Source organism: Anthonomus grandis, chromosome 14, assembly GCF_022605725.1.
Source record: "Anthonomus grandis grandis chromosome 14, icAntGran1.3, whole genome shotgun sequence".
Taxonomy (NCBI): Eukaryota; Metazoa; Arthropoda; class Insecta; order Coleoptera; family Curculionidae; genus Anthonomus; species Anthonomus grandis.
This window is the reverse complement of record NC_065559.1, coordinates 13,763,016-13,907,194: the sequence shown is the minus strand read 5'-3', so window position 1 is coordinate 13,907,194 and position 144,179 is coordinate 13,763,016. Positions and strand designations below refer to the sequence as shown.

The following is a 144,179-nucleotide window of genomic DNA, read 5'->3' as shown; positions in this document are numbered from 1 at the left end:
GCTTTAAATTCTAAACAAAATAGCTTTGTTCGCGGTAACAGTTCTTAACGCATCCCGGATCAGTCAGGAACTCTTCATCCTTCAAGGATATGCGGATGCGTGATTCATAACCGATTCGAAATTTATTTTAACCGCGAACGATCCACGGACTATCAACATAAAACAAAATCGATTTAATTAAAACAGAGATTACTATTTAAGCAATATAAAACTAATAAAAAACAGTAGGACAAGCAATTATTATTTGTAACAGTAGCTATACTACTAAAAGTAATTAGAAGTATTGTAAATAATTAATTTGGCTTAAATCTAACAGATCGTGAACAAAAAGTAAAATGAAATGGTGTAACAGTAATTATTATTGGTTTAAAATTTAAAAATAAAATAAAATAAGCACTACTTATCAGAAAATAAACACAAAAAGAGTAAATAGTCGACATACATCACATATGTAATTAAAAATCTACTGTGCAAGTCTAGAACTCAAAATTCTAATGAGTGTCCAAGGATCGATTGAACTAGTTACAGATTGATCCTGAACAAGTAAAAAAACATCCGCGAACGGCAAAATTTCGAACTTAAAGTTCATGACTGGTCACCGCGAACGCTCTTTCTAACAATGCGCACGCGAAGTAATTCTGAACTTGTACAGGACTGTCACCGCAAACAAAGCTAATATTACCGGTTATGAACTCTTTATGCGTTTTTTAACGTCCTTCATTAGAGTAATTTATTTAATAAAAAGAATTTTTATGAAAATTTAATATTTTATAGTTATTATAGATTTCTTAATAAGTTTTTATTATTCTACATTTATGACGACGGTTGTCCCTTGAGATGATATTATGACAATATCGATATTTACCTGTGAAAAGATCGGCCTAAGTCACCTTTTTATCATGGTGCAGCACAAACGGCACAAGTTTTAACTATAGTAACAGTTCACAAAAACTCAAACTAAAGAAAAAACACAAATGCCGAATGTAAACACAAAGACTTTTCAAACATCAGCTTTTACCTGCGGTGTTGCAATTTCAAATTTTTTAGAAGCGGTTTTAGGAATAAGAATGTTAATATTTTTTTTGAAGTTGTTCTTTTTGCATTTAGAATAAAATATATCTATTTTTACTTTTTATTTTTAGTCTAAAATCTAACATCAATAAGTTAAATTAACATTATTATATGTATTGATATATAGCTAAAAATTTCCTCTTTTGAAAATGTATGTAAACTTGACAGCAGAGAATCGATGAAAATGTTCACAAAGAATCCCCCTTTGTGAAGGGTTTGTAAACAAAACACCCCCCTTGACCATGTGTACATGTTGAACTGAAACAAAGTTGTTGTTTTTTAATAATTCTAGCCTTTCAATGTTCTAAGAATAAAATCAATAGCACTATGCAAATGTTGCTTGAATGATTGGAAAAAATTACAAGACAGTAAAGATGGAAAAACAATATCATCGTTAAATAAACTTAAACGTAATTTAAATTCAGAATTCAGGTGATTTTAATTTACTTTTAGGAGCGCTTCATCGTTACCACCACAAAAGGTAAGTTTGGTCTCTACATTTGTTGTGATATATCCTGTATATGCAAATGTATCTTCCTAATGTAGATCTCAAAGAGATCTATCATTTTTACATTTTTTGATAAAAGGGCGCGCGCGTTCACCAATTATTAAGGGGGTCTGTTTAAACACACGGTAGGAGTAACTATATATAGATGATTTGTCAAGGTCAGTTTGTGTTAGTTGCAATAAATATGGTGCCTTAATATACCCTTCATTTGACGATGCTGGTATTGGCACGGATGTGTCGTCATAGATTAATACTTCTTAGATAGGAAACCTGCATAAGCCCCAACAGTGAACACTGAACCGTCGAGTCAATGTTGCGTCCTTCGAATGTCGAAGTGTAGAACACATGTATGAAGCTTGTATCGTGAAAATTGGAATCGTATATCGGCCATCTTGCTTGGCAAAATTGACAGGGAGCTGACAGACAGTTGTTGACATTGGGTATGTACCGTTATCAACTGTCAGTACTGAATTTACTGGACGTCGTTCCGATATTTATTTCAGTTTACTGATTCAGTACTGAATAACGTCATAAATGCGTCAATGACGTCATTTATCTTTACTGGATTAACTGGGGATAGAAGCTACTGTAGGTACAGTAAAATAGTGGGGGAATGTCAAAACTGTCAGAAGTGTTGTTGATGTTGATTTCTTGAATCTTCTTGTTTACGTTGTGGGAATTATTTTCCAAGTTCAAAACATAAATTGTTCAAAATAAAAGCTATGGCTATGAACCCCAATAATGTAGCAGCCATGATAGTGGCAAACACCGTATCCGTTTTATTATTAACTGATGATGAGAAAGATGAACTGGACCAAGAAGACTTTTATATTGCCCAATTACAGGCTTAAGGACAGGCCTGTATTCGCGTTCCAAATTATTTGGAAAACGTGATAAACCTATATTCCGAAGAGGAATTTAGAATGCATTTCATGTACCTAGGTACAAATTCAAAAGATAATATTATAGTAGATTACATTACTAGTGAAGAAATTGATATTTTTCACTCAAGTCGTGATGTTTTTGAAATTGACACAAGTGTCTGAAATTTACTTTTTTCATGAGTAATGTAGGTATACACAATTTTTCCTAAGACCACAAATTTGCGCTCTTTAGCCCTTTAAATTTTTTAGAAAACTCGTAATTGTGCACATACTGCACTGCAGAAAGTAAAAGGCACAAAAGTACATGTGTATTTTACTTTCTCACAGGAAATATGTTTTTTTAAAAGTTTTATAGGTTAGGTTTTATAGGTTATGTTGTGGTTGTGAAAACAGTGCTGAAAACTGTTCCTTTTTTGGAGCAAAACAGCACGCTGTATAAAATCGGAACGACAAATTACAGTAAAATCAGCACAGTATAATCCTGTACTGACAGTTGAAAACGGTACATACCCATTGACTGATAGAACATCATTTGTCATTGTCATACCATTTGAGTTCAGGGTTGCCGTTTGAGTACATTTGTCCTATTTTTAATACATTTTCGACAACAAAGTACAAAAGCACATTTTATCATATATAGACCTAATTCTAGTACATTTTTTAATTTTAAATAGGACCAAGGGCAAAAGGCATACCAAAAGTTATAATACTCTTAATAAGTCTTATAATCTTTGGTCATACACATTGGTGACATCGGTCGATGTCCAGTCGCCCATCTCTAGCATGCTATACGCTGTTCCCGCGCATCGCGCGTTGTTCCCTCAACTCTTTTCCGCCAATAACGTGGACTCGCTGATGTCTGGGATTCCCCGTTCTTCTTTTTTATCGATTTAGGTTTTGTTATTTATTTTTTGCCTAGCTTATATTCGACAATTGTTGCCACTTATTCCCGCTGGTTGTGCGTGTGTACTTTTGTTTTAAAACAAGAAGAATATTTTAGCCAACGAGAAACATGGATAAGTAAGTACTCGTTTTTAAATATTTTGATTTATAATCATAAAAATAAATTTATTTAGCATACTACACTACTCTGTAATGTCTTTTCATTTATAACAAATATAGTTTACTTAAGGTGTTTTTAAATTGTCATATAGCTGTTTTTTTTCTAGAATCTAATATTTCTTTAATTCTCAGGTTTGTCAAGAGGTTAAAAAAATCTACTGACGATGATCAGCAGAATCAGCCATCAACTTCGACAGATAAGGAAGACCAGGATAATAAAAACATCAAGTGATAATTACTCTTCATCAAATGAAGAATTGACAGAAAAACGCCGAAAAAAGCCTCCTCGGTATGTGCAAAAATATTGTTCTAGCTGGGAGTCAGAATTTAAATGGTGTATAAAATGTCTCAATAGTAATTATCCTTATTGCAAAATTTGCAATAAGCAAATAAAAGGAAATCGTTCCCATTTGAAGAGACATGACAAAAATGACCTACATATGAAAATGGCGGTAACAACTGAACAACCTAGTATAGACGTTGCTTTAAAAAAAACTCTGTGCAAGAATGACAAACTAATTAAAAAAGGAGAACTGAAACTAGCAGCGTTTATAGCTGAACATGATATTTCATTTAAAACCATGGAACATTTACCCAGGTTAATAAAAACTATTTGTCCAGATTCGGAAATTGCCGCTGGAATTTCTTGCAGCAAAACTAAAACAACCAAATTAGTTAATGAATACATTGGTCCGTACGCTAAAAAACAAGTTGTTGCTGATTTAAATGAAAATTTTTATTGAATTATCATCGACAAAACCACTGATGTATCCACAAAAATATTTTTAGCTATTCTGTTAAGGTATTTTAAAAACAAGACTGTGGATGCCTTCTTAGGACTCCTTGAGCTTGAGGATAATTCTACAGCTGTCTCAATCTACGGATGTTTTACAAATTACCTTATATCATCAGGAGTTAACATAGAAAATATGGCAGATTTTGCAGCTGATAATTGTGCTACAATGATGGGACAATTTAATGGCGTTCAAGCTCTTTTAAAAAAAAGATTACCAAACTTCGTTGTAGGATGTAGTTCACATTCTTTTAATTTATCTTTATCTTATGCTTGTGCTAAAATACCACTTATGCTCACTTTTCTGACAGTTCAAAAAGAATGAATGCTTTAAAAGAATTTCAAGCTTTTTGTGAGCTGAAACCATATAAAATGTTACGACTTTCTGAGACAAGGTGTTTGTCGCTACAACAAGTTCCGGACAGAGTCTTAGAGCAGTATAATGTTCTCATATTATATTTTACCGAAACTGCTTGTGATTAATCCTCCCCAAAAATTAACAACATATTATCAGCACTTAATAATAAAATTGCGAAAATGTTTATCATTTCTATCTTATAGCCTCAAAATAATTAACGCAATTAATATCGAGTTCCAATTAGAAAAGCCCCGTTTACATCAATTGCTGCCCCGAATTTCTTCTGTTTATAAGCAAATCCTAACAAATTTTTTAAATTCAAATTACATTAACAGTACGCCTATTGACAAAATTCATATCAAAGATCCTGCTAATTTTTTACCGTTAGAGGAGGTATATTTTGGGGTAAAAGTACAGGAAATTATTGAAAATAACCCAATAGATAAAAACGAATTACACAACTTTCGCTTAAGCTGCCTAAATGTTTACATAGAATTGGCTTTCCAAATAAAACAAAGATTTCCTCTTAATAATGACTTATACACGAAATTAACTTGGATAGATCCACACAATATTTTTTCCGATAAAAAAGCCCTTTCCATTATTCCCCTTGTAAAATATTTCCCTAATATGGTTCATATAGGCAAATATGAAGAAATTTATTTAGAGTAGCGGATGCTTTCACTTTCTGATGTGTCGTTGGAAAAATTAAAAAATATAATAATAAAAAACTCTCTAAATGAACCTATGTTTCCTTCTCTGTATTCTTTTTTTAAAAATATATTGTGTTTACCACATGGGAGCGCTGCGGCTGAAAGAATATTTTCAAGTCTTAACCTAATTAAAAGAAAAAATAGAAATTTGTTAGAAACAGCAACAATCTACTTTTAACCAAACTTGTTGGGAGTGGCAACCTCCTGCCGAATTAAGGAATTATAACTATACTTAATTATACATATATATAATATTATTCTAAGTATAAATTAGTGAAGGCCAATTTTACAAGTTCCAGTAAACGCCAAACTGAAGATTAGATTGACGTTGTTGACATTTATATCATTAGATATACCTCAGTAATGTCAAGCTAATCTTCAGTTTGGTGTTTACTCGAACTTGTAAAATTGGCCCTCAGTAGATACTAGATTTAGTTTTTGTCAATTATTAAATAATTAAAAAGGAATTAGAGATTTAAGTTTATATTTTTATTTTTGTTTTTTTTTATAATAAAAAGAAATAAAAATACTTTAAAAAACATAGCTGTTTAATTCTATCTATTCTGTAAATTTTAGTACAATCTAGTATATTTAATTGCTTTTGGTTAGTACATTTCAAAAAGTCGGTGTGGCAACACTGTTTGAGTTTGTTTTTCATTTCAATGAATACAAATTGCAAGCGTGGGTTGAGTTTGCTATATTTTGTTATTTTAAATTCATGACTTTTTTTCTAAAAAGTTCTCTTACAATGTTGGGAGTAATGTTTTAATTCTGGTAAGAAAATCTGATTTTATTTATTACTATTATAATTTTGTATTGTCAATCTTTAGTCATTAATAAAATCAAATTCAGTTGATTTCAATGAAGAAATTTCACTTTTCAAATATTTAATTTTTAACTTGATAATTATAAATACATATTACAAAATATCTGGCCTTTCATCCTCTATTCAACATAAAAATTGCTTTAAAATTTTCCTGAAAATTTCCTTGATGTAAGAGTATGTTTATTTTAAATAGTTCTGAGAAACATAGATATAAAAGATTTTTTTTAATTTCCTTCAGTTCTCATTACAAGAAAATCATGGAGAGTGATATGCAATGTAAATTTTTTTTAAGACTTGAGCTATAGAATTTCTTCTGATCAGTTCTCTCCACAAATTTTAATAATGCTGATACTGCTGGCTTTACACTACAATACATATTTATTTAACTTTTACTTTATCTTTTTTCACATGAATCATTTACTAAATTGATTTATAAGGTGTGCACTGCCTATTTTTTTATTTTATTTCATGCTCATATCATACCACTTCCTGTGTTCACCGAGACGAGACATGGGTATAGAGACTAAGAGACCTGAGCACCCAGAATGAATTAGAATCAATGTTTTTCTTACAACTTGTGTTTTTTTAAGAGTTTCTTTTTATTTTATGTAAACATTTGTCCTTGTTTAGTTAATTAAATTTTTATTAATATTATAGTTCCAAGATATGTTGTTAGTATTATAGAGACCAACAAATATATACTATGTAAGTGATATATTCATCCTCTATTGAATCTATGTGTTAATAAAATGAGGATGTTATTAACCTAAAAAGAATGCCTATAGATGTATGATGAGAAAATAGCACAAAAGTTTTGACAACCTTTTCTAATCTGTTTAAAATTAGGGTAGTTCAGTGCTAACAAAATACTTTTAAACATTTTTAGAATAATTCTAATTTATATAATGTCTGTTATAATAGATTATTGTATATTATGTATATCATTTTGAGTAATTTTTTTTTTCAGGAAAATCAAATAATAAATGTATTAAAGAAAAACATTGTTTTATTTCCATTTGTCCAATTGGTGATATGTCATATACTATTGTTAGTACACTGTCGTAGATTATTGCAGTAAATGAACTCATTTAGATATGTAAAATAAAGCTGAAAAGTTTTATTTTTGTTCAGATCAATATAACGTGGTCCTCTAAGATATCATTACCATGTTAAATGTTATTTAGCTTCATTCTTCTCGCGATGTTAGCAGTATTGAATGGTATGTCCCTACCTTAATATGAGTATTTTTATTCCAAAAGATATTAGGGGTAGTAGCCAGACCCAAATGTTTTACAACAAAGGTAAAATGTAAATACAAACATAACCAAACCAATACTTTTATAAGTTTAAAAAATAGTCAGCAAAAGTCGAGTTTTTAACTAAAATGGAAAGTATTAGCCCCGCAATCCATATAAACACTGAAAAACAACTTAAAGAACTTTCACCTGAAGAATTTCAGCAAATGTTGAGCGCCTGGTTTAACGAAAAAGGCGTCCTCAGGGATATGAAGTCCTATCTAAAGTATCAGATGATAAATGTTTTAAAACATACTGCTTTAGGAAAACATATAAATAGTACTGCCTACCAAGCTCACACCCTAGCTCAACAAGCTTTGCACTTAATAGTAGCTGAATATTTATTACAACAAGAATGCCATTTTTCTCTCTCTCTATTTAGCACAGAAGTAAATCTATCTTCTATATTGCCTGATATTAAGCTCTTTTTTGACAGTGAAAATGAAAGCAAAGTAGCTTTGAAAAAATTCCATAAGCAAAATTTGGTAAATATTTTAGAACTTTTAGGAATTAGCAAGGAAAATCCTTATTACAAAATAATTATTAACGAATACTTTAGCAAAACTTCAGTTTCAATATTAGGATGTTTGTTGAGTGTTATTGGGAACAATATAAAAAAGCAAACCAAAGAACAAGACCTCAAAATTAGTAAGTATTATAATATAGCTTCATTAATTTCTTATTGTTAGTCACAATGGGATTTCACAGGTTTTATGCATGATATGTCAGAATCTGTACATTTTGAGAAATACCAAGTATGTTATTTGGTTTGAAAATAAAAAATAGTTGAATGAAAGAATATGACGTACAGTTTACATTTAAAAATCTAAAGTTTTAAAATTTTTTTAATCATATATAAAAATTTTTCTGCTAAGAAGAGTCACCAAAGACTACACCTACTTAGTGTTGTAATTTTTTTTATGTTACAGAAAAATAAATTTAACTACAAAAATTTTTAGAATTTTCACAATATAAATGCAATTAAATTGTATTATATTAAATTAATCGTTTTTTCACTTAAGTCCTCTATTCAAAGTTAATAGTATTCAAATACAATAATTGCATTATATTTAGTAAAAAAACTTGAATTAAGGCAATCTTCTAAATAATAATAATAAGTATAGTTGGTACCAGAGGCAATATCTACACATAATACCTAATTTACTTACTCTTTCTAAACTTAAATAGTATAGACTTATCTATAAATCATAATTTTAAAGTTTTTTTTATGCCTGCTGGTAAGAGATTATAAACCTTTGTTTCTAGAACTAGAGGGCTATTTATCACTTTATTAGTTCTAACATTTCCTAACTGTATATTTAAGCATTTTCTTAAGTGATGGTTGTGAATTTGAATAACAGAGTTTATTTTTGGTTTAGATTTATATTTAAACTTTATTATCTTATACATCAATTTAAATTGTTCTGATTTTAAAATATATGCTACTGGTTGTACTAAGAGGTGTTTATATTTTAAGGAGTCAAAAAGGTGATATTATAATAACATTTGTTTGATAGCAGATTCCCCATACTGGAATTAAATATCTCACTACTTAGAGGGTAAAGACATAATAAATTTTGTACCTAGCATTCAATTTAGTTGCTTATCCAAAAAGATTCCTAAATATTGTATATTTTATTCATTGCTCAAACTTATATTAAATATTTACTATATTTATATCTGTTATAGGTTTTTCTTGTTAAATAGCATATATTTAATTTTGTTAACCTTTATTTTTTTGATACAATGATAAGAGAACTTTAAATCATTGTTGGTTAAATTTGATACATATGATGTTTTCCCAGTAAAGATATAGATCCCGTAATGCAAGTACAAAACAAATAAGGTTTAAAGTATTAATTCAGTACTGAGACACTCCATAGCTGTTATATCACTCTTACAAATATCTAAACTTACATACTGTTCTCAAAATATGCCCTAATTATTTTAAGTATAATTCTGCTAAATCCAATTTTTAAGTTTCAAAAGATCCAAGGTTAGCAAAAATGGCAATAACAATATTTTCCTAATCTAGATTCTGCGGTTTTGAAAATTTCATTTATCAGTTTATTTAATAATAAATTTAGACATTCATTTATGTATAGGTTTTTCTTGTTAAATAGCATATATTAAGTTTTGTTAACCTTTATTTTTTTGATACAATGATAAGAGAACTTTAAATCATTGTTGTTTTTCCAGTAAAGATATAGATCCTGTAATGCAAGTACAGAACAAATAAGGTTTAAAGTATTGATCCAGTACTGAGACACTCCATAGCTGTTATATCACTCTTACAAATATCTAAACTTACATACTCTTCTCAAAATATGCCCTAATTAATTTAAGTATAATTCTGCTAAATCCAATTTTCAAGTTTCAAAAGATCCAAGGTTAGCAAAAATGGCAATAACAATATTTTCCTGATCTAGATTCTGCAGTTTTGAAAATTTCATTTATCAGTTTATTTAATAATAAATTTAGACATTCATTTATGTAAATCAGATCACACTACAATTTTCTAAAGAAAGATGACAATTTTTTATGGTTTACTAAAATATCATTAATTTCACTTTCAGTGGTTGGGTTTAAAAAGATCCTCTGACTATTTATTACTTCACTAACCACTAAATGTCTATATACATTATGTTTTTTCAGAGTCAACTATTCTATTTTGAATTTTGGAAAAAATATATCCTCAAAGAATTAGCAATATTTTTTGTGTTAGTAAATATTAGTTTTTCTAATTCTGAAATATTACCTTTACTTTGAGTATTTTTTATGAATATATTTATTCTTCTCTTTTCTTTGTTTTTTTAAATTATTTCCATTTATTTTTAATTTTTTTTAATGTTTTTATTTTATTTTTTACTGTGTTTTAAGATTGTAAAATTTTGTTTTAGATGATTATTATATATTTTTTTAATGCAAAATTAAGATTCAAATATCTTTTATTTATAAAAATTGTGAGCAAACACATGTTATCTCAATTGAATAATAAATGCCAAAATGCATAAATCTTAAGCATAAGAACCTATTAAATATTAAATAAAATTGAATTACGTATAGCTAAAACTTAAGCATGAAAGACAGCATCTGCAATACACAAGCATTAAAAACAATAACTAAAAAATGCAAATAATTCATACAAATCAAGAATTTTCAAATCTTATAATTTAGAAATGCTTCAATAGGCTACAAACTCTTGAACTGTATGTATGGTTCCAAGTCAATTAAAATATCCTTAATTTTACTTTTATATGTATTAACATTGTGTTCCACTTTTATTACATTCTATTTTTATTAAAAAAATTTACACAGGTATGCATTGGTACATTTAGACCAATGCATAGTGCCAGTACTCAAATTGCTAAAAATTTTCTATGCTGAACTATGAGACCTGTTCTACATACTCCTGGGAAAGAAAAAGCCTTCATAAAAAAGGTTATATTATGAGCCATAAAGGCCAGATCTGCATCTATACTAATCTTTCAGAAAATTATTCAATATCTGAGCCTTGAATAAAAGCTTGCAAAGTAGACAGCTTCCAGATATTGTAAATTCAAATATCTGACCTTGATTCTTAAGCAGTAGTCTGCAGTTCTTACCCATTCACAAACGCTCATTAGATGCTTAGTACCATCCAAGTTCTGATCTACTTGGGTACCCAGAAATCCTTATTGAGGAACAGTAACTTGATAGCTTTGCATGATGATTATCCAATAAAACAATAGTTTTTTTGTCAGCATGTATTATATATTATGTATGTATTATATACCAACTTCCAAAAAGCCTTTGATCGGATAGATCACTATATTTTGCTGCATAAATTAACTTAGTATGGTTTTTCAGGGAGATTATTTAATTTATTTCATTCCTACTTGATTGGTAGATCTCAATATGTTGAATATGAGGGCTTTAAATCGAAACTTTTTAACGTAACGTCGGGTGTACCACAGGGCTCAAACCTGGGTCCGCTCCTGTTTAGTTTTTTTTATAAATGACTTGATTGAGTCACTCACTTGTCATAGGCTGGCTTTTGCCGATGATTTGAAGCTATATTTAAATGTATATGGTTTGGATGATTGTGTTTTTCTTCAGAACTGTCTAAATACATTGGAGGTATGGTGCGCTGTTAACAGGTTAGGCTTGAATGCGGCTAAGTGTAGTGTGGTCAGTTACTCTAGATCAAAAACACCCTTAAATTTTAATTACTTTATTAATGATACTATTTTGAGTAGATTAGAGCAAACTATTGATCTTGGTATAACCTTTGACTCTGAATTTACATTCGTTCCACACTTCAACAACATAGATAGTCAAGTCAGCCCTGAGAAGGCTTGGGTTCATAATTAGAAGTTCTCAGAGTTTTACTTTGGAATCTACATTAAGACTGCTTTTCTGTTGCTTTGTGAGATCAAAACTGGAGTTTGGCTGCATTATATGGAACCCGCTCTATCAGAATCATGTTGGTCTCCTTGAATCTGTTCAGCGTAGATTTGCTAAGTTTTTGGCCTTCAGGCATATATCCGGTAAGAGGGTTTGATCATCGGCAACTATTGGAACGCTTCAATCTACATCCATTACATCTCAGAAGAATGATCTTCTCTGTAAAATTCCTGCATGGGTTACTGAATGGATTCATTGATAGTCCTGTACTTCTTTCTGGTGTACGTTTCATGGTGCCTATGCTTAATGCTAGACATCCCCTAACATTCTTTCTGCCAAGGCCTCATACTAACATCCTGTTGAAATCGCCACTATATACAATATGCGCTATATTTAATCGAATCTGTCACATGTGCGATATAAAATTCTCTCCGGTTCATGTGATTGTCGATATCTTGGTGGATCATTACTCTTGGGATTAAGACCCATGTGTTAAGTTAGTAGGTAAGTTATAGTTAGTAGGTATATTGCAGTTTTATTTAATTTTGTTGAATATGTGATTATCTTGTTAAACTTTTATATTTGGGTTTTTATATCATATTAATAGTTATTTGTTCTAATTTTTTGGATAACTTTTTCTTTTTATTCTTTTAGGTTTGTTTGTGTGTGTTTTTTTTAACTATATTTTTTATTGTTTTGCAACTGTTTCCTGTTATTGGGCAAGTTGCCTATATATATATATATATATATATATTATATATCGATTTTTTGTGAACCAGTTTTGAGCAGTTCTTTATTAATTGGCGGAAGACATGTGACAATCAGAAAGTGTTAAATATTTCACTGGCTAAGTCATTTACATAAAAAATGAATAAAATTGGGCCTAAAACACTTTGAGCGATTCCAAGAGTAAGGTAGGCCTCTCTAGAATGAAAATTTTGTTTTTCCCGTGTAATAACCACTTTTATTCACCTGTTTGAGATGTGGGACCTTAACCACTACAGGGCTAGACTTTAAGAACAATTTCACTGTTTGCACTATCGAGAGCTTTCGACAGGTGAAAGAATTTTCCCCGCCTTGCAGAATTGTTTCAATTAAATCATAAGTTGCTGCCCTGAAATATTCAGAAGGAAAGATCTTCAGAAGCTTTGTGCATATCTTAAAAAAATCTTAGAAAATTCTGATAAATGATTTTTCATATTTTAATGATTTAATAAACTTATAGGCCCATAATTTTTAATTAATATTTTGTCCTTTTTTTAATATAAAGGGTTTACCAAAGCTATCTTTAAATCATGTAGAATTTATTCACTTTAAATGAATTACTAAGTATGTGACCCAGAGGCTCCGCGAACTCTGGCATAATATTTTACCAAACTAGCTATTAATTCATAATTATAACCTGCACTTTTTTAAATTTTGATTTGATTTTTAATTTTGTTTTTTAATTTTGATATAGTTTTAGAGATTTCACGGGGTGTTACTGGTGTTAAGAAGAATAATTTATTATTAAAAGAGCTGCTCTTGTGTATTTTGAAATTCAAGGTTAGTTATTCATAAAATTTAAAATATCGAGGTTAAAATCTCATGCAATTAAACAAATACTATTTTCATTCAATAAAATACTTCAGGATAAATTTTATTTTCATTTAAAAACTGCCGACTAAGGCTTATAATTTAATCGACAATTTTACTTGATTTACATTACTTTCTATGGCAGAACATTCAAAAATATCTTTGACAAAACCAGATATGGCCTCTTAAATTGTATATTCCACTTCCCTTATCACATGGATTGCTGTACATTTATATCCTTGGTATATCATTTACATATACCACGACAGTCCTTTTTAGTGTCAGTAAGCTTTATAAACGTTTGGCTGCAAATTTTGATGAAGTATGCAGGATCTGTTTAAGACCTTTTGAGCTTGCTATTTCCTTTAAAAACCTGAAGATAGACCTTGTCTACATAGATAAGCTTTATTAGTTGTTTTAATCAATTCTAATAGTTTTAATTGATTATTAACCCGTTAGTCGCCATGTGCATCTTTTTGGATACATTATCACAGGCAAGTAGCCGAATGAATACAAATAACGCATATATTACTTCTTTTAGGAGGTTGAAGTATACGCCCTAGTAGACTCAATAATCCAATGGAGATTTTGGTTCTGGAATCTATATTATACACACATTTTTCTTTCAAATTTTTGATAACCCAAAAAAAGAAAACCTATTTATTACTAAATTGAATGTAAAACTTCTGCATAACTTATAAAGTAAAAGTTGCACGGTAAATAATTAATATAGTTATTTTACAGAGCACACAATCATGAATAGTAAAATAATATTTCATGCACATGAAGGGCTTTGGGCATACAGCACATTTCAATCGAACTTGAACGAACTTTCGTCTGGGCATGATTCGATCCTTTTCTTCTGTAGTTTTTGATAACATATCGTACATGGGCCATTTTACAGTTGCCTTTTTCATTTACAAACTTTCCTCATTTACAACAGCTATTGCTGTCAGAAGCTCTATTGTAAGATTTTCGATGCCATTTCACCCCTTTACTATTTTATTTTTACTACGAAACCTTGGAGCTTATTGTAGTTTACTACATATGTAGTATGTAGTATACACACACATTAGTAATATACTACATATGTATATGTGTATTTTTAACACCTCGCCGTCTGTCACCGTGAAATGGCCATGTTTAGTACCTCAAAGCATTACGCCCCTTTTATTTTTTAATTTGATTTTTCCGCATCCAGTATTACCTTGTCTGCTAATTTTCTCTCGAGATTTTATTTCGGCATTTTAACTCCTTTATCATAACTTCTCTTTTCGATCATGTTTAGAATTTTTGCGCAAGTTTCCTACCATAAGCCTCCAACCATTCATTGGCGAGCGAAACACTGTAGCGGCTATTCGCACATCGGTTTCTGTCTTTACCCAGACAATTTTGCATAAGTTCTAATACAACTTTTGTCGGCACAGGTTTATAGCTTTCTTCCTTGCCCCAGTGGACTTAGTTCATATGATTAGACCTCTAAAAGGCACCGTTCGTCTATACATAGCTCTTCTAAAGGAGTGGCCAATACTTGATAACGTTCTTTTAGCATGCTTATAAGCGGACTTAGTTTATGTAGAATGTAGAATGTCATGGATCTCCTTATAATTTAAATTCCACATTTTACTGGCGGTAATTAAAAACCTCAAAACGATTTCTAGACATGATTTTTGGTATATTATTTCTAAATATTGGCGTTTTGGTATAATGGTCTCCATTTTAAAGGAATCTACATAATCCCATCCAAAAAAGCATACCGATAAATTGTTCCATTTGACGAGGATTTGTGTCTTTCCATTTCATCGGCCTATTTCTGTTGAGCGTAAAGGTTATTTTGAGTAACCTTATGAGATAAAAGGTGAGAGAGAAGGTTTTTCATACAGTTTGAGAAACCATATAAGAAAATTAATTTTAAAACAATTTTAAATATTTCTTTCACTTCAAATAAATTAATTTTCTAAATAAGTTTTGATGCTTTTGCCGTGGTGAACTATTATTAAAACCAGATGATTGTGATTTCCTTCAGAAAGTTGCATCCATTTTTCGAACCTTTTCTGCTCATCTTCGTACGTATCAATCACTACACAAATACTCAGTTGTACCGCGGAGACAAAAACAGACCAAACGATTGAAATTGAACAAGCGGTAACCGAAAATCCACCATTAACATTATGCAGGCTCTAGCTTGTTTCTATGTATGTTTCTAAGGCCCAAATGTACTTTTTTCGGCTTTTTAAAAAAACTAAATAAATAAAATTATTTTACTATACTCAAATATTTTCACCAATTTTTGTAAAAAACAAATTTTCGACCCACGCAAAAATTTTACCTTTGACTATTGTGGCGCTTAACGTGTTAAATCTGAAATGCTGTTAATTCCCATAATTTTATTTTGACTGATAAAACTTGCTTTAAAGTAAAGTTGCTTTCTTCTTATTGTTTTTGTTATTTTACATTTGTACATAATTATTGTTGATCTGAAATAGGATAGTCTTTTATTTCTAACCTGATATTGTTAATATTTTCAATAAAAAACCTTTAATATAGTGGCAATATATTGATAATTCTTTAAATTACATTCTAAACAATGCAACTCTAAAAAACTAAGTTAAGACATTTACCCTTGAAATAGATAAAGCTTCCTTCTTATAAATAATTTAAAATACAATACTTAAATTACAATACTAATACAGTGCATCCCAAAAGTTATGTCTAAATTCATTTAAAATTCAGGGGTGTGTTCGAAAAAAAAACCCTCGGACCCGTCGATTTTTATTTCAAGTTGCGCATTTTTCTACGTGAAGTTTCTATATACAGGGTTGCTCAAAAATAAATTACGACCATCAACTTCATTTTTACAAATGAAAGCACCTTTTTTTATTTCAGCTTTGAATTTCGCGTGAAATTCTACGTATGTTTCATGCATCATGCCCTATACCTAAAGTCAACAGTTACCGAAAAAAAGACGATTCATGTAACAAATAAAAAAAGGAACAAAAATTAAGTTAAATGTTCAAAATGGTTGCCATTCACTTCTCTGCGAATTCTCTCTTTCAAATCGTCTAGATTATTTGGTCTATTCACAAATACCTTCGACTTCAGGTATCGCCACAAAAAAAAGTCAATTGGTGTTAGGTTAGGCGACCTAGCAGGCCATTCGATGGGTCCTCTCCTTCCTATCCACCGATTGGGAAAGGTTTCATCCAAAAATGTACGCACGATATGACGATAGTCTGGGTGCAATGGATTTGGAAATAAAGCTAGTAATGCTGGAACTAATTCAAATTAGAGAAAATAGAGATACACTTGTTCCGTTCAACTCTGTTCAAAGAAAAGGGGACCTATTACTCTTCCGCGCACTATTCCACACCACACATTTAGTTTCTGAGGGTACTGGGTGTTTACCTCCATCATCCAATGCGGATTTTCTGTTGCCCAATATCGACAATTTTGTCTGTTCACACTACCATTCAAACAGAACGTGGCTTCATCGGAAAAAATAATATTTGTTACAAAATTATTATTTAGATTTCACATGTTTTGTAAGCGTTTACAAAACTCATTTCGCCTATCGAAATCATCATCAAATAACTCTTGCATAGGAATAACTTTGTAGTGGTGATATTTGTGCTTTTTAATTATTCGGTGAACTATAGATTTCGCCATGTGTAAATTTGCCGCAATCTGCGACAGAGGAGTGCATGGATTTTCTTCCAAAGAAAGCAAAACGTCAAGTTGTTCATTTTCATCTCGAGCAAGACGACCAGCTTTCGGCAGTCTCTAACATGACCGAATTCTTTAAATTTAACTTCTATTCTACTCACCACCTTTTGACATATTCAAAAGCTAAACTTACAGCTTCTCTTTGAGTACGTGTTCTAGTACCAAACCCAACCATGCACAGAATTTCTATTTTTTCTCGTTCCGTTACCTTTACCATTCACCAGCCAAAAATAAAAAAACACGAATGAATAGAATTTTGCTCTGTATAAAAATTCTCAGGGATAAAGTGACTCGTAAGGTGAACTTCAATAATAATGTTTGGTCGTCTTTTTTTCGATAACTGTTGACTTTAGGTACAGGACATATACAATATGTACAATACATATACAACTATATTATATAATTTTAAATATTTAATTTGTTTTATAGTCAAATTAAAATAAATGGGTTCCGGAACAAGTCAGAGTACCAAAATATGGCGTGTCCACATTTACTACTTCTTCCCTATAAAATAAACACTTTGACTTTTTAGTTTCTTTTATGCCTGTTTTTTTTACATATTCAACAGCTGATTTGTATGATTTAAATTGAGACAAATTGACTCTTGTCACAAAACTAGAAATGAACACTCTCATTATTTAACAAACATATTCTGAACAATGTAGTCCGTGAATTTTTTAGATATATAAAATTTATAAGTAACTAAAAGGTATTTTTTTCCAACCCATATTACATTGTCTGTCTTAAATTTTTCCATATTCATATTTGTAATATAATACATAAAAATATTGAATTAGCAAAATTATTAATAAGCAGGATATAACATGTGTATATGTAAAAAATAACACAAAACGGAACACATTATATTGAATTTATAATATAGATATAATATATTGTTTTTCATGTTCAAAACAAATAAATTTATTTATTTATTTATAAAACAAACAAGTATAATTTTATCAATATTGCCTAGCTAGCGTGTATCCCACGATATGTGTGCGCCTAATTGTCTCAAAGTAATAATTTTAGTCTCTAGAACATTTAATTACTATGACAAACTTTACAATATAGGAAAATACAGAACAAAATCAAGCTATAACCAAGTATTTTCCTAGTAAAGTTGTTACAAAATCCTCTCTGTTTAAGTTACTGCTACTGCAGGTGGTTTATTTTTAGAATAGTATAGTTTATTAATGTTAATTACAACAAGTGTATCATATACGTCAAACTATCTAAGGCAAACTTAGGCAAAAAAAATTAAAATAAAAAAGATATACATTTTAAAATAATAGGTTAAAAGGAAAAATACAAGCTGTATATGATAAAATACTTTTCTTTATTTAAAGATAGTTTTCAAGCGTATATTGGGCTGTCAAGATTTTGAGACTTTTAAATGCTTCCCGACAGTCATCTCTACGCCCGAGAACTTATTTTAAATTGTAAAAAACTATATTTAAACTTATGTTAAAACTCTTACTGCTTTACGCTGAAGAGCAAACACTTGCTCGGTATCTGCTGCATTACCCCATGCCAAAATCGAGTATGATAGAAGAGCAGCAGGGAAAAATACGCAGCCTTCAACGTAATCCGGAATACCCAGTTGGAGAGATTTCGCAGGAGGATAAGTTGCTTATTTAACTTTTTGTATAATAAGTCGATATGAGGCCTCCAGGAGGTAGTTTTGGGTCCAAGTTCACCCTCAGAAACCTAACACCGCTTTCATTCACTCCCTCATTCAAATTTCCGAAGTCTCTTAATGAAAAGGTGACTCTCTGAGTTTTATCATTATTTAGCATGCGTTTGTTGGCCGCAAACCACTCCTCTGCTCTGTGCTATGCCCCCACAGTACCATCCAGTTAATTCTCTGCAGCACCCGCCGCACAGAATATTGTGGTGTCATTAGCAAAAAGTCTGTATTTATACACTCCGGAATCTGTCATGGGTAGACCATTTATATATACCTAAAAAAATAAAGAACCCAATATTGAAACTTAAGGAACTCCTATATTCATAACACTTTCTGCTGAGGACACTTCATCAACCCGAACGATTTAGACTCTTTCTCTTAGATAGGATCTAGTAAGGTTAATACTGTTTAAAGAGAAGTTATATTTTGTAAGATTCTGCAGGAGAATACCATGGTCACAAAGTTATAAGCTTTACTAAGATCACAAAGCAGGACCGAGCTATACTCAAACCGGTGGAATGTTTCCAGTAGGTAGGATACAAGGTCCCATATACCCTACGCCATATTTTGGCCCTTTCGGAACCTGTATTGAAATTCAGTAAATAATTGCCCTCCAAGAATTCGGCCATTTGCAGTGCCATACTTTCCACAATGTTTGAGACAACGCAGGGAAGCAGGGATATTGGTTTGTAGATGTCAGGCAGGTTGATATCTCTCTTTTTAAATATAGGACATACAATTGCCTTCTTAAGAATTGAGGGAACGGTGCCCTTACTAAACATATGTTTATTAGCTTCGTGAGAGGTGTAATAATTTGTTTTCATAAGTTCAAGCCACATAGATTGTTAAAAGCAATTGCTCTAAACGTAAACTAATTTAAGGGTTTTGTACATTCAAAATATATTGGGTTTAGGTTAACGTTGGGAGTATCTTTTAGAACATTGGAGGCATGTTTGCGATAAAATCATTAAATTGGTTTGGATTTATGTGGTGAGTTTTAGTGTCTTTTAAGTGTTTATTATTTTCCACATTGGGTTTCCACGTTGTGTTATGAGAACCTCTAATTAAGTTATCATTTGGATTTATTTTGGCTTGTTGAATCGGAACTTTATATATTTGTTTAAATTATTTATTGCCCTATTCTTACTGGATGGAAATGTATCCCTAGTTCGGCGTTGAGCATTTTTGGGTCTTTGTTACTGCTTGGCGCTGGCCCTCGACAGCGTAGCAGTTGGTCACGTCTTTACTTGTTCCGGGTGTACTCCGAATTGATATACTTGGTTCATTATCTATCTGCACGTGTCCGTCCGATGGATTTTTAGACACACCTGTTAGTTTTGATTCCTTCTAGGATTTTGCTTTCCATTCTTTCTAGTTTTGGACATAGTAATTCTCTAGAAAGATCCTGTTTATTGCTTTCTTTTTGCATAGAGGCTATTTGCTCTTTTAGCAATTCGATTTCACAATTTTTTGCATCAATTACTTATTGTATTAATTCTTTCCGCGCTTTTTTCCCACATGTTGCGCACTTAATCAAGTTTTTACTGCCGCTAGTAACTTGCATCCCCGTTATTCTTAGGGCACACGGGCGTTGGTAACATCTAGCACAAATGCTACACTTTACACCACTTTTTTCTACATTTATCTTGCAACTTTTATTTGCACTTTTTATTGTTCGATTCTGACAGAATATCATCTAAAAGTTTTTGCTCACTCTATGGCTCTCCTTGTTCACATTTTCTGTTATCGCACTCATAACCTTGTTTATTGGTTTCTGCTCCTCGTATATTGTAAAAATCAAGATGTTTTTACTACTTTCATATCAGTTTTTAGAGCATTCAATTCAATTAGTAATGCATAGATCTTTGACCTAGGCCAGAGGTCATGCTAGTTGACATCCAGGAGAACGAGTCAGCAATACTTACATCATTCATAATTTGTCTTTTGCACTCTTTACAAGTCCAATCTCTATCTTGTGCCTTCATTAATTTAGACATATTATTTTTAACTTCATTCACATCAGTGAACTTAAAATAAAAATTAAATTACGAGACAGTTTTGCCACTAACCAAAACTCTTTATTTTTACTCTCGACACGTGTTTCGCTAACGATGTTAGCATCTTCGGGAGAAGATGAGAGAACTAATAAACCTCACTTTTAATAATTTACCATTATTAACCAGATAACACCCTATATATAAAATTTTCCTTATTATTTTAAATCATTAAAATAATTTTTTGAGCATCAAATTAAATGTTAAAATATTTTAATACCAATATTTCTATATTTTTACTGATCTATACAATTTTTTTCAGATATAGAATACGAAGATGACTTTATGAAAAATGTGTACTTCGTATTACAGTCATCCATTTTGCCCTCAGATATCCAAAATCAACTTCTTCATAACATAAAACTTTGTTACGACTTAAAGACAAAATTTTATGAAAGTCAAGTACTCCAGCTGGTCAATAAGTTTAGAAAAGAATTGAACTTACATGAACAGAAACTGCAGCACGCGAAGAGACGCAAAATGCATTTAGAGAAAAAAGTAGCAAGACTGGAAAAAGAAAACCAAATATTAAAAAATAAATTTGAAAATGCGTCTAAAGAGATGGGTCCTATGCATACTGAAAGAGAAAGGTTAATTGAACAAGTCGTAACATTTCCATGTGCTTTGGATCACTGTGACATCAATTGTCAAACTGCTAAGGCCGATTGTGACTTATATAAAAAAGAAGTTGAAAAATTGAAAGATATAAACCAGCAACAAAAGGACGAAATCGAAAGGTTGAAACTAAGCTACAATGAATTGTTAAAAGAATTTAATAACTGTCAAACCAAAATAAATTTGGTAAATCTTAGGCTGCAAGAGGAAATAGATCGTGAAGTACAAAAAGGTTGGTATTGTTATTACTTTTAGGAATAACCCGTATCTAATAAAGTTCGGCGTAATTTAGTTGTAACCGTAAAAATGCAGGGCGGTCACATTACTATACAAATTTAAATTTGTTGCCCCTGTTTTTAACGAAACGAATGGCAACGAATGGCAACACAAAACAGTGTGTTTTCTAGCAAGTTTGTTTCACCTATTGACGTTTTATTATTAAATATTGTAAATGACTTTTTTAGTTGTCTTTCATATTTTGTTTGGAAAAGCGTAAAATTATTTTTCGGTGACGTAAATCAATACGTAACAATTTTATTTGTTAATTTTTTTATTTAGTAAAAGTAATAGACTTTAGACTGTATTTTTTTAACACAATTGAGCTATTTTTATCATGGATAAAAATAAGTAATAGTAAACTAAATATTTATATCCATGACTTAAAAATTCCAATTTTACGTAATGAGTATAAAGAAAGGAAAAGGTCACTAATAGTAGGGCCCAAGCGGGGATTTTGCGCGTTACTCGAGCGCGTCAGAAAATCATATAGGAAGAAATCTTATACCCTATAATGTACCCGTACCATACTAGTGATCCTTACTATAAGGGCGTGCGTTAAGATCAGTCCAGCAGATTGGTAAAAAAAATCTATCGTCAGAAGAACTGAAAAGTAAAAAACTGAAAAAAGAAGAGTTTATATTTCAATAATCTGACGATTTAAACATGACATAAGAAAATGGGCGTGTCATAAAGTTGTGAAAAAAATAACTATAAAATACTCGAGCGTGATTGATTTTTTTTATTTTGAAGGAAGTCCTTTAAGAATTACGGAAAAAATATCTGACGATTTTTATGGGGCGATGTAACTAAAACCATAAATATAGCCTGGAGCGTATAGCTAGCTATAGCTTATTTACACTCTTACCTCGTATCGTACTTCGCCTTGTAGCTCACGCAATCAACGCGAACGAACTTTGTATTCACACTCTCGCCACAGTCTAACATATAGTTGAAATATGAATATAGTATATAGTTGAAATCTATATACTTTGCTCTCGCGGTGCGTTCAGTTCATAATATTTCACAATGGACGATGTTGAAATTTTAGCGGCATCAACCCTTTCCCCAGTAAGTTTTTACTATTTTGTGAAGAAGTCACAAAAAACAAGGGAAAAGAGACGATGCCCAAGAAGATGGTGGATGTTATCAATCCACCGCAATAGAACTCTGTAAGTATCATGTGTTATTATTTACGCATTTATTACTATCGATACGACATTGTTTTGATATATTTATTTGTTATAGACAAAGTATAGAAGATATGTTTTAAGAAATGGTCAGTGAGGAGTCTGGAGAGGTCAGCAATTTTCGTAGAATGTCACGTGCTGATTTTGAGTATCTATTAAAGAAAGTCGAACCTTTGATTAAGAAGCAAAACGCTAGATTAAGAGTAGATATACCATCAAAAGTACGCTTAGCCGTAACTTTACGCTTTTTAGCTACAGGAGATAGTTTTTTAGAAGCCTTCAATATTTATTTAAAATTTCAAGTTCAGCCATCTTGATACAATACAATTTTGAAAGATCAAATTGAGATAATTAATGAATGTAAACACATAGTTTGTAGTGACTTTTTTGTTTATTGAGTTTTTCATTATTTGAAATAATTGCGTGTTTTTTGTTAATAACCAAGGCATAACTAATTGTTTATTTCTCAGCTATTTAAGTTTCTAAAAAGCTCAAATTTTAAACATCATCACAGTACTTAATAACCTTTTTAGTATTGTATCAATTTTGATAAGTTTTTGCCGAGTTTTAGGCCGTTTTATTCTCATATTTTTTTTTATATCGAAGCTACAAACATTTTTAACTGATTTGTTATTATGCAGGGGTTAATAAAAAGTTGATTTTTACTCTAAACTTTTAAACACCATGTGGAAAACACATAACCGAAAAAAAATGGGGCTTGGAAATGCAGCAAAAAGAATCATTATTCAGTTGTGAATTTTTTCTACATGGTGTTTAAAAGTTTAGAGTAACATTTAACCTCTTATTAACCCCTGGATAACAACAAATCATATAAAAAAATATTCGTTATGAAAAAATGATAAGAATAAAAAGGCCTAAAATTAGGCAAAAAATTATCAAAATCGAGACAATACTGAAGAAGTTATTAAGGATTGAATTTGACCCAAATTTTCGTTGTCCGGTTAATTTTGCGGGCCAGTGTAGAATTACAACCAACGGAACTCATAACATTAAAAAAAACTTATTTATACTACAAAATACTTTGTTAGTTATACGTAAAAGTAAAAAAAAAGTATTATTACAAGAAATTTTTGAAATGATTTTAAAATAGGTGTTCAGTTAAATTACTTGAAGAATATGTATATGGTAATTTTATTTCAACTGGTTTTTAAGTTATGTGTATTTTGTAAATAAAAAAAAGTTAAAACCGGCCTGTAGTTATTTTTGTTCCCTAAAAACTGTACATTTTTTGAAAAATGCTAAAATGGGCGCTAATTTTTTAAAAATAAAATTTTAAAAAATTTTTAAAATTTTATTTTTACTGGTTTTTGAGATATAGGTATTTTTTTAAATTTTTGGAAAAAGATCGATCTTTCCAAAATTTTTTTTTCAAAACCTTGACAACCTTTTTTTTTAAATATAAATAATTCCAGGAATACGTATAGAAATTTTCAGAACTTTATTTTTATTGGTTTTTGAGATATAGGCACTTTTTTCAAATTTTGAAAAAAAATCTACCTTTCTAAAACAAATTTCTCTCTAAATTTTGTTGATTTTTTGAAAAATGTTGAAATAGGTGTATGGTTTTTAAATTATTCCAGGTATTTGTATAAAAATTTTTAAAATTTAATTTTTACTTATTTTTTGAGTATTATCTTAATTGTTTACGAAACGCTAATATTATATAAGTGTCTAGTCAAATTATCCCTGCAATATGTGCAGACATTTTCAGAACTTTATCCCGTTTTTGAGATATATACTGGTGAAATTTTGAAAAAATCGACCTCCAAAAAAAATGTTTTTTCAAAGCCCTTTATGAAGAACAGTAAACAAACAACTGTTATGTATTACACCATTGTGACATTTTCATAGTTCAAAATATAAATGTTGAAAATTATCAAATTTCACGCAAATAAGTATTTATTTCTAAAACGCAGCTAGTTAAGTATAGAAATAAGTTATATTATTTTTATATTAATATATAACACATTCCTATTGAATATTATGTGCCCTAAGCAAAAATTGATAAGACTTTTGAAATTATCCAGATAAAGAATGGATAACACCTGAAATTAGACAACAAATGCAGACTAGAGATAACTTATATATAAGAGCTCTTAATGCAAAAACTGATGCAGTTTGGCGAGAGTATAAGAAAATTCGAAACTCCATTGTCAATATTATAAAAAACTAAAAAGTGAAAATTACTTTATAAATGTAATTGCTAATAATAATAACCCAAAAGAGATGTGGAAAAACTTAAAAAAAATACTTCCTGGAAAAAATACCTTAAAACTCAGTAAAATAAAGTTTAAAGATGAAATAATCGAAGATGAAAATACAATCTTTAATGAATTTAATTAGTACTTTGTCACTAATATACACGAAATCGTAGCTAGTATTCCAAAATATTCGCCCTCGGAAATTATTGTTAGCAACATTGATAGAAATTATAGTTTGTTTTAAATTTTCAAACAATAAGCATGACAGATATGAAAGACATAATAAGGAATATGAAAAACGTGGGAGGTGGGGAAAATGGCATCTCGAAAAAAGTATTGTGTGATGCTTGTTATGCTGTTGGAAATAGGATGTTAGATATTATACATCACATCACTCACAAGTAGTAAATTCCCAGAGGCGTAAAAGGAGTCGTCTGTGATACATCTGTCCAAAAATATCAAAAACGTACGTGGCAAATGAATTTAGACCTATTAATAATGTCGAAGTTTATGAAAAGGTGTTAGAACTTGCAGTCAAAAACCAAATACAAAATCACCGTGATAATGATAACTTAGCAAAAAACCAAACTAATCGAAAAAATCATTTATGTGAAACTGTGATCACCTGTGATATTTTTTTGAGAGAAATCGATAAGGGTAACTTTAGTGTTAGCGGTGTTTTTATATTTAAAACGAGCCTTTGAAAGTGTTGATAGGGGCATATTATTGGAAAAACTTGAGCAAATTGGCATCGCAAAGACAGCTTTAAAATGATTCCAATCGTATTTAAATAATAAGCAGCAGCAAGTAAAATTTGCCAATTCTTTATCAGACCCATTGGGGTTGAAATATGGTGTACCACGAGGCATTGTTCTAGGTCCTCTTTTATTCTTGTTATATAGGACGCGACAGTTGGAATAAATTCATTTAAAATTCAGGGGTGTGTTCAAAAAAAAAACGCTCGGACACGTGAATTTTAATTTTTTGTCGTTTCTTTTTTTTTTGAACACACCCCTGAATTCTAAACGAACTTGTGCCAACCTGGGCGTCCGGACTTTATATAAATGATATATAATGCTGTAAATGGGTGTGAAATAAAATTATTTGCTGACGATACCATGATTTATTTGGATTGGATATAAGAAGGCATTAATAAAAATTTAAATAACTTGTTTAAATGGATGTCAAATAAAAACCTTTGCATTAATACAGCAAAGCCAAAGTTCTGCTTATTTGGGAAAAAGCATAGGTTAGCCAATATAAATTTTGATAATCTGAACATTATTATGAACAATCAAAGGTTAAAGCATGAAAGTCAAATTAAATATTTTGGAATTTTGTTGGACTGCAATTTCAAATTTTATGAACATGTCCATTATATAGCGCGAAAGTTTTCAAAAAAGTTTATTTTATTAATAGGGTGGGTAAGAATCTGTCGATAGTTACTCGACGTTTATTATATAATAGCCTAGCAGCTCCTCATCTAGAATTCTGTTCCACCATAATGTATAATCTACCTAATTTTATAATCGAATGTATGTAGCAATTTTCTAAATTTTCAAATGTAGTAGTTATATGCTCATCAAATAAAAGTTTAATATTTTAAATATGTTGTCTGTTAAGAAAAAGATTTTATTTAGTGCTTATGTTTTTTTATTTAGGATTAAGCAAAAAATTTTACCATCCAATATACTACCATACTTATACTATAATATACTTTTACCATACCATCTGTGATGATGATCATGAAAACACAATATTTTAAAATATTTATATATTGCGTTGTATTTTAATTTCATAGTTATCAAACAAGAAATCGAAATTATTTTATTTTAATAGATAGGTGCTATTCTAGCCAAATGACGAATTCTGTACTTTATAAAGGGTTAAGCGAATTTAATAAGTTACTAACTAGTATTAAGGAATGTGATAATATGGGAGACTTTAAAAGGTTGCTAAGAGGGTATATCTAGCTTAAGTATTTATGTATACAGTAGGGCGGGCAGAAAAATTTTTTTTTTGAAAATGTATTTGGTATAGTCTTAAAAAGTTGAAGGACATGAAAAAATATTTACTTGTTTTTTTTTTTAATTTAATTTCCTCTTATTTTTTGGCCCTTAAAAGGGTCAAAATTTCAAGGTCATATTTTTTTTTGTATAGTAGTTAAAATTTAGGTATTGACGTATAAAGTATCCACAAAAAAAATAAAAGCGAAAAAATGATTTTTCGCCACGCCCCATCCCTTAAGTATACAAAAGCAGCTTTTCGCTTGAGAATTTGATGAACCTTTCTAGAAAAGTTTTATTACAGGTGGCTTTATTTGGTAAAGTATACCATATTTCATCAATTACTCAACCCAGAAGTCACCACGAGGAGGTAGCTGCTTAATCGAGTTCCACCTCCATCCCCCCCTTCTCCACACCACCGTGCCCTTTGGTTCTTTAATAATCTAAAAAAGATTTACTTACTTACAATTTACTTAGTTAACTTTACTTTTCTTTGATTTGTAATACTCTTCCTTATTTTCATATGATGGAAGATCACTTTTACCTTCAAATTTTACTCGAATGTAGCCATCTTTTTTGCCATGGCCACAAACTTTCCCTGATGCTTCAGTGAAAATTTTAACACATCTCTCCACAGCTTGAGTGTGACATGGAAATTTATTTAACATAATGACCGCTTTTTGCTGTATTGCTTCCGTCAAATCCTCATTTGAAATGTCCATTAATAAAGGAGGTTCGGTCACAACGCATCTGTTCCAGCCTATAAGATCGGTGTAGTCTCTGGCATTCCAATTGAGAGCAGGTATTTTAAAAACTCTTAGATTTTCTTGACCTTTAGCATTTCTTGACTTTAAAATTCTACGAAGCCCCAGCTCTCGTATATGACTCCGCGAGTCAGTAATCATTCCTAACAGAATGTTCTCGGGATGGGCAAAGTAAGCGTTAGTGCTTATGACATTATCAATTATTTTCCTTTATGTTTTCGGGAAATTCTCGAGACAAAATTATAGATTGCCATAAATGTTGCGCTCGATACTGGCACAATGGTTTCGTTTTGATATGAAACCACATTGGTGCATAAACCTTCATAATAAACCTTGATAAAACGACCAAGGTGTCAGAAGGTTCACTGGTTGATATATATAAACGTAATACTCTGTTAGCCATTGTTAACCATCGAGCATGACTTAATTTTCCTGGATTTTTTTGCTTAGAGTATCCGAACAAGTTCCAGTTTTAATGGCACAACATATCTGATATAAGTACTGCTGATCAGTAGTTAGATCTTCTTTATTTATTTCAGGTAAATCAGTTTCAATTGAATGAAATTTTTGAACAGGTCGTGACTCGCAAGTTGTCCCTGTAGTTTTTCCATCCAAAGCTTGCAACAAATATCGAAGAGGTAACTCGTTGGCGTGAAGCAAACATATCAGCCATTGGACAGGTTTTCCAATCTGCTTTTCCATTAATCTAATCACACCACCCGTTTTAACATTTGTACCATCACAACCGATTGCCCTAATGGAGTTTAAACTTATTGATTTGGCCTTTAAACAAGAAATCATACTTTTTACAATATTGGCAGATGTTCCAGATCCTTTAATTGTTAAATGGTCAAGATACTTGCTTTTTGATTCTTCTATAAGAGCTAAGTGTTCTTCTTGTCTGATAACACGGCGTCCTTCATTAAAACCATAGTCTGATCTTTTCTTCCATCAAAATAAATTCCTTGTATCTTAATTTCGATATCACAATTTGGTTTTTTGGTGGATTTTTTGGTTTTGATATTTTATTGGTGTTTTAAATATATTATTTAAGAACTACTTACAGTTATACCAAATCCATTATTTTAAGATCATTGGGGCGCGGTCAAATTTTATTTTAAAATTTCGAAAAAAAATTTTTTTCTGCCTTTTTCGGCCCGCCCTAGTACACAGTGACCGCCTAAAGTTCCGCATCAATTCGATAAAAATTAGAGACATGATTTTTTGAGAAAACGCTCGGACCCGTCGATTTTTATTTTAAGTTGCGCACTATTTCACATAAATTTTTTTATACAAGGTGGATAAAAAAAAAAGATATGACGTCATCGGTTATTTTTTAAATGGAATGCTATATTTTTTATTGCATTTATTAAATAAAAGCGAAATTCCAAGCAAGTTTCGTCTAACACACCTTATCTCAAAACTCAACTGTTTCAGAAATATTTATATTTAACCAACAAGAAAGCAAGTAAGTACGTCTATTTACAAATTAAGATAAAATGGAGGATAAAATATTATAAACTGTGAAAACTCTTATTAATGTATCAAATGTTCAAACTGATCCCCATTTACTTCTTGGCAGAAAGCAAGACGGTTTACAAACTCGTGTAAAACACTATCAATTATTTCGGGTGATATACGTCTAATTTCATATCTAATTCTATTTTTCAAATCTTCTACGTTGTTTGGCTTCTCAATATAAACTTTACTTTTCAGGTACCCCCGTAGAAAATAGTCGCAGAGATTTAGGTCTGGTGATCTGGCCGGCCACTCTATTGGCCTTCTTCGTCCGATCCATCTTCCTGGGAACACTGTCTGGTCTTGTTCATCTGGATATAGGGCAGCCAAAGCAGGGATAAGATCTTCTTCAATAAAGAAGAAAATTCAAATAGCGTTGTCCTGTAAAGTTTTCTTCGAAAAAGTATGGCCCTATTACTTTATTTTCCACTGAGCAGTACCGACAATTTTGCCGAGTTACGACACCGTTTCAACAAAAAGTTGCTTCATCCGAAAACAAAACTCGTAACACAAATTGACGGTTATTATTGCAAATGTTCATCATTTGCTCGCAAAATTGATTTCTTCGATCAGGATCGTCTTCATTTAATTCGTGTATTATTCTAATTTTATAAGGGTGGAATTCATTTGCTTTTAAGTTGCGTCTAACTGACGTTCCGGCTATATTATTATCAACTGAAACTTGTGAAGTTGCATTGTTTATATTTTCTTCGACGGCGAACGTTTAATTTTGTTTCTTCAGAAATTTTTGGACGACCTGATCTTGGCAAATCTTTAACATGACCTGAAGTTATGAATTTGTGCTCTATTCCACTAACTGTTGACTGAGAAATAGGATGGTTTGGGTATCTGGCATTAAACAGTTCACTTACTTCTTTTTGCGTTAGTCCTAGCATCATCAAAATTTCAATTCGTTGGGTTTCCCTTAAATTAGCCATAATTTATTCTAATAAAAACTATTAATTTTCGAACTGACAGTGACATTCCAAAATGAAGATTCTTTACAAGTGCAACCATGGAAATGGAAACAATTGGCAGTGTTTATAACTTTGTAAATATAATTTGTAAATAGACGTACTTATTTGTTTTCTTGTTATTTAAATGTAAATATTTCGGAAACAGTTGAGTTTTGAGATAAGGTGTGTTATACGAAACTTGCTTGGAATTCCGCCTATATTTTGTAAATGCAATAAAAAACATAGCAGTCCATTTAAAAAAATGACCGATGACGTCATATCTTTTTTTGTTCCACCCTGTATACAAAAATTTATGTGAAATAATGCGCAACTTGAAATAAAAATCGACTTGACCGAGCGTTTTCTCAAAAAATCATGTCTCTAATTTTTATCGAATTTATGCGGAACTTTAGGCATCACTGTATATGTATGTGGTTTAACTTTATATTTTACTCTTTTGCTGTTTGTTTTTATTCTCTTTTACCTATTTTTATTTTTTATATTTATTAATTTTATTAAGATATTGTAAGCATATTTTAGAATACATATTGGATATACAATAACATATTGTATTTGTTTGTAGCAATTTGCTAAATAAATAAACATTATTATTATTAAATTAAATTAATTTATTTTAACTGTCCATTAGAATATAAAAAATATAGAGCGTTTCCATTTAAAAAAATTTAACTTTTCACCATTTTAGTAAATAAATGATTTTAATTATATTTTCCACGACCCTGTATAATGCTGATTGAATGAGGTTATATGAAGTTAATTAAGACAGTCTCTTTAAGTGATGATTAAAATCTGAGGAGTTTAGAAACTTGCAATAGCTGAGAAATAAACAATTATATATCCCTTGGTTTTTAACAAAAAACACGCAATTTTTTTTCTTAAAAACCGCTAGAGATAGCAATAGAAAAGTATGATTAAAAAAGACTCAAAATGAATCAGGGAATTTAAATATTCATTTAGAAAATCAAAGTTGTTGCTATTTTCTATTTAAGCGGCAACGCTGCAGTAATCAAAATATTTTAGACCTATGGTCTGTTACCATGGTTACCAAATTTTCGAAAAAATGCTACGTCCCGTTTCATATACAGGGTGTCCGAAAAGTCAACGATAATACTGAAGGGGCTGATGGAGCAACTCATAAGCACCCAGAAAAACATAAAATGACCTTAGTAAAAAATCGATCGTTTTCGAGATATTGGCACTTTAGTGGAAGTCACCAAAATCCTACTCTTGGATCAGATTTTCGATTGTCAAGCCTTAAAAATAGATATTTGTTAGAATTTTTTTTAGCTATGCAACAATGAATAGCCATTTTACTGATCAAAGACAAACATTAAACTAAACGGCCAAAAAATTTAATAGAAATCTATTCTAAAATAAAATATTACTTATTTGTATTTTTTTAACTTTGAATTTGACCGCTCATACTGGACCAAAAAAATTGTACGGCAACCTGGCTAATACCTTAAAAAGTTTGCTCATTTAATCTACTTTTTAAAATTACCTAAATGTTTTTTTAACAGTTTACTATTATTGCGTTATAGTAAAAAATAACCCTAATTAAGTTATGTTTAAAATGTTTTTATTTAACTTAAAAATTAAAAAAATCAAGAGCGAAGGTAATTCTTATCACCATAGCAATAAACAACAAACATTTTTGGAATTTAGTTTGTTTACAGTATTCCGTGAACTAACTACTTTGTTGCTTGTATCCTAACGTTTCTGTTACCTTTTGCTTTGGATTTGTTATGAGTTCATTTTCCTGTGGACGTGTTCTTTGAGCTGTTTGTTTTATTGGTTAATCATTTATTATGCCCTTGCCGTATACCGCCCAAGAATATGCAAACATGCATCTCATTTATGGTGAATGCAGAGGAAATGCTCTAGCAGCATCTAATCTTTATCAAGAAAGATTTCGAATTTGGCCCGATATCCTGACTATCGTGTATTTATTAATGTTCACCGCTCATATTCCGAAGGCAGAATGCCTCATGCTCCTGTTCGAGAGGGAAGACCTCGTATTGATTATGTTGATCAAGTTTTAGAAGAAATTGAAAATGATACGACTACTTCGGCACGAGCAATCGAAAGAAGAACAGGGATACCGAAATCGGTAGTAAACGACATCACTAGGCGATTTCAATATCACCCTTATCATGTTCAACGAGTGCAAAGCCTACTGCCTCGAGACTATGAACCACGCCTACAATTTTGCCGCAGAATGTTGCAAGAAAATCAAGAGGATCCGAATTTTTTAAATAATATACTGTGGTCGGATGAGAGTACATTCAAAAAGGATGGCTTTATGAACATGCACAATTTGCACACTTATGCGTTGGAAAATCCTTACTCTATTCGAGAAGAAAGGTCACAGTACCGATTTAAAGTAAACTTGTGGACCGGTATCTTGAACGGACGCCCATTCGAATTACCAGAAAACTTGAACTGCCAGGCTTATTTAGATTTTGGTCGCAACAATCTACCAATTCTTTTAGAAGATGTTCCTTTGGCCAGTCGCCGAACAATGTAGTTCCAAAATGATGGTTGCCCGGCACAATATGCCCATGAAGTTCGTCGGTATTTAAACCAAACATACCCCAACAGATGGATCGGCCGACTTGGTCCAATTTTATGGCTTCCCAAGTCTCCAGACCTAAACCCCCTCGATTTTTTTTACTGGGGTTTTGCAAAAAAGAAAAGGTTTATGCAAGACCAATAAATAATATCGCTGAATTACGGCAGCGAATAAATGATGCAGCCCAAGATCTTAACGCTGCCAGGAATGCAAGATGGGTCAATAGGTCATTTATTAAAAGATGCCACGTCTGCATTCGCGTTGGTGGTAGACAGTTCGAACATATTATTTGATTTTTATTTTTTTTTTAAGTTAAATAAAAATATTTTTTGAACATAACATAATTATAAATTTGTTTTATTTTTTTCATAAGGTAGATTAGGTTTATCTTCCACTCTATCACAATAACAGGAAAGCTTTTTTTTAAACATATTGGGTAATTTTAAAATTAAATTAAATGAGCAAACTTTTTAAGGTATTAGCCGGGTTGCCGTATAATTTTTCGGTCCAGTATGAGCGGTTAAATTCAAAGTTTAAAAAATAAAAATAAGTAATACTTTATTTTAGAATAGGTTTAACTTTATGTTGATTTCTTATTAAGTTTTTTGGCCCTTTAGTTTAATGTTTGTCTTTGATCAGTAAAATGGCTATTCAGTGTTGCATAGCTAAAAAGAGATTCTAAAAAATATCTATTTTTAAGGCGTGACAATCGAAAATTTGATCCAAGAGTAGGATTTTAGTGACTTTCACTAAACTGCCAATATCTCGAAAACCATCGATTTTTTACTAAGGTCATTTTATGTTTTTCTGGGTGCTTATGAGTTGCTCCATCAGCCCATTCAGTATTATCGTTGACTTTCCGGACACCCTGTATACGGCTAACGTACCATCGGTTGTCAATCACCTTGAATAAAGTAGATTTTTTTGCTTAGTTTACATATTTCCTGGGGTAATGGTCACCACCAGACAATTTATTTTGGTAACTTGTCAAAGAACCTAACAACAATGTAGTCGTTTAAAATGAAGGGCTCGAGCTTTACGCCATGGCAGTTTTTGTATTCTTTTATCGTTACAATATTCAAAATTGTTCAAATTTCTTAGGTAAAGCTAGTTGAATATTATAAAAACATACAAAAACAAAATACAGAATAAATATACATTACAAATGTACATAAATTCATACTACAAATCATTGTGCAATAAAATAAAAATTATTGGTGCACAAAATATAATTACAGTGCATAGGCATTGTACAAATAGAAAAAAGTTAAAAATTTAAATAAAAGAATATTTATAACATTCAATAGTATTAAATAAAAAAGTGGTTTACTGCATATAATGCTGCAACAATCTGTTGCTTCTAGTTGATTCTAGTTTGCCCACAATAACACCTACAATTTAACCCATGTTAAAAATAATTCTACGCTCCTTTTATAAATTATAAAAATTAAATAAATTTTATAAAAGTGTTTTAATTATAACTAAAGAAACCTAGACTTAGTGTCCTGAGGATGACTTAATATAAGTCGAAACGTCGACATTTAGGTAAACCGGTTTCTGTTTTATAACAGAATAATATAAAATAATAAATGAAATATATATGATAATATGAAATAATTCTGACCACACCCAACAACCCTCCGTAACATATCCCCATTGTTCCAACGTCCAATTCAGATGATCCCGTACAAAACGCAGACGTGCTTGCAGATGAGATGGAGTAAGTTTTGGACCAATCGCAGGTGTTTTAGGAGTCAGATTATTTTTCTGCACTTTTCGTCTTACTGTCCACTGACTAAATCCACTGACTATCTTATAAAAAATCGTTTTGTTCCCTACATCTCGTTATTTGTTATTCGTCAAGATCACCATTATAAACTAATAACTTTAAATCTTGGTAGCCTCATCGTAGTCGCTTGAACAACTGATTTTATCTATTACCTAATTTAATAGTTGGTCTTTTCTTAGGGTTTTAACATGTTCAAAATGTCTTCAAATCCGTTGGTTTTTTTTTATTTCAGCTTCTGTCTTCTTTATAGGATGTTGTTTTTTGATATCATTATACTAGGCAAGTTTATTTTAGGCTTGGGATGTTGAAAATACATACATTAAGCATATTATAATTACTATTTGTAAAAATTAGATCACTAACTAGATGTAAAAAACTGCTTCCTTTAAAACAAATGTGTTTTTAACAAACAAAATTCATTTGGGCACTATGCTATAACAACAAATTGTTGCTTATCAATAAAATCAATATGAGAAAATAAGTTTTGTATTTAATTTTCAGATCCTTATCAAAAATCAAAATCGAGTTCAAGTTCCAGATCTCAATCTATAACCGAAGAAATTTTACACGAAGCTAGGCAAAAACTTCGACTGTTAGAAGAAGAGAGCGAGGAGTTAGATATAAGGTTTCAAAAATTCTGCATTGCATAGCATTTAAATAAAAACATTTAAAAAAATGTTACTTAAAACAAATATTCTTTACATCTTGTAGCTGAATATATAGTTGTTTGTAAACTATTTCAATATTTATTTGAAATAAAACACAATTTGCATTTGTAAAATGTATTAGCAACTTATTAATAAATATCAAAATATACTTTTTACAGTTCCTTTCTAATTAAAATAAGGTAAAAAATCTTGAACAAATTGATCAATAATATTACGCGTATTTTCAATTTGCCTATAAATCATTGGACATAATGCAATTATAATGTAATTTGCTTATTTACTTACAAAAACTTGTTAAAGCTAAATCTGTGTGGTATTTATCACAAAACTTATTTTACATGTTAAATTTCATTTTGTAAAGTAATTGAAAAATATTATTTAATTGTCAAACAAGATTTTAAAACCAATAAACACTTAGCAACAATAAAAAAAACGAGTAGAAGTAAAAAAGGACTAAAATTTAACACATGGGTGTCAACGATATACTGCCCATGAGATAACTTTAAAATTCAGTAATGTTTTTATATATTTTGGTATATCAAACAACATAGTCTTATGATTGGAACCTTTGATGTGCACTCAAATCACGAGACAGTTTTACTAATAACTAAAACTCTTTGTTTTACTCTCTACACGTGTTTCGCTAAGAGTGTTAGTATCTTCAGAAAAAGATTAAAACTTAGTTTTAAAAGAACCTTTAGGAAAAGAAGAGCTATTAGGAGATTTAGTTACTCCGGCTATTTTGCAGAAGCTCTAATATTCCTCATTACCCAAACGAGGAATTAGTTAAGTACAGGACATCAATCTAAGGTTTATAAATAAATTATACATTCCTCGTTTTCGTTCAGCGTTATTTTGCAGATAACTTCCGAATTTGCTTAAGTGCATGTCCAAATGTTCTCAAGTATATTTTGGCATAATAAAGAAACTACTTTATTTATAAATGAAAATCATTAATATAAGGCGTTTTATACTAGTTTCAATTAAAAGTTATTGAAGAAAACAGATTTACACATTAGCTTTCAGTGTATTTCAGGTTATATAAGGAGTAAGATTTGTATACACCTATCAAATATTTTTAAACAAAAAAATAATATTTATTCTATTTTTCTGTCTAAAATATAATTTTTTCTTCTTATAACAACTAACTACTGAAAAATTAAAAGTTAAACTTGAAACTTTATACATGGTGATTGATGGTATCTTAGACGTTTACGGAGAACGGAAAATGGCATTTTTTTGGAAATTTGGCATCATGGATTTTAGCTGGTGATCTAACGATTAAAAATATTTTCAGCGATACAGCGTTGCCGCTTATACCAAAAAATAGTAGCAACTTTGTTATTTTATTTACCGATCCGCTATTACTTTATGATTGATTTTGTATAAGTTGTTCCTGTACCTATCTTCTGTAGTTTTCGAGATATTAATTATTTTCTCTATTTTTTGACCAAAACATAGCTCCAAATACATTTTTATTACAAGGGCACTGAAACGCCCAGAAAATTAAAATTATAAACATAATTTACGGAAGTATTGTACTCTAGTTTTCATTATAAAATCTTGTTCTACCTTAGACAGGGCTGCTCAAATTAGTGATTTTACCGCTAGATACAAAAATTGTAAAAAATGTATTTGATTAAATGGAACACCCTGTATATTATAACATAAAAGAAAATTGAAATCCCTTTCTAACGATTTATCATGTTCCTATATCTAAGTAGTTCGGTTTCTGAAATAAAAGCAACTTTCTGTAAAAATTGAAATATTTTGACATATTTGCTTTAGGTGGTCGTGAAAGGTCCTGACGCAACAATGCTATGCTATTGATGTTTGACATTTACATTTAGTTGAGTAATAGTAAATACGCTTGCTTGTTTTTTTTGAATAGTGACCTAAAAATTCATTAAAATGGAATAAAATAGTTATTCAAATTAATTTTTGATGAATCTATTTATTATTCATGGGCAATGTGACAATATTGTAGCAAGAACATGCAGAAAGTTCAACGAAATGTACCCCAATTTACAAAAAATGGATAAAAGAAAATCTGTGCGAATACAAAATAACTTTATACAAAACCAAATACAAAGTGAAATGGAATGACCATGAGACAGCTCGCCGTCTTTTAAGAAAATACCTATAAATGTAAATCCTACAAACATCAAAAATACCAACAATTATACAAAAACGATCATGTAAAACGATTAAATTATTGTAATTGGTTTCTTGATCATTTTAATGGAAACAATAATTTCCATTTTTATATTCTTTTTTATGACAAATCAAGATTTACAAACCGGACATTTTTTAATCGACATACTACGCGATATTGGTCGCAAGAAAATGCCAGAATTATTAGAAAAAGTGGTTTTCAAGAACGATTTGGGTTTAACGTATCGTTGGGTGTACTTGGAACTAATTTAGCCACCCTTTTTCTCTCGAATAAACTATTGTGCTTTTATTGGATCTAAAATAAATTTTGTATAATGGTTATGTAAATTTGCATGGATGAAGCCATAAACACCTTATTGCCATTGGTATCTATTTTTCTCAATTTATAAATGGCGCACACCATAACGCAATCCTTAATCATATTTTTACATTCTAAACATAGCCTTCTTCTGGACTGTACAACCGAAAGAGTAACCCAAATCCAAAACCGGGTAATACTTGGTATAATATGTCCCAACGTAGAAAATATGGAAAATGGAACGAGGAAAATATGGAACACGCCTTAATTGAAATTAAATATAAAAGTCCTTCCGAGCACTTTCATTCTATTCAGACTTAGTTCAAGCGTGATATTGGTATCGCGCGGTGCTTTTGTAAATCTTGAGATATTGGGTACAGGTGTCCCCCACATTGTAGCAGAATAGTTTGCATGTAAGTAATAATAATATTTATTTATGTAGCATATTGCTACATACAAGTACAATAATATATATATTATATTTTTTTTAAATATATTTACAATATCTTGATAAAACTAGTAAATATTAAATAATAAAACATTATTAAAATTTCAAAAAAAATATGTCTTTTTTTAATAGTTATGTGGTTTTTTAGGAGCAAATTGATTCTCAAAAAAAGAATTTTGATCTTACAAATCTGGATGATGAAGATGAATTCATCATATTTTTGATGATAATTCTGACTCCGACGGTTCGATAGCGACGAGGAAGACGTAATTATACCAGATTTTAGTGTGAATCCCGAAAAGGCGAGACTTCATAGAATATCGATGTCATTCCACCCACTTCTGCTTGTTATAATTCCGAGGTCGAATCTGTTGACTATATACCATTAGCACAGTTACAGCGTACATATGTTAAAGTTTTCTTCCACAAAACTAAAAGACAAGAATCAATTTAAATGGTCAGGGGTAAAAGTAGTTTCAATTCGTCGCACAGCAAAACGAAATATCGTTTTACATTTACCAGGAAACAAGAATGAGTCAAAATATCTACAGTCCGGATTAGATGTGTTGAACTTATGTTTTACAATGGAGAATTTGGATCAAATTGTTAAAAGTTCAATATTCAGATGTTCTGCATCTTTTCCTTTTTATCGAGAATTCGTAACCAAAACACATGTTGTCTTTTATCTTTATGGCCATGATAAATTATTTATGGTATCATGGCTTGGGTTCTTAATTTATTGTTTTAGTTTTTTTAAGTATTGTTTGAGTTCTTTATTTAAAAATAAATAATATTTACTTTTCTACAAACGACGCGTTTTAATTGCTAGTCCACTTATTACTACCCTGCAACCTCGGTCGTTTCTTTTTTTTTATATTCCAACACAAATAACAGAATATACCACCAAAGAAATACAAGTTATTATTAAATTATGGAAAAAAATAAATGAAATAATATTGCCAAAGATACAGCAACCAATATAAATACGTCTGTTTCATACACCAAAATCACCGATAATATTGAAACCGAGGCGCTCTTTGGCTTATTTTATTATGCTGGTGTGATGAAAATGGAGTTTATACCCGCGAACTTTTGGTAAGGATAGTGGTATACCAATATTTCGAACAACAATGCTAGAAGCTCATTTTAGATTTTTAGTAACTGCCTACGGTTTGACATCAAAGATCCACAGCTCAAAGAGAAACTGACAAACTGGCATCATTCCTAACTAAGAGTGGGGTAATTGGGCGCAGCAAGCATTTGTGCGCATTGCAATCCTCGCTTAAATATTGAATATTACAGAATCTAACAAGTGCTGCCACCTATCGATCGATGTATTAAGTACAGCATATACCAGAAATCGGTTCTAATACAGTTAGTACGAGAAAATTTTTGGTCGGACGCACGTGTTGGTGTTTGGTTATAATTATGGCTGTCTATGATTTTTGGAACGTAAGTTGTCTGTTTATTCCTAATAAATTTTTAGCACGTGTGGTCATACTTAGTAAACGTTTAGGCATATTCTAATGTAAATTAAATTATGATGGACCGATTTTTTGTTTTTGTTATGACAAGTTCTTGCAAATGACGCGCTGCGGAGGAATTGTGCGCGGTACTGCACACAATTACCCCATATAGAATTAAATGAGAACTTTTTCTTTCTTTACAGATGCCACGAAATTACAAGCGGAAGACAGAAAATAATTCGTGGTATACAGAAAATTTGAAGAAAGCTTTAGCGGAAATTAGAAATGGCAAAAAAATAAGAGTTGGCCGGCAATTCAATATATCAGAGTCAACATTAAGAAAGCAAAGAAAAAAAGAAAATCCTGTATTATCGCGCCTTGGTCGTAAAGCAGTATTTTCTCCTGATATTGAAGCCCAACTAAAAGAGTACGTGCTTACACTTGCCAAGCTTTTTTATGGTTTGACGCCGGTTAGCATTTAAATATGCTAAATAGCATACGATTTACAAAATGTTTTTTCATCCGAAAAGCAAATAGCTGATAAAGACTGGTTATATGGGTTCCTGAAACGAAATCCTGAAATAAAACTTAGGCAGCCAGAAGGCACCAGCATAAATAGAATTGGTTCTTTTAACTCTGACTCAACCAAGAAGTTTCTCGAGAATCTGAAAGTGGTAATGGACAGACATAAGTTTCCGCCAAACAGGATTTTTAACATGTCCAATTTTTGTGTCCAAAAATTTATGGACCTAAGGGTGCTAAAAAAGTTGGAGCTGTTATTTCGGCGGAGCATGGACGAACAATAACAGCAGTATTTGCAGTTAGTGCTGGAGGTGGGCAATAGTTCCACCTATGCTAATATAATTAAGTAAGCGAATGTCCCCAGCCCTACAAAAAAATGGACCAATTGGAGCTCTTTACGCCTGCTCTAAAAATTGATGGATCAATTCAGACCTGTTCATTGAAAGGTCAAAACGTTTTGAAAAAAAGCGTCAATCCTACAGAACACGATCGTGATGTTGCTAGAAGCTTATTTATTTTGTAAAAGCAAATTTATTCACATGGTCGAGAGACCGTGGGAGAGATCCAACCTCATACTTCTGACCACCTTCAGCCACTGGACCTAACATTTTTTAGTCCTTTCAAAAACCAACTCTCTCGGAAACTTGATCTACAGCTGACCAATACAGGACATGAAAGAATTTCAGAATACGACTTACCTGAACTTTTAAATAGAGCATTTTTAAAAGTAGCTACTATGGAGAAAGCTATTTCTGGCTTTAGAACTGCTGGAATATATCCGTTGAACCTGGATAAATTCACCGAGGATGATTTTGCACCTGCAAATCAGATGAGACCCCTGATAGTCGCAGTTTCTACACCCGATATTGAGAGACCGTCAAAACCTGCTGCTGGGCCTTCTACATCACGGGAATCTCCAGTAAATCAGTATAAAATAGTTAATTCGTCACAACAAGACCTTTCCACATCAGACAACTCGTTTTTCAGTGATCCGAAATACTAACATCGACCCCTATGAAAGAGCAATTAGAAAACGCTGAGGAGAAAGGAAAAACAACAGCAGCCAAGAAAGTTAAGACTGTAAAAAGAAACTTGACAGATAAAAAGAAAGAAGACAACACTAAAAAAACGAGATCGGTAACAAAGAAAAAGAGAAGGTTATCAGAAACAAGTAGTGAATCTGATGTTAGCAAAGCTGTTTGCGATGACGACGACCAAGATGATTCGGATCATTTTGATGATATTGAACGCAGAGATAACCCTAACGAAGTGTGTAGCATTTGTGGGGAGTTCGGTCGCAATAGGGAGCTATGGTACAGATGCGTTGGCTGTTCCACATGGAATCATGCAGCATGTAGTGATGCTGATCGAGCTAAAGATTATCTATGTGATTATTGCAGTATTAATTAAAAATATGTTTAATGGACTTAGATAAACTTTTATTGTGGTTAAATGTTAATAAACACCTTATAAAACGCTCTTGATTTGTCATTTTTTATTATTAAAGAATATTTGAAATTATGCGCACAATTACCCCATAGGGTGGGGAATTGTGCGCTTTGCACTTTTTTGTTGTGGTACTTGGTTCTACAAAACATGAACAAATATTTCTTTTTACATAATAAAAGTATAATATGGGCCCTGTTATGCAAAAAGCAACCAACCCACAATTTGAAAAAAAACTAGATAATGTTACAAACTGATTTCAAAATGTCCAAACTACATTCTGCAAAAAGCTACCAAGCCATTCTACACATTTTTGACCTTGAAAAGTGCGTCCCCACTTATACTCTGTTCACTAATCGGAATTCTCACATTTCGCATAAAGCAACCATTCCACTTGGATTGTTGTGTGATTGGTGTTGTTGAATTTCTTTCTCAAGAATTTGCAACCAAGTGGGTTGGTTTTATTATGCTAAATAAAGTATTTTCAAATTACTCATATTAACGATATACGAATAACGGAATACGATACGACAAGTGGTCTGGATGCTTGTGAAACGACTGGTAAAATGACGTGGTCTTGTGCTTAAACTAGTGCTTATTTTTAATATCATTCACCTTATTCCATCTGATGCTTTGCAGTTCTATACTAATCTTAAGGGTAACACAAGAATCATTGAGGATGTAGATGGTTTTTACATAGAAGCTCTTGATTTTTAAATGGAAAGAGATGAAAATTTGTAAAATGCATCAATAACAAAATCCACGTGTTCTACTATCTATATAAGTTGATTTTGATTTTATTTTATTTTTAAATCCTTAAAAACAAAAAAGTTTAAATTTATAAATAAAAATAAGTTGGAAATTTGACTGTTTTTTTGTAATTAGTCGATCAGCAAAAACAAACCAACCCATAATATATCTAATTTTTTTTTTGGTAAAAAATTATATGATTATTTCGATGTTATAATATAAAACATAGTTGTAATTTATATATTGAATACTAAATTAATAGTTATGGAATGATTTATCGAAAATTAATTAATTGAAAAAAACATATAAAAGCTAATAACTCCTAATTAATTTCGTGTGGCTTGGTTGCTTTTTGCATAACAGGGCCCATATATGCTCTTAATTTTCTATAAGTATCAGTATTATAAGATCAATGGTCTAGTCGTGAAAGCACATCTTGCTTAGGTGCGCACAATTCCCCTACTCTTCCTTACCATCCAAATATACCACAATTGATGAGCAATGAGTAGGATTCCGTGGTCGTTGTCCCTTCAAAATCTACATTCCTTCAAAACCGCATAAATACGGCATCAAACTTGTAATGTGCTGTGATGATAAAACAGCTTTTGCAGTTAATGCTCAAGTTTATATTGGTAAGGACTCCCGTGAGGACGTAAGTGATGTTCCCGTTGCCCAGTATTACTGCGACAAACTTACCTCTTCCTTTCATGGAGCGAATAGAAATTTGACTACAGACAATTGGTCACATCTATAAGCACGGCAAAAATGATTTTAGATAAACAAATTATGGTTGTAAGTACTTTATTAAATTTTAAAAATTATTAAATTTTACAATTCCACTAAGGGAGGAGTAGACACCTTTGAACAAATTTTTCACACCTATTCTACTAATAGAAAGACCCACCAAATGTGGCCCTTCTGCATATTCTATAATATGCCTCACATTCTGAGGTATAAGTCAATGATCCTTTTACGAGGCTCTAACGCTCCCGATAAAGAAATTATTACAAGAAGAAGAACTTACGTGGAAAAACTAGCAATTGATTTAATAAAACCTCAAATGTAGCGTCGTTTGGAAACGACGTCTTTAAGAAGCGAACTCCGTCAAACGATTTGTAAAGTACTAAAAAAAATAAATGTAGTAGAAGCACCAATAAGACCAGCTTCTACTATAGGCAGATATGCATTTTGGCCCAGAACCGCAGATTTTAATTAACCGCAGATGTTAATTGCACTGCATGTAAAAAAAAATAATTTGTTTACATCAAAGAAAATATGCCCTACTTGTGCAAATAAAAAGAAGAAAATATTTTTGTAAATAGATTTTTTTGAATGCTTTTCTAAGGCTGTTTTTGTTTTATTTATACATATATATTTATATATTATCTGTTTTACGCCCTTTTATATTTCGAGTACAGCTGTACCCAAGTAACAGATTACATTCTAAAAATAAATGTAGCATTCCAGGGTTAAAACGAAGAATTGATGACAAAAACAAACATGTTCATGTAACTGAAAAAAAATTAGGGCGAGCCACAGATTTTTCACCAGAAATTAAGAAGGAGATAGTAAAGCATGCTCTACACTCTAGAGCTTGAGAGAAGTTTTTTTGATATCACTCGTACTGACTTAGGGAAATTGACGCATATTATGATGTCGCAGAAGCCAATGGAAGTATGCACAGATTTAAAAATGGATGAGCGGGCAAGAAATGATATTATTGTTATATGTCTGGATACAGAGGGCTATCACTTCCCGGAAGCAACTTCAGCGGCGATCAAAAAAGTTCAAGCTTTCTTCAATTCCCTCACTGCTTTTTACGATTAACACAATTTTGGTCCGTTGGAGATATATAATGTTGATGAGAATGGCCTTTCCAGAGACCACAAAAAATATTTTGAGAGAATTGTAAGCATTAAATAAGATCTGTTACAAGCGGAGAATGTCGAGTAAACCCAACATGTGTTTGCTGCTAGTATGTCTGTCCCACTGATGCTTATATTCAAGCAATAAAATTCAAAAAAGACCCACGGAGGTAAACATAAGTTATGGAAATAAACAGAATTTGCTTGTTCAGAATCAGGCTAGATAACAAGTGAATTATTGGCAAAATGGCTAAGGCACTTTATTAATTTTGCAAAGCCACTCAAGGATAAAAAGGTACTTTTGATAATGGATTGACATACCACCCTTACAAACAATTTAGAAGCCACAACTTTAGCCAAAAATAATGGAATCATCATGTTGTCGCTACCATCATATACTACCCACAGGTTGCAACTCTGTAACGTCTCATTATTTAAACCCCTTAGTTTATATTACAATCAAGCAGCAGATAAATAGCTTCGTGCTTACCCTACCCAAAATATTCCGCAATTTCAGGTATCAAGATTACTGGAAGCATATGCAAAGGCTGCTTTAGTAGGACATGCTATAAGCTTATTTTCGAAATGCGGTATATGGGCTTTAGACCACAATGTGTTTGATGAGAGTGATTTCGTTTGCCGTTTCAATGTGAACATCGAGTCTAGAAATGCGCCAAAAAATAACATAACCTCTTCAGTAAACGAAATATCCCAGAGTGCTTCCATTAGCATCAACAACCTATCCCAACTTGCCTCCACATCTCCAGATAAGATCCGAAGAGAGCCTTCGTCTTTTTTCCTATCTCTATTTTTGCAATCTGGTCCAAAGGAAGAGTGGATTCGATATTGGTGCAAGAAGCACACTTGAAATTGTCGCAATACCGAGTTCTTTAAATGTATAAACTGCGACTGATTTTATACACCTATTTTAGTTTGGTACTGTATTTGAATAATAATACGTAATAAATGTTTTTTTTTCATTAAATAAAGAAACATACGGAGTGTCAGTGTCACGCCTAAACTACGGAATAATACGAAAATGAGCACATTTTTTCAAACATGTTCACATGTTTTTTGCCTGAGGGAAGGTTATTAGGTCACACGGTTTTAATCTTGGATTGGTCGTAGATTTTGCAATAGCATTAAGCGAATATTGGATGTTATATATGTGATCGTTCTTTCGATAGCTATAACCTCACCATATTTTCAAAATATCCACATTTTTTTGATTGAGTTGTCTTTTGGGTGATAATATATCGTTGACACCTGGTATAAATATCCCTGCGTTTTGTGATTTTCATTATACGTCAAAATATAAAAAAGATGTACCTTTCTGGAAATATTTACGTTTTTTCTTGCTTATCGGTGTTTCAATTGGAATATATATACTTAGACATAGAATTCGGATCTTCTTATAGAAAATTAAGATAAAAGAACTTGACAACAAACTTTCGATAATACTCATCATAACAGGTTTCATAACATTCTCTACATAATTAAATCTTGACATGTCAAAAACATTATTTAGCCCCTTTCTATTAAAGAACAATTTATATAAAGAACAAGTCCATTTTTCTTAAAGAGACTTCGTATATAACGAGTGACGCAGGATAAAAGGAACACTCTAAAATGTCTTTTTTTTTTAACAAAACAAAACAAATTTGCTATGTGGGTATGTTACGTAAATATAAATGTATTGTAAAATGTCAAATTTTCCGATAACTGTTCGTCTTCTGTCTTCGTCTGTTAAATTTCTTATAAAACTATTAATGTGCTTCAATACTGCTAAGATTCGTTTAAGCACTTGTAGCTGCGATTCACAACGGCTAGTACTAGGTACACTAATACTAGGTACCCTTTCACATTGAACTTATCCGTGTGCTAGGAGTTTTTAAGTGGCATTTCATGAATATTAATTTCAATTTTTTTATAAACCACACTTAACTGATTTTGAAAAAAAATCATAATTTAAACGTATAGTAAACTAAAAGAATAAGTTGTAGAATGTTTTATAAAAAATGTAGACACATAATTGTCAATAATACCAATTGATAAATGATAAGTTCCTAACATTAGCAATACTACTTTCAGCTTCTAATGCTATATCTAATGTGACTATTTAATGTTTTTTAAACGTGAATTAGCATTAAAAAAAAAAAATCGTACCCGGTTTTTCCCTAAATGCCCCGTAGCAACAGTCTCAGATTCCTATTTTTCTTTATTATCCCAAACATCTTGAAAAAAATGTTATTATCGAAATGAATTTTAAAATCGATTTGATTCAACCATTACCGGCTTCGATCTTGATTCACTGTACAAATTAACCTCCAGAAAAGATTGTTCTTCGATAGAGCATGCGCTACTGATGAGTGATATATAACAAAAATTTCAAACTAAGTTCCAAAAAGTTTCCTTTATCCTGGCCCATCTAGACTATAAGATACTATAAAATACAAGGAAATGTTTATTGTGATTAAAAGGTGTCTTTTTCTTGTATTTTATTCATACCCAAATTATTAATTTACGAGTCCTTTCTGTGCTAGTAAAAACAATATAATTTAATGGATATAATATAGTTATTTTAGTTTATTTACCTACTGTTTTATTGCGTAAATTAATTGAATATTTTGTTAAACACAAGAATAAATATAACTATTTGTCAGAATTTGGCCAAATTTTACCTACAGTACATTAATTATACTAAACTCGCATTAAATAATTTTGCGAAGCAGCTATTCTAGTTCAGGTTTTGACACCACATATTAAGAAACGCTACTTTTTTTTAAATAAAAATGCGCTTTTACCAATATATTTTACACACTAAACAGAAACAAACCTGAACTAAAACAACAACAAGAATAAAAATGCTACAACAAATTTACAAGTCTAAAAAATGCTTTATATATATCTCGCCATAACGGGTACAAACTTAAAATAAACCACTCTAAATCAAAATAATTTAAGTTAAAGATACTAGTTAAAAAACAAAAAGGATTGTTACCAAATTGAATAGTGCTGCATATCAGAAACTGATCTTAAAAAAAAAAACGGCATTCTATTCTACAGGGTATTTTATTAAGGTTATGGTCGAGAAAAAAAGGAGTGTTTTTTAAAAACATTCCCATAAAATCTAGAAAAAAGTATTACGTCAATAAATTTAGAATAATTCTTTTTGAAAAAATACGTTTTGCTATAAAATATTAGATTAGGGCAGGAGGAGAGGGAGAAAGTCTATTGATAAAAGTATTTTAAATTTAATTTAGTTTGACAGAATTTGAAAAACTTGGATTGACTTAATATTACCACCGTCGTACTATTAATTTAAAATGCAACAAGTATTTTACACAGTATAAAATTATGACAAAAGTTACTCGGTGATTTATTTACAAAATTACTAATATTCTGCTGAAAACCTATATGATACGCGCAAATAAATTATTTTTCGAAAAAATATCAGGAGAATTTATACTTTGCGAATGCGCATTTAAATTTTACTTCTCAGTGTTTTTAAATCCATTGAAGTTTATTTGAATCTAGGAGTGGTAATATAAATTTGAATTTAGAGGATTTCTATTTACTTATTTATTATTAGATTTATTATCAGATTTTCCCTTTTATTATTAGTTGGTATGTAAAAAGAAATTTAATAAAGAAGAAATCATTAAAAGTTTTTGCCATATTAATACTACTTATAAAAAAAAAAAACATTAATCAATATAATCTTTAAAAGCAGCACATGGAACAAACTAATCCGTTAAAATTAATTCAGTCTGCGGTAAGCAATAATAATGAATATTTAATCCAGTCTTAGAATAACTTATGTTTTAAGCCTTAGTTTTAACAATTTGGTAAGAATCCAATTAAAATGCGAGTCAACACAATAAACTAATAATTACGTGAAGGGCTGAACGACTTTATCGCAGCCCTCGGAGAATTGGTCCCTGTTATTCTGAGCCAGGATGGCCTAGGCGTTCCACAACTTTTTACCGGGCTTGCTGGTTCAGGAGTTCGTTGTTTACCGTGTGGACTTGGCCAACTGAAATAAAATGATGTATTGGTACATGATTCTCGAACTACAAGGCACATCATTAGGATCTCGGAAATGACAAAATGCAGGTTCCAATCATTTTTGCACTATTTTCCAACTTTGCATAATAGTTTATACTTAAGAAAATGCCGATTCATATTTACAATTCCGATTAAATTTTTATTTTATTTAATCAAATTTGTGTATTCGTTGCAGAGACCGAAAAAGTATGTCTCTCACTAAACCACTGTACTTTTTTACAAAATAGAAAAAGAAAAAAATATAAATGAGTAGTCAGGTGGCATATTAACTAGTTTATTGAATTTTATCCTATTTCTATTCATATCTAGTTAGTGGAGTAAAAACAAGAAAAGAAGTCGCTTCCTTCTCGAAATTTTTTTTTTAAGGTATAACCACATGAAACCTTTATAGGATTATTAGTTAGGTCCCTGTGCATGTAAAATAACTAGTTACGACATCTTTTGAGGGGTCAGACATTTTTTATCCCGAAAAATGTCAATAAATTGTCAACATGTTATATTTATATTTTTCCACATACCACGCGAAACTAACTAACTTCGAAACTAATAAACATATACACATGAGGTTTTTTTTTATCAATTGGAGATATATAGGCGGTCATAATAGTGCTAATTCAAGTCCCCTGATTAGCGTATTTTTTCTTGGAGAATGGAGTAAACCCGAAATTTTACTTTTATTGCTGCATGATTTTTGGTAAACGAGAAACTTTTGTTTCCAGGAATTTTACCATAGTATCTGCGTATGAATTAAAGAAGAGATACTAGAAAAGTTTTTAAAATAAAAACCAACCGCCTGTGACACACAGTTTTCAAGATGTCGGCATTTAAAATTGTAATTATTCGCGCGCCCGTGTAGTGCACTTTTTGGCCGTTACGTATGCGTTGCTAATATAAGTCGGTTACGTGGAATACTGTTGTTTTGCATGTAATAGAATGATTCTATGATGCTATTGATTCTTTCGATGATTTTTCTGTTGGTTCATGCGTTCAGTTCATTACGCGCCTCAAGTTCTTTAAATTGTGTTTAATTTATTTAATATTTAAATACTTGTACATTGTTTGATTATGGAGTGTTTAATTTGTGGAGAAACTGTAAGTGACAGTGACAAACTGGTAGTTCAAAATCCTACAATCCAGGGCAAAAACATTAATAAGTGCTGCTGAAAAAAGACAAGACAATTGTGCAAAGAATATATTGGGCGAAAAGGATGATATTTTAACAAAGAAAAAACTTGTTAAATATCATCTACTTTGTAGAAAATCTTACACTAGTCTACAAAATCTTGAGCATGCGTCCCAAATTGTCGAAAATGAAGGCAACGAAGCTAATAATTTGGAAGAAGAAGTTTGTAAAAAATTATTAAGTATTCATTGTTTAACTGGATGTGATACTACTTGTGCACTATTTAAAATAGGTAAAAAATCAGCATTCGACATTTTATACAAAAACATCGATAATTTAAAGGGGCTCGAAAATCTGCCATTTTTGCTTGAAGATGAAGCAATAAATTTGGGCCAAATGTATTTAAAAATAAAAACACATCTATTAAAACTCTTAATAAACTAAGGGTGCATTTAACAAAATAGTCAAATCGATCAGCCTCAGAATTGCCTCCTACAAATGATGCGTTTAAGCAACATTTAAGAAGGTACTAAACGATAGAATGAATTTATTACATATGTTAGATATTAATGATCCATTTTTTTAGATGTATATACCAATTAAAAATATGGTATAATTCTCATGTCAAAGAAATAATGTTGGAAGATCCTCGTGAATATGGTTGGAAAAATGATGAAACTTACTGGAGACCAATATTAGCAATACAAGATCCGATCCCCGATGAAGTAAGAAGAGCATTTTCAATTCGGTGTTCCGACAAAAATTGCAACAATAATAGGTGCACGTGTTTAGCTCAAGGATTAAAATGTTGTGACGAATGTAAATATGCAATATGTAGTAACAGACCACAAGACGAAGAACTAAGCTCGTCAGATTCAGAGTCTGAAGAAATCTAAATCTTTTCAATTTATGTTCTTTTTTTGTTTTTGCAATTCCTCTTTTAACTTAATATTAAAAATATAAGTGTAATTCCAGTGCAGTCTGCGTTCCTAATAAAAAAAATTATCGAATCGCCAAATTAGTCAGATTACCCAAACGGGCCTTCAAAACACATCGAGAGCGCGGTACCGTGCGACATGTTGTGGGCATCTCCAAGTAAGTATATTGCGCATCGCCGCGCGTCTCTGTGTTAATATTTTAAGTGACGATAGCTATAAAAGTATTTATCATAGAAGGTTGGTTTTTACTTTAAAAACTTTTTCAATATCTCTTATTTAATTTATATGCAGATACTATGGTAAAATTTTTTAAAACAAAAAAGTTTTCCGCTTACCGAAAATCATGCAGCAATGAAAGTAAAATTTTGAGTTTACTCTATTATCCAAGAAAAAATAGACACGAATCAGTACTGTTAGAACCGCCTGTATGTCTCAATCGATTAAAAAAAATCTCATGTTTATAAGCTAATTAGTTTCGAAGTTATCGCGTGGTATGTGTAAAAAAACATAAATATAACATTTTGACAATTTATTGACATTTTTCGGGATAAAAAATTTCTGACCCTACAAAATATGTCGTAATTGGTTATTTCTTATACACAGGGGCCCAATCAATGATCCTGTATAGGTTTCATGTGGTTATACCTTTAAAAAAATTTTTGAACATTTTTCCACCGTTTTTACTCCACTAAGTGGTCTTTATTGTTACGCGAAGTCAGGTGGTTATTTCGTTCTCTAGTAATACAGAATTTGAATATATATATTTTACAAATGTGTTTAGCAAATAAATTTCTGTTGGAAAAATTGATAAAAAAAAATAAAAAATTGTTGTTGGCGGGTTTTATCCTCCTGGTACAAATGTAAATAATATAATTTTCGAAAATATAGTTAATGACATTTGCTGCTTGCATGGCATAATATTTTTTGGGAACGTAATGTAGAAAAAAAAATGAAATTTTTAATGATCTAATTAGCACTCTTTAAAAAACACGCGTCTTATCGTGAAGTTAGAGCTCCATGGTTAACTAAAGAAATTCGGGAATTATAAAATGTAAGGAATAAAAGCTGGCAAAAACATATGAAATCTAAATTAAAAATAGATTATAATCAATATAACATCTTAAGAAATCACATTTTATCACGCATAAGTATGGAGAAAAAAACAGTTAATATTTCTCCTTCTAAACTTTGGATAAATAATATCTAAATATTACTTCAAAAAACAAAATCTGTGTCGCTAAATCTACTACTTACTAATGAATGTAGGAAAAAACACAATTTTATGATAATATTTTTAACCAACAAATTAGCATCAGTTTTTCTATAACTACACTAGAAGAAATACATTTAATAATGCACAGCATTAAAACAAATTGTGGACATAGACTCAAATTTAAAAATGCGCAAAATGTGTAGCCCTTTTATATATAATACTATATATGCATAATATATATTATGCATCTCATTAACTGTATAATTGAACCTAGTGACATACCTACCCTGTGGCAAACCGGAATTGAAATCCCTCTTCCAAAATGTAAAACCTAACCTCTTGAACTTCTCTGTTTATATTGTTGAATATTTTATAGACAATAGACCTATTCCTGACCTTCAATGTGGGTTTAGAGAGAGCTTCAGTGCAGCATTGGCTTTAGCAACTGTGCTGGATGATATTAGGAGAATTATAGATATTGTGAAGGACTTGCCAGTATTTTAGTTTTCCTTGACTTTTTCAAGGCCTTTCATATGTTAGATCATGGACTTTTACTAACTAAACTTAAATACTACGGCTTTAGAGTAAATGCAATGCAGCTAATACATTTTTTTCTCAAAGATATATTACAAAAAATGTATTTAAATAATTCCATGTCCAATAGCATATCAATTAAGTCAGAGATTCGTCAGGTTGCTATTTTATCCCCTCTTTTGTTTATTATATACACTATAGATATTATAATAGCCCCTTCGTTTTGTACCACTTAAGCGTATGTTGACGATACACAAATGTATTGTTCTTTTAATTACCAAGGTATGCAGGAACATTAATAAAATCAGCACCTTGTCTTATGAATATAACCTCAACTTAAATTCCGGAAAAACTAACTTATTAGGTTTTGGTACTAAAGCAGTATAGTCAAAAATCTCCTTAACTTGAATATCACAACGGTTCCCGTATACCCTTTGTACAGACGGCAAAAAATTTAGGTATAATTTTAGATGAGGACCTGCGACTTAACGCACATATACAAAATATTACCAGAAATGGATTTTATACTCTTAAATTAATATACAGGGTGTTTCGGGAGGAAAGGGAAATATTTTGGGAACATATTTAGAAGGTTAAAATAAGATAAATTAACCCATATGTTTTACTCCGATTCTTTACCATTTCTGAAATAATCGTCTCTAAAGTTTTTTTTTTGTGTAAATTTTTGGAATAATAACGTTCTCTGTATTTCTAACTTACGTTGCAGGTATTTCATCATTGTTTGTTAATCCCTATTTTAATTGACTAGTAGTTTTGACAAGCATGGTTGTCAATTTGATTGATTCTGAGCATTTCAATTTGAAAAGAGCAAAGTTTCCATTACGTAATGCCTCACACATTCACCCATGGGGAGTATGCTGACGTGATTTTCGTGTATGGTTTCTGTAATGGTAGCGCATTACGTGCTGTTGATAAATACCGACGTCGTTTTCCAAATCGAAGAATTCCTAATCGAAAAGTTTTTCAGGCAGTTTTTGCTAATGCTCAGGAAATAGGAATGTTTTCAAGCGTAAGAATTAATTCTGAACGAGAGGCGGGACTAATGTCGAAAATGAAGAAAATGTTCTAGATATGGCTGAAGAGAACCCGGGTTTTAGTACGAGGCGGATTACAAAAGAACTTCGATTAGCATCACATGTGGACGTTTGGAAGACACTTAGGAAAAACGGTTTTAAGCCTTTCCATATTCAACCGGTTCAACATCTTAAGAGGGTGATTATGGCGTAAAGGTTCAATTTTGCGAATGGATCCAACAAAATCGAGGCCTACATAAATTTTATTTAGCGATGAAGCTCATTTTACACGCAATGGAATTAATAACCGACACAATGAACATTGGTGGTTAGATAAAAATCCTCATGCCACGTTTGAACGAAACTTTCAACATTGATTCAGTGTTAACGTGTGGTGTGGAATGCTGAACGACCAGTTGTTTGGTCCTTTTGTATTAGATGAGCGTCTTACTGGAGAAGGATATTTACGCTTTTTGGAAGACCATTTAACATCAGACATGTTGAATGAGGTTCCGCTAATTGTTCGACACCGAATGTATTTTCAACACGATGGAGTCCCACCTCATTTTAGTCGCCGAGTGCGTAATTTCTTAGACGATCGTTGGATTGGCACAGGAGGACCTCAAGTTTGGCCACCGAGATTACCAGATTTAAATCCAGTGGATTATTGCCCGTAGGGGTGGATGAAAGCTCTAGTGTACGAAACACCAGTAGAAACCGTAGAAGGACTCCACAATCAAATTTTGAATGCTTCAAGTATTATTAAAAACAATCCCCAAGCAATTAAACGTGCAACACGAGCGCTTAACAACCGCGCTGCCGCTTGCCTTGAAGTTGGTGGGGGTATTTTTGAAAACATTTTAAATTAGTGGAATTTTGTTTTTTTTACTAGTATTTATTTGTGTTGCTTTTAAAATAAAAAAACCTTACAAAAAAGCTTCAGAACCGATTATTTCAGAAACGCTTAAGAATCGGATTAAAACATATGGTTAATTTATTTTATTTTGACCTTCTGAACATGTTCCCAAAATATTTCCCTTTCCTTCCGAAACACCCTGTATAATAACAGATATATTTTTCTAAGAAAAAAATATTGTGTGAGAGTCTTATTCGCTCTAATTTTAATTACTGCGATTTCCTTTATGGACCTTGTTTAAATGTTACTGACAAATACAAAATACAAAAGGTGCAAAATGGTTCTGTAGAGTTATGTATGGATTACTTAAATATGATCATGTATCACATTTAACCTCTCGCAATTGGCTAAATATGGAGATCAATGAACGCAGCCCCATTCCAATTTAGTTCAGAAGGTACTTAAAAATCTTCATGCCTCCCAAACCTTAAAATCCTAATTTTTACCCCGCACAGCAGCTCACTAACCCACAAGTAGGAATATTAGATACCATTTCATCAACTCTATACAAGCCAATTTTATCGTACTTAATATTAATAAATTTAAATTTAAAACGCGACAATTACTAATGGACTTGAGAAAAGTGTAAAAAATAAGGTGATGATCCGTGCTGGGGGAGACGGAAGCTTGCTTCTTTTAAGTTGTGACGTTTGAGTTGATTTTTATAAATAATGTTATAATATACTTGAATAACTCATACATTTAGTTGTTATTTTAATATTGGAGATAGACCACTGTTGACAAGTAGCGCTCACACATGAAATGGCTTTTAATGGCTGATGATGCTCTTGCCGAGCAATTTTGTATGTTGGTCTCTTTGCGAAGAATGGATGGGATTTTTATACTTTCATTCTTATTAAAGTGGCTATATGATTTGTAATAATAAAAAAAATATATTATAATAAATATCTATGAAACTAGAAATTCTAACGGGTATTAGCCTAAGGGAGGGAGATCCTGAAATAACTTCAAATTGAAATTTTTAAACAAGACTTCCCAAAATATTATAAAAGCATTAGGTACTTCTTGTATTTGGACTTTTACCTATATCAAACATGTTTGATACAGTTAACCACAAGATACTAATTTATAAAAGGAAATATTTTATAATAATTTAATGATACAATTTTTAATGTATTTTACCATAACTATCCCTAAAGGATATCTTTGGCTGTACCCCTATCATGAGTACGCTTTCGGCACTTTAATGATTTGCTTTAATGATGTTCGTTTATAGTTAACATTTTTATTCAGAGTGTATTGTTGTTGAGTTGTTTTATTTAACATTTGCAGAGCATTTAATAATAATTACCAACATAAGTATTGAAATTCAGTTGCTTCAATGTCAGCTACATTCTACAAAACTGATTCAAAATATACTACAATACTGCAAACTAAAATATGTAAAGTTTTGTCAAGCTTTACCCAGAACATAAGCACAAAGATCTTCCTTTACGCACTAAGTTGTTTAACCATTAATGGTTGGTCGATTTTTTGTGGTTGCTCAAATCAAAATTAATCAATTCGTGTTTAAACATATCTATGTACATTTATAACTAAAACTTTGACTTTATTTTAGATATATATAGAGGGTGTTCTCAAAAGGTCTTTACAAAATCTCACCACATATTCCTGAGATCAAAATAGGTCAGTTTAAAGCAACTTACCTTAGTCCGAAATTGCTTTGATTCCGACCTACAGAACCGTAAAGTTAAAAAATGTTCATAAATTTAAAAAAAATCGATTTTCATTTTTTAACGTATTACTTTAAAAACTTTATCCTTTTGTTAAAACCCGCTCAAGTCAGACGTTTTCGGTTTTTATATGTTCGACGTAACAACGGTATATTCAAATGTTTTAAATAAAACCATTGGTTCTTTTATGTAAGCACGAAATTAATTTGTTAAACAATACGGATTTTATAAAAATTAAAAAAAAAATTTTCACGAATAAAAAGATTTACAACCCTAAGAAAACTAAAATTAACTCTCTGCATAACTTCTGCATTAGCTCAAAGACTCTTTGTTATCTATTTATGTTTTTTATTTTCTGTGCACGTTCTTTTTTTGATGCAATAACGGTGTTTTTTTAATAAATTTTAAGATTAGTCGCATTTTATACCCACCTAATAAAATATAATTTAGTCGTCTCCATAGCTTCATAAATTACATTAATACACTATTGTTAAACTTTGACAACATTTAAATTTTTATTGCTTTCTTCCCCATTTGTCATGGCGGCTGTATAATACCAATGAAGAATATAGCGATATGTTACTATAATAGTCGTCTCACCGAATAGATAGTGTTCACGCCCGCTTTATGCGCAAGGGGCGGTACCTTTTGGCCTATGATCGTTATATATTTAGTCGAGCGGTATAGATTATTATTTCAGTTCATAATTTTGCAGTTAATTGTGACTGATTTGAGAAGAATGATTTTGAAATAAAGTGTGGCTGATGTTCGTGTGAATACAATGTTTTCACTCCCTAGAAAATGCCCTCGTAAACATTTTACTGCTGCTAAAAAGCAAAGTATTATAAATAAATATAAAACATGTAAAAAAAGACACCCAGAATATAACAAAGTACAAAAAGTGAATTTTGCCAGGTACCTTCTGTTTTAAAACCAAAATACATTTTTATCTGTAATTATCAATTTAATGAACTACCTGTTTATCTGACGCCGAAAATATAACAGTATTTTAAATCAACAATAACTTTTTAGTTGCCGCCATTACTCCTTAATTTCATTTAAGAACTTCTGGTTCTGGCTGCATAAAAAAGATTATGATTCCTTAATAAAATAATAATATTCTGTTTACTGACAAAGCTTGTTTCACGAGTGCAGGTGTAGGTACATACATAATTTTAATAATGAACACCTATATGCTGAAGAAAATCCACATGCAGTAAGAAAACACCATTTTCAGAACGAATATAAAATTAATGTACGGGCTGGTATAATTGACAATTTCATTATTTGTAAGTAGAAGTCTATTCTTGAAGGGGAGTGGTTATACTATATAACTTTTCTCCACAAATGAAAATGCCAATCTTTTTGTCAAGAGTTATGCATTTCGATATTCACTGAAATACATAACTCTTGACTCTTCATTTGTGGAAAAAAGTCTTCCCAGCCTTCCGCACCCACTAAATTTCATTATTAGTCCTGTAATTTTTCCTCCCAAGATTAACGGGAGAGATTTATCAGTAGCATCTATAAAACACTTTGCCGGATTTATCGGAATAATTTTTCAACTGATTATAACTATCTACCGAGTAAAGAGAGTTTTAGCATGACCAAAAATAAAATAACAGTACAAATTTTGTTAAAAAAATATAACTAAAAGAAAGCATTCAATGTCATGGTGACTGCAACGGATGGTATCACAAAAAGAGCTGGTATCATACTAAGCTCTGCAATAAAGAGTATAATCTATTTAGACAAAAAAGGCTGAATGGATTTGTTATACCTGTTCCAGCTCCAGTTCAGATAGTGACACTGAGGAAATTTTTAGTGATGAGAAAAATGGTCATGAGAATCCAAAATATAAGAAAAGGATATCATCTGGTCCAGCTGATAGTGCTGAAAGTATTTTGAAAAAAAATAATCCGTCAAAAAAGGATTTACTTCTGATGATAAATAAAAAAAATTATATCTTGGAAAAATCAGTGTCTTTTAACTAGGGAACTGATGGATAATTTACAAAAGACAATTAAGGAATTAAGTAAAGAAAATAAAAGGCTTAGCAATTGCATATTTAGAGTGTGAAGAATATACACTAAATGGCAAAATTAGTAAAAATAAATTGGAAGAGAAAAACAATTTTTTTGTATTTTTGGTTTAGAAGTGGGTGAAGGTAGTAAAAATTCCATTGAAAAAGTATTTGGAACATTAGGATATCAAGGTCCAGATAATGACTATTCAGTGCAACCACTACAAAATTACCCTAAATTAAAGCCTTAGAACATTGAAAGGCTAGAATTAGTAAACATCAACTTTGTTTGAGGCCAACATGTGCACAGGGGCAAGAGGGGTGTTTTGTTTACATACATCTTTTCCGCTTCTTTGTTGTCAAGTCTACACAAGTCTCCAATGGAGGAAGTTTTTAGCTACACACTGTGGCCCAAATTGGGTGTACATGTATGGGTATCTTGGAAACTATAAGAGATAGAAAATTGGTTAAATGGGGAAAGTTGTAGGGCATTTAGTTACCAATTAAGTGCCGCTTTCAGAACGATTTTATCTTTTTCCGATTTTGAAATATTTGGAAAAAATCAAAAGGTTACATTTTTCAAAAAAGGCTGTATTTTTTTTATTTCAACGTATTTTTAAAATCTGTAAAAACATTATTAGGACAACTTTTTAAGGACAACGCATACCTGAATTCAGTTTTTGTTTTCGACGTTTCGGTTCTGAGATTTCATCCTCAACTTCTTTTTTTCTTATGGCGGCCATTTTGTTTTTTTGCTAAATTAAAAAGATCTTTTTTTTTCCCTTTAAAATGATGTATAACACTTTATGAAAATATTTCATTCTTATGTCAAAAAGTTACAAAGTTCATTTTTCGCGGAGTTGGCCATGAATGCGGAGGCCATGACTACGGAGGCGATTTGTCATATAAACAATTATTATTGCTTAATGATTTAGCGTCATTTACTGACAGTTTTGCAAAATATTATCTATTTGATTTAACTTTTTATCTTGTTTAGTAGTTACTATCTTGTTCATTTTTTGTTCTTGTTCTTGTTAGTGTTAAATAGTTTTTTCGTATCTAGTTGTTTTCGTTTGTCTTTAGTGAGTTTTGTTTAAATTTTTAATTTCCGAAAATAGCCATGCGATATACCAGTGAAGAAAAATTTGACATATTGGAATGTTATATTACATGTAATAGAAATGCAAATCTTGCAATCGCTAGGTATTTGGAACTGTATCCTGAGAGACAACAGCCAGGTCCAAGACTATTCGCTAGGCTTGTCATGAACCTTAGAACCATGAACTCATGGAAGTTTTGAAATACCGACGCCAGAAAAGTATCAAAGGGACAATGAAGCTCGCGATGAAAACATTTTAGATCATTTTAATGCCAACCCGAAAACATCGACCCGAAAAGCTGCAACTGATATGAATATACCAAGGACTACCATTCAAAGAGTCCTTAAAAAAAATAAATATCATCCATATAAGCCTACTATTGTTCAAGGTTTAAGGGATACAGACTACCCAAGACGATTAGAATTTTCAAACTGGTTTGTAAGGCAATGTCAAGAAATACCTAATTTCAGCAGGAAAATTATTTGGACCGACGAAACGTTTTTTAGCAACTGCGGAGTATTTAACAGGCATAATCGTCACTTTTGGGCTACTGAGAATCCTCATCAAGTAGCTGAACGTAGACTACAAGTAAGATTTGGATTTAATGTATGGTGTGGTATGTACGGTAAGTTAATTACCCACTCCACAAAATAATTTTCAAGTAAAATGCTATAATTGTTTTTAGATAATCACCTTATTGGGCCCTTTATTTATAACCAAACACTGACGGGTCAAAGATATTTAAATCTTTTGGAAGAGCAGATATTACCTGCCGTAAGAGCTATAATACCTGAAGAACAAATATGGAGTGATGTGTGGTTTCAACAGGACGGGTGTCCCGCACATAATACTCGGGACGTTCAAAACTTGTTAACGCAAGCATTTAATAATAAACTTATCGCGAACCGCGGTGCTGTAAATTGACCAGCTAGGTCTCCAGATATATATATACACCCCTGGATTTTTATCTTTGGGGATATGTTAAAAATTAACTTTACGAATTTGAACCTCCTGCGACACTCGAACAACTAGAGGATAGAGTTCGGAATGTCTTAAATAATATAAATAGAAACACCCTGCGCAAGGTAACTAGAAGTGTTTTAAAGAAATGTGAAAAATGTTTTAACAAAAATGGCCGTCATTTTGAATAGTTTAATGTAATATTATTGTTACAAGTAGTTAATTGTTTTAGTTAGAAATTACGTAAAAGTATAAGTTAGCAAGTTAGTAAGTTAATAAAAATTGTGTGTATGACAAAATGCCAATAAAAGTCATGGCCAACTCAGCGAAAAATAAACTATCTAATTTTTTGACTTAAACACAAAATATTTTCATAAAGTGTTATACATCATTTTAAAGGGAAGAAAAAGATCTTTTTAATTCAGCAAAAAAACAAAATGGCCGCCATAAGAAAAAAAGAAGTTGAGGATGGAAACTCAGAACCGAAAGGTCGAAAACAAAAACTGAATTCAGGTATGCGTTGTCCTTAAAAAGTTGTCCTAATAATGTTTTTACAGATTTTAAAAATACGTTGAAATAAAAAAAATACAGCCTTCTTTGAAAAATGCAACCTTTTGATTTTTTCCAAATATTTCAAAATCGGAAAAAGATAAAATCGTTCTTTTGCGGCACTTAATTGGTAACTAAATGGCCTACAACTTTCCCTATTTAACCAATTTTCTATCTCTTATAGTTTCCAAGATACCCATACATGTACACCCAATTTGGGCCACACTGTATATTAACAACCATTATAACGTTAATTTAACTTATTTGTTTTGTATTTTACAGGAAAATTTAAAATAAAAAATATAAATAGAATAAACCTATTTTAAGAATAAATATAATCTCCTTAAGCAAAAAAAAAACAAAATTATTAACATTCTTATTCCTAAAACTGCTTCTAAAAAATTTGAAGCGACAACACCGGAAGCAGAAGTGCCTGAGCGATACGCGTAGTGTCATCTGTCAAACGGCTTTTTGGTTATATTCGGGATTTGTGTTTATACTCTAATTTTTGGTTTAAAAAGGTCAGATTTTAGTGTTTTTTTTAATTGCTAGGATGGCAAAAACTTGTGCCGTTTGTGCCGCATCATGATAAAAAGGCGATTCAAGCCGGTCTTTTCACAAGTAAGTACCGATACTTTCATAACATCACATCATGGGGCTACCATCATCATAAACGTAGAATAGGGAATCTTGTAGAACTAAACCTAATAAAAACTTGAATGTAAAGGTGTGCGTAAAATACGAAAAAGTTTTTTTTAAATATAGACATTAGGTAGATAGATGAAATTACTAATTTTTTATTGCCCTTAAAGAATTTTGAAATTTATTTAGATATTGATATCAATGTATAAAGTTAATTTTGTCTTTTCCTTAAATTTGTTTGATTTTTTTTTCTGTTTTACTTTAATGCAACTTTCAATAATATATATAGTAATGGGCACCACATATTAACTTATTACTGTGTTTTTTTTGCTTTTTGATTAAATGTCAAATACTTATTATAGATTGCCTGATGACTATGCCCAAAGAGAACAATGGATTTCATTACTGGAAACCAACACGATTAAAACGAACATATTTGTTTGTTCAGATCACTTCCTAAGAAGTGATTTCTTACATGAGGGAGATGATATTATCAGTAGGGCTTATAATACTTATTGTGTTAGGTATGTGTGTAAAAGTACTTTTTTACTAGGATCTCTGATGCACTGGTTAAAAGTACAGCAGCCGATAATTCAGTTAATTTATCAAGTGATTTATCCCTGAAAGCTTCTATTAGCACTAGCACTATTCAGGAAAGTTCTTTAGCTTCCAAAACAGTATATAGTACAAGCAGTGAAGCTTATACAGATAAGTATTAAATTATAGATAATATGATAATATTATAGATAAGTATATAATTAAAATAGATTAATATTCTTGATACACCAAATTTTGTATAATTACAGATCTGATCATTCATCATCTAGGTCTAGGTCAACAATTACTATTTCTTATTCAAGCCGTTTTAGTTCAACTGCTACACATTCCCTGAATAGGCCAAAAATAAGGTAAAAATACACTCAAAATAGACACCAATATAGCACATTTTAAAATTATTATTCAATTCTTTCTCTAAGTACAAATAAGAGTTTTATACCATGTATGACAGTTCTTATTTGAAAGTGATCATCATTAGTTCTTGATTTAAAAGTGAAATAGTATTTTATTGTGTTATATTTGTTTAATTAAATGCAATTAATATATACGATATTATTAAGATTCTTTATAATAACATATATTTTATTGATCAGTTGGAATATCATAATACACTTTTTTAATTTTTTCTTTTTATTTTTGTTTTTAGAATTTTTATTTTTGTTTCTAGAGATGTAGAGGTATGCTTGGAGAAAGATATTAATTTCATGACATTAATATCACCACCACACAAAAAGTAAGTTTTTTTTTATATAAGTTCATATATAATTATTTAAAAAATTGACACATTGTAAATTTTGGTAATACATAAAAATATCTATGAAAATATTCTCAAAACGATATCCTGGGGACCTAAGAACTGATGATTCCACCGTTTTAATATGTACAAACTGTATACCGGGTGGTGCGTCGCCGAGCTGCACATAGGAAATCCCATGTAAATTTTAAGGGGGTCAATTATTGGCTTCCCTGTACATTTTACAGAAAAAATGTAAGATAACTTTTTGAAGAGACCAATCTGGCAAACCCTCGTGCAAATTCTTCAATTAAATGTAATTGCAAAATTTCCAAATTTTCGATTCAGGTAAAACCAGACACCAGCCACCAGCAAACAATTTGTTATAAGGCTTTGTTAAATCTGACGTACGGCCGAATACAAGAAATGTTTTTTTTTTACGGAATGGGCTTGGTGGGGAAATAAACTGAAAACATTTCAGATACTGCTCTAAAACTGTTTCCCGCATAATGCCACTTAATGATGGCCATTTTTTCGTCGATTGAATAATTCATACTTGTTTTCAAATATCGACTCTCACTGATTTATTGACACTTTTCCTCACGTCAGTGACACTATTCATTTTACTGGTGCCCGTTTGGTTTTACCTGAACCGCAAATTAGCATGAAACATACGTAGAATTCCACGAAAATGGTGCTTTCATTTGAAAAAATTAAGTTGATGGTCGTAATTTATTTTTGAGCAACCCTGTATATACAAACTTCACGTACAAAAATGCGCAACTTGAAATAAAAATCGACGGATCCGAGCGTTTTTTTTCGAACACACCCCTGAATTTTAAATGAATTTAGTAAATGAAGTTTTGGGATGGAATTTTTTTATGGAAGAATTTTTTTAACCTCTACAAGCACCTGGCAATAAGTTATACAATTTAGAACCAAAGTAATTTATGTATCTTAGATTAAGATTATTAGTACTTAGTGGTAGTTTAATTTGCCTATTGCATGTAGTTCTTGTATCATAATTATGATTAACAAAAGAGTGAGAGAGTAAATTGATCGAATGTTAAAAATATCTTTATTAAATAGTAAATGCGTAGAGTACAATCTATCTTTTTTTAAAATAATTTTTAAAATATATTTCTGTATTATATTTAATTTGTACAGGCAGTTATTATAAAGTCCTCCCCACACCAATATACCATATATCTTATAATTGATTCCACAAATGCTTTATACAACATTATTAAAGTCTTAATATTTAAAAATTCCCTCAATAAGTAAAATTTATGAATTAGTTTGCGAATTTTGTTGGAAAGATAATCAATGTGTGGTTGCCATTTCCCAAACTTATCAATTACAACTCCAAGGTATTTTGTACATGAAGTTTCTTTAATACAGTGATTATCTACTAAAATAGAACTATAATGTGGTCTATTCGCATTAGTAAGTGAAAAGGCTATGTATGTTGTTTTAGCTAACATGAATGATAATTTAAATGTTTGAAGCCAATTTTTTATTATAGTTAAATTATTTACAGATTTATCTTTCACAATGTCCCAAGACCCTCCTGAAATCACAATGGCTGTATCATCTGCATAAGATACTAGTAGACCATCCACCTGTACCCTTAATAGTGAGTTGATATATATTATAAAGAGTACTGGGCCTAAAACTGTTCCTTGTGGAATGCCAATCTTAATTTCCTGTTTGTCACTTAGGACATTATTGATCTTAACCATTTGTAGTCGCCCTGATAAATAACTTGAAAACAACTCTAAAGCAGTACCCCGAATTCCATATCTTTCAAGAACATTAAGAAGTATATTATGAGGCACAGTATCAAAGGCCTTTGCAAGATCTAGGAATATAGCCATACATTTTCTGTTTGAATTTAAATTATTTACTACCTCAGTTATTAGTTGATGCATGGCATCTTCTGTACTGCACCCCTCAAGAAATCCATATTGACTTGAGGATAAAACATTATTTGTTCTTAAGAAATTAATTCATTTTTTGTTATGGGGTTAAAATAAATTGATTTTTTTATCGGGGCATCCAATTCCTGTTCATGTTGTGGTGGAGGAATTGCTGTTTCCATTTCTACTCCAACATTGATGTAATAGCTATTACAATAATTTGATGCTTCAAATGGACTATTAAAATTTTCTCCATAGTTATTTTTTATATTAATAAAACCATCATTTTTGTTTTTAACGTTTTCGTATGAACGTGGCATCTGTGATTATTGGATACAACTAGCTCATATTACCCTTGTTATTTTTAATTTTTTTCCTATAATATTCAGTTTTCTGTTTATGTATGAGTTTGTTTAATTTATTTCTATATTCTCTATATTCTTTATCTTATTGGGTATCAAATCTTTTCAATAATTTTTTCTTCATTCGGTCTCTAGTTTTAATACCTTTACTAATTCAATGTTATTTTTGTATGTTTTTTGTGCTTTATATTGGAGGTTTGTGAAGCGTTTATTAATAATTGTTGGTAACCTTTTAAGAAAATTGTTGTTGCCATCTCTGAGTCATAATTATTCATCACCACTGATGACAGTCATGACCAATCAAAATCTCGTAGTAGTCGTCTAAACTTAAATAATATCTAATTTAGTTTTAATGTCACTGTAAGAATTTATTCAATTATATTGCTTTTCTTCTATTTGACTAGCGAGAAACATTATTGGGCTATGATCTGTTATATCCGCTTCAATTACATATGAATTTAGTTATAAATTATTAGATTTTATTTTTTGATTGATAAACAAGTGATCTAGGCAAGTTTTTAAAAGAAGTCTTGTGACTGAGTTAATATATGACTTGCCGAATGAGTTCATCATAGAAAGATAATTAACATGATTATCATTTCGTTCTAAAATATTTAGATTGATGTCTGCAACAAAAATTTCGATAATAGAAAAAGTTATTGTCTCAAAGTATGTAAATAAATCACTTATAAAATCTGTCTTTGAAATGGGTGGAGGCTTGTATATTACTGTTAATCCAAAAGTTGTGCCATTTACTTCAAAATTTATTCTACTTAGAATTGCTTCTGAATTAGTCAACTGAGTGAATGAAAAATCAACATTCAAATTATTTTTTACTAGTATAAGAACACCATCATTTTTATTATACTTAGCATTATTATATAAAACTCTGTAGTCTGGTATATTAAAATTGTTTATCGAATCAATTTGAAAGGTTTCAGAAAGCACAATAATATCAATAAAATGTAATTTATATGTTTCTAAGTAAGTAATTAAGTTATCAATGTCCCTATTTAAGCTTCTAATATTAAAATGAATTAAGCTAACATCATACTTCTTATCCTTTAAAATTTCTAACGTTTCTTGATCCACCATTCCACCTAGAGTCCCATTTTCTTTATTTATTTCTTCCAATGTATCATCCTGAGCGTTAAATACCATTTATTATAAATTGATAATCAACCTTATTTTTTAATCGCTCCATATGGTATTTTAGAGATGGACATTCTTGGTCGAGTGCTCTTTGATTTGTGTTAAGTTGGAGTTTATATTTCTCATTGGCCGCTTGGCAGTTTATACATAACTTTCTTAGCTGATCACATGCATTGGTACCATGATCTCCCGCACAGTTACCACATATTTTATTTTATCATCTTTATACATTTTCTGCTCTTATGATGAAAACCCTGACAATTAAAACATCGCAAAATTGTTAAATCTTCATAAACTGGTAGATGTTCCCATCCTATTTATTCCTATCCTTTTTGTTTCTTTAATATTTCTAATTCCAAGATTCAAGTTTGCAGGGTTTATTGATGATTGAAGTTCCCTTCTGGTTTTTTGTGAACTTTGTGCTACTTTGGGTTTAATAACAATTGTAGGCAAGTTTGAGGTACCTATTGTTTACTTTATCCTTTTGGCTGTTGTTGCATATGACTCCTTCTTAGATGACTTTATTTCACATTTAATGTATTCTATATCCTTCTTCATTTCTTCCATTAATTTCCTCATAGAAGGCATTCTTGCGATTAATATTTTACAATCCTCGCATATTAATAATAGGACTCTCTTTTGGAGAGGCATGCATTTCACTTCCGATGGCGTCATATTTACGCATTTTTTGTAAATCCTATATAAACATCACATTTAAAATAGTCTTCGGGACAACTTTGCTTGCATTTTAAGCACTTATCAATTAGTTCCTCAGCCGACATTCCCGAATTTGTGTTTGTTTATTTATTTACACATGATAAACGATAACAGATCAGTCAGTTCGCAGTTCGACAAAGAAACCTTAATTGGTATTAGGTATTATATGGGTCAGTGTTAAATGTCTCAAAACTATTGTACAGGCTAAATACCCATAATAAAAATCTTATAACCCATAAAAAACCTGCAACTCCTTCACAATTTGAACATCCTTGTAGTTTTAACTTTCCGCTGTAGCAATATACTGCCCCTTTAAAAAAGTCAGCACCATAAAAGTATACAGGGTGTGCCAACAAGGTGTACGGCTAAGATAGCGCCTTAGCTATACGAGGTAGAGCAAAAAGTTCTACAGCAAAGTTGTAGGGTTGACAAAAACCTACGAACTAAAAATATTTTTATGTATACTGGGTGTGTCACAAAAAATAGTAAAGAGTACAAAAAGAGTACTTTACTTTGGTATAACATTTTAAAAATTTCCGTGCGGCGTTGCAACGTAATTAATTTTTTTTACGTTATTTTTTGCCTTTTAGAGGGTTCGTTTAAAAAATCATAATTAACTTAAAATTTAATCTGCGCCTATGAAACTTGTACCACAGTTAGTCTAGGGTACCTCCTCTAGGCTGACTATGATGATTTGTAATTTTTTAATACAGGGTGTTTTTAAAGAACTTTTAAACTTGCTGAAATTAAATACGCAATATCTCAAATTTTTTAAATGGAACACTCTGTATATTTTTATCTTTTATTTTTATAATTATTACTTTTCCTACAATTATTATTATTATTATTTATATTATTATTATTATTTATATTATTATTATTATTATTATTATTATTATTATTATTATATAACTATGATATTATTATGACCCTTTTTGAAATTGAGTCATTAACCTTTTCCAATATAATTGGCGTGACTGTTTGAAAAATCTCCCGAATTTTATTTTTCATATTTTCATTTGTGGTAGGAGTTGTTTGATAGACTTTTTCCTTCACATATCCCCACAAGAAAAAATCCAGTTTGGTCAAATCTGGAGACCTTGCGGGCCAAGGGACCGGCCCAGCTCTCCCTATTCACCGGTCATCAAAATACTAATTTAAAAAATTTCTAACAGCATGGCTATAATGAGCTGCAGCGCCGTCATGCTGAAACCAAATCCTATCTCGAACATGGTCAGGCAACGTTTGTAAAAGGACATTAAAATCGTTTTGTAAAAAGTTTAAATACATTTCACCTCTAAGATGTCCATTAAAAAAGTGCGGTCTAATAACGTAATGTCCTATTATTCCTGCCCAAACATTAAGTGACCATCTATGTTGATGATGAATTTCTCGGGTGAAGGATTGATGGTGTGGTAATAATGAAAATTATGTTATCCTCATTTGTAACTGGCTTTACCCGTTCATGTTTTTCATAAATTACACTTCCTGTTCTCTCAAATCTTTCTTTTAGTTTTTGAAACACTTGTGCTTGGGGATGTCTCCTTTCAGGATAAAGTTGCGCATAGATTCTAGATGCGCTTCTATTTCTTTCAGCAGCAAGGGCACATATCATATCAACAAATTCCTCACGAGGAAAATTCATATTGATTACAAAATGAACAATAAAAATTAAAAATCGATTAACTAACTCACTGATAATAATTTCTAAAATGGTTTTTGAAGAAAAAACATTTATCTTGTCTACTGCTGTCATAAAACTAATAATCTGACAATTATTATTTGACGTTTAAACCAATGTTTCTAAGCAATCTTGATCAAAACTTAAAGAATACCCGTTTTATGCATAGTATTTTACAGAAAAGTTTAAATATCTCAAAAAGTACTTGGTTTAGCTATAGGACATATTAAATAAAAAATGAAGGTATTTGAGGAACAAACCTAATTAGATAAAAATATACAGGGTGTTCCATTTGTAAAATTTGAGATATTGCGTATTTAATTTCAGCAAGTTTGAAAGTTCTTTAAAAACACCCTGTATTAAAAAATTACAAATTATCATAGTCAGTCTAGAGGAGGTACCCTAGACTAACTGTGGTACAAGTTTCATAGACGCAGAATAAATTTTAAGTTAATTATAATTTTTTAAACGAACCCTCTAAAAGGCAAAAAATAACATAAAAAAATTAATTACGTTGCAACGCCGCACGGAAATTTTAAAAACGTTATACCAAAGTAAAGTACTCTTTTCGCCTCACATTTTAGTACCATAATATACAGGGCGTACCATTAAAAAAAAAATCATATTTCATAGTAACTTTTTTGTGACACACCCAGTACATAAAAATATTTTTAGTTCGTAGGGTTTTGTTAACCCTACAACTTTGCTGTAGAACTTTTTGCTCTACCTCGTAAAAATTTGTGTCTTAAAACATGATTTATTAAGAAATCTATAATCAAAGTTTACTGAATAAAATACAAGTTGCTTCACTCGGCGAAAAACCTTTTATATTTCGATCTCAAAGGCAGGCCGCCGAGCTCCTCGCCGACGGGGAACTAGCAAAAAGTGTAAAGGGGAATTGTGGTAAAAAATAGCTATTATTTTACGAGTTTCGTCTAATTCGAACTGTAGGGGAAGACGGAGCACGATTTTATAATAACTTTATTATCGGGCATAAAATTATTATTTAATGTACCTACTTGGAAAAAATATGTAAATTGATAATACTATAAATTATTTGTTTTTATAGCCACCAAAGTAAATAAATTTTACATTATCAGTTTACGTAATTCAAGAACTAAATGGTTAAATTTTTTTGTTAATAATTAGGTACGTAGGTATCTTATTAAAGGTTGTTTTGGTACGACTGGTTTCATTAGGATTTATTTTTTAATCAAAGTCAAAAGTTTGTTTGAAAAAATACATATATTACTGTTACTAAACGTAACAACTAAAGATAGATATAACTACTAAGTAATGACATGTTTGAATTTTAAATGATTGATTACTACACTTTTTGACGTTTTTGTTATTTTGTCAGAATAATAATAGCATTACCAAAGACATTATAAGTAATAAATGTAATGTTTCATTCATAACCAGCCCAAAAATGTGGAATTTTATTGTTTTAAAATTAGTAGTGAGAGAGAAAGGGATGGAGAAAGTGTTGTTAGTACCCCTTGGCAACAATGCATATTTTCAATTAATTCTTGTTTCGTTTGTTGCCAGTGGGGTAGAGCTTATGCACTAGTGCAAATAATATTATAATAATCGACAAATTTGTAATTTTCATTTTCCTTCCCTTACAAATCGGGTTAGGATTGTGTACTGTACAAATAATTTTCTATATCTATACGTGTTATTTTCGTCGCTCTTGTGCAATTTTAAATAGAGGCGAAAAATGTCATTACATAATTAATAACTTAATATTTTTCATGTGATGACGCTGGTGGTAAAAATACAAAAGTCTTATGCTGTTTAAAAGTAAACAAATAAACTTACCGATGAAACGTTAAATTTGGATTTTAATGCTCTACTCTCTTTACTACACAAGAATCGTGCACCATGATCGTTTATTTTGGCATTAATTTTCTCCAAAAAAGTACGAAAACAACAAAAAACTGATAAAACACACTCTAAATACAAAATACGCCCTTAGACTCAATACTTTAAAGCGTTTATTTGTTTTAATTCCTTGGCAACATCGCTCGGGATTCATTCATTCATAATTTTTGACAGAACTTAAAAAATAGTAAAACGTGCGTAATATTGTAGCGCAACGTTGCCGAAGTGACGAAATTTTTTAATGCTCCAAGATATTTTTGTTTTGACTGCTGCTTTTATTAATATTTTTGTTTTTAAATTAAGTCGATTTCTCTATGAATTTTATTAATTTTCGATTAGTTTTTTTTCATTATAAGCTCAGTTATGTTTCCGACTCAAATAACCTTTAAAAGGTATTACATTTTTTAATACTTAAAAAGCGGATAAATAGCTCTGGCAAAAGTGCAATATTGGAAAAGAAGGACAAAAGATTGAGAGGAAAATATATTTTGCCATTTTAAAATGTAAACAATGTCGTCTCTTAAGCTGGATTTATACAGACAAATAAAGTAAAATAAGAAATAAAATAAAAATAAAATAAGAGTTAAATGTACAAACGTTCCATAACGCATTTATATAGCAAGATAATACAAGAATAAAATAAGAAGTTGACCAAAATCCAACTTTCATATTTTATTTTATGTGAAAACGAAACTGCGCACGTTATTTTGGTCACAACACACCCTCTCAAGACAGAGAGGTACTTATAACCTGGCATGTAATTGGTTACCCTTATATTTCTTATTTGTTATTTTATTATATATATAAATATACATTTTATATATATATTTTCATTTTTCGGACATCTAAAAAACATTAAACCACTTCCACGCTTTGTAAAACAACTGTCTACCGAACAATAAGTCGACATTTTAAAGATTATAATAATTTTCCAGTCCACTGAGTCAACCCGGTACAACTAGTAATAAAACGCTCGCACATCAAAGCGATTTAAACTCTACTCACTATGTAACCCAACAGATTCGATTGTAGGAGCGTCGCCCGGCAAATGAAGTGAGGGGCGGTGAATAGGTAATTCGTCGCGTGGAGCCGAGTGAAGCAACTTGTATTTTATTCAGTAAACTTTGCTATAATATTAATAAAATATTTAATTTCTATAAAAATCCTTTTTATTAAGACCTTCCTTTAATGCCGTCCGTTAAAAAAAATACCTAAATAGCTCATAAATGGTAATATTACTTATACTCAAACTCTGTAATAATTAATAAATATGTATCATGTAAATATTTGTTGACGACGTCACTGGTAGAGAGTGCTTGTATCGGTGGCATCAACAATGAGATCGAGCGGCGTTGCGATGCCATTACCGTTTTCTCGTTTCTTCGTACTTTATTTTCATTTATTTAACGTATATTGACTATATAGGGTATCTTATCAAATTTATTTTAAAAAAATGCTTGATATTTTATTAAAGGGGAGCAGTAGTATTGATTGTGCCTTCGGAAACAACTGAAAATTTTTATGATATGATAAAGTGATTTTTGCCATTTCTCTATAAGCATTTGGCATCATTGCATCAGAGATGCTCATTGCTCCACGGCATGCTACTTCTAGCATTTCAATGTTCTAGGATTAAAGTCCATTTTGGTGAAGTGCAAAAAATGCTGATATTAGGAACAACATGTCAAGAGAAATGTTTGACATTAATTTGTTTTCGCGTTGCAATGAGTGGAAATTGTTTTTCCAGCGGCTACTCATGCAGGGTATACTGACGAATTCTGTATTAATATAAATAAGTCATAATAATAAGAGGTAACTTATACTAAGTAAGGAAGGCCGTTATCAGCATTAAATTTTTTTATAGTAAAAGCTGAGAGCAAGTGTCAAAATGCTTTAATTAGTTAGTTAATCCTTGATCTTTTTTAATATGGGTAAGCGCTAAATGGTTTTTGAATGCTCCTTCATGGCCTACTATGACACAAACAACAAATTTTCATAAGAAGTGACTTGTTGACCATAATTTTTAAAAAAATATTTTGTATGATACATTCGTTGTAATTGTCATTAAATGGGCATTACATACACAGGATGTAGTTTTTTTTCGGTCCATATAAAAAATAAAGGTTGATAATGATAACTAACGAGGCGAAACGTCGGATTTAAACTATTTATACGTCAAATTGTGAAGCACAAACAGTGGCAATGAAAAAGTGCTTTCGGTTTTTTGGTATCTGTTAAAATAGAGTTGGTAAAAAATAAAAACTATTTTGCCAAATTTCGTTTTTTCCGGATATCTCCGGAAGTATTCTTCAATGCAACTATTTCAAAACTTTTGATGGTCTTATTTGACTGTTCGGATTCACCTAGGTCATAAATAAGCCTACTCAAATAATAAATATAACAACTTGTTAGACCCAATTTTTATTAGTGTCGCAGATAGTGTAGAATCTGCCGACACACTTGATGCAAGTAGTTCGAGTGATAATTATTTAACATATTGTAATATATAAATGCTAAGCGCAGTCAAATATCAAAAGCTTATAACTTTTAGGACAAATATTTCCAAGAAAATGCATTTTATACTGACTTATACAGGGTGGCCAACTAAGAATGCGAGTTACTGCATCTCGGAACGTACTCATCGCAAAAGCTTTCGTTAAAAATATTATTAATAAAACGGACAAGGGAAAAATCTGGAAAATATTCAAACCCCTAAATGAAAAAAGCCCCAAAATAAAGCACACTCAAATTTTCTTTTCCAGGACAATTAGTTAAAAGTTGGGAAATGATGGTCAAATTACACAATTTTCAACACAAGTTGAGCAAAAACCTGATAACTTTTGTTATTTAGGGTTACATTTTAAAAAAATTGTTAAGAAATTCACAAATTTGTAACCACAGTGCTAAAAAGATTAAAGAGATATTGATTAAAAGATAAAAGGGGGTGTCAATTTTTTTCTATGAATGCCTATAATTTTAAAAGTACTCAATATAGATTTTTTTAATTTTTTTTTAAATCCCTGAGCACCTGGTCTATTGCCCGTTTTCGGCTTATCGTTGATTTTTGGGACACCCAATATAAGGTATACATAACTGCTACTAAAAAACTATAATGAAGATTTTTAAACTTTATATTTTTAAACATTAAAGGTGTGTATCCACTTAGAGGTATTGATAATCATATTCTCTTGAGGAGTTAGGTTGAATAACTAGCAGATCAAAGATTTACATTAACCATTATCAGTGTGCATAAATTATATCATAGATTTATTTAACTATTCGTTATTTGATATAAAAAAGCTTGTTATATACAGGGTAAGTTCGGAGGAACGCACCAAACTCCAGGTGAGTATTTAACACTTAAAAATAATTTTATAAAACTCATAATATGTTCTTATGCGATTCTCTTTCATTTTCAATATATAGCGTAATAACAAACAAACAAACAAAATATCCTACATTAACATAGTTTTAATTATAGAGCTGTTTTAAAAAAAATTCAAAATGCCGCCCTTAACCTTTAAACACATTCTACTTCATCTGCGAAGGGCTCTTGTTGCTTTTCTCAGTGATTCATTCCTTTCTTTGACAGACACTACCACATTTCTAATGCGTCTAATTAGGGCCTTCCAACTGTCGACTTTTACCTGGTACACTTCGTTTATAAACCAGCCCCCCAAACAATAGTCCAGTGGTGTGTGATCTGGAGATCTTGGAGGCCCACTAATACCACTGCGACCAATCCATAGTACTGGAAACTCTTCGTTCAAATATTGCTTGACCTGACAAGCGGAATGTGCGGGAGAATCATTGTGCTGATAATACATTTGCATTCTGATGTTTAAAGGATATTCCTGCTCAAAATTAATTTCGACTACTGCGTGTGGATTTTGGACTGACCAAACATAAGCGTTGTGAGTATTATTGATGCCGTCACGGGTGAATATTGCTTCATCGGTAAAAAGTATGCGCGATACAACAGGACAATTATTATTTATCCAACCACAAATACGATTGCATATGACTAATATAACCTTTTGGTTGTTGGTGCTGTTCACGCTGTACATGGTATCGATATAGGCCTTGCTCGTAAAACGTGTTGATTATTCTTTTCTGTGGAATGACGAATTCAGTAATAGCTTTTCGTGAGCTGGTCGTTGCATCATCTACCAAATTCAGAATAGTTTTTTTTTCTAAACCTTGTCGAGTGGGTCGTTCAGATGCCATGTTAACACTGGGCAGTTCTCGCAAACTTTGTTAAAAACTCTATAATACGTTTTTATATACGGATAAATACGTTTTTTTCTGATAGATTTACATATTCTAAATTTAAATAGATGTGAGGCAATTTAAAAGATTTTAATCGGACAAACAGACTGACACAGACACTAACACATGTCAGATGTCACTATGTCAGAACAAAACGACCAAACAATCGGTACCTAAAGCACATGACAAAAAGCAGTAAACTATTTAAAACATTTTAATTACGCTATAATTTAAAAACAAATGAGAATCGGTTAAAAACAAACGAGTTTTTTTCAATTATTTTCACGTGTGCAATACTCACCTGGGGTTTGGGGCATTCCTTCCGACCCCCCTGTGTAGTTTAACCAGTTCCCTACATAAAGTTTAGTTTTAAGTTCATTTGGGTTTGATTGTTTAATTACTTTAATGTTTATTAATCATTTTTACTTCATTTTACTTTTTTATTTGTTTACTATTTTTATAACACATTTATTAGTTAAATAGAAGTCTATATTTTATAGGAGAATGTGTATATAAAGATTACAAATAGGGGAAGTCTTTATCTCCAAGAAAAATGCATGTAGGTCACTTAGGTAAATGTATTATGCATTTCGGCTGTGTAAACAGCCATCATCAGATATAGAACTTATACGTTCACCAAATAAAACAAAAATTACCCGTTATCTGGAATAAAAACAACAATAAATAAAATAATTAAAATTAAAACATAGTCTATGTTTTAAAGAATTAAAATTAAAAAGACTATGTTTTTAATTTTAATTCTTTTATTTATTGTTGTTTTTATTCCCGATAACGGGTAAATTTTGTTTTATTTGGTGAACGTATATGTTTTTTGTAATGTTCTGTATCTGATGATGGCTGTTTACACAGCCGAAATGCATAATACATTTACCTAAATGACCTACACGCATTTTTCTTGGAGATAAAGACTTCCCCTATTTGTAATCTTTACACATTTATTAATTTATATAGTTTTTTTTTTATGGTGGTTTCGACTGCTAACATATTATTTATAATTAACCGAAATTCACACAAGAATATAAAAAAAAAGATCTATACGTACGCTTGCCGTTCCGATTCTTTATATAATAATATGGAATGATGCCAGTTAAAAACCATCGGATATTTCTTAAGGTCAATATCACAATCGGCATATTTGAGGGCATTAAAAACGGCATAGTCAGTTTTTGTTGGAAAAGCCCTAAAATTAAAATATTGAAGTGTAAGAGAAGCTGTAGTTAGCTTTTCAAAATGTTTACGTACCCTTCTAAAAATAAATCAAACTTTGGGGGTTCCGCATCACTAAATTGATCTTCAGAGTCCGAAGCGGACTCACTTTGAATTTTACTAGGCGACGACGGAGGTGTGTAAAAATCATCGTCGGTATCTGATTTAGAACTGTCACTGCTCAAATTAAAACCCAGGTCACCATTAGCACCGATAAATTGATTATTGGTTAAAAGGTCGTCACCGACGAAGAGCTTTTTGGACACATTCTGTAGGTCAAACCTCCTAGGTTTTCTGAAAAAAAATATAAGAAAATTAAAAATATTTTTAAAATTAAAAAAAAATTTAAAAAATATCAGTACAAAATATAACTATCAGGCAAACTTATATTTACCTCAAATGATTTTTAAAACTATTGTTTCTCGACAAGTTATTTTTCTTCGGCTTTTTGGGATGAAATACACAGTTACATACGTTAAACAAATGCCATCCATTAATAGTTAAATGATCATCATCTATATCGGATACAACTGAGTGACTTTCAAGTGTGGATTTTATTCGGGACAATAGACAAACCACCTAGAATAAATTACATTTACTGCGAATATTTATTAAAAAAAGTTAATTTTACATACTTGCTTCCTATATACAGTGGGTTTGTTTGGAGCCTTTTTGAAATCGACACCCTCATCATCGGAAGAAAAATAGTCAGATTTTTTCACTATGCTTTCCAAAAGGGTTTCAAATTTGTTAACTAAAAAGGATTCGTCACAGTCTTTATAACTCTCTCTTAGTTTTTTTGCTATTAAATGTGCTAATCTAAAATAAAAGTTAAAACTGTAAATAGTTTTAAGTAAAAATTTATAATCGTATTAATAAAGAAGATGTATTAATATCTACAGTGCGTCCCAAAAGTAATGCATAAATTCAATAATAATTAAACGAGGGTCCGTTCGGAATATGCAATGTTTCGGATAATGCAAAAAAAATTAACAAACAAATAAATATAATTTAAGTAGTAATGAATAAGTTTAACTCGAACGCAAAAAACATCAAAAAGTTGTGTAAATCATATTTTCATGAGAAATCCTAAAAATTAAGATCTAGCAGATATCACCAGTTAAAACAGAGTTTGTTTATTTTGTTTTTGTTTAAAATAAAAAACAAGGAAAGATCTATTATAAAAATTATTTTGTTATTTTGAATAACGATACTTAAAATAAAATAAATGGCATACATAATGTAGACGAAGCCTTTGATTTCTTCATTAATACGATAAACATATACAGCGTGTCCATGAAGATGGTTAAACTGGAGAAAAGTTGCGCATTTTCAAGCTTAACAATGCCGTTTAGAAAGTTTACAAATTCCTAGTTGTTCCGTAGATATGCCTAAAAACCGAAACTTGCCGATTTCGTTTTTATTTTTTTCTGGCTACTTTTTCCATACTTATAGTATGGGCTTTATTCTAATAAGAGGTATAGCTTTAAAACTTTTAAAACTAATTCTAAAGAAGCGAAGGACGGAAAATTAAATGATAAAACGAAAAGTTTGTCGGGATATAGACTTTCGGAATAGGAACATGTGGCTACGTCTCGTCTTCGAAGTCAAAGTCAAAATATGATTTATTATCTAAATAATACAAAATGCTTATAGATAAAGCTTTTCCATATTAAATTATAATAATCTACTACATAAAATAAAACTTATAAATGTAAGAGACAGAATAAAATTACAATACAGCTAAATATTCGCTAATAAATAATCATCCACACTATAATAGGCTCCTCTGAGTAATATTTTCCTAACTTTCCTTTTGAATTTATTATAATTCAAATTCCTTCTTTTTTTCAGAAATAAAATATGCTTTACAAGATTCTCTATATCCAATATTGGAGAGGTATCTTAGGGCGCCCTTTGGCAAGTGGGAATCAATTAAGGCGAAATAAGCACTTTTTGATATTTGTTTATTAAGTTGACTGGCAATGGTTCTAATTGCAAAGCAACCAGAAGCAAGTTTTAGCGATAATTGCTCTATACAGGGTGTTTCCTAACTACGGCACGAAACTATACAGGGTGAATCGTTAGGTCGTTTTATGAAAAAAAGTTCCTATGAACGTATGTCGGGAGTTGCTTTGTTTCTGAGATACAGGGCGATGAAGGTTCAAAAAAATAACGGTATTTTAAAAATACTATAACTATCCTTAAACCGATTTGGTTGAAATTTGGTGCAGTTATTTGAAGTTATAAGACGCTTATTTAGCTGTAACTAGATTGAAATTGAAAACATCTTGTCGAACTTGCATTGTCTTATTTATTTAATGTAACACTGTTAAGTTAAAAAGTTAGTAAGTTAAAAAGTGTTACATTAAATAAATAAGACAATGCAAGTTCGACAAGATGTTTTCACTGTACCATTGTCTACCACCTTCAAAAATAGATTGAAATTATTAGGTCCAGTGGCGTGTCAGTGGGCACCACAATGGCTCTCTTTAGAAGACTAGGAAAGTTACCGCTCAAGAAAGAATCATTAATACAATTGGCCAATGATGTCAGTGCCAAGATGGGAAGATTTAAAAAGACTTTAATAGACTTTAATTCGTCTGGCTGGGATGGTATCCCAGCCAGACGAATTTTTATTTTTTATTTCAGTCAAAATATTCATAATTTCTTCAGCAGTAACAGGCATACAAAAAAAATTTTCAACACAGACATATTCTGTAAATATGCCAAAGGGTTATTGTAGAAGCTGGAATAGTTTTAGCAAGATTAGCTGCAATTGAACAATAAAAAGAGTTTTTTTTTAAGTAGATCTTAAAGTTATTATAGGAAATACTCTTTCAAAGATGCTCATAAGAAGACTATGAAATTTGGAATCATCTCCCCTGCACATACTGAGAAAGAAAAGAGATGAAGAAAAGACATAACAGAACGTTCGCGCCTGATTAAAAGTTGACAAGATGTCTTTTACGTTTAATTCTGATAAAACCAAACGAAAATTAATGCCAAAAGTAAGATATATTCTTTTTATGTTTAAGCATTTGAATAAAATTTTAGAAGGTTTCAGCTTATAAAAATTTACTCGAATTGGTTCTCCTGTAAATTGTTAGTGAGAAGCATACATGAAACGTATTAAACCGTTAGAAACAAAACAAAAAATATTTTTGAAAACTACACTTGGTTAAAGTATAACTTATCAGGGTGAATTTATAAATATATAATCATATATCTGAGATATTTAATATTCGACTTTATTATTGTATCCTTATAAACTGTTAATAGTGTATTATAAAAACTATATTTCCTCAAAATAATTTCTTATCAATATAACACTAGATATAACAATGAAATAAAGGCTACAACGTTAAAGGTAACAAAATCGTACCTCGAAAAATCAGGTTGGCGCCACACAAACAAAGGGAATTGCCAGATAATATAGAATGAAAGTAAATTCACAGCTTTAAGACGTTTATAAGACAATGGATTTTTAGTATATTTATAATTTAATCATTAATAATAAACAATAAATAATACATTTTTCAACTAAAATATGCACATTACGTTTTATAGGTATTATAATTGTCTGAATATTATAATTTTATTTTTAAGTTAATTAGTATGATAGGCTTATATTACAATGCATATATTCGTCAGATTACCTTTCATTTTTGTTTTTTTTTTTAATTATAATACATTTTATAGTTATCTTTTATTTTAAAATAATATTGTTGTAGTTTCATTCGTACATATTTTACAAAATCATTCTTTTTATAGAGTTTATTAATTTTAGTAATGTTTCGATTTAAAACAACACGCCCCTTCTGAACTAGAATTTCTGTTTATCGCCCTAAATACTTTTAATGTTTTGTTGATTGTGTATGTTGTGAGACTTAATTCTAGAAATTCTAGACACATTTATTATCCATTGTCTTAAACCTCATATTCAGCTGTTTAAAAGTCAATACAATTTTGAAAAAAAATTGGTGGAAAAATAAACGAATTCGTATGTAAGATAAAATATTGTCAAGTTCACAGATAGATAGAAATTATTAATTTAAACATACAATAATTAATGGTTGATATGAGTGATCTGTTAGTCAGTTGATTTTAACTATCAAAAGTATGACGTAGTTAAATGAAAGGAAAATACTGATAAATAGAAATACTGTGTAAGCAAAGAGCTGCTCAGTATTTTTATCAATTGCATCCTGAACGCCCGACATTATCCCAATGTTGGAAATAGAATAGAAATAAATAAGGAATACTGCCTTGGCAGGGATTTATTTAAAACAGAATAATCACGAGTGATCGGAAGTCCGCAGTACATCACATATTAAAAAATTAAAGTATCAAACATTAAAGATAACATATAGAATTTTTCCAACAAATAGAAAATGTATATATGAATACTAACATCATTTAAAAGATTATTTTTGCTGACAGCGTAGCTCACTGTCCATACCGAGAAGCACGAGACCTGTCACTTGACCAGTTATTTTTTCAGCAAGACGCTGCACCTTGTTGGTGCTTATCTAAACGGTTTGCTAACCATCGATGTAAGACGACACGTGTAGGTAAATTTTGTGTAGCGCGTTATAGAAATATTTAGTTAAAAAAAATATTAAACGATTCTAACCGGTTGATTTCCAATGAGCATTTTGCCAAATAAAAAAAACACAAATACAAGAGAAAAAATAAACCTTTACGGATTTAACGTGTCTCAAGACTTTTTTTGTTATTTATTAATGATATGGGTAATTGTTTCAAATCAAATTATTTATTTCTCGCTGATGATCTTTACTGATTAAAGGCATAATTTCCATTGAAGACTCTACGATACTTCCGGAGGATTTGAGTTTTTTGGAACAATGACGTGATTTATTTTAAAACCAAATGCTGACATATAATCTTCATTTAAAATAAAACTTGAACAGATTTTTCATATTATATAAATATTACCATTCTTAATAAGCTATTTTAAATTGGAATAATATTTAATTTTTCTAGATATATGCTTGTATTTAAACTTTTGAATGGTTTACTCCGTCTCTTATACGATCTGAAGTTCGGTTGCCCGTCAGAAACCGATGCTGCCGAGGAGAACTACGTCAGTGAGCTGCTTAGAAGAATGTCATCCGTATTCAAATGCGCATTTCCATTTAAAATGCCAGTTATCGGATGAAGAAGGTATATGATGTCAATGCCAGAGGTACAACAACGGTGACTTGGTTTGGTTCTATGACCCTAACCATCAACCCAACCCAATCAGAGTCGAACTTGTCAAGGTCAGCAAGACTTGTTTGTTGCTCCAGCTAAGTATGCTCTTGCACATTGAGTGGCTAAGGATTTATAAATGTCTGGAAAAATAGGTGAGGTTTTAAAAGCTGCGTCGGTTGCCCAAAATCGGGCAAGCACTCAAGATAATCAATGAAAAGGTTAGTAGAGATATTTCATTACTAAAGAGGCGTCACATAAAAATCATCCTATAAGGACGTTTGGGACGGAGAGTCGGCCTTGGATCTGACAGCTCGCGACTGGCTGAGCGCGTATGCCTTTTGTCGTACCGCAAGATGGACCAGCCTGAACGACGCACACTCTTTAACTATTGTTGCATAGGCATTAATATGGTATCTAGTGTACTATGGTTTCCCATATCTGTATATAAATTTTTATGTAAAAAAAATAGATTAAATCGACGGTTTCGTGAGTTTTGCCTAACGCACTTGTTTAATTAATATTTATTCATAGTTTATGCATTATTTCTGGGAAGCACTGGATTACTGTGTACCTTGAATGAACCTTTTGAAAGTTCACCCATTCGGTGAACCTATCATCTTCCATGTAGCTATTTATGAGAAGCTCCAAAAGTTTAATGTCGGTTTGTAAAACTTTTACAGTGCTCTCGTACTCTCGTTCGCTACATCTTAATATTCTATAAACATTAGTTACCAGGCGATTAGCGAACACCTAGAAATAAAATATAACTAAAATAAAAGATAAACTGATTGGTATAAGAGTTATTATGTAGGTTATCCTTTAAAGTGCTTAAGAGGGAGGTAAATATGCTCGCTTCATTGGAGCATGCAATTTTTTATTTCAAAAAAAGTAAATTTCTTAAAAAATGCTTATTTAGACAACATGCACAATAATATTACATACTAAATCAGGTATAATACATTATTGTAATTAAAAATTAAAGAGTTAGTACCTTAAAGAAATGTTGTAAGAGCTACTAATGTTATTAGCTATATAAATAGAGATTATTAATTAAAATAGGAATTTTTTGTACCTTTTTTTTTAAATTTTGGGTAATATGTAATGTGTATAGGGATACCAAAATATCTCGTAAATATAAGAAGCTACTTATGGATCGAAATAAATAGTATGCCGCTATAATCTCTCTCAGCAATCTTGTTCAAGACAGGTATAGCTTTAACGTTGGTCATGCTTATGACTATGATTTACCTGTTTTTTGTTTGTAAAAGATGCGTGTTGTTGTCACACGTGGAATATGTCTATAAATACAAATAGCTAGGCGTTAAATATGTAATTTTACTTCGTTGTCATATCGTTCCGATCGGAGGAAATAAAGAAATGAATAATTTTTTTAAGGAAATAGATAAAAAAAAAACGAATAACTGCGTATGTAGGCGGATGATTTGGAAACTTTGCAGAGAAATAACATGTTTGTTTTCTTAATATATAAGCATAAGTACATAATAATATTTTTATTTCCCTCATATCGGAACTTTACTCACACCTTTTTCGAGAAAAATGCAATAATTTATCGAGATATAGATTTAACTACAAAATTGGAATATTATAATAATAAAGTAATAAAAGGATAATAGTGTAATGATATTGGCAACGCCGCGAATGTAAGCGGGCACACCGCGCGACATCTCTGGAGATACGAGAAGATAGTTTGTAATATTAACACATAACATTATACAGGATATTTTTAATTTTTGGCGTAAATTTACAATGAATAAGTGTAAGAAGATAATTTTACATATTTAAAGTAATATAGTTGTTATCTTTTGGTAATAAGGTAAATGCAACAATCTTACATCTAAAAACGTTTCAGACGTGCTCTCGACCCACATTGTTGTAAAATTTTTAATTTTTGTCAATTACAGTTTTGCCACAAGCTTTTATATCAATAGTATACTTTATTTTTTAAATCTAAGGTGACAAAGTAAAACTTTTTTTAAATCATTATCATATATACTTGTAACATAATTCTTATACACTCAGTTCAAAAAAGGGACGCACTAGGTCAAATATCAGACCTATTTACTGAAAAAAAAAATAGGCCGATATTTTTTTTTATTTGTTGATAGGTATGCTTTTATCTCATTTTGAGATATTTTTGAGGAGGAGAATAAATATTATAATTATAATAAAAAATAGATTAATGATCTCTGTGACCCTTTGACTAGTATAGAGATCGGACCTTCAATTTCTGACAACATTAGAGATGCTGTTGGTTAGATAGTAATTTTTTATAAATTTTTCATTACATGCCATTCAGACTGACGTTAGTGACACTCTTTCTTTTTAGAGTCATTCAGAACCTATATTTGGAAAGAGGTTTTGATTATTATTGTTACTCCTGTTACTTTTATATACTACAAAATTACCCATGCTTATTTTCTTGAAAGTGATAAGGTGAAAAATAGCACCAGTATCACAAAGTTCACAGTTTAATTGACTCCAGAACTCAAAAAATAGCACTTTGACAAAAATAAATTGTTCGAAATTTAAAAGAGGAAGAATGAAATTAAGTATAAAATTAATGAATAATACCGTGGATTGAGAAATTGGAAAGATGCGCGATATTACGGGCGAAAACGTGCCACTAAAAGTATACCGCGGATAGATGGCTCTACTAGCACGGGAACGCGAGATTGCTAATATTATTAAAAACATCAGTGGAGCCGTATTATCGGTACTGAACGCATTGGAAGGAGTTTTTGCACAGCGTTTTTTTGCTATTTTATATTATGTGTTTTGTGTCTTTTTTTTTTTTGATATTTTAATTAAATTTTGTTATGTCGAGCATCAAAATGAATGCTTGCGTGTACCGTGTATGCAGTAGCATTCGCAAGAAAAACAATAACACGATAATTTTTTTTAAATTTCCTGTAGCAAGGCCGGAAATACTAGCGCAGTAGGTGCAAAACTGTGGCAACGAGAAAATTTTTTTAATGGATGAAGAAGATCTTAAAGATAGACTTATTTGTGAAAAACATTTTGTCAAAGATCAAAGTTATGTTAGCGGTGGAAGATCGTTGCTACAGAAAATGGCTGCTCCTATTTTCTGGAAAGGTAGGTCTATTAAATTCAAATAGTTATACAAATTTTAATAGGTAGGTACCTAGTTTACATTTCAAAAAGTTTATTTATAGGTTTATACCTAAACTTTTTGAAATATAGGTAAGTAAAGGTAATAGTCTTTCATTTATGAAATATACCTATATTAATATTCACTAGGTAGGTACTTATAGGTATTAACTTTCAGGCTGTTTTTTTAAATATGTAAATGTATTTATGATGTGTACGTAGTACCTTACTATACTTACAACCTACTACTATGTCAGTATGTAGCAAGTATGAGCTTTTTTTTTAAAGGGTTAATAAATTTAATAATATAGTTAAAAATTATTATACCTAGCATTTATATTACCTATGCATAGGTCCTTACATAATACCGTTATGTACATTTACATAGGTATACTAGGTGGTTAGGTTCAAACGTCATTAATTTTAATATGTGGATAGATAAATAAAATTGAAAGTTTCATGATAAAATTTTTCTCAAAAATGTTTAATAACATAATCACAAAGATACAGGGAGTAAAAGTAGAAAAAAAATGGTTTATTTGAAAATTAAAAAAAAGCTTTCATTTTAAATGTTTATAATATAAAAGCTTTTTTTTATTTATTTATCATAACTTTAAAACTGCCAAATCGATTTTAATAAAATTTTAATAAATTTCCATTTTTGTCAATTTTTTTTGTATAAAAAGTCAACTCTGATATATTATGTACATATTCTCCATTTGATTTTGAAAAAAAAGTTGTACTTGCGAAAATCTGATATAATGCACCATTTTTAAAATATTGTACCTAATTTAAATATACAGAAACCTCATCTAAAATGCTACAGCTTTAGAAAAAAAATAGGCTTAATTTTGATATTAATCCTGTCAAATTAAGTGCTTAATGACTTAGGTAACATAACTGATAACTGTATATTCAACTTATTCATCACTCTAAGCTCGATTTTTTTTTATATATGTAAGTATGTATATGTAAATTTGTGTAGCATTTTAGCGGATGTTTCTGTTGTCTCTTGTAGGTAAATTTAAATTAAAATATTTAAAAAAAAACTGCCTTTATATTATAATCAGAATTGCATGCGAAATTTCATTAAAACTATTTTAATAATATACCTAATATACCTATTATTATTATGTACCTACATTTTTATATTCAAGATTTACCTGATGAAAATACCCCACAATACCCTGCAGAAAAAGCTGTTCAAGAGCCTAACGACGAAATAGAAGTTGTGTTATCAAACGCCGCCGGTCAACGTAAGTTTAAATATTATTTATATTATAAAAAATATTAAATAGTTTAAATTTTAAAAAAATTATTAAGATACAGTTTTGTTTTATGTAAATAAAAAAGTACCTACGCAGTATTTACAGTTTATAGCTATTTAATTTTCGACCTAGTATTTTAATTTAAAATAACATTAAATAAAAAATAACATTAATAAAATAACAAAATAATAGGATTAATATTAGGTAATAAGTAGATAATTTTGAATTATTAAACTTTTTTTTTTTAATGAAAAAAAAAATAAAGACGGTTTTATTACAAAAACAACAATCGTGTTCCACAATATAAACGAGTGTTTTACAATTGCGAGTATTGCGAGGACAAAATCAAAACTTTAGAGGAGATTATGCTTAAAAAAATATGGAAAAGAGTCCACGTGAATGTGGGTCTAAATATGCTTCCTGGAACTTTAGAAACAAAGCATTTTTGGACCCATGTTTATATACCTACTCTATGAACTTTTTTCCATATTTTGCTGAGCGGAATCTGCCCTAGGGTTTTGTAACCGCACAACTCTAAAACATCCTGATGTGTATATTTAAAAAAAAATCATGCAGGGTGGCTTTTACTCTATGTTGGTTTTTAGATAACCAGCTGAGAACTTACTCCAGAAAAAGAACTAGAGAAGTTGAAGAAAGTTCCGGTTCAGAAGATCTTCAGTATTTGCAATATATTCCTCCCTCGTGTCCTGACGATTTAAAAAAAATATTAACTGCTGAGTCTAATCTGGTAATGTTTGGCGATACAGGAACCCCTTCATCTACCAAGTCGCAAGTGAAACGGAAATGCAGTAGCTTAACAGTTGGGTTAGATAATTGTAAGAAAAAACTTCATAATCATAAAATGAGAAATATTCGCTTAAAGAGAAAAAATGCAAATCAAGAATGTGTGATTAATCTTTTTAAAACTAAAAGTCACAGTGTCAAAACTTTCATCAACATGCAGTTGCATAAAAGTTTCATCAACATCCATCGCGTAAAAGAAACTGTTGGAAAACAGATGAAAGGCAGTTTGCTCTGTCTTTATATTATAAATCCCGGGATGCTATAAATTTCTTAGAAATAATTGATTATTCTGTCTTCCAGCTGTAAGAACAATACAGTCATGGTTAAAATTTATAAATCTAAAAACTGGGTTAGAAAATACGTTGACAAAAAAAATAGCTTTAAAAGCTAAAACAATGAGTAAATCAGAACGAGTTTGCGCTCTGCTTTTTGATGAAATTGTATTAAACTGTAAGTTAGATTACAATCAATGCCACGACTATATTGAAGGCTATGAGGATTTAGGGTTTCTAGGGCGTAAAATGGGCATTGCATTGATTAATTTTTTTTTATATAAGAGGAATTTTTGACAACTGGAAAATTCCTCTTTGCTACTTTACATCCGAAACATCGGTAAAGGGAGAAACCCTCTCCCAACTAATTAAATATGTTGTTCAGGGATTACACAACATTTTACTTTTATTATTATTATATATTTATTAAGATTTTTACGATATATGATGTTCCGCATTTAATTAAGAGCCTAAGAAATAATTTTATAAATTTAAAATTAACATTTCTGGTAAACGGGCATTTAGTTTCTTGGCTGGATATTCTTAAAACTTACGAGACGGACAAAAAAAGTACAACTACAAGGATGATGCCAAAACTGACAGATCAACATATAAAGCCACCTTTTTATGAAAAATGAGGGTAAAATATGCAGTACAAATTTTTTCCCACTCAGTGGCTGCAGCTGTGAGGTCAGCTTCCCAATTGCATGCTTTTACAAGCAATACTGCAGCACCGTTGATTGAGAAATTGGGCCCAATTTCTCAATCAACGGCAGCACAAACTGCCGAATTTGTAGAGAACGTTAATAGTTAATATCATTTTTGATTCTTTAAATAGTAGAGTTTTATATGATGCAAATCCAAATAGGCGTCCTTTATCGACTAAGGACCAACTTTCATTGAATAATTTAAAAAATGGGCTGGAATATTTTATAACCATCGAAGTTTTTGAAGACGGCAAAAAAAGAAATAATATTTACTGTTTAAATGGATTCATATGGAGAATCAAATCAATACTTAGTTTATGGGAGCATCTTCAGAGTTTTTCAGAATTTAATTGTAAATATCTTATAACCGTTCATCTAAATCAAGATCCGTTGGAAAATTTTTTTTCGGTGGCTAGAAATAGATGTGGATACAATTTAAAACCTAGTATTTAACATTTCAGAATTGCATTGCAGTCCAATATCAACATTACGTTGCAAAAGGCATTAGAAACCGGTAATTGTGAAGAAGATTTTCAGGAGCAACTAATTTTAGATGACTTAAGAGAAGAAAAAGAAAATACAACATTTTCGATGGAATTCCAAAACTTACCAGCAGAGTTTGAAGAAGACGATTTTCAAGCATCTTCATCGTCCACAATTTCTAATGCACTTTTAGAAACACATCAAGAAGGGTCATCATCACCTGTATCTAATGAGGTAACACTAGAAACCTGTTCAAATGTATATGTTGCAGGATATTTTGAATATAAGATTTTGCAATAAAACAAATTGTAAAAATAGACTTTTTAGTACAGAGCAACAATGCTGATATAAACGACGAAAAGGAAATATTTTTGTTAAATAAAGATTATGCAAAAGAAAATTATGTTTCCTGCCTGAAAGTACCTTCAAATGAATTTTTAGAACTAACCCAAATGTTAATAACAACATTTCACACTTATTTTGAACATTTTAAACTTCACAATGGTGTAATGAAATCAATTTTCAGGTTATTACTTAATGAAATCGATATAAATGTTATTAACTTATGTCCCGAACATATTGAAAAATTATTAAAAATATTAATAAAAACAATGCTTTATAAACAAATGAAATGGGAATCTCAAAAGAACGTCAATGACAAGAAAAAGGACCGCCAATCTAAATCTATTAAAAAGAAAAATAAACCTTATAGAAAAATAATAATTTTATCAAAGAATCACTAATAAGTTAATTATTAAAAAACTATGTAAATTATTTACAAAAAAAAAAAATTTTAAGGTATTTTTTTATACCTACAGGTCATCATAGCCTATGTATACCTATGAAAAAAATAGAAGCTATCTAATCTTTCGGGTACTTTGCATAAGAACCCCACGAAAAGGAGAGATACGTAAATATTATATGGAGTAGAACATTTTTTCATTTAAATTTATTTTTGTTTCCAATATGCAAGTGCGATATATCTTTAAAAAGGCAATAAAAAAGCCGATTTCTTGACATAAAAAATACAAGGACGAATTAGGAAGTATTTTCGAATTAGGAAGAAATTTTGATGATACTACATAGCTGAAAATTTGGAAGATAAGTATATTTTATTTTTAATTTAATTTAATTTTACTTTAATTACCTTGATAACGGTAGTAGATATAACTATATTAATTAGTATTAATATTATACCGAAACGTTGGTTCAAATTAGGTATTTTTAAAAAAAAGTAGGTCTTCTTGTTGTTTTTTATCGTTTTTTAATTGTAATATTCATAACAAAGTTAGGATAATGAAAAGAGGAAACGAGCTCAGAGATTAATAGATTGAACCTCAGCTCCTAGGTATATAAAAAAATCTATTATACCTCAAGTAAATTATTGTATTTAAAATTTATTGAACTTAAATTAAATTAAGTATATCGAACGGTATCGTTACAGATTTAAGTTCATATTTCTTTTAAATACGTGAATAAGGCTATTTTCTTCTTCTTTTCAATTTTTGAGCGTGTGAGATAAAAATTTCTAAATTGATTTTTGCTATAAGTGACGTAATACCCAATATAATAAGTAACTCATTATGAATTCGTCACAACAATACAGATATTACATAAAAAATACAAACTGTAATAGCACAGTCTAACACAGTCAAGTCACTCGACCCTTTTCGACTAACCATCCGCACCTGCCGACGCCGCCCCTCTCGCCTATCGGAGTTTATCGATCCCCCACATGCGGGGAATTTATACCGGTTCGTCGACGAAATGTGGTTATAGGGTTGACTCGGTTCAGATTATTTTCGACGTTTACCGAGTGTGCCAATATTTTTTGTTTTTGTGAATATTCTGTCATTTAGTGCTAGTTTTACGGACTTTTACTTTAATATAATTTATATTAATAGTAGTTGTTTGATAATGGCTTCTCACGGACAATACTAACTATAAAATTATACTCGTACATAGTTCCTCTAAATAAATATGTATTGTTTATAATTTAATATTTTTTACTGTGTAATAGAATAGTAAGTGTGCATTGTAATGCAATTACGATTATTAACAAATAAGAAATATATGCATATACCTACATATAAACCAAGTGTTTTTTTTTAATTATTTTCCTTTTTGTAGTTTCCCACTAATTACATGTGTTTTGATCAGCCAACTGTGATTCAACAAAATAATATTCTATTTAATAATAAATGGTAGTAAATATCCAGGTAGAAATAAACGTCTAGAAATAAACGTCATTCTAATAAACGTCCAGGCAGAATAAACGTCCAGGTTTCTACATACCTACATAGTAGGTGGATTTTGGGAAAATCCACAAACAAGTAAAGGATTAAATAAAGGGTGTTTAAATTAAGTGTCTGAACCAAATGATTCCTCTTAAGTAACCAGGTCAATCAAAAAAATAAAGATAATCGGTACAACCCTACGTTTTTATTATTGAGAATAATAATGCTGGATTGAATAAAATAAGAAATAAAATAAGACTAAAATAAGAGTTCAATTTACACAAACCCCCATAAGGCATTTATACAGCAAAATAAAATAAGAAGTTGACCAAAATGCAACTAATATTTAATTTTTATTTGAAAACGAAAGAACGCACGGCGTTTTGGTCAGAAAACCCATTGAAAGACAAAGAGATAAAATTTACCTGGTATGTAATTGGTCAATTTCTTGAAATATACCTGGCATGTGATTGGTAATTCCTTATTTTATTTTATTTTGCTGTTTAAATGCATAAATATCAAATAAGGCCTTATTTTATTCTATTTGTCTGTATAAATTCAGCTTAACTAGTCGGCAATTAAGGTATACATTTAGGTTTACACCCTTTATATTAGGTACACCTTTAGTAAGATTAAAGGGTTTTTAGGGGATTCTAGTTTTCTTAACAACATTCCTAAGGTTTTGACTCAAATTTAAGCATTTCATTAGTATTATAAAAAGAAATAAAAGCAAAGAAAAAATGGCGACTGGATGCATACATAAATATATTACCTATTACTTAGTTGTTGTTTATTTAATGTGTCACAATGAATAAGCGTCAAAACTCATCAAAATATTTTAAAATAAAAAAACCTTGATTTTGCCTAATAATATTATTAAACTCAATACTTTCCTTATTGCCCCCCGTAAACGCATTTCTAATGTGAACTTTGTGGATGGACTTCAAAGTTTCGCTTGCGATCAAAGAAGTGATTCTACTTGTTGAAATCTATATACTTTGGTAATAGGTACTAATTTATTTTTTTTATGATAATTTCAAACTTTGGCCCAAATCTTCATTAAAATGAGCTAATATTTTCTAAGATTACAGAAGACTTTGGCTAAATAAGCAAATTTTAAAACGTAATAATAATAATATCATATTGTGCGACTTAAAACACACAAATTTGTATATTATTGTGTTGATCGTAAAAACTATATTATGTACAACAACTCGGCCAAAGTAGCTTGGCCTCTGAGATGCGCGAATAAAATTATTAAAGATACGGTATTTGTATGGTACAAACCATTGTGCACATCAAGGTCAGAGGTCAAGCTACTTTGGCCGAATTCTAGGTAGGTATATGTACATATTTATATTCATACAAAAAACAACACTAAACCCCAGTATAAAAATTGTTTTATACAGTGATAAACCGCGCTTCGATTCATGAGAAAACAATTTGATTATGCATTTGCTAAAACTCTCCTGGGTGCCCGATATCGGTTTTCTTTCAGCTGAAACTGAATCGAAATGAGAATTACCGCGCTTGGCCGCTAAGCGTCGCTCAAAAGCAGCAAGTCCCTCTCGTTCCGCGCGTCCCCGGCCCTCACTACAGACGGGCACGGTTGAATGCAGGGCATTTACGTATCTTTCAAATTTCTCAATCAACGATAATACTGAAAATTAAACATAACTTCGTCATAAGACTACCAAGTAAGTGCTTGTAAATGAAACTTAATAAAATACAAAGAAAATCATGTTATCATACAAAGGTGATATGAATATAATCAATGAATCGACTCACGTAATATAAATAACAAAATACCTAGTTAGTATACAGATATCCTACTGTGATCACTCATGCCATTCTCCTGAAGAATCTAATATATTATAAATTCAATTAATCCGAAGATAATATCTTGCATTCGCAAGCCACTAAGTAATTCAGGTTTTTTTTTGGGAGATAACTAAGCGAATGAAAAAAATTTTAAATTAAATTTAAAATTAAAATTTTTTATTTGGCAAAATTTGTTATGCCTTAAAATTATAAAACTTAAACTTTCTTATATCGTTTTACAATTTTACTTATTTTTTTTTTAAATTACTTACATAGTAAGTTTTTAAAACGTAGATATACTCTTTTAATAATATGCGTGAAGGTAGCGTCTGATCGGTTGCCAGCGGCCTATTTGTTTATCCAGGCTCGTTGTAAAGGCGTAAAGGGTTAATAATTCGATGTATATAATCATACTTGACACCCACAAAAAATAAAAATCTTATAGAAGTGTTGGTTTGCTGGCAACCAATCGGACGTTAGCTTTACGTACATCTTCCGTCGAAACCAATCGACTTTCACGGTTTGGCAGTGGTTTATGATTGTCACATTTTTTTAATAGGAACCACATTTGAGACAGAAAAATACAAAGAGAAATTAATAGTGTGTAGAATCATGCTGGTAACTGGCATATTAAAGAGCTCATAGGAGTATTCAAAATATTTTAACATTTTGCTGTATTTCTGGACATTTTACTTTGACACTTCTTTACACACTATTACGTAAAGTTTTTTTTAATAGTGTATAAAGGTATTTTTGATTTTTGTAAGTTTTCATTAGTAGTAGAAAAAAAACTTGTATATTACATGTGTGTATAATCCCCTTTTTTGTTAATGGGAATTGTTGTTACATAAATAACTATTTTCTCTGCCCTCAGTTACGAAGTTAGGGCTAGAGGGTTGCACCTTTAAACTAAACTAGAATGGGATAAACCCATAAAAATTGTGTCAAGTAAACTTAGAAAGTCATTATTCATGCTCCGCAGACTTTATGTCATCCTTACGTATCATCCTATGTGATAATAATGTGGGGCAGTGCACCATTAGTGATGAAAGTTTTTGGACTTCAGCGCAAGGCCATGGAAGTGCTGTACGACCTTGGTTGATGATGATCGACAACCATTAAGACCCTAACATATTGACCTTTGCACCTATTTTCAATGTCGACCGGAGTTTTTAGCTGTAAAAATCTTTAATAAAGTGCAAATACAATTCGATCTTTACCAATTAACATGATTAAAAATAAACTAAAGAGATTTCTAATTGGCCTATGGCAATAATTTCCCTAATTGTAATATAAATAATAGGATTTTTCTACGTAATGGAATCTATTTCAATTGATTTTGAGCATTTTATAATGTTAATGTTTAAATAAAAAAATCCTTTATTTAACTTCCTGCATTGTTTTGAGTGTAAGATTCTAATTTGTTTTTATATTTTGCAAACAAAAATTTTTTTTTATATATGGAACTGCATTTTGTTTTAGTTCATTGTTTTCATAAACGTGTGCAATTTTTCTGATAAATTAGAACAATTAAAGTAATACTACAGATATAACGAGAGAAACATGGTCTTAGTTAGCGATATCTAGATAGACGATATCACGTAGTAAATAAAAAAATTTGCCATTAGGATAAAACATACTCCCTACACAGTGTATATCAGCCAAAGGGAATAATAATATTCTTAACAATATTAACAAATCTCGGATACGTCAAATAGAACTGAGCATTTTTTCAATTTGATATTGTTTTTTAAGTTTGTTAAAAATTCTAAAATTTAAATAAGATTTCAAAAATTAATTAACATTAACATTATTATTCTATTTGGCTGATACATACAGGGTGGCCAAATAAGAATGCGAGGTACTGTATCTGGGAAACTATTCATCGTAGAAGCTTGCGATAAATAAATTTATTACTAAAATGGCCAAGAGAATGACCTGGAAAATATTTTCAAGTTTCTAAAATGGCCGCTAGGGGGCGCAACTGCAATCTTGAATCTAGAAAACTGATGTTTCTGTAAATTTTGCTGAATTAACCTAACAAAAAAATAGCTGATTATTAAAGTAGAAACTAATCCGAACCTTTTTTATTTAAATAGTTTTGCTGTATCTCTAAAAATAAAGTGGTGGGGGGTGTTCAAAAGTTGGCTTAAAACACACCCTGTATACTAAAAACGCCTTAGCCGATTTTATCAAACTTGGGCTAGTTGAAAAGAGCTATTATTAAGCTACGAATATTATTATATTTCATGTTTTTTTAGTTTTACATCTCGCCGCTAGAGGGCTTTTTTCGGTTTTCTGACACAAATGACTAATTTTCTCAAAAAACTTAAATGCGTTGATATAATTTTTTTTTCATAGAAAAATAGCTAAATGATGTCTAAATAATCTTGCGAAAACCACAACTCGATATCTTGTTCCTAACCTAAAATATAGGCCAAAGATTATTTTATACCCTTAAATTTTAATTTTTTTATACTAATTATTTTGGAATTTTTTAAAATTCACTACTTTTGAAAACAAAATTTACCATTTTTGAAAATATTACCTAATATCACTATAAGGTAAGTATTAATAATGCTTATATCAAAAATCAGACCTATTTTATGTTATATATTCACTATGGATATAATACGAAAAAAATAATTATTAGAAAGCAGGCCATGGAATGCAACAAAACAAATGTCTACTCAAATTATAAACATTCCTCAAATTGTCAATAGTAAGCTGTCAAAAGTTTTACGTTACTTGAGCATTTTTTGTTTTTGCAAAATGCGTTTTACGAACGATGAAGCTGTTGATATGCTTGCGGTTTATTTTGAATGTCTTCAAAATGCTGCAGTAGCAAAAAGAGTTTATGCTGCTCGATATCCAAATCGAAGTCCTTGCGATATTAGATTTTTTCCCCGATTAGTGGCGAACTTACGAGCCAATGGTAGTTTTCGGCCTAGGTTTCAACGGCCAAGAATTAGAAGAAATGTGGACAATATTAACAGCGTACTGGGATATATTGAAGGAAATCCTCATGTTAGCACAAGAGCATTATCCCTTGAATTAGGCATATTAAGAACAACGATTCAAAATATTTTGAAAGACAATAGGATAATAGCCATCGCCATACATGGATTTATTTAAGTTCAGCTTTTTTTTTAATATATTTATAAAATGCACCCATATCATGTTAATTTACATCAGGCATTGGAAGAAGCAGACTTTGACCGTAGGTTGGACTATTGCCATTGGGTATTAGGCATGATACGTGAGGATAGAGATTTTTTATTTAAAAATCTTTGGACCGATGAAGCCACATTTAATAGTGACGGTACGAGTCAACCTGCATAACATGCATTATTGGTCTGCAGAAAATCCGCATTGGTTGCGTGAAGTTCAGCACTAAGGGCGCTGGAGTTTAAATGTGTGGTGTGGTATACTTGGAGGCAACATTATTGGACCATATTTTTTTGAGCAATCTCTAAATGGCAATGTTTTTTTGCGACTTTTTGGTAAATCAATTACCGTTGTTGCTGGAAGATGTGCCACTGGAAGTCCGGCAAAATTTGTTTTTGCAGTTGGATGGTTGTCCAGCACATTTTGCTAGGAATATGCGAGAGCATATTAATAACATTTTTCAACAGCGGTGGATTGGAAGAGGAAGCCCGTTTCCATGGCCTCCGCGATCCCCAGACTTAACCTGTCTTGATTTCTAATTATGGGGGCGGTTAAAGGACATTAACAGTATTTCAGACTCAGCCTACGACTAGAGAAGATATGAAAAACCGCATTCGTAATGCAATACATACCATACCGAGAGCCGAAATTGAAGCTGCAGTTCTATCTACCTACCCATGAGAGGCTTCAGCAATGCATAGAGCGTGATGGTTAGCATTTCGAGAATTTACTGGGGCATTAAAACCCTTTCTTTTTAAAATCGGTCCTTTATAGGGCCACAACTTACATTATAAAAGAAATTCGAAATAAATTATTTTGTAGTTTTTATAAATATTAAGGGATTTCCATATAAAATTTTCTTTGGCCTAAATTTTAGGTTAGGATGAAGATATTAAGATGCGGTTTTCGCAAGCATATTTAGGCGTCATTAAGCTATTTTTTTGTATAAAAAAATTTATACCATTGCATTTAAGTTTTTTGAGAAAATTAGTCATTTGTGTCAGAAAGCCGAAAAAAGCCCTCTAGCGGCGAGATGTAAAACTAAAAAAACATGAAATATAATAATATTCGTAGCTTAATAATAGCTCTTTTCAACTAGCCTAAGTTTGATAAAATCGGCTAAGGCGTTTTTAGTATACAGGGTGTGTTTTAAGCCAACTTTTGAACACCCCCCACCACTTTATTTTTAGAGATACAGCAAAACTATTCAAATAAAAAAGGTTCGGATTAGTCTCTACTTTAATAATCAGCTATTTTTTTGTTAGGTTAATTCAGCAAAATTTACAGAAACATCAGTTTTCTAGATTCAAGATTGCAGTTGCGCCCCCTAGCGGCCATTTTAGAAACTTAAAAATATTTTCCAGGTCATTCTCTTGGCCATTTTAGTAATAAATTTTTTTATCGCAAGCTTCTACGATGAATAGTTTCCCAGATACAGTACCTCGCATTCTTATTTGGCCACCCTGTACATTATAGCCTAATATTTTAAACTAAATCAAAAAAATGAAAAACACGGTCAAATCTAGAATGTGATCCGTTAAGAAATTTATCTATAAACAAAAGAAAACAAAGTTTTCCGAAGCAAACATTTAAATTAAAAAAAAAAACAATGTTTTATTAATTCTTTTAATAAGTCAGTGTTAAAAAAAAGTAATGCAAAATGTTTTTTTTGACCATTTTTTAAATAATATCATACCTGTTAAGTTTTTAAGACTCCTAAAGAAGACTCTAAGAAGATGACTCCTAAACAACCCAAATAAACATTGATCCACGAACACAGGGAAGCTATCTACAACCACAACCACAGAGGAAACTTACTCACCTGACAAGCCTTGTCAACATATACCAACGGACGGCAAACCTGCTGCTGGTCAATTGGACTTTTCCATTCGGTCAAAAAAGACGGACTATTCGTATCGTCTAATTTACATGCTGAAAAAGCGTTGCAAAGACTGCTCATAGGGCTTACCGCTTCAGTTGGCGGGTGTGACAAAGGTGACATAGGCGACCACTCTTGAAATTTGTCTTGTAAATCTTTCTCTTTGGTCCTCAAATGACTCTCCAACAAGTTGAGGCCCTCTTCCGAAGATATGTCAACAAAACAGTCCAAAAATTCCCAATATTCGTGCCAACTAACTTGGTAATTGCTTGCTAATTTTTTTCCTAATCTTTCCAACCCTTTTTCGGGATCTTTGAGTCTAAGGGCAGTTAAGTTTTCTACTGGGGAACTTTTGGCATTTGGCGAATTGAAATTTAAAGACCTCGGAGGAGTTTTCCATACTTTTCGGAAAGTTTCAGCTTCTTTTTTGTCCATAGGCCCGGCATATGCGTGGATTTCTAGTCTGGGGCTCAATGGATCTTTGTTTAGTACCTAAAAAATATTTATTATGAACCTATGTTGTTAATGTTATAAATCATCATGGTGCAAGGTGGATGGAGCATTATCATATAGAGACTGGCAATACAAATATTTTGTGAAATTTAAATGTCTTTTTAATGTATTATTGGTCTTAAAAGCTGGGGTTATGCCAAAGGGGATAGTTGTGACGAGATTAGTCCAAAATAAGTTAACGACCTAAAAGTTTTGATATAGTTTGTTTGTTAGTGTGTATATAAATATAGTATAGTGTGTTGATAAAATTAAATGATAATTTATACTTGTTCACATACTAAAAATACATTATTTTATATATAGGTTTAAGAGGAAAAAAGTTACTGACTGCTAATTGTTTAATGGTAAGGAAGTATTTTTTAAAAGCTTCACGAGAAAGTGGGATGTTAAAAAGTCTGTAAAACAAGGAATGGAAAGAAGCAAATTTATGTGAGGACGGTCATGTTGAATTATATTGTATAATATTATCTGCTGTTGCTTGTTTACGAAATATTTCAAAGGATATCTTATTTCTTTCCCTCTTAAGCAATAAATCTAAGAATGGTAAGGTATTGTTCTGTTCCCGTTCGATTGTGATAACTCAATTTTAGAGTGAAGAGAATTGACATAATTATGGAAATTTGTAAGCTCTACTTCACTTCCATTCCAAATCATACAGATATCATCCACATACGGTTTATAAAAGATGATGTTATTTTTAAAATTACTGCTCATTATTTTGTTTCTAAGTTACTAAGAAATACTTCACTAAGAAATGACGAGAAACAAGAGCCCATTGCTAGTCCCTCTTTTTGTTTAAAAAAACGGTTGTTAAATTGGAAAAAATGTTGATCTAACACAGTAGAAAGAAGTAGATTTTCCACCAAGAGTGAATCAAGTTTCCCCCTGGGAAGCTCTTTGACTAAGACCAGACAATCAGCGGGTGGGGACTCAACAAAGGAAACCACAGGTCTAATTAATAGAGGTGTTTTAGGGTTCATGGGATATAGTTTTTGTTTTGTTGAATTAAAATATTCTAAGGTTACCAAGGTCATGTCTAAGACTTTTTTAAATTTATTAAAGGATGGAGCTGTAGGATCTCTGTCGACCTTTTCAAAGTCATCTGTGTTTAGAAAATCCATTACTTTATTTAGGTAATTGAAAAGATCTAGGGCTGTTCCCTAAACCTTTTTTTATTCCCCATTACCCTATAGCAGCCTCACTATAGGTTTACAGGCAAGGGTGGCTTGGCCGTAATAGGTTGAGTAGAGAACCACTTGATTGTAGAATTCAATACTGGTTTATTCACAAAAATTAACAACTATTTATATCAGTCTTAAGATAACAATTCGAGGTAATTATACAAATAAAGGTGAGCATCGTAATCATAATTTTAACTATTTACTAATTTCGACCTTGCGAACTTATAGCTAACGTGAGCTTAAAATCCATCGCAAACACCTTGACCGGCTAATATAAACAATTTTATATAAATATGTATGAATATTTAAAACTACCAAAAAATGTAAAATATTTAAAAAATGTCGTTTAGACATATTCCCCGCTCTCTCTGCTTTCTGCTGGAGGAATGTTTAAGGGTCGGAGTTCTACCATCTCGGTCTCTCTGGTCTTATGTCTGGGTTCTCGTTGCTTGTATTGTCTAATTTTAATAACCCATAGGAATACTCAAGACACTAGGATGATGATCAGTATAGTACAGCCCCCTGCAGTATAGGAGTGGAGTGTGACCTTCTTCCATATCTTGTCTTCCAGCTGCAGGTCTAGTCGCTGCTCGTCAATCGAAAGGTTAGTCAGGTCATCTGATACCTTGAACACGGCTTCTCTCGAAAAACTGCTGATTGTGTTTGTTTTGTATGGTGTAGGTCGCTGACATTAATAAATGTTGATGTTTTTGTATAACTAGAAACAACAGGAACGGTATCAAATCGGTTTGCAATTATATTATTTTGTTTTGTTTTTAGAATGCATGCTTCGGTTAATTGAATTATACCAGTGGTGTTTAATACCATTTCTTCTCGTATGCCATTGCACGTGATTGCGATGCTTATGGGATTTGGAGAGATAAACATCCATGTATTTGGAGTAAAAAGCTGTTTCCAAATAGTCGTGTGGAGGTTATGTTTTGTTATGTTGCAAGAATTCCCTTGATGTCGTTGATATATTTCGTCAATGACGCAATTTGGACTGGCGTCTATGTTCCTAACTGTTGTCGGCGAACATAAATAATGGCTGCTTCGATGTATACATGCTGTTAACTCATTGTGTGAAGCTCAAAGTATTGTTGATTGTTGTAGTCTACAGCCAAAATGTCATTAGGTATGTCCAGAGACCAGTAGGAATTATTTTCAACGTGTAGAGCTGTAGGATATACCTTCAGGAGGTTGAAATCGGAAATATCTTCAATGGCAAAATGTGTAAAAATTTTTGCCCATTGTCTTCCCTCTTCTTGTAGCGATGTCTTTATGGGTACCTGCCTTATTTTTAAGTGAGATGGTAATTTTTCGTTGGCTTTCTGAAGAATTTTGTGTACATGGGCTGGTGATAAGATGGTGAAAATCGATCCTTGTTCAAATAGTATCTTGAACAGTATTAAATAGTAGCCACTTATTTCAGCTATGAAATTTGATGCCAGCTGATAGACCATAAGGATATGAATATTAACTTCATTACTGTCTATTATGCGCTCATACCCTTTCATCTTATTGATGATTTCCATACTTTGGCTTATTTTCTCTTGGAATCGATTGATGTGCTGCTCTATTTTTACTTCTGTATCATTGATCTGCGCGATAGCAGAGATCATTACTTTGGTTTGGTGTTTGGAAGTTTGAATTAGTTCTTCTTGATTCGACTGTAAGCTGTCGATGTCCCTATAAACTTCATCATTTACTCCAAAAACCGATGTTAGGAATTGGCCAAAAAGTCCTCTTCTTTTGCGGCGAACTCCAAATAATCCAGTGTTAAACAACTCTATCTCTTTTTCTTTATCTAGAAGATGGTGTGCCAATGTTTGACAGTTTGTTGCTGTTGAAAGTTGTTTTGCTTCCTCACATAGGCTTTCGAATCGACTTATTACTTGTGAGACCTTTTTACTGTCATCATCAATTCGACTTTTGTTGATATTGAGTTGAAGCCTAAATTCTCCTCTTTCGATTCTGGATGTTCCCAAATGCTCGATAAATAGGCCTTTCGCGGGTTGCTTGATTGCATAGTTTGCTGTCCCACTTGTTGGCATAAAAATGGTGAAACATAGCAGAATGTTTAATAGCGTAATTCCGTGTTTTGGATGTCGACTACGCTGAAATTTTGGGTCGTTCCTTGATGTTGTTACATTGCTTTTTACTGTCTCTGCGGGTTGATGATAGTCTTGTTCCTTTTCGCATGGTAACGGGATTAATTTTGTTACTGCCCTTTTTGTTTCCGTATTTCCTTTTCGGAGGGTGACTACTCGAACTTTGTTGTTATCACTTGGGTGCACTTTGGTTATTTTCGCTAATGGCCATCTTGCTGGGTTAATGTTGTCTTCTTTGATAAGCACTACTGTCTCTATTTTCAGATTCTCTTTGTCTTCTTTCCATTTGTATCGCATTTGTAGTCTACTTAGGTATTCTGTTGACCATACTTTCCAGAAGTCCTTCTTCATTTTTTGAATTAACTTCCATCTCTGAAGCATAGAACCATTTATGTCTGTCTCTGACCATGCAAATGGGCCTACTAGTGGCCTTCCAATTAAAAAATGACCTGGCGTGAGTATTGTCTCATTGTCTGTAGCGTCATTTATTGCATACAGTGCCGAGAGTTCAGGCACGCTTTAATTTGATATACTAACGTTGACAATTCTTCAAATGTTAATGTCGTTTCTCCAATGATTCTTCGTAGGTGGTGTTTTGTTGATTTAACCCCAGCTTCCCACAGTCCTCCAAAGTGTGGTGAGGAGGGTGGAATAAAATGCCATTTTGTCCCTGTGGTGCTAATTGCGTCTTGTACTTCTTGTGTTTCAGTTATTTTTAGTACTTCGTCTTCTATGTGATTTGCTGCTCCGACAAACGTGGTTCCATTATCACTGTATATGTCTGTGCATTGTCCTCTTCGTGAAATGAATCTTCTATATGCTGCCAGGAAAGTCTCTGTGGTCATGTCACTTACTATTTCAATATGAATTGCCTTGGTTGCCATGCACACAAAAATCGCTATGTATCCCTTGTACGATTTATGACCTCTTCCTTTTGTTGTTCGGATGAATATGGGGCCTGCGTAGTCGATTCCAGTATGAGAAAACGGGGGTGATGGTGTGACTCTTTCTTTCGGTAGATCTCCCATTATTTGTTGTGCTGTTGCTGCTTATATCTGATACATTTTATGCATTTGTTTATCATTGTTGCAATTGTCCGTTTTGCATTGATAATCCAAAATTTCTGCCTAATGTAGGCCAAAGTTAGTTGGTTTCCTCCGTGCAATGTTTTCTCATGGGCATCTCTTATGATGAGTTTTGTTAGATGGCTATTTATGATTGGATGTTTTTGATCGATTGGTATATTAGCATTCTTGAGTCTTCCTCCTACACGCATTATTCCATTTTGATCCAATATTGGGTATAGGTTTTGTAATTTGCTTCTTTTGTCAATTCTTTTACGTTGCTTAAGTATTTTGGTTTCTTCTGCAAACTCTGACTCTTGTACACCTCGGATGACGGCTTCTAATGTCGATTCTAGTTCTGCTGGACTTAGATTTCCTTTTGGAGAGTCTTTTTTCATTCTTCTACATACTGAAAGAACTCGTAGCATTTTAGTCAATGACGAAAAACGGCTCCAATCCTCCCCTTGTGTAGTAATACATGCTTGATGACAGTTGATCCTCTTTAGTCCTTCGTCAATTTCGGGGATTTCACTGTTTATAGGCCATTCTTCTCGGTTGCACAGCCAATTCGGTCCTTTCCACCATAATTTTGATTCTCTTAGAGCGGTAATTACCATGCCTCTTGATATTACGTCAGCTGGATTATCTTGAGATTTGACATGGTTCCACTTCTGCGCTGGTATTAGTTTCACAATTTCGGAGACTCGGTTGGCGACGAAAGTGTTCCATCTTGTAGTATCTCCTTTAATACAGCCTAGTGTGATCATTAAATCTGTCCAGGCATAGACTTCTTTGCATTCTATTTTTAGGGCCTTTTTTGTTTTGTCCATTAATTTAGCGAGTAGTACGGCAGCACATAGTTCTAGTTTTGGAAGGGTAGTCCGGTTTCTTGCTGGAGCCACTTTGGATTTGGCCTGTAGCATAGTAATATTAATCTCATTTCCACTTTTCGTTATACTGTACATTGCTGCACCGTATGCTTTTTCGGACGCATCGCAGAATCCCACCAGATTAATTTCTTGGTTGTCGTATTGGATCCATCTTGGAATTCTGATTTTTGAAATGCTGGTTATTTCTTCTTGAACTTTTTGCCACTTCTTGTAGGGTTCTCCTTCGACAATGTCATCCCATGCTAATTTTTGAAGCCACAGATCCTGAATGATTAGTTTTGCTCGAATGGTAAAGGGTGCTAACCATCCTAATGGGTCAAATATCTTCGCGATTTCTGACAGCATCTGCCTTTTAGTATTGCTGGTTCCTGTTATTGCATTGACTTTAAAATGGAAGCTATCATCAGCTGGACTCCATAATATTCCTAGTGATTTCTTGACCTCTTCTTCACCAATTTCAACAGTGCTCTTTTCTTTTAGCTCTTCTGGGATTTCTTGTAGAAGGTCTTTGGAATTGCTGGACCATTTTCTCAGTGTAAAATTACCGGATTTTAGTAATTTTATAAGTTCATTTTGAAGTTCATGTACTTCTGTGACACTGTTAGCACCCGAAAGTACGTCATCAACATAAAAGTCTTCCAGGATAATCTTCGATGCTTTTTTAAAGTTTCTTTGTTCATCTTGAGCTAGTTGGTGAAGAGTTCTTATGGCTAAGAATGGTGCCGGGCCTGTTCCGTATGTTACTGTGGTTAATCGGAATTCCTGTAGTGGTTCATCTGGATGCTCTCTCCAGACAATCCTTTGATATTCCTGATCTGCACTATCCACTTTTATTTGTCTATACATTTTTTCTATGTCTGCTATAAATCCAAGTCTGTGTTTTCTCCAGCGTAGTAGAATGTCTGCCAGGTTATTTTGTAATCTGGGTCCGGTATGCATGTTTTCGTTTAAACTTTGTTTGTTGGTTGTTTTACATGATGCGTCGAAGACTACTCTAAGTTTCGTAGTTGTACTTTCTTCTCTTGTGACAGCTTGATGAGGTATGTAATATTTTCCTTGATTATAGGCGTATTTGGGCACTCTTTCCATGTGCCCAAGCCTTATGTATTCTTCCATAAATTGTCGATACTGGTCGTAGAGGCTCTTATTTTTTACAAACTTTTTCTCTAATTGTTGAAATCTTGCTATGGCTCGGGATTTTGATTCTCCTAATTGCGGTGGATACTCTTTGAAGGGCAGCTTCACTGTATAACTTCCATCCTTGTTTCTTTTTATTGTTTTTTGAAAGAGTTCCTCACACACTTGGTCTTCTGGCCTGATTTACTGTTGACATGAGACTTCTTCTATTTCCCAAAATTTGGTCAGTTGATTATCTTCTTCTGTTATTGATATCATGCTCTTTATTTGTAGGTGTTTACTCTTTTCACTGATGATCATTGTTCCAGAAATAATCCAACCAAATTCTGTTTTTTGTCCTATTAGTCCATCCCGTTTTTTGAGCCCTTCTAGTATTATTTTCCCGTGTTCTTCTGCTCCTAGTAGTACGTCGATTGGTCCCGTTGTATTGAATGTGGGGTCTGCCAGAATAGTATTTTCCCATTCTCCTGCGTCTATCTCGTTTAACGGTTCTCTCGGGAGCGCCTTCGTAATCCTTGGTAATACTAGCAATTCTGTTGTGATTATGTAGTCGCTGGGAAATCTTGGCCTTAATTGGACTTTTATTTTTGACTTGGAAACACTCGATTCATTGTCGCCGACTCCTGATATTTCGGCGCGTATTTTTTGTCTTGGTAAAGCTAATGCTTGTGCAGCCTCTTCAGAAATAAATGACGACTGGGAGCCTTGATCAATTAACACTCTTAATAAATGGGACGTGCCGTCGTATGATGTGCCTTGTATTAGCGCTGTAGCCAGTAGAACTTCTTTTTTATCGGTATTGTTTCTTTCTTCAGCTGCGTGGTGAGTGCTTTGGGGGTGATTTCTTAAATTGTTATTTCTTGTGTTCGATTCATTGTATCTAGAGTTGACAATATTGGGCCTGAAGTTCGGTACGTTGTTTCTCCTGAAGCTGTTTTGGTAGTTCTGTGGCCTTGAGGTGGAGTTTCCATTTCTTGCGTTTGAAGTGGCTTGTCAGTCTTGATGTAGTAAAGTATTGTGGGGTCCACTGCAGATTTTGCAGTTGCTTGTTGCGGTGCAACTATCTCTCGAATTATGGCTTAAACATCTGGTACATAGTTGATGATCTTTTATCATCTTCATTTGGTCCATTGGTGATTGGCGCAAAAATAGATTGCAGCGCCAAATATTATGTCCTCGGTAGCATAGTTGGCATACTTGATCTCTTGGGAATCTATCTTTTTTTTCTGAGTTGAGTGCTTCAAGTGACTGAAGACTCTTCTTTTTAAAAATTCTAAAATGTCTTCTAGTGTGGCGACTTCTAGAGGGTCTTCTAAAGTTTGCTCGTAGATTTTTGTCGTTTCCTGGTCCCATTTTCTGCATATTATTCTTCCTACTATCGGGTACCACGATGACGTGTCGTAGCCTAGATTCTTAATGCCTTCTAGGCATTCGGTTGTGACATCATACAGTTGTTTAAGTTTTGGCACTGATTCGTACGTAATTGTCGGAAACTCATAAATCTTGTCTACTAATTTTGATACAATGAGACGTTTGTTTTGATATCTCTGCTTCAATAAATTCCATGCTGCGGGGTAGTTTCCATCTGTTGCAAGTAGGTGCTTGATAGTGCTTTGTGCTTCTCCTCGAAGAAGGGATTTGAGGTGCTGGAGCTTCTGTGCATTTGATAATTTGTCATTCCGATGAATTATCCTGGTAAAAAGATCGTCAAACGTGGGCCATTCTTCGTACAGTCCGTTGAATGTTGGAATGTGAATTGTTGGGATGGGTGTGTTGTTTGATAGATTTTGGCCCTCCTTTATTTTTTCGTCTAGCTTCTCTATAATATCATTGTATGACCTTTTAATTAGACGGTGGGCAGATAAATATTCCTTGCTTGTAATGCCTTTGCAGAGGATCCCGTTGTGAAGTTGCTGAATGGGACCCCATTGATTCTTGGTGTCTTCTTTTAGAAATTCATAGCGAGTTGTAGGTTTGTCTCTGCAGAGTTCTTCTTCAATTTCTTCAATCAAAAATTGAAACTCTTGGACTACTACTTCTTCTCGTCTTAGTATTGCTTCGTCTTCTTCAGGCTTCTTTTCTTCTTCTGGTTTTTTGCACGTCTTCAAATGGCTTTTTAAATTATCGTACAATCCCTTAATTTGGTCCAAGTATTTCTTCGTGAAGTAACTATGACTGAATTCTCCGATTTTTCTAAGCTTCTCGTCATTTTCTACAATTGCGTCCCATATTCTGTCTCCCTGTTGGTTTCTCTGAGTAATAAATGATGATGTTTTTCTTGAGTTTGAATCTTTCTTTACATTGGTTAGAAGTTGTTCTAATTCTCCCGCTAGCTCCTGCTGGCGGAGGGCAATTTTATTCGTTTCTTCCATTGCTTTCTCGATGATGGGCGCGGCTGTTTTGGCTTGACTGACTTGTCTGTTTTGACTGACTTGACTGCTTTGATTGGCTTGACTGTTTTAACTTGACTTGTCTGCTTTGACTGGCTTGACTGCTTTAACTGCTTTGATTGGCTCGACTGCTTCGATTGGCTTGATTGCTTTGGCTGCTTTGCTTTGACTGACTTGTCTGCTTTGGCTGCTTTGATTTGAAGATGGAGTCGGTCCTTTTTGGCGGTTGCTCCTGACTTGACTTGACGATGGAGACGGCTCTTTTTGGCGGTTACTCCTGGCTTGACTTTAAGATGGAGGCGGCGTCGTAGGCGGCAACTCCTTTGGTTTAACTTGAAGATGGAGGCGGCGTCGTGGGCGGCAACTCCTTTTGTTTAACTCGAAGATGGAGGCGGCGTCGTAGGCGGCAACTCCTATTGGTTTAATTTGAAGATGGAGGCGGCGTCGTGGGCGGCAACTCCTTTTGTTTAATTTGAAGATGGAGGCGGCGTCGTGGGCGGCAACTCCTATTGGATTAATTTGAAGAGGGAGGCGGCGTCATGGGCGGCAACTCCTTTTGTAGATGGAGACAGCGTCGTGAGCGGCTGCTCTTGGTTCAATTAAAAGCTCGAAGGACCATGAAAAGATCTAGGGCTGTTCCCTAAACCTTTTTTTATTCCCTATTACCCTATAGCTCCCTATACCCTATACCCTACAGCCTCACTATAGGTTTACAGGCAAGGGTGGCTTGGCCGTAATAGGTTGAGTAGAGAACCACTTGATTGTAGAATTCAATACTGGTTTATTCACAAAAATTAACAACTATTTATATCAGTCTTAAGATAACAATTCGAGGTAATTATACAAATTAAGGTGAGCATCGTAATCATAATTTTAACTATTTACTAATTTCGACCTTGCGAACTTATAGCAAACGTGAGCTTAAAATCCATCGCAAACACCTTGACCGGCTAATATAAACAATTTTATATAAATATGTATGAATATTTAAAACTACCAAAAAATGTAAAATATTTAAAAAATGTCGTTTAGACAGTAATCGTCCCTCTTTAAGACAAGTAAGCATGATCCCTTATCGGCTTTTGTGAAAACTATCGTTGTCCCATATTTTCTTTTTTATTGATCTTAATTTTGTTATTGTTTTTATTTATTTTTTGTTTATTATTAAAGAAACTATTTTGATTTAAAAAGGAAATTATTATTGCTCTTAAAATGTTCTTGTTTGATATATCCGTTGACTGTAAAGCATTTTTAGCCTCTATAGCCTATGTTTCCGTAACACTTCGGTCGGTTCTAGTAGGAAGATTAAATTTTAAATTGTTGTTGAGAAAGTTTAATTCGACTTCGGAAAAAGGGGATAATGGGATATTGGGATAATCGATGAATTTTTCGAGTTCTTTGATTAAAGCCTACTACCATGAAATTTTGATTTTGTTAATTTTAATTATTTGTCTTCGCAGAAAATACACATGTTATACATAGTCGAACGACATTTCTAAACGGGAATTTGGAAGTGCAAAAAGTCTATATGGTGACCATAAGAAAAACAAAAGTTGACTTCGGCATCATTCAACATAGTGAGCCTAGATTATTTTTTACTTTACATATTTTCAAATTCACGATCATTTCTTACCGCCACAGAAAATTTTATTATTGTATCATTTATAATAAATTAAATATAAACGATTATAAAACGCACTTTTTTCTTTTTTCCCTGTATATCCGGTGCTACTCTGAGTTTAAAGAAGTAGATGGCAGACTATTTATAGGCGCTGCAAAACTTTTTCCCCATTTCGCCCACACTGTATCTTTAACAATTTCCAAAATCCCCATGTACATAACTTTAAAGTGGACACTTTATGGACTGAATCATTTTTCTCTCCACAATAAAATTAAAGTTAATTTTTATGTTAGATTTGAGCATTAATGCGTAGAGTTATCCATTTTATCCATTGCATTCAAAAGGTGAACTGTATAGAATAGGTATTTGATGGTAGGCCTATACATTTCTCCTAATCTATAGAGTGTTTAAAAAATATTTAATTGCTAAACTTTAGGCTTTAAATGAAGTTGTATTTTATAACATTTGTCTGTGTACAAGATATTTTGTTTGTTGGATATTGATACCAATTGTATTGTAAATGGGATATCATATAATACGTTATTTCAGATGTGCACTCTATTCTTTAATGAAAGTATTTTTTACGAATGATATATGTCCGAATTTTGATTCCTTTTCAAGGTATCTTTTATTTTTTAGCTGATTTAGATTCTTAATACCTCATTCTAAAGCTAATTTAATATGTAGCTTAAGAAAGCCACAGTGATTAATAAAGTCATGGAATAGACAATGAGTCTTATATATAAATAATGAGATACTTTCACTAGGGTATATTTGGCTAATCGCCAAACTATGATCTCTTGATTCAAAGTTTTTCATGTTACAAAAGACCAACCGCGCTACAAGATACAACAGCATTAGTATGTCAAGTCTGATTTACTTGATATCCCAAGATGTTTATTAAATTCATTGTGGTGTAACATCATACCATTGAAAAACCTTTGCAGTTATAGTTGAGTGCTATATCCAAAGCGATCAAAAAGTTCTTTTCAAAATCTTTTTCTTCGCAAATACAGTCTATAGTGTCCACATAGAAGATATTAACTAGTTAATAATAACTCCTGAAAAAGGCCAGAGGTCGTTCCTTCTGAGCGAAATTAATAAGAAGTTCTTTTATATTTCTAAAAAGATGATAAAATTTTAAAAGTAACGTGTGACATACCAGAAGAAAGTCTGAGACATCAAAAGAATTCTTTATACGAATAATTAGGATTTATATAAGTTTCTACATATCCAACGACTGCTGGAGAGTAAAATGCTAGAGCAGCTTTTATCAATAGAAAAAATTCCTGTTACAGGTGTAATATTTGGTGTGGAATAATTGGCAACATGATGATTGATCCAAATTACACTCACTATACTGGAGCACACTGAATATTTACTTTAACATATTTCGTAATGTTTTACTTATTTTCTTGTTTATTACTTTAAATATATTTCAACTAATATGTGGACATACATAATTTATATAATTTGGGCACAATGAAATACAGACTACACGTGCACAAATACATAGAAATATATTTCCTGTAAATTATAATAAGGCGAACATTTTCAGGTATTGTTATTAAAATGTAAATGCGTTAATTATTCTCATAGTCTTTGTACTGTGTTGCTCTTATTTAGTAGTTTAGGTTGGAAACTACTAAAGTAAAACAAAAATTAGGGTTTTTAGTAGTTTATCTTGCTTAAGCGCGCCAATTTAGCTTACTTTACACGGGCCCTAACACAAAAATGTTCGGACATTATCGAATTCTGTCCCAAAGTTTTTTTTTTCATCAAGTTAAAAAAATATATTTTTTCTTTTATTAGGTGTTGAAATATATTGTTTGTACATTATATTAACCAACTTGTTTTTATGCAATATGATTCTGAACGAAAAAATTAAGCAAATAGTGATAACATCGCAATATTTGCTAACACATAAATGCTCGGACACAAACAAAAAAAAATCGTAGTAGGCCATGGAAATAAAAAACAGTGTTTTTAATTTGACGTTTTGACAAACAATCGATTTGCTTTGGTAAAGCAGTCTGTCGAGTGGTAAAGCAACAAACGGGAAATCATAAAATTGTTTTATCAAGGAAACACTTTTCGAGATATCGCTAAACAAATAAATGTGGTCAAGTCTACGGTGGCAGATATTGTTAAAGAGTACGGAGAAACAGGTTCAACTCAAGTTTTAAGACACGGTGTTAGAAAGGCACTTAAAATCAGTCCAAAAATGCAAAGATCTCTGGTTCGAATTTGTGTAGCTAGTCGCCAAGCCACTGTCAACAAGATGACAGTAAAATGGAATGAAGAAACAGCTAAAGTCCAGTTCAGAGATCTATTAGAATCTTTGATGTGTCGCAGATGCCGCACTAACTAGTCTGCGGCTAGGTGCGCCTATGTCGTATTTATTGTCGCATGATATACATGTTTAAATGACAAAATTATATAGTTTATCTATGAAATCATTTTAAGTATACGTAAAACCTCATGTATTACACTATTTTTTATTTTTCTTTCGAATATGTCCATTTTTAGAAAGAAAATAATATAAAAAAATTGACCGCGGACTAAAATCCAAGCATCTTACAAAAAATTTTAAACACTTCCAGCACTCACAGACTTCTCACCTCTTTTTAGCCAGTCTATTAAACAAAGATAAAACAACTACGTTTTGGCGATTCATACTTCAGGCTGTGCAAGGGATTGTGTATCTCTATCTCACTGATTTTGAGGATTACGGGGCCGTACCCAAATAAATTGGCTTGCAAGTTTGGGCTGTTTTTGTATTACTTTCGTCGTCTTTTCAAAGAGATCTTTAAGGATGGATCTATCGCCTTTAAAATAGTTGTTGGATGGTTCTATCACCTTTAATAGTTGGGAGGAAGGCCATCTGAGGTTATTATTATTTGATGGTTTTTGCCGGTTTGGCTTTTTACACGTTTATGAAAGTGGAGAATTTGGCCTGTATTCGTCTAAATTTTTTGCAGTTTTTACTGTGAGGAAGTGTGTTTTTTTTATTTGTGTTTGTGGATTTGTTTTGGTATTATACCTAAGACCTTAAAATGTTTCGACCCTGGGAAAATAGGCAGGAAAATTTGGCAAATGAACTGTTTGTGCAGGCTTATGGAGACCGTGGACGCACAAAAAAGACAATAACATTTGTGATGAAAACAATAAGAGTGATCTGGACAGTGATTTAGACTTAAGTAGTTCTGATAGTTCATTGTCTAGTGTTGAGGATGTAAAAAGAAGCAAGGGAAGTAGAAGCTACAGGGTTTAAAAAGTCAAGCAGTTTTAAAACGTAATTGTTTAAATACAGACGCCAAACAAACTTATCTAATTGTCTATAACAATCTAAGGAATGATCCTCAGTTCACAAATGATTGTAGTGCTTTGCAAAAAACAGCGTTTTTAACAGGGATTCCCTATAGTACAATATGCTATTTTGTAAAAAAAGGGATTAAAGACAGAAAAAAAGAAAAGATGTAAGACAATCAAAGGGACTTGATACCGATATTGCCAAATTGCTAAGGGAAGTTGTATATTCTAAATACAAAAACAATTTTAAACTTCCATTCTCTGGGAAAAAACCCCTTTTTTGCTATGGTAAGAAAAAAAGTGTTTTTATTAAGAAAACAAGTTTAAAATTTTGGTTTTTACAGTTTTTTGTCCATGATTTATCTTACAGAGATACTATGAAACCAGTTTAATTTTTTTTTATAGTTATTGCCACACTTGTCCTGTATAAGACTACTTCTTTCATAATTCACTGAAACAAAAAATATGCTATTTTTTAAATCGGCTATTTTACATCCGAGTTGTAATTATTTAAAAAAAGTTATTATTATTAATTAAATTAAAAAATTATTTCTGTTACTCATGTACACTTTTTAAATCTGCTTTAATATCCATATGCTTCAGTGAGAGATGAAGTTGGAATCCATAGCGGCAACAGAGAAACTGTTTCCTTCCTTAATGGAAGAAAATGCTAAAGAAGAAAGGAAAAGAAAACAGAATTTTGACAATTGTATTAACTCTTTGGGCCAGATTCAAATAAGTGGTTCAATTTATAAAAGTATTTAGTATCCTCGCTTTAGTTTTAGGATCCAGTATACTTAAAATGTAGTGTTTTGTATAAAATTTTTAGTTTTTCGTATAGGCATTTATGTTTGTTAATTTTCATCTAATCTCTCCTATTATGCACAATAACTAAATATGAGGCAAACAAATTAATAAATATTACATTCAGGATGTAAAGTGTGTCTTTTTTTTATAAGTAAAACTTGTGTCTTTTACACACATAAGATATAGACAGCTAGATGAATTTTAATGTAAAAGTTAATTTAATAAAATCTACCACTTTTCTGACTACATAATTACTTTTTATCAAAAGATGTTGGTACTAAATATAGAGAAATTAAAAAAAAACAATATTAAAGGACATTGAATGTGGCAGCCAAAATCCCCGTTAATAATAACCATAAAATAAAAATAAATCTCAATACCCAAAAAAAGGAAATATATAAAGTTTAAAGACAAACCAAAACATTTTACCCTTTTGTGTCAAAAAGTAAATCTTTAATGCCCTAATTCACAGAATAAATGGGCCTAAGTAATTTGTACCACCTATTCTCTCATTAAATTAAATTAAAATTTATCTCAGCTTATTAAATTAAAATTTTTGATTAAACTGATTTTACGTACTTAAATCTTATCTCTAAATTAAATATTATCTTGCTATCAACTATCCTGAATTTTTAGCTTTATAAAACTAAACTCAAAAAAAATCCAGAATAATAAAATTTTAAATACAAATAAATTTTAAGGCTGGACCTGTGCAACTTTTTACGGTTGAGTGGCTGTGACTGAGGTCAGACGTCAACAAAATAGTACGTGGGCGGATGTAGTCAAATTTTACGAATCAAATGTTTCAATTTTTTTTTTAATTTCCCTTTTTTTAAAAACATTTATTTATTTAATGGAATGATTAAATATCGCTTAGAATATAACTTTATGACTCTTTCCACATAAAATTTTGCGATTTAAACATGCATGCCATGTGACAATACAAGCAACACCGGCACACGGACTATTCGCGGCACATCAAAGATTCTAATAGATCTCTGAACTGGACTAGATAAATATTTCACGAGAAACGTGCCGTCAATGGATTCATAAAGCTAGTCTACATTTTTACAAGGTATATAGGTTGCAATTAAGAAGTTGCACATTTATTCAGTAAAATTGTTGCTTTAGGCAAAAGAAAAGCCCTTGCTTGCAGAAAAATAAAAGAAAAGGCGATTAGCGTGGGCTAAGAAACGGGTAATGAGGACTTACGAAGACTAAAAAAAAAGATAATTTTAACGATGGCGATGAATCGAAGTTTGATGTCTTTGTAGGTGACCACCGATCTAAAATTATAAGAACCAAAAATGAGGCATTCCATAAAGACTGTCTAAACAGAAAAATTAAGTTTGCATCGGGGTTAATGGTATAAAGAAGCATGTCTGCTTTCAGCGTTATCAACGGAATTATAAATGCTAAAATATCAAAATATCCATGGAACTAATGTGCTAGTGTCAATTCCAATTTTATTACCGGATGGAAACTTTATTTTTCAATAAGATGTCACACGGTCAAGACCACGAAAACGTGGTTGAAAGATAACAAAATTTCCGTTATTCAAAATTACCGACCTTCCAGTAGTCCAGATTTAAACATTATCAAAACTATATGGCACAAAATGAAGCAGCAGTTAAGAAATGATCCACACAGAGAAAAATTTCTGATTTACGAGTCGAACTACATATATACATGAACGAACATAATTGAGATTCTTTTGCGGCGGCAGACTGTCAAAAGCTTGTTAAAATTATGCCTGGTAGAATAAGTAGACGTGACCATTTACTTAAAAATGGTTCGTCCAAATATTAATCTGTCAGAAAATATTACGTTTAATCCAACATAAGTTTTGTAGTTTAGTATCATACTCCCAGATTAAATATAACCAGATGCGAAAGTGCGGCGATTTAGCGATTTAAGTTATCTTACGAAAAAGATTGCGAGCATCAGTTTTAAAAACATTTGTATGTTATGTATGTAGGTACTATAATAGAGTGACTTAAAATAGTGAAACTTTAGCCGTATACTGAAGGAGGTTAAAAAATATCATATTTTGTGAAAGTACTATTTTATTTTTCTACAGTCTTTAAATGTAAAGAAAATTGTATAAAAAAATAAAAGGTAATTATGGAGAATAGCGGCTTTTGTCCGCGGTATGCGGCGGTAGTTTGAAAAAACATTTAATATAATAATTTTTTAAATGTTTTTTTTAATTGTCGTTCTCTACGTTCCTAATTCAATGAATATAAACACTTCTATTTTAGAACTAAATATGCTCCATTTGCATCAAAATGTATTTATATACACGTTCGGCGGTTGAAAAATTTCGACGAATGAAAATTTCGAATGATTTTTGCGTAATGTGTAAGAAGGAGACGGAGTAGAGCGAGAACAAACTTGGCTCCACCCTGGGCGGCTATCGCGTCGTCGTTGCGCTTATCAGTCCGGTTAAAGTTTGGTTGCAATTCCTCCCATACCTATGTACGTGTTAGCCGATCATGTTTAAAATTTATTTCAACCTTTGGTACGAAGACGGATACAGAAATAAAATAAAAATGTTTTTTCACTGTTGATCAAAAGATTAATATCATTAAATGGTATCGTCATGCGGATAGTGCAGAAGAAGTTGTCGGCCGTTTTATATTTACATATCGCCGTTCCAGTAAAACAAGGTCGTAACTGCAATTTTATCAAAAAATGAGTTATGATAGCCAATCATTCCAAAATAATACCTTTTTTCTGGCATATTAAAGCCGTAAGTGTAGTACCGATATTGACCGCTAGATGTCAATTGCGTCCTTATAATATTTTATGTTATTTGCTACTACAACTCGCTATAACACCGACGAATCAGTCGGTTGTCTCAAAGTGTTTAAGCGAGACGCATGTAATTGAGTGCAACAAAGACGTAACTGTCCATTGTGGAAAATAGTTTACAGTTTACAGTGGAAATAGTTTAGTGTGTAATTTTGGTTCCGTAGGAAGGACGTAAGTGTACTTTGTGTCTATATTTTTCGCACTACTTAAGATTTTTTAGTAATACAGGGGCTTAACTGTACTTAAAGTCTTTATTCTGCCAAAACAACGATTTTTTTTTTATATAACTGAGGCATAAATGTATCTTATGCCCATATTCTATAAAATGTTTTTAACAATAAATTTGCTCATTTCTACTAATGCGTCTTTATTGTCTGAAGGTTTTTTTTTTTTTAAATATAAATTTTAATATTAGCGTAATTGTTTTGTACATTTTTTTATTTAAAACATAACAACACGCGTTTATCTGTTCACATTTAACTTGAATATATTGTCGGCGCATTCTTTTGTCGCACGTCTTTGTCGGCACGCAGTGTTTTCAAACGCTTGCGGTGTTTCTCTGCTCAAATCACCATAGCGAATGCTTTTTTATTTGTGGTGGCAAAAATGGCAACTTATCAACAAACTTTTAAGCTTATTTGCCACATGAATTTAATGAAATAAAAATATAATAAATATAAATAAATTAAAACAAATAAATAATGATGGTCAGCTATTATTACAAGTAAAAATACATGTCGAAAAAAGTATTTTTAGTATAAGTTTGTATGTTATAACCTGTACTGGCAGAACACTTTTATGGTAATTCGCGTGAATTTTTATAATTTATTTATTTCTTTATTTTAAATTTGATAAGCACGTTTTTTGATTTTTTTTAGTAAAATGAACGCTCGTACCAAGAAAATCCTAAGTCTGATGGTAAATCAGCAAAATATTATAAATAGCACAAATTCAGAAACGGATATACAGAATACTAGCGAACCTTCTTTTTTCTATTCTGTAGAGGAGTTTGCGAACGATGAAAATGTTCCTTCAAATATAAAAATAAACAATATTTTGTCTGAAAAATGCGATCCATGTAATTATCCCCAAATGGCTGAAAACTCCATAACGGCTGCTTCTGATGGATTTTTAAAAAACGTTTCGGTCAGTTTGGATACTGCGGAAAATTTTAATACAGCCGAGAATAATGGAGCATACTCAAAAAAAGATGCTACCGGGATTGATGACTATATTGAGCTCCAACCTGTCAGCCATGATAATTGTTTGCCATGTATACAAGTAAAGCCCCAAACTATTTTTTAGAGCGTGAAGTCAGTGGTATGAAGCATTATAGTGAATATACTATTGAATACCACAATGAATCAAAAATTAAATTACGAAAAATTAATTCAAACTATAAAGAGTATGATAGTTCTGAAGAGGAACCATTTTCTGCTGGATCAACCTGAGGAGAATACCACTTCCTCCGATGAATCCGATTCGGCAATCAAGCCTTTAGATCCATTATTAGAAGTAGAGGCTGACAACTCTAATAAAGAGATGAATTTAAATTCTCTCAAAAAAGGAAAGAAACGAGTTAGAAATACGGAAAACTGGAAAATGATTAAGGCAAAAAGGGAAAGGAATTTAGGACAAAAATATTTATCGACAAGAACTGGTAAGATTGTGGAAGCGAGAGTCATAAAGCCACCTTGTCCACAGAAATGTATTCTTTCATGGTCATCAAAAATATAGAGATCCAATTTTTCAAGATTTTTGGGGAATGAGAAGCTTACAACGGCAGCGAGACTTTTTATGATCACGCATAGAGCAACTAGTTCTAAAATATAGACGGATATCTTCTGCTGAACCAAGAAAACCAAATTCTGCATTTTATTTATTTATTGAGGGAAGAAAAACCAGACTATGTAAAACATTTTTAATCAATACTTTGGGAATTTCGGAAAAAATGCTAAGAACTATTATTAAATCAAAAGTGTCATCTGGTAATGGTATTATAGATAAATATCAAAGAGGAAAGCATGGTAACCACAGAAAACTTGACGAGGAGATCTTACAGTCCATCATTGATCACATTAATTCGATTCCTAGAATTGAAAGCCACTATGTAAGGAGCGAAACTACCCGTGAATTTATTGATGGTGGACTTTCAATTGCAGAGCTGCACAGAAATTACTCTGCTGTGCGTTCTGCTGATAACAAAAGCGCAGCCTCGTATGACTACTATGCCCAAATATTCAATACAAAGTTTAATATAGGATTTCATTCCCCTAAGAAAGATCAGTGTGATCTTCGTGAGATGTACAAGCAAGGAACTGAGGAAAAAAGAAAAGAACTAGAAACGAAATACTGTGAACATTTAGAAGAAAAACTTGTCAGCCGCCAAGAAAAGGACGTCGATAAACAAAGATCAAAAGATTACGAAATTGTATTAGCTGTATACGACTTACAAGCAGTTCTGCCTGTACCTATAGGCCAAACTTCGGCGTTTTTCTATAAATCTAGATTAAACTGTTACAATTTTACGGTAAGTTTCTGAATCGACTACGTAATTTACAAATACTAAGTATAATTTTAAGATTTTTTAAAGGTAACAGAGATAACAAACGACAAAACGAAGGCTTATTTCTGGCATGAATACTTGCGAAATGGGGAGCCATAGAAATTGGAACGTGCGTATTGCTTTATTTAAAAAGCCTTTCAGAGCGTTCTCCAGGTGTCAATGTAGTTTTTTATTCCGATAACTGCATGGGCCAACAAAAAAACAGGTACATCAATATTTTATTTTATCTAGCTACTCGTCATTCAATATTTATAACTGACTAGGTTTTAGTTTAAAATTAAAAAATAAATTTTAGATTTCTGATCGCCGTTTATCTGTATGCAGTGGAACATTTTGAAATTATGCCGATAACTCACAAATACTTAATACGAGGGCATACCCAGAATGAGGGCGACGCGATTCACAGCGTCATCGAGAAGCAGATATCCAAATCAAAAAAATCAGGAGCCATTTATGTTCCGGAGCAATACGTTTACATCATCAGAAAAGCTAAAAAAAAGGAAATAAAATTGATGTACAAGAAATGGGATTCGAAAACTTTTTGGATATTAAAGCATTATTTGATGACATGGGTTTAAGCATTGCCAAAAATGATGATGGTGATGAGTTTAAAATAAATAAAGTTAGAATTTTATCTTTTGAAAAAGGAAGTAACGTTTATCGTTACAAAACTAGCTATAAACAAAGTACATGGTTCTCTGTTAATTTTAACAAAAAAAAAGACGTGCAAATGACAACTCTTTTAATAAATGTGCCAATATAACTCTCAAACAGGCTTATGCAAAGCCATTTCCACTTTCGCAAAATAAAAAACGGGATTTGCAAAGCTTAATCGAGAGCAACATTATTCCATCCTTTTACAAGGCATTTTATAACAGTATTCTCCAATAATTTTTGTGTAAAATTTGTTTGTTTTTTATTTTTATGTTTTTTAGGAGAATTCTATTTTATGTTGAACGGTTTTTTAAATTTATGCCATTAATATGAGCTATTTTTGTATGTTTATTAATATGATAATAAAGTCTTAAGTAATAACGTAAGATTTTTTTTTACTGGAACAAAGACGTAACTGCAAATTTCACTACAAATTTTTATTTAAAAAAAAAGAACATTGCAGTTTTTAAAAGTATCATTGATGTATATTTACGTATAAAAAAGTTATACTAATTCATAAATTGCATGTTGCTTAAACCAAAAAAAAACGACTGTCTAAATTGTTTTTCTGCTTTCCTGTAAAATCTGCCTATAAGCACTTACGCCCATGTTTTACTGGAACGGCGATATCCTGATCAGCAAGTACCTACCGCTAAAACAATTTATAATATCTGGCATAAGTTTGAGCAGTCGGGATGTGTAAATCGGTGTGCAAAATGTTCTAGTGGCGATCAGGAACCTCGTCGAACACCTGACGCTAGGATTGAAAAGGAGGTCAAGGTGTTTGCTTTTGTGGAAGTAAGTGAACCTTGTTCTAGCTCCCAAATTTCTGAAGAACTTGATATTCCAAGTCGTACAGTGCGTGATATTTTGAAAAGAAATAAGTACAAAGCCTATAAAATTAAAAACACTAAGAAATTTTTCCAGAAGATCAAATAAAATGCTTGGAGCTTTGTGAAACCTTAAGAGAAAAAATTGATCAAAATGACGACTTCACAAGTAAAATTTTATTTACAGACGAGTCATCTTTTTCTCCTCTAGGTCCACATAATTCTTCAGTAGTGAGATATTGTTCTCGGGAAAATCTAAATTTGAGTGTACCATTACGAACTCAATACCCGCAAAAGGTAAATGTTTGGGCTGGTATTTTAGCCAATCACATTGTAGGGCCTTTTTTTATTGATGGTACCTTAAACTCTGAGAGATATTTACTTTTATTGCAACAAAATATTATACCCGCTGTACGAAACTTGGATGTTAATTTTGAGGAATTTTGGTTTCAACAAGACGGATGTCCCGCTCACAACGCTAGACAAGTGCAGGACTATTTAACAAACACTTTTCCTGAACGGCTTATTTCCGCAAAAGGTATCTTACCATGGCCTCCGCGATCTCCAGATCTGACGCCTTGCGACTACTTCTTATGGGGCTATTTGACGGAAATTCTTTACCAACACCGACATGAAAGAGCCGTTAATTTGGACGAATTGCGACTTCGCGCTTGAATCTTCGAGAAGAATTATTAATATTTATAGGTCCATTACACCTGAAATGTTAGCCAATGTACGTAGAGAATTTTACGACAGGTTGATATACTGTGAAGCCCAACAAGGAGGTGTATTTGAACACCTTATTAAATAATCCATTTAATTAGAATTATTATTTTGTTTAAGAGTTATTTTTCATTTTATTTTAGAATATTGTATTTAGTTTTTATCAAAGGTTTTTAAGATTTGAGCATATTAAAGTTGTTTTTTTGACTTGCGATTATGAGCACGTTAAAAAACAACATAAATTTTTATCTTTTGTGTACGCGTAAAATTCCAATACTTGATTCGAGGCTAACCTACCCATCTCCAAGCGCTTGCTAAACATCACTGCGACCAAGCCGAAATTAAATTCACATTGCGAGCGGTACGGAAAATCGGCGTCGCTATCGGTGGGAGGTTACCGATGCAGTCGTTCTCTATCTACTCTCTATCTATTAGGTTTAATACATTAAAACTCAATCCGTAAGATTCAACTCGCCAAACGTGTATATTCTATTACCGTGTGAAACGAAAGTATTCACTTTAAGCATGCTTTTGGATCCGTAAAATTTACTTTTGAATACAGTGAACTTGACGTATTTTTGACACTGTCGACAAGTACTAGATTTCTTCACGCATTATTATTTACATGATAAATATTTATTATTAATAGATTACGCTTTAAATTATAAAGAATATTATCGTTTATGAACTGTTTATGCGATTTTTTAATGTACTTTATTAAAGTAAAGGTAATTATCTAATAGAAGCATTTTTACGGAAATTAAAGACTATATAATTATTATAGATTTCTTAATAAGTTTTTATTATTCTACATTTATGAAAGCGGTTGTCCCTTGATATGAATAATTTTTAGCAATAAGAATATTATAATTTTTTTTTTTTTGCTTTAAAGATGTTATTTTTGCGCTCATTTATCTGTTTCTACTTTTCATTTTTGATACAAAAACAATAAGTTAAATTAACATTATTAAATGTGTTGATATATAGTTGAAAATATTCTCTTTTGAAAATGCGTGTAAACTTGACAACAGAGAATCAATGAATATGTTTTTAAAAATAACACCCCTTGCCCCTGTGCACATGTTGAACTCAAACAAAGTTGTTGTTTACTATTTCTAGCTTTTCAATGTTCTAAGTTCTCACTTGATTCTCTTAACTCCAATTTTTAATGTTAAATCTGTACAGATAAATTTTTTTTCAACCTTTTAAAGTTTATGTTAAAGAGTAATATTTTAAGTTATGTGTAAAATATAATTAAATGCATGTCTGAAATTCATGGCCTACTATTAAAAAAACAAACACAAATATGGATTTTTCTGAATTTTAAAGATACAATTTATTAAAGATTAGGTCGTGTTACATCAATGTATTCAGAAGAAAAATTGTAACAATTTGACGTTAAAATAAACAGGGTGCTCCATTTTAAAAATACCAAGTTTGTGTCCAACCTTAAAAACCGTGCTTTAAAACAAAAATTTTAAATAGGCCACTGACTTTTATGTAAAAATATCTGTTATAAGCAGTTTTAATTTTTTTTCTCTTTTATACAGGGCCTGAGAAATAACATCTCCAAAAGTGATTTTTTTTGTTTTCGCTATGTATTTCAGGAAAAAAGTAGAGGGAATATTTCTGTTCGTGGCTTTAGAAATTTTACAAAAAAGTGATACAGGGTCGCGAAAACCGCAAAGTTATATCTTAAAAAATGACAGAGATACCCTGCAATTTCATCCAACATGGGACTACTGTACACTGTTAGTTTAATTACAGTTACTGTTAGTTTGATATCATTTTGCTCATTTCAGACACACCTATATAGACAATATAAAAATATATAGCTCGTCCTGTTTCAAAAAATAAAAATAAGTATTGTAAAATATGATGATAAAGTCCATATTAATATCCAGCATACTTTTTTAGGCCGAGGACTAAAAAAACGGCTCTTAGTTTATTAATCGGCATTAATATTAGTTATTAAAGCTACTTTGCTTCAGCACCACACACCGTACAATCTCAAATACAAGAAAGACTTCAGCTAAAATATTAACAATTAAAAAAGGAATAAAAAACTGTATGCACATCTATTAGTAAATAATACTTTGATGATTAGAATGCAAAGCTGATTTAATATTAGGTATTTCATTTAAAATAAGATTCCATATCCATCACCAACAGACACCTTGTAGATTATGAGAAAAAGTAAAAGCCTCTAGTGAAATACTCAATCAATCTGTGCAAACACTGCACAGTAAGTAAAGTACTTTACTGGCATGGTAGTAAAAAAAGGTAAGTTATAATTTGTTTATAGGCTTAACTACTGGTATTACAGCATTTAATAAAAATATTTTATTTTCCTGGCTTTAAAATTATAATTTTTTCCCTATAAACTTTTCTTCTAAAGTTCTAAAATTCACCCCCTTCAGGCTACAGCGAATGCAAGTTGCATAAAAAAAGGTATTGAATTATAACTACAATTATTATTCCTTGAATATTCTAAAAATGTATAGGCTTTTAGTTTTCAAATGGTCTATTTCTTTGTGGCGTAAAATATATGTTAAATTTAATTCAAAGTGGTAAATCATAAGGGCCTACGGTTTTATGTCCAAAATATTAATTTCCCTAGAAAAAATTAAATTCAAACATCACTGTTGGTAATAAAAAACCCTATGATCACTCCATTTAAAGGTTACATCTCACCTTTTTTTTTTGATAAAGCTAACTGTTTACGAGGTAATTGCTAACATCCTATATATATCACAAAATTGTAGGTCTTAAGGCCAATTCTACTTTTTTTCTAAATCCTAGAATTAACTTATTACTGTGAAAAATGTTAGCTTAAAAACATATTTGGGAATATATATAGTGCAATCAATCTTATTATTGTAGACATTTCAAATTTGCCGGATGTTAGAGGTAAATAAAAAAAAAATTTAATATGTATTCTTAATTTTTTACAAAAAAAAAAACTTTAGAAAAGTTGCGCTCAAGTATACTTATAAAAATTGACTGCTTAAACTAGAGGTGCAAGATTAAACTATTTGGGAGATTAAGTATGCAGCATGTATTTATGCTGCATACTTAAAAGATGCAGTAAAAAAGAATAAATCTGAATACTTACAGGAGGGCTAGTAGGAGAAAAAGGCACACCAACGACGGGTGGAAGTGTATTGTCTTCGGTTCGTAGTACAGGAACATAATAATTATCACATAATAGCTGCTGAATTTTCTTCTTCACAAAAGCGGGAGTTTTAGGATCAGCTCTTTCGCATATCACCTGAGAATTATTAAGAAATAACATTTATTTAATACTATTAAGATTCATTTAATATAATAAAAAGAATAAATTCGCTTACATCTTCAGCCAATTTGTTATGCTTATTTCTCTTTGATTTATCACATTCAGGATAAGACAGCAACACTTCAACTATTGTGTCGGCACCCCATTTGGAAGCAATATGAAGAGGTGTATCGTTAAAGCCTTTGTTCGGAGTATTCAAATATAGGTCTAACAACATTTTACACCTTTGATTGGCATTGTCCTGATTATCATCTCCATACAATCTTTTTACAAACTCCGGATTACTGATCGTGCTTAAAATGTACTCTGCAATTTCTGAATTTTTTACTTTGGCTACTACATGTAAAGCATTAAGTCTTGCACCTTCCTAAAAAAGGAGATTTTTTCATAAAAAAATGAGGATTACTAATGTTTACTCAGGTTTTATAAATATTTAAACATCCTTTGAAACGTGTGAACGGGTGTAAATATCGAATGGGACCTTTTAAGGATCAAACATGGTTCAGACCTAATTTATAATATTTCCTATGTCGGTGTGGGACAAAATCTTGGTCACTTAAACCATAACCAATGTACAGTCTGTTCTGTGTCTGTCATACCCACAATAATTTCCTTTGCAATAAAAAAATTATATAGTTTTTTATTCCAATACACTGCCCTTAAATTAGAAATAAGACTTAAGTTAAGAAGTTGTTCTTAGCCCCCTCGAAGATTCAAATTTATCTCCCTATGCCCTACATGAAATATTCCTACTTTAAGATTGGTTACATCTTCTTTCTTAACGACTAATATTCTATTCTGAAATAAATTTCGGTAAAATTATATTGCAACTATATTTTTAAAATTAAAAACTAATAGTTAAATCAAATTACAAATTAAGTAAAACCTACTGCTTATAAAATTATACAGGTTTTCTATAAAAAACCTACCACATATTCTTCAGGCAGAAATTAGTCGTTTTAAGTAAACATACCTTAGTATAAAATTGCTTAGGTTATGCACTAGACGGTGAAGAAATGACGTGTTCAAAACGATGATTGACGTGTGAAATGTTCAAAACGTTTTTTTCTGTCATTACAAAATGCTCATACTATTTTTAGGCACATTGGAAATTGGCATTGCTTTATATGACAAAAAAAAAACCCATGTTACAACTATGATATTAATCATATGACCATATGACCATGGGAATAGAACGTACGTTTTTTAATAATTGCTTATTACTACTGTCTAATAGTAATATGCAATTATTACTACTATATCAGTTTAATTAGTTAAAAATATCAAAATCATCACGTGTTTTTAACTATTAGTAGAACCATGGGTCTTTTTAAAATATCTTCAATGGGACAATGATAAGATTTTTCATTGTTTTAAATAAATTCACAGGTCTGGTTGATTGAAATGTCTCTGGTTTTGCAAAATTTTTAAATTTTAACAAAAAAGGCACTTTGAATATAACAGTTTAAGGGAAAAATAAAACTGGAAAAAATTCACACAAAAAAACAAAAAATATATTTGAATTTAAAAAAAATATGATAGGTCTAGTCTATTTAATTGTCTCAGTTTTTTGCCAAAATGTAAAATATCTGATATATGTTTTAAATTATGTTGCTTATTTGTAAAAAAAATCATAAAACCCAACAAGGCAGTTTTCTTATATACTAGCCACTCCAAATCAATGCCAATTTCAGGAAACAACACATATGTTACTGTTATGGAAATGTTTTTCATCAACTGAAAAATGTTTAAAATTACCATAATGTGAACACTATTTCAAAAGATAACCTGTTTCAGGATTAAATGATTTAAGAAAAAAAACTGTCATAATATTATTTTTACAACAATTGTGCCTTTTTGGATTGCTTGGAAACACAGCTAACAATAGGATCTTAGATATTTTATTCGTTTCGCAAATTAATCTTTAAATTGTTTTAATATTTATTACTTATTTTTAATTTTTTTTCTGCACTATATAATTTTCGATGTCTTCATAATTTCTCATGCGTTAATGTTTGTCCCTTGATACGTCGTTCCTTGATTTTACCAGAAGTTCTCATGTTGTACCTTTGCCTATACCTCACTCAATATTAGCAAACAATTCTTTAATTTATTCTTGTTTAAAATATTCTAATTATTTTCCTTCTTTGATTCGCAATTAAACGATATTTTTTTTATCTTTAAATTCGAATTTAAAGATAAAAATAAATTTAAAAAGGAATTAAAGCGCTTGGTGCTGGGGAAGGCATATTATAGATCAGCGTATTTAGACAATAATTTTGAGCTTTGGCTATATTTTTGTTATTTTATTAAATATTTTTTATTGTTTGTGTTTTTGTAATAAGTTGCGCTTTTATATTATTTAATGCAGTTTATACCTAGTTTGTGCTTTGTTTATAACAATGGAATTTGTTGAAACAATAAAGCTTTCTTTATTATTATTATTGATATTCACAATGTAGCTTCACTTTCAATTATCTATCAATTGATATTCTATTTTGTAACCTATATTATACCTTATTTATTTAAATTTAATAATTTTATTTGTTAATTGGATTTAATTTCTATGTCTTAATTATCATCTTATTACTTTTTCATTTCAAGAGGTATTTAAGCTAGACCTCGCCACTGAATTATTATGATTATTATTATTATGTATTTTTCTTTAAAAATTTAATGCACTAATAAACACAAAAAACATAAGAAAAAGTTTCTTTTGGAAGTTTTTAGTTGTCTTGCAAAAGAATTGCAACATTTAGTAAACAACTTGACAGTTATCGTGAACCTATTCTTATTCACAGATATTCGTATTGTTAACCTTGTTTATCTATTTTTAGTTTTTGGCGGTTATTTTCAAATTCTTTTTTGTCCAGATAGGTTTAATATACTAATAGTTAAATGGCAGATATGCATTTTTGTTATGGAATTGTTCATGGAAACGACAATGTTGCAAGACGCATTGAGAAAGATTTTCTCAGCAGGTAACGAAAAAAAAAATTCCTAACGAAAGAACTTTTGTACGTCTCCATGCTCGATTTTCCACTCTGGAAAATATCTGAAGAATTGAATAACCAACACGCCTTAAAAAAATTATTTTAAAGAACACTTTTCTGTCAATATCTGGGTTGGAATTATTGGTGACCATGTTATTGGCCTACTTTTCTTCCACTTAGACTAATAAAGAAGAATATCAAGGGTGGTATTTAGAATTTATTTTGCATGGACTTTTAGAAGAACTTTCAGTCGTGGAAAGATTCCGTATGCGGTACATGCACGACGAATCTTCACCGTGCTTAAATATTGTGGCGCGGATGCAAATTATCATATTCGCTAAATCTAGTAGGGAGAGCAGACCTACAACTGTCGCCCTCTCGCTCACCCGAAACGTGTCATTTGCAATGTTTTTCCCAGGGACACCTCAAAGCATTGATAAACAAGACTCCCATTGAAAGTCAAGAAGATCTACGAAATAGAATCATTAATTTATGTAACGTAATAAAAAATACGTGTGCATTTTCCTAATCAGAAATATTGATTTAGTTAAAGCTCGGTACTGAACTTGTTTTTTAAATTTAAACCTGTATCTCGTAAAGGAAGCCATTGCAGACACATTTTTACTTGAGCTATTTCCCTTAAATTACTCAAAGAATCACCTGTCAAATTTATTGTACATACTTAATTAACATCCTGTATAAATTAGTTTAGTTGATATGTCAATTGTGACATAATATTATAATAAACAGTTTCCATAATAAAAATTTGTTTATTTAATCAAAATAATATGCTTTATTTAAAAAATGTGTCAAAAAATATGAATGGGGTCCTAATTTAAAATAAGTAGGTCTAAAATTTATTTGGGAAATCAGTAGACAAGAAAATGTAAAATGCATTTATAGTTTTAATAATAATATATTTAACCTTTATAAGAATGAAAAATTTTAAATTGTTTTTCTGAGAATTATAATATTTTGAAAATATAAAAAATTAGCACAGCATTTTTATACAGAGTTGGAGATCTGATCTAGTCCATCCCTCTTACTAGCACCAAGTTCTGACTATACATTCTGGATTTTAGAAGGGAAGAAAAAAATAAGGTCTGTTATTGTTGAGGATCTTTCTAAGATTCAAGAGTAGTGTGTGTTTAACCATCTAGTATTCAATGTGAACAAGACTCTTGCATGATTGACGAAAATATTGCATTTTAGGTCTTGTTATTGATGCAAATCTAAAATTTAAGGACCATATCTTGACTATTGTGTCCAGACTCTTCTCAGTACGTTTTGCAGTTGGCACTGGGATAAGTGATTGCATGCTCAGTGTATTTTGCCCTGATTAAGTCGCATCTCAGATATGGGCTGCCCTTTTGGAGTTTGTGTATGAAAGGAATGTTAAATATTGTCTTTGCAATTCAGAAAAAAGTTGTGAGATAATTTCTGTTAGTTTAAGGAGTTCCTGCAAACCACTCTTTATTTAATAATTCCTCGAAATTTTGTGTATGAGACCACACTTGGTATTATGTGAATTTCTTTTTAAGCTGAAGTTGAACTTGTTGGATGGACATACTATCATCTATTATGTCTGCCACAAGTTCAGAAGTGGAGTATCTAATAACATTACTAGTATCATCTGCAAAAGACGTTTTATTATGTTGATCATAGGAAGATCATTACTGTATATAAGGAATAGACATTAATGATCCAAGGGCAATAGACCAAGGACAGAACCCTGTGGAACACCACGACCCATGTCCTCAGTTGACACACTTTATAAAACCAACATATTCACCGCAACCCTGAAGGTATGACTCAATTAGTGTCACACTATTAACATCCAGATGGTATAATTTTAATTTATGGACAAGGATTCCATGAGGGACACAATCAAATGCTTTAGTGAGGTCATAAAAAAGCATATGAATCCATACCCAATTCCCATGATTCTGTGATATTTTGTGTGAGTGTATCTATTGCCAATGTTGTAGATTTGTTTTCTAAAACCAAATTGAGTCTATGAATAGATTGTTTTTTCAAAATAGATACTTAATTGATCCTTTAAAATTGACTCAAAAATTTTAGAAAATATGGGAAGGGGAGAATTTGAGTGATAATTTGTTAGTTCATCCCAAGATCCTCTACTGTTAAATATAGGAACCACTTTCACTCTTTTAAGTATACATATAAAAATACCAGCAAAAATGCATAAGTTTATAAATTTAGTCAACAGAACACATATAACTTCTCTAAAAGTTTGAACTCTCCTAGTATTAATTTTTTTTAATTTTTATGTATTTAATCAATCAATTACATATTAATTTACAATGACTATGAGATGTAATATGCAAACAATGGACATAATGTGTCTGTGTGTATGCACATTAAGCTCAGAATCAAATCAAATTCAGAAATATTAAACTAATTAGTTATAATTTAATGGAAGTTAATGGCGCGCTTGATGGAATTAATGTTATCTTTAATCCATGAGTACAATTTTTTCTTTACAGTATAATATTTTTTGTTTTTAAATTGTTCCGGCAACATATTTAATAATTTGGGAGCTATATATGTTAGACACTTCCGATTGGTATTATTAGATGTTGATGTGTATTTGCTCTAGTATTAATATTATTACTAATAAAATTTTTAAAAAGGTTACTGCAAATTGAGAATCTAAGTACATTTTTAATATAAAGTTGGGTAACAGTAAATATTCCAGATTGTTCAAATAAAAGGTTGGAAGGAAACAGTCTGGATTTAAATAACTTTTAAAAGATATTTCTGTACAATATTAATATTCTTTATAGTTTCATCGTAGGCAGCACCCCAACATATTATACCATAGCTTAGGCATGATTCAGCTAGTGCTTTGTACACATTTATTATTATTTTTTTACTGATTATAATATGTAACTCATAAAATTTATATATAAGTTTTTTTAGTTTGTTTTGAATATAATCACTATGATGCTGCAATTTAAATAATTGTCAAAATAAAGACCTAAGTATGTAATTTTGTTTGTTGATTTGATGCTGCCAGAACAGTGAATATTCATTTTACAATCTGGGGTATGAATCCTAAGAACATGCTTGCTTGGTAATCCCACTATACTCATTGAAAAACACATAAGGTTAGTTTTTTTGACATTTATTGTGAGTGAGTTAACATCCATCCATGTTTGAACACTACACATTGCACTTTCAGCCTTTAAAAAAGCTTCATCCCAACGATCCCCTTTACATAACAGAACTGTGTCATCAGCGAAAACATACCACTTTTACTTTCGGAACTACATGTGGAAGATCGTTAATGTAGATTAAGAAGAGTATTGGGCCAAGCACTGTACCCTGTGGAACACCACAACCCACACTTACATAAGAACTTATTTCAGATTTACCTTTTGAGATCTGTTTGTAAGATATGACTTAAATAGGTCAAGAAACAATTCCCCTAATACCGGTATTATATAATTTATTTAGTATGATGCAATGATCCGCAGTGTCGAACGTCTTGGTAAGATCTGAAAAGGCAGCCTGAGGCCTCCAACGGTTATTAAAACAGTCTGTAATAAAAGTGCAGACTTCATTCAAAGCATCATCTGAACCTACACCCTCAGTGAATCCATACTGTGATTCTAACAAGACCCTATTAGCTTTTAAAAAACCATATAAACGTTTTTTTATAAATTTCTCGATTACTTTGCAGATAGGACTAGTAAGTGCAATGGGTCTGTAATTACCCGGTTCTGTCCTATCTCCACCTTTATGCAAGGGAACAATTACCATTTTTTTAAATATGGTAGGAAAAACACCACTGGTAAATATCAAATTCACAATATGTACCGGGGGTACAATCAAAAATTCTATATTTTATTTCACAAACTGGTTGGAAACACCAAAATCATCTGGAGAAGCAACAGCAGAGTTGCAACAGCAGTAACAATTGGATGGAAATTCCCTTTGTTGCTTCTGGATCACACCATGAACATTATTAGGCTTATGAATCTTATTGGCTAGCTTAGAACCAACAGAACTAAAATACATATTAAGTTCATTAGCTACCTCTTTCTGGTCAGTGATTTCTTGATTATTAGTATTTTTAATACAAGGAATATTAGATTTTATCTTACATTCATTGGTAGCTAATTTGATTATGTCCCAGGTTTTTCTTGAATCACCCCCAACACTTTCTAATTGTTGCTTATAGTAGTTAGCCTTGGTACTTCTAAGTTTAGTTAGCATATTAATATAACATTTGTAACTAATATGAAAATTTTCATCTAAAGGATTTCAAGTGCATAATTTATGAAGCTCATTTCTTTTTTTAATTGAAATTAGCAGAGTGATCCAGGATTTAAGGTGAATTTTTTTATTTGAAATTGATTTTACATTTGTTGCTGTAAGTATGTGTTTTTTTAAGGTATTCATAAAAATTTCAGAGGTGGTATCCGGGAAGCAACATAACAGAATTTCATCCCATTTCTGAGATCATTCTTAGAGATATAATAAGAGAAGTAAATAAAATATATAATAAAAATAATGTAATAATAAAGTTATTAAGACAACTTACATATTCATTAATAATAGAAGACTGAATATTCAATAAATTTATCTTAATGTCTCCCACAAAAAGCTCAATATCACAAGAAGCATAATTAGCCTGACCTAGCAGACCTACCAAAGAAAGAATATAATCTTCTTCTTTAAGTGAAGGGGATCTATAATGGGAGATAACCCCTATGATTGTTTTATTTTTAGTAAGTGTGACTCTTAAGAACTTTTGATTGTTAATTTTAATTATATTTCTCATTTTTACTAATGAACTTTTACAATAAATTAAACTACCATCACATTTATTAATTTTGCTCTCATTATAAAAAAAATCATAGCAGCATATTAATATCAAAGCAGTCTCTACTCCTACTGTTTTTTAATTTTTTAATTTTTTCTTTTATAATATTAAAGGAAGTTGGCTGAAATGCAAATAGAACATTTTTCCACATTGAAACATGTTTGTTACAGGAGTTTTTTATGTAAGAGTCTAGGCATTTTTCTTTGCTTGACAGATAGCTTATGTGTAAAAGTTTTTATAATTGTTTAACTGCTCCTTGGTAACTGAAATAGCATTATATTTATAGATATCAAACAGGGTGTGTAACCTTTCACACATATCTACTAGCTCATTATTAAACCATTCAATTTTTATGTCACCATTGCCTGCATCACCCATTCTCATTTTAAGAGGAAAATATTCTTAAACATAATTAGTTAACAAATTTATAAACAAAAAAAATTGGTCATTTATATTATTATTTGAATTATTTTCAGCTAAGGTCCCCATTTAAACTTTTCAACCTTGTTGAGAAAAATAAAATATATATATGAAGAGAAAACAGGCCTTACAATAGGGTTATTAGCCTGTAAGTTATTCTTGATGTAGTAGTTAGTTGAGCCTGTGGTCCGAGACATGAAACAAATCATAAGGACTATAAATTGTCCACAGTAATGTTAGAGAATACATATGTACATGCATCCATTTAACCTTGTATCTAAACTAACCATCTTGTGCAGGCCAAAGGACGACATTAGATGAATGATGATTACAAAATGTACATTAAAATCTCCTGTAATTATTGTCATTAGAGAAAAATGTAGCTTCCCCAAAACAATCCCAACAATACTAAGAAAAGATTTTCATAAAAGTGGTTCCCTACAATATTTATGAAATCTGAACTGCAATGGAGGCAGAGGATTTTAATGTTTTAGTAATGCAGAATATTGATTTTACTAACTTCATCTTAACATAAATATTTTTTTATTGTATGATTATTTTTAGACTTGACTAGAAAGATTGTTAAGATGTTTTATTTTTTATGGAAAAAATTATATTATTATTGTTTGATATATTCTAATTTAGGTTTATAATGCTATTTAGAAAAGAAAAAGTTTAACAGTATGTATCTACTTATAGTGTATTAAATTTAGATATATACCTGTAAAATAGATGGAGTATCTCCACTGCTAACCAAATACTTAGGATTCAATTCTATCATCTCTATAACACTATTTAAGTTGTTATTCTCAATCTTGCTTCTGAATTCAGTCAATTCTTGGGGTCTGGGTGTTCGAAAAGGACTGGCTTTCTCACCCAAAGGTGTTAACTCTTTCTTTTCTCCATCAATGCCATCAATCATAGAATTGTTATTAGGAAACTCAGACCCATATAGGGAAAAATCTACTGCTTCATGGTAAAATTGAAAGGGTTTGAATCTGGATTTTTTATGTTTTTTTGCAACTTTTAATGCTGAATCTTTGTCTTCAAATACATTATTTTCCCCATTATTTGCATCATTGGGTATATGCACACCAAAATAAACTGTTGTGGGTTTGGAATTACTTTCGGGAATGCTCCCATTTAGATTGGCAGCCACATCTGGATCCATTAAATAATGCAAAATTCCAAAAGCTGTCTGAAAACTTTTTAAACTTCAAAATAAATACAAAAACTATCTGGAAATTCGAGAATGTAAGTAGATGAAATCTACATACCAATATCAACATTTACTTCAATATTTTCGAATCCATTTATGGAAAACTCTTTTTGTTTTTTGCTCTTTAATTCTTCTATTAATCAAAAATCTCCAAATGTTTACAATTTCCACGTTAACTGAAAAAAAAACTTAATTTTGAGTTGTGACGTTTCTATTCAACATCAAGGTCAACCGACTTACCAGTTACAACATGCAACTGAATCGGTAGTTTATATTTTGAAGTTTGAAAGCGCTTTTCCACTTTTAACACCATATTCAGTGTGTTGGCTAAATGGAATAATATGCTAATAACATACTATATTTGTGTTCTGTGATAATATGCATGTGCATAAGGGTGCAAATTAGATCAAAATAAATAGGAGCGTGTTCCAAAAAACGCTCGGTTGAGCCTTTTTTATACAGGGTAGGTCATGTAAAAATGACGAATACAAATTTTCTTATTGTAAATACAGAAGTCCATTACAGTCAGGGTTGCCACCTGTCCCGATTTGGTCGGGACAGTCCCGATTTTACCACTAAAGTCCCGCGTCCCTACTTTAAGATCATATGTCCCGATTTTGGCTGATTGCCCCCGAAAAAAAAAAAGAAAAACAAATTATCAAAAAAAATCTGCATCCGTGCTTCGAACGAATGCGGGTCGCAGAGTTGGCAGCAACGCTTAACGTCTTGGCTAGTCGTGGGATTCCCCATTGAACAAAATTAATATATTATTTTTCCCATTTAGTATTTAGTGGTTCAGGGCTTTTTGAACTAAACCGTTCTGTTAATCTATCACCGCAAGCATGACTTTGACTTTGATTTGACGCTAGTTGATTTTTTTTATATTGCGGTGTATCGATTAACGTTATAAGGGTGTGTGTTTCATTAAAGCATTTTAAAAGGTAAGATAAAACCATTTTGTTCAGTAGTTATATTTTTGTAGTTTTTTTTTGGTTCAAAAAAGATTTCTAGCATTTTAAAAATATTTTATTCTGAAAATAGTATTAGATAGGATGTGGTTCTTTTATTCTAATTAGATTTAAAATGAAAGATATCTGTATTCATTATTTTTCTAGATTGCATGAAAAGATGAGCTTAAGGAAGTATTTGGTAGCACAACCTAAACCATCAACTTCACAAGCGCAAGATGGTGAATCTTCTTCTGATTCTACAGAGTCTAGAGAACAAAAAGAATACGTAGATCCATCTTTAAGTCCACCCAATCCTAAAAAGAAAAAGAGGCTTTGCAAATATAGGAAAGTTTGGCAAGAGGATTTTCCATGGGTTGCAGGTACATCAAATGAGCTATATATAAATATACTCTAAATATGCCCGGTGCATTCTTTGTAAAAAAGACTTTTCTATTTCTCATGGCGGTTTAAGTGACATTAAACACCATAAGGATGGAAATGAACATAAAAGACGTGAAAATGCGGAAAAGTCACAAATACTAACAACATTTTTTATTGATAACAAGAACATACAAAACACTAGTAATGTGATAATAGCCGAGTTAGCACAAATCTTTCATTGTGTTAAACACAATCAATCCGATAACTCTTTAGATTGCGGGATAAAACTTCTTCCGAAAATTCTGTATGACTCACATATTTGTAAGAAAATGTCTTGCGGGAAAACCAAAGCGGAAAATATCGTTAAAAATATTTAAATAATGTCTGTAGAAGAGAGTTTAAATGATTTAATTAGCGAAAAAGGGGTTTATAATTATTTTTCTGTAGCAACGGATACATCTAACAAAGGAAACAGAAAAATGTATCACATCTGCCTACAATATTTTTCAATTGAAAAAGGTGTTCAATCCAAACTACTGGATTTCTTTGAGGAAGCTTCAGAAACGGCTGATTCAACTGCCAATTCTGTTACCAAAGCACTAGAAAGAGTAAATTTAAAAATTGAAAACCTCACTGCTTTTAGTGCTGACAACACAAACGTAAATTTTGGAAAAAATAGATCTGGTTACACTCTTTTAAGAGAAAAAAATTCTCGGTTAATTAAAAATGGGTGTTTGGCACATGTTGTTAACAATACGTTTACATTTTCTCTTCAGCAAAAAAATGTTGATGTTGAAACAATTATTTTAAAAATTTATAACCACTTTGGTTCTAGTGCTTCCAGAAGGGAAAATTTAAAGGAATTTGTTGAGTTTGTAGATTTAGAATGGCAAGAATTATTAAAACATATTCCAACAAGATGGTTATCTTTAGGGCCTGCTATTCAGCGACTTCTTAAAAACTACCCTGCAATATTATCCTATTTTATTTCATTGGGTAATGAATATCCCTTACCTATTAAAAAACTTCTCGAAATTGAGAAATATGAAGAAGGAAGTGACTTAGACGCTTATTTACACTCCAAGACAGTCATTTACTTACATTTTTGTGCCAATTTATTTCCCGTTTTTGAGAAAGTCTCTCTAATTTTACAAAATGAATCTACTACATCTACAGAATTATTTGAAATTATGTTGAATTTCAAGAAAAGTTTAGAGAACCGTTTAGAAGAAGAATTTTTTGGATCCTATGCTATGCAAGATATCAAGAACCTAAAACCTACGGAACAAACAACTTTAATTAATGATTTTAAGTTGGTTTTAACACGGGCAATAAATTATCTGGAAAAAAATTTTGATTTTTTTGAGAATAATATTTTATTCATAATACAGCCATTAAATTTAAAAAAAGAATATTCCTTTATTGAATTATTAAAAATTGTAAATGTTTTAAAACTAGATGAAATAGATGTTTTTACATTATTTGAATACTCAATTATAAAAATTTGCTTTAAAGAAATTTTTGAAAAGAACATAACAATTTATAAATAAATGGCAATCTATTTTTAAAGCTACATCAATTTAAATGAACACATTGTTGAAAATAGTTTCTTCTTTATTAAGTATTCCACCATCTAATGCCTATGTCGAGCGAATATTTTCATCGATGTCGTTAAAGTGGTCAAACACAAGGAATAGATGATTCATATAACTTCAATTTAAGTTGTGCGGAATTCGTAGAGAAGATTAAAAATGATCAATCTCTTATTTTGGCAGCAAAATCAAATAAAAAGTATTCTTTTAAAAATAAATAAAATTATATCTTTGGTTTTTAGCATTTCTATTTTGTTAGAATTAGTATATAGTGTACCTAGTACCTTTCTTAAATTTAAGTAAACTAGAAATATTAATTTTTCTTTGTAGTCAGGTAAAGTTTCTTTTTGGATCCTATTTCTAATAAATAATATTATTTAGTTTTTACTTTTGGGTAAATATAATAAAATGTAGATAACAAATTTAAGAGTAGTTTTTTTTTAATCAATTTTATAATATTTGGAATTTTTGGTTGTGTCAGTTCTGTCCCGATTTTCTAAACAGAAAAGGTGGCAACCCTGATTACAGTATATTTTTCTATTCTTGAATAACGATAGGTATTATAGGTAATAATAACGATAGGTATTATCGATATATTTGTGTTCTGTGGGTATTATACGAAAGCAACTAGTGAAACATCTATCGTTTGCAGAAGCTTCAAAATCAATGCTGTAGATTTATTTTTAGTTTAAGAAAATATGAGAGTGTCTGAAAAAATACAATATTATATACATTATTATGTACTCTTAAATCGTTGCGTGTAGAGAATCTTTTTTTTCATGAGTTGGCTATTTTTGTGCATGGATTGCTTCATACCTCTTCTCCTACTTTCGTGAAAAATGCAATTTTCGTTAGTCTGGTGGACACATAAATTAGGGATCCCTTTACCGGCTTGAAATCCCAACTGATTTGCAGACAAAATGCCATTATGATGTAAAAAGCACAAAATTCTGCTTTTTGCAAGTTTTTCAATTATCTTAGAGAGGGTAGACAAAATAGAAATGGGACGGAAATTACAAGGCTGATCCAAATCTATACCCTTATGAAGAGGGATAACCACTGCCTCTTTTAAACATGAAGGAAAAATGCCAATATGTAAAGAATTGTTTATGGCAGAAACTAAAGCAGTTAAGGCTGAATCAGGCAAAAAGAGTAACAACCTCGAAGATATCCCATCAGCTCCGGATGATTTATGGTTTTTTTAGGCGTTTGATTTCATTTTTTACTTCGGTAAGATCGACAGGTTGAAAGAAAAATGAATGCTCAACCCACACTTGTTGAAGATAGTGTAAGGGATCAATGTTACTACGAATGCCCTTGAGCAAGATATTAGGTATATCACAATAATAGTCGTTTAAAATGTCAGGTTTAAACTCCGGTTCAGATACTTTTCTATGGCAATGTCTAAAATCATTAATAATCGACCAACACTCTCTTTGCCTATTTGATGACATATTTAAGCGGTCCCTATAATAATTAGATTTTGCTGCTTTAATTGTCTTTTTGTACAGACTACGGTATTTCTGATGATATACAAGGATATTTTCATTTGTGGTATATTTGCATAATTTAGTCAAAAAACGGAGGTTTTTAGCTGAAATTCTAAAACCTGTAACCCATGGTTTTCGTTTCTTAGTTTTAAGCCTCATTTTAGGAAAGCACTGATAGACCTTATCACACAGAACTTGAAAAAATAAAGTAAGTGGGTCAGAAGCCGTTTCAAGTGCATTCCAATTTAACGAAGCTGTAGCAGCAGAAAAAGCATTGAAATTTCTCCTGCTGAAAATTCTTCCCATATAATGAGATGAAGATAATACAGTATTATATGGCATTTTAGCAAGAATAGCTTCATGGTCGGAAATACCAGATGGGAGTACTGTGCATAAAACGTCATCAAAATTTGTACAGAAATAGTCAATTGTAGTTGCAGATGAAGAAGTTATTCGTGTGGGAGAAAGAACGTGCATTTTCAAGTCGTAAGAATTTCAAATACTTAAAAGAGAAGTACGTGGCAAGGTTTCATCAGTGTAGTTGATATTAAAGTCACCAGCCAATATAACCTTAGAGTGTAGGGACAACTGGGATAAAAGAGAATCAATTTTGTCCAGAAACATAGCAATATCTCCTGTAGGTGGCCTATAAACACAAAGAATATATAAATTAAAACGCTTACAAAAAGAAAGAGAGAATTCAAAAACATTCTCTAACAGAAGATTATCATACTTATCAATATTACAAAAAATCGTTTCAATTGTTTGCCTAGCCAAGATCATGGTTCTTCCATGTATAGATTGTTGATGGCAAAAATTTGATATAGGAACATAATCAGATATTAAAAAACATTCACTAGGCCTCAACCAGTGCTCAGTCAGAAGTACAATATCAGGAAAATTACATATGTCCAGCAAAAGATGAAGCTCATCCATCTTGTTTCTTAGGGATTGTATATTAAGAATAAAGATACTTAAGCTTTTCGAAGAGCTAATTTCAGTCTTACTAGTAGAATATGAACATGAATTGGATTCAACCTTCGTGGACATGTCTATAAAAAAGAAGAATTCAATTCACGATCAGTAATCAGTTTAGACTCATTAATTTGATGATTCAAAGACAATTTATTCGATGAAATATTAATTTTAAAATATTTGAAAATATGTGCATGTAATAATGATGCCAAGTGTGAACCAAAGTTACTGGCGTGATTAGACTCTAAAATCCCATACAGATTAATATTATTTGCATGAAAAATACGATAAATTACTATTATATTACTTATTACTATTATAGATAACATTATGGTTCAAATAAGTATAAGGGCTTGTCATCACTAAAGTGTTTGTATCGACATGATTTTGAATCAATTTTTTTAAAACATCAGATGAAGAACAAATTCCATTTAACATTACTATTAAAAAATCTTCTTTCGTAAAGTCTTTAACTAAATTTGATGCTGTCCTAATGACTTCACTGCTTGAACTGCCCGGCTTCAGGAAACACTGGACCTTGTAGTAAGCTTCAAACGTAAATGTTTTAGGAACACTCTGCTACAATTTCCACCAACAAAGAGAAGCCGAGGTCGACTATCGTCAGATGTATTTGGCCTAGATGGTAGCTGTGTTGGAGAATTAATAACAACAGATTTAGATATCTGTAGCTGTTCCTTCAATGCACAAATGTCGGAATAAGAGGTATCTTTTTCAACTTCCAACACCTTTACGGAGTCTAACATCTTCTTATCATAGACTTACGATTTAATGGGGTTTCATGTTTTTCTATTTTAGAGTAAACTACCTTTAGGACTTACTTACTATTTACTAAGATATTTAATTTTAATAAATAATTATATAGAGTATGTCATTAAAATCAGACAATTTTATTTTTATTATTATTTTTTCAACTATGAATGTCTATAAATGTCTTTTAATGACACATCCTGTATTAATATTTATCAAAATTAGAACTTAAGTATCTTAGGTAATAATAGGATTCAACATAATTTAACAAATTTGCAATAAAAAGTGTCCTAAAGGTAGTTTACTCTTGAATCAAACCCCATGAAAACCTACGTCTATAAGGTATCCCATTTCTTACCCTGGGAAACAAGTGTGCCTTAACCATATAGCCGGCAAGAGATTTGCGTGATATCTTTGGGAGTTTAAGTATCGATCTCTATATTGCGGAGGCGAATATTGGCAACAACTTTGAGGTATCGTCGACCATTAAGAGTACTCCGACTACAACCAAGCATAAAATTCGTCGACTTCAGTAGACACAAGAGCACATGGCCATGGGTTTCTTTTCACCTATTGACCTTTTTGCCAAACTTCTCATGCAGTAGCTATAATTGTCAAATACTGGTTGGGATGATCCTCTATCAGATAAAAATATTTAGAATTAGGATAGATTCAAAATGAAACTTCCTGCTATGTCTAACATAATTTCTCCAAGAAGAGCTTTTGTTAACAAACCGTGCAGAAAATTACATGGCTTCTGTGATACGTCACAGGTTGGTTATGGAGCTGCCATATATTGTAGAATTACAGACTACTCGGGCAGCTTTCTTATCCGCCCTTTGACAGGCAAGTCCCGAATGGAGTCATTGATTTGCGTCCAGTCTATCGTTGGAAGCCTTTTGTGGGCTATACAGTATCTCATATACAAGACATAATCCAATAACACCTCTACAAAAGGACAAAGCGCTCCAAAAAATTTTGCTCGTGACGTCACGGGTTTGGGCCATACACTTCGGGTTGCTTTTCGGGTGAATTCAGCTGTTGACGCTGCCGTTGTTCATCCGCGGAAGGCTGCTTGCAACGCTGCCAGACTTTGCAGATTGACGTGAACGTTAGGATGCTTTATTACTATCTTAAAATAATTAAATCTATATCTTTAACTCCTCTTACTTTACAACTTAGTTAAAAAAAAGAGTGCATCCTTATTTCTCTTTTTATAATTTAAACTTCCATTTTTTCAAATTTTATCATTTATTTACTTAATACCTTGTTACTTGCCAATAGGAGTTCTTTCTATATAAATCTGACAACTGCGCATCTACTAGTTGTGCCACCTGATGAAACGAGAGGTTAGGTTGTTTATATTTATGTTCTGTGGTTGCCGGTATTTCTGACGAGATCCGCAGTAAACTTTATTAGCTCATTTTGTGTTTTTTTCTAAAATCGGAACGGCTTATTTCCGCGAAATGTGTATGTTATGTTTATGTAAAGTCTTCGCGTACTTTTAAATCGCAAAATCGTATTTTCGGACTAGAAAAATTCTCGGAAAAACCGGTTCTCCGGCGCGCCGTGGATTTACTTGTTCATATCAGACTTTAATACTTTAGTTCGTGTTAAATTTAATGTTTTTCTCCTAGTTCGGCTTGTAACCAGAGTGTAAATATGCCTCAAAAGTGTTGTGTTCCGGGTTGTAACGGAAACTATAAAAACGGACCTAAAGTGCATGTCCTCGGTTTTCCTAAGGATATCTAAGGCGAAAATGGGTAATGCCAAGTAAAGATGAAAGGTTTAAAAATATTGACGAGTTGAAGTTAGCAAAACCCTTGAATTAAGCAAAATTGACTTTGGAGATGAGAAACAAAATCATTTTGACAGTTTTGAAGAGTTTATTGAAAAATTTTCTGCTTTTAAACTACAGGAAAAATTGGTTTACTACTCACAGTGAGTCTCAACACAGCAAAAAGCTAACAATTTTTAAAATTGAATACACACCTGGTCCATCCATTAATTGGGCAATTGTTTTTAATTTTAATTTAAATGTTGAAACTTTTTTATATAGCAAGCCAGTTTGTGTTTTAACATCAAAATTTAAAACTCCATATACTTCCCATAGTTTAAATGATTTATATGCAATACTTGAAGCAATAGACCTTACTATTATTACCCTGCCTTTGGAGGAAAATGTTACCAATAATGACAACCCTGACTGTGACTTAAATCCAAATACTGCTACCAATACCCTTGGCAATACTATTCTCGATCATGTCAAACCATTAAATGACATAAATAAAATAAAACGTGTGTTCGATTTTGTGTCAAACATACTAAAAAGTTTTAAAAACATTGAAGACAACAAAATAGTGCATGCTTTAGATTTTTTTGTGAACAATTAGCTTTGCTTACAACTGCAAAGGAAAGGTACAGATATTCAAGTATGTAGTACAATAATTTTGACTTCTATAATCTATACTATTAGTCCTTATGCGTACAAGTATTTAAGAGTTTATGGATCCCTAATTTTACCACATCCTTAAACTATAATGGGTATTTGTAACAAACACATGACCGATCCCCACATAGATGAAAAAAAAATGTTTTTAACTTATGCCCGAAATGTGTTTAGTTTACTAAAGGATCATGAGAGATTTGTGACACTACTTTTTGATGAAATTCATATTGACCCTTACATGGACTATAAAAGCGGTAATATCACTGGAACATCAGTCAATAATAAGTTTCTAGCTTCCTCGGCATTTACTTTTATGATTACCAGTGTGTGTTCCAGCTTTAAGGAAGTAGTTCATATAGCTCCCATCTCCAAAATTACATCAGACATACTTCATAATTTTATTAAGACAATTATTGAAAATTTAGAGGAGATTGGGTAGGTACATAGTGTTTTGTGTTATAAGTGATAAAAATATGCCATTAACGGGAAAGCCATGAGTCATTTTTCAACTGCAGACCAACTTAGCATTGTTTGTCCTCATTCCATAGATAATCAGAGACCATTTTATTTTACCTATTTGTCACAGTTCACTTACTTAAATGTGTATTTAATAATTGGTTTAACTCTAAATCAGACCAAAAATTAAATTTTCCTGATTTTGACACTTCGAAGAAAAAATGTGCTTCTTTTTCTGCAATTAAAAAATTACATGAACTGGAATATGATAAGATAAACATTTTTTACTACTTGATGGTATAAAAAAATTATTATAAATACCTAAATACATATGTTGAATTTTGGTGCAGATGTAGGGGAGTTGGGAGTCTGCATTAAATAATACACCATAATATTTAACCTGACATTCAACCAGAACTAAAACATACCTTTGAATGTTTCGTGAACTATATATTCTATTCCTTAATAATATATTCTATTCCTAGCATTTTTTAAAATAAGCCAAATATTGAGATATTAGCATATGAAATCCCTTGGTTTTTAAAAATCGGTGGCCCACATCGATGACGTCACGCGCCAAGCGCTAAGGCCTTGTCTTTGAGTGGGTGTTGCATAATCCCCTTCCTGGTTTAATGGTATATCTTGACCAGTGATAATTTGGCAGCCTTAGCCCAAACCAACTTAGTTTTAAAAACATTTGGTTTCATGGTGCTCCATGGCTAAAAGACGTCTGCATTGTTGGCTAATTGAGCCTATCAGCATGCAATCTCTGCTCTGCCTGTGAAGTGTATAAAGGAAGATCAAAGATATGCCTTTAAGATTCATGATTCTGAAAAACTAGTTGCGTTTGAGGCGGACAGGCATAGAAAACGAGCATCCCTCATTCATCCAGCAGAATTACAAAATTTACTTTTGGCTTTAGGGAAATGTGTAGAGCACTTGCCTTTTCATAATATATTCTATAACATTAAATAAAATTAGCTAATGCCCAAACATTTTCGAAAACTAACTGTCTTCATCGCGGAGGATGGTTATATATCTCTTGTGGCGATATCCATATGCCTGTCAAAGTGCTTTCGTTGTCAGACCTAGTCAGTTGACGTAATTCTAATAGTCCAAAAATGTCAGACTTACGCTCACTTTAGGCATCACAGGTCAAACTGTACTCAACCGTTTATCTTGACTATGCTGGGCCCATAATGATTACTCCAAGCAGGATACGGGGTGGGGTAATCATCGGCGTCTTAGGCATACATCGCTGTATTTGTTTGTTGTGCTGTGACGGTAGTACATCTCTCCAAAGCTTTCATCACAGTGTTCAGGCGTTTTATAGCCCAACGTGATGGGTCTTGTCGTAATTAGCAACCAATTAGCTTTATTCATGCCAGCCAAACATTCTGTGAAATCTCTAGCTATAATTTAAAGATTTTAAAGGTTTAATCCATCAAGTGCTCCTCTCTTTAACGGACTGGCTGAGGCTGAGACTGGTAAAGACATACCTGTATAAGGTTATTGGGGAGCAAGTGTTAACCTACAGAAAGAGCAAAGCAGTTTTAGTCAAAAACATTTTTGCTTCAGACGAAAACGTTTTAGTTTCTACATGAAACATTTTGTTTAAAACTGAAACAAAATGTTTCCACAACCAGTTTAAGTCAAGATGTCGACTGAGAACGACGAATCAGTTGAGATTGCACTTATTTTCTTGCACTGGTTGTTACTCCAAGATAAAACAGCACCTAACACACAATTGTAGGTGCATGCAATAAATGAGAAAAGAAATGTCGAAAAAACTCTTCAATCTTTCCTGAACGAACTAAGGGCAGATGAAAAAAAAATTTAAGAATTTCACTAGAATGAGCTCCGCTTCTTATGACTACCTATTGGAACTGATATCTAATGAAATTAGGAAAAAAAGTACAAATTGGAGGCCAAGCATAACACTAGAAGAAAGGCTATTGATGACACTCAGGTGAGCTTTTATTTACAACATAATATTAGGTACATTACATTAATTTAATTATGTTCATACGTATTCATAATTATTAACCTCATTAGGGAAAATAGAAAACTCTCTATTTTGATCAGGCATTGGTTGTATGTTTCTTTCAGTATTAAACATATAGCTTTCCGTGGAAGCAGAAGATTTGTTTTTCGAAGCAGGAGGTGTTAGTGGTGTTGGTATAACAGACGAAGTTCTGCACGTTCATCATCTTTTTCAGCTATGTACCTATTTAGTGATAGCATAACTTGTGCCTTGAATTGCCGACGTTTTTTGCTTGATAATTTTTGCATGTCCGGTATTAAACTTTTGAAAAAATTTAAGTCACTATTATTATGTCTTCGTATTTTTGTCCCATTTTGGATTTCAAAACTGCAAGCATTGGTTCAGCTACTAACTCTGACGCACTTTCTTTTCTCAACTTCTTGGGCGGATTTTGATTAAGTGTGATAGAAGGCGTGGCGGTCGGCGTGGGTCTTCGCGTGGATATGACAGAAAGCTGGGAGTTATTACTGTCTTCAAGATCATCAATACTTTCAGTGAGATTGTCATTCATATCATCTTCTGTAAGAGTTGACGTTTCAGGATAATTACTCTTCGTTTTTTTGTGTTGATCCACGAAATCTTTTAAAAATGACATCAAAAAGGTACCATTTCTTCTTTTTAGAACAAGCTGCACCACTAGATGTATTTTTCATTTCCCGTATCTGTCGTGCATATGCATTTCGCAATGAATTCCATTTTATTTTGCAATCTGCAACTAATAGAAATAAAAAGTTATATTTTTTTTTCAGATTTCTCGCGACCGTTGAGCACTTTCAATCATTTCATTATTACTTTCGAGTTGGGGCAACGACTATAGGACAAATAGTAATGGAGCCATGCAAGGCGATCTGAGATAATTTGTCACCAATTTATATGACTACTCCCACAACAGACAAATG

General features: G+C 31.5%; 2 protein-coding genes across 10 annotated transcripts; one reads left to right on the top strand and one right to left on the bottom strand.

Moving 5' to 3' along the window:
- The first annotated feature begins 7,295 nt into the window (after window positions 1-7,295).
- On the top strand, window positions 7,296-35,680 carry LOC126744653 (paramyosin). 4 transcript variants are annotated; one of them, XR_007663266.1, is made up of 4 exons: window positions 7,505-8,158; window positions 21,198-21,782; window positions 29,725-29,929; window positions 35,366-35,601. XR_007663266.1 is itself a non-coding variant. In XM_050452169.1 (3 exons), exons 1-3 carry the CDS (start codon window positions 7,389-7,391, stop codon window positions 35,512-35,514), a joined length of 780 nt encoding a protein of 259 aa, XP_050308126.1. In that variant the 5' UTR covers window positions 7,296-7,388; the 3' UTR covers window positions 35,515-35,680. The 4 variants fall into 4 exon arrangements, 3 of the variants coding, with proteins under 3 accessions (XP_050308126.1, XP_050308127.1, XP_050308125.1); XM_050452169.1 differs by lacking the exons at window positions 7,505-8,158; window positions 29,725-29,929 and adding an exon at window positions 7,296-7,434 and having other exon boundaries at window positions 35,366-35,680; XM_050452168.1 differs by lacking the exon at window positions 29,725-29,929 and having other exon boundaries at window positions 7,506-8,158; window positions 35,366-35,680.
- Window positions 35,681-48,239: 12,559 nt separating this feature from the next.
- LOC126744649 (ankyrin repeat and LEM domain-containing protein 2 homolog) lies at window positions 48,240-132,368 on the bottom strand. 6 transcript variants are annotated; one of them, XM_050452154.1, is made up of 11 exons: window positions 132,234-132,368; window positions 131,678-132,154; window positions 122,747-123,058; window positions 122,512-122,667; window positions 96,727-97,275; window positions 81,587-81,765; window positions 76,434-76,617; window positions 76,193-76,377; window positions 75,835-76,092; window positions 75,635-75,772; window positions 48,240-48,538 (listed from the first exon to the last, which is right to left on the bottom strand). In XM_050452154.1, the coding sequence occupies exons 1-11, from the start codon at window positions 132,243-132,245 to the stop codon at window positions 48,388-48,390; spliced, it is 2,601 nt and encodes an 866-aa protein (XP_050308111.1). In that variant the 5' UTR covers window positions 132,246-132,368; the 3' UTR covers window positions 48,240-48,387. The 6 variants fall into 6 exon arrangements, with proteins under 6 accessions (XP_050308111.1, XP_050308115.1, XP_050308112.1 ...); XM_050452158.1 differs by having other exon boundaries at window positions 96,874-97,275; XM_050452155.1 differs by having other exon boundaries at window positions 131,678-132,161; window positions 132,234-132,367.
- Window positions 132,369-144,179: the final 11,811 nt, after the last annotated feature.

What these genes read in the sequence shown, in the direction of transcription:
- LOC126744649 (XM_050452154.1), bottom strand. An exon ending in TTTGATTTATTTTTAGAAGG is followed by an intron (nt 75,773 to 75,834) that starts GTACGTAAACAT and finishes TTTTAATTTTAG; the next exon opens with GGCTTTTCCAACAAAAACTG. An exon ending in AAAGAATCGGAACGGCAAGC is followed by an intron (nt 48,539 to 75,634) that starts GTACGTATAGAT and finishes ATTTTATTTCAG; the next exon opens with TTGGCCAAGTCCACACGGTA.
- LOC126744653 (XM_050452168.1), top strand. Translation starts at nt 7,600, where the DNA reads ATGGAAAGTATTAGCCCCGCAATCCATATAAACACTGAAAAACAACTT. An exon ending in AGAACAAGACCTCAAAATTA is followed by an intron (nt 8,159 to 21,197) that starts GTAAGTATTATA and finishes AATTTTTTTCAG; the next exon opens with ATATAGAATACGAAGATGAC. An exon ending in AGATCGTGAAGTACAAAAAG is followed by an intron (nt 21,783 to 35,365) that starts GTTGGTATTGTT and finishes TTTAATTTTCAG; the next exon opens with ATCCTTATCAAAAATCAAAA.